The 144,179-nt window shown below is 40.6% G+C and overlaps 1 protein-coding gene and 1 long non-coding RNA gene across 2 annotated transcripts in view; both read right to left on the bottom strand.

The window, feature by feature from the left end:
* Positions 1–44,903, bottom strand: part of LOC122986101 (zinc finger protein 469) — a 65,394-nt gene extending 20,491 nt beyond the window's left edge. The window contains exons 1-2 of the mRNA XM_044357189.1: positions 44,764–44,903; positions 21,452–21,657 (exon numbers count right to left, since the gene is read on the bottom strand). The gene's annotated coding sequence lies outside the window, so the exon portion shown is untranslated. The remainder of the gene's footprint in view (positions 1–21,451; positions 21,658–44,763) is intronic.
* An 18,239-nt stretch (positions 44,904–63,142) lies between these two features.
* On the bottom strand, positions 63,143–142,841 carry LOC122986135. Its single transcript, XR_006404243.1, has 3 exons — positions 142,772–142,841; positions 132,232–132,285; positions 63,143–63,387 (listed from the first exon to the last, which is right to left on the bottom strand). It is a non-coding gene; the product is annotated as an uncharacterized LOC122986135 (long non-coding RNA).
* Between the last annotated feature and the right edge of the window lie 1,338 nt (positions 142,842–144,179).

Genomic DNA, 144,179 nt, shown 5'->3' with positions numbered 1-144,179 from the left:
ATGTGGAAGAAGAGTGATCTTTGCTTTTGGACTGACATTTGGGAAGAGTTATTTTTGAAGTGTGACTGGGGCAGGTTAGGAATGGCAGAAATCCATCAGAGAATATTAGGAGAAAGTTTGTTTGGTCTAAACCCCAAACATACCTGCAGGCCACACTCATAACCTTTCACCTTCAGGTAAGACCTTTGCTTGTCAGGCTTAAAGGGAGGCTTCTTTGTCTATATCTTTAGACAAGAGGACAGTCAAGTTCCAACACGCGACCGTGAGAGGGGTTTTCCTGAAACCTTGGGAAAATGGACTACATAAGTGTACTACCACATATCAATGCCAAATGAAACAAACTTATTCTCATGAAATACAGTTTTTCCTGTGAGACTACAGAGCCAGACGATACACAAAAGCACTATTTGTGAATGAACCTTTGGTCTAAGTTCATGTTTGCAATTAGGAGTTGAAGGAGAACGTTTCAAGTTTTACACGAAAGCGCTAAACGCACGTGAGAATATTCGCACACTCAATTGGGTATAATTGTATATGTGTACATCTCCGTGAGTGTGGTTGTGCATGTGTGTGAATATATGCGTGCAAGTGCTTTCATGTATAATTTTAGTACGATTTGTGTGACTGATATGCAGTTTGGTAGTGGGTTCTTGTGAAGTTGTAGGTATAATGTTGCTTTTCTAAGCCCCAGTGGATGGATCAAAGTGTTTCAGTCAAATGTAATGCTGTGTTGCTAGGGTCACGGGCTGACACATAAATATTTTAATCAAAGAGAGAGCAGACACATGACAGGAAGTGATTCATTTCTTATAGAGTTGGCACCTGGTAATGTGTACGCTGAGAGAAAAAGGAGGGTGAGATGGCGAAAAGAATAGCCTAGAAAACCATCATCTGTAAACTTCCACCTTCTTATGTTCCTCTGCTTCAAACCACAGTGCCAGATGCATCATACTGCCTCTTTCAGTCTTCCTTTGTGCTGTCTTTCTTTTTTTTCTTACTTTCTTTCTTTCTCCAACCCACACACGCATGAAAGCAAATCTCTTCACTTTGGCATTAGGTCACAGGAACTGAGGGGCAGGTGGGGGTTGGTGCTAGGAGGAAACAAAACATTTGTAGAAGATTTAGGATGAACGTTAGTGGAGCAAGCACATGATTGACAGTCATGGCTTAATGCTAGAAGCAACACGACTAACTCAAAGAATAAGATTATGAAGTGAGGTTATTTTCAGTTAAGTGTTTTGGGGCAAACTTGAGTAATTTCTTTCTCCAGCACTGTTTAAGAAGGGTGGAAAGGGTAGCAAAGAAAAAAACTTTGAGTAATATTTTTCTCTCCCTTTTTTATTCTTCAGTCCAATTTGCACCAATGCCAAAATCAGTAGTCCCCTGGCCAATGGCAAAGAGGGAATTCCAGGCACAGCGTGCGTGAGTCAGTACCAGCATTTTGCAAATTCACCCTGCCTGCCTCCCTTTAAATAGTCCAAGGAAATGTCCAAATGACCTAATTACGACTCAGGCTTTCCTAAGTAGCCTGTGTCAACGCATGACATGGTATTCAAAAATATACATAGTCACAAAACAGCAGTGCTGTGGTGGCAGTGAAGCATGCTTTTCATCTGTGTGGTTTTATTAATGTTATGGTGGGACAGTGAGCTGGTTTCTGTCTGCGTCTATGTTTCTGTCTGTTGTGTCTCGATTCTCAAAGCTTTCCCTGGCCTGGGCAGACCTTCAAAGGCTTGATGGAGCTAAATGATTTACCAGAGACATAGATTTGACCAGATTACTTCATCACACTTTAATGTATGTCACAATAATACAGACCGCAAACTCTGCTTCAGTAATACAATTTACAGAATAATACTCAAGCTCCCACTGTGGCATTGATGGGCAATTGCACGCAAAAGCTGCCCTGCCCGAAAAAAAACACTGTTAAATAATTGTTTCTATTTTGGGATCCCAACACTTTGGTCCACCTCAGCTTAGTTGCAACTAAAGCAGTTCTTAGAAACAATAACACTGAATCCTGTTCAAACAAAAGCCTCTTTCATACCAAGTGAAGCTCACTTGAGCTGTCAGTTAGTGACATTTCAGCAGGATTCTAACTTTATCCTTTTATTGTGTTTGTTTATTTAATACTGCGGGAGGCGAGGTAGTATGCATCCGGCTCAAAACCACTTTATGGTAATGGTTTGAAAATAGCCAAGACAATTAAAGCAAAATGAAGGGAAAAGTGATGGACTAGCTGGAGTGCCTTACATTCCTGCTCAGTGTTTAAACTAAGTGTTTTGTCAATGGGCCACCTTTGTGAGTTATTTGCAGCTGCAAAAACGATCTATAAATACTGAGCAGGGGGATGACGACCTTGGGCAGTTACAGGATGTGAAATCAGATATAACAGAGTTGAGCAATTCACCTACAACAATTACGTCGCTTGGGAAATCTAAAAGTCACGATGGGGAGAAGGAGGGAGGGGAGATATGAGGAAGAGGAAAGGAAGTCAAGCAGAGAAGAGACAGATTCCAGCTCCTGGGGCTTTGAGTGCTGACTGCCAATCTACTTCAGATCCGGGATGGGATAATACAGCAGCTTTTCCGCAACAGACAGATACAGTTCAACAGGTTCCTCTACAATGTACCATGGAAAAATGAACCTGCTGTACACCTGTACCTTCATCTTCCATCTCCGATTTCAGTAAAGTAATCGCATTATCATTTTCATCATTCCTTACCTTGCAATAACAGAAGATTTCATGGATAAAAATTTGGACTGTTGTCCAGCCATGTCAAATTTTGGCAGAGACCTCACCAGCGCTCTGGTGAACATCTCTTCCTATCTGATCTGTGACTAAAGTAGCAGCGACCCACACTGTCATTTTTTTCTTCCACTCCATCCCCTTTCTGTATCCTTCCCAATTTTTGTTCCCTCTCCTTCTGTCCCTTTTTCTATCTTTTCCTCTCATCTCTCCCTCTCTCTCTGCCTATTGGTCCCATGTGGGTGTGGCCTGTGTCTTGCTGTGGCTGCAGCAGGAGGACTACCTGATGTGTCGCTGTGCAGAATGGGACCAAGGGGTCTGCAGTTGAAAAGGGGCTCTGTGCTGCATCTGCAGATCGCCTTACACGACCACTTCCTGCTTCCGACCCACTCCTCACAGGCAGCCCTGTGTGCCAAGGCCGAAAAAAGCGCAAACAGAGGGGTTCAGTCCACCCAGGGGCTGAGCACAGGACCCTATTCATCCTCTCCCCAATGCTCCTCCCTGCTTCTCCCCTACCAGCCTCAGGATGGCTTTATTTTAAAATTCACAAATATTCCCCTCGCTGAGGCATTGAAATCAAATGGACACTCATTCCCTCTTTTCAGTGGTGCTTGACAGACATGCTGTGTCAGTGCTACCCCTAGCCTGGGGAGGTGAAACGTGCTGGTGTCAAGTATTTGAACGGTGTCTGTCGGTCTGGCACAGACACACCTCTGGCATCTGTCTTGTTACATAAGAAGGGAAAGAGGGGAGCAAGGGTCATAGATAAAATGACAACTTCGAGCTGAGCAAAAAAGTTATAGAGATGCTTCATGGGTAAATGAGTCTTGTAGTTTCCTGTGGAAAACTGTCTCTGCGTGGGAGCCCCCACTGTCATAGTTAGAGGTGCAGAGGAGAATGGATGCAGGAAAAATAAAAACCCTGTCTGGGGAGGAGGGGAGCAGGTGGGTTGGGGTGTTAGAGTTGTGTTGCTATTCCTGGAATGCTCACTTTGTCCCATCTAGACCTGGCAACAGAGGGAAGGACAAGACAAGAGCTTGGGATAGTGGACTCCCACTGAGTTGGACTATTTATGCAGAGACCAAGGGGCAGGGGTATTTAAGATTCTTGGGGAAATGGCAAAGTGGGCAAATAACTCTTAAGACAAACAAACCTGGAGCATTAATGATGAGCCTGTCACTGGACTGGATGTTTTCGCTTTTCCCCCTTCATACTGCAAGGGGAGGGCCAACGGCCTGAGCCACAGTCTGTTTTCACTACTGTCCTTGTCGTTTCTACCTTCGGTCATTGGACACTGCCTTGTTTTTCTACTTTAAACGCATTAAAACAGCACCCGATACGTCCATTCCTACCAGGGGGATAGAAAAACATTTAGTCTGCCGGCTCCCCGGGCTTCTCCCTCGGATGTCAGCCTCAGATGAGGGTGAGAATAATGACGCTCTGTACGGCCACTGCAAGAAGCCATTCATACAGCCACAGCTCAGCCACAGAGAGTGTGTAGCACTGACCCATGGTGGCTAGAACAGAACCAGTACTGATCCGGTCCCTGCTGTCCCAACACTACACAACACCAGTATTGATCTAACCCATGCTGGACAGGACAGCACCACTGAGACAACATGTCCACTGATTCAGCAGGATCACAGCTAGGTCCAACCAAAGTAGACAACACCGCCACTGATTCAACCATGACAGACTTCTGCAGGATCCTGCTCAGTTGGCTCAATCAACACCTGCACAGATGAGAAGGTACATCAATACACTCGACTCTCTCCAACACTGAATCACTACAGTCTGTCAAAAAACAACACTGCTATTACTGATTGAGCTCTACTAAGGCATTGCAGTGTATCTAACGGAACCAAACCTGTGTTTACAGGACTAATCTCTGGTCGATCAACAAACTCAGTCAACCCGGACTACTGTAAATTCTTTTCCACTCTCCCCATTGCCTTTGCCATGCTGAACAGGAGGCCTTATTATAGGTCAGTGGCTGACTGGAGGCTGAGGAACAAACCAAAGCCCCTGGCAGAGCTCATGTTGTTCCCCTCAGACCTGCTCAGGCTCACTGGAGACCAGTGCTGGAGGCCGATATAGAGAAAGTGGCTTCTGTGCATCAACCATGCCCAACCTTTCTGGCTTCACATGCCTGCGTGTGAGGCGGGAAGCTGGGCCAAGCCAAAGAGCGACCCCAAGAGAATGCTGTGTACTTTGGAATATTTTGTCTTATGGAAAATATACCGGCTCAAGAGCACTTAATAGTGTATGTAAAATTGACAAAGATAACACAACTTTTTCCTCCTGTGATAGGTTAACTTTTCAAAGAGAATATAGGATGAATGAGTATGATTTATTTCAAGTCTGTCAGACGCTGTTACACCTGAGGTCCAAAACTTACTAAAAGTGCAGCAAGGCACAAGGCAGAAGATTAAGAAATCCTCTAGATGCCAGGGAGAGTTCACACACTTTTCTGCTGACCTTAAAGATTCTACAAAAATACTCTCAGGGTATTGTTCTTCACTGGGACTGTAATTGTAGTTTTAACAGCATGTCTTAAGTGACAGCTGACTCCTTATCAAACTCATCTCTGCTTCACTCCATCTCTCTGAGTCATTGTAGGAGCTGGCAGATAAGGTCTGACTTGGGCACATCATTTGGATCCTCCTCCACTGCAGAAAAACAGTATATAATAGCTTGAGTAATCCTGTCTTCCATCACATGAATCATACTTTCCCTCTCCTTCCTATTTTTACAGCTGCTCGACAAATAGATCTGCTCAAACGCTTTACTCCTCGGTGACTGAGAAAGACAAGAAAGTGTTCAAGACTTGGTTTCTCACAGTCATTTTGCTTCCTCACATTCACTGCATAAACAACCACCAACGATCCCCTCTTGACCTTCAAATGCACGCAAGCATTCATGCCCATAAATGTATGTATGTGTGTGTGCATAATGCCATACACATACGCATTTCAGAAAAATCTTATCTGAGAAAGAGTAATGATTTACAGGCTCTTTCTACTTTGATTTAGCCAATTGACTTTAAACCGCAGGATGTGAAACTACAAGAATGTGATGCCTTATCATAGTGTCACAAAATCAACACTTGAAAAGCATTAAAGAAACACTTGTGTTGACAATGGTAAGTGGTTGCATCAGAGGCAAGACAAAATATGTGAGTCACTCACTACGCAACTGTGGGATTTCAAGAAATGACGGCCATTGACATCAGACATTAAGATAAATAAGGAAGTAAGATATACAAAAGCGGAAGATGGATTGAGTTTATGTTTTGAATTGGGAATTGCTGTTTATCTTCTTTTTTTAAAATTGTTTATAGATTTTACTGTACACCATTATAATTATATGTCACATTTCTGACAGCATGTACTCACAACCAATAACACAAATGAAATAACTATAGTCATTTTTACTGTACAGTTTGCCAGCTTTCTTTGTTTTCACAACTACGCACATCAATCAGACGAAAACATTTTCATTAGCACAGGCTGTGGTAAGGATAGCACACTGTAATTTATGTGTCAACCTCTGTACGCACGAAATGTGCAAGTGTTGCGCCCATGAGCAGCTCTGATGAATAAACCATTTGGTCAGGCTGTTGGAATCGGAAGCCCTGTCACAGTCCATTAAAAGGCTGAGACAGAGGGACAAGCTAGGGTCTGTAACCCCCGTGCCTTTGACCTCTCAGTTCAGCATTGTGGTCATAATGCTGCTTTCATGCAGCTCTACTAGAGACACTACTAGTCTGGGCTGTGGTCTGCTTTTGCCCTTTTGCCCTCACTTCAATTTGTCATGCCAGCATCGCGTGCCCAACCATTTGTGTTGGCACAGCCTGAATCTCTGGGCCAGCAGGAAAGCCATTAATCTAGGACTAGTGGGTCTTTAGGGGCCATGTGAGGACCATTGGTCACAAAAACACACCCTGATCTTAGTCAAAGATGCAGTCAGAAATAGGAGCCATAATTTAAGAAATATGTATAAATATTTGAATCTGTAGTAAATGCTAAATAAATAAGAACTGATCACGTGTAAAACATAATTACTTTACATGTCTTTGATTTTTATTTCCTGTTCTGGTTCCACTCACTGAAGACTGACTGACAAGGTCCGATGTTTTTAAATGTGCACTGGATAAACCTGCTTTTGCATCGAAGGGCTGCACATCACAGACATAACATAAATGGAGGGTTGTCATATCATGTCCTCTTCAACTGCAACAAAATGAATTTAAAGACTAAGAATTACATCAACTTCTTTTTGTTTTCACAAAAAGACACATTTAAAGTTCATGTACTGAAAACTATGTGGAGGAGTATGTACGCAACAGTTCCAGGAAAAGAATAACAAATGAACATATTCCCATCTGATTGGCAGTTTTACTCCAGAGAATATATTCTCTGCAGCCTTTATCCACCTCACTATCATGCATGCAGGCAGACGAGCGCAGGGCAATTAAAATGAAATATGAGGTCATAAAGTTCCGAGAGGATTTGAAATGTTAAAAGCTTTTACCAACCTCAGAGAGCAAAAAACTAAATCTCTGTTGTGGTGTTTTGAAGGGTCAGTGAAAACTAACTAGAGCTATGTAAATGGAAAATCTACCCAAGGACATTCTCTTATCTTACATTAGAATACCTTCCTTTCTATGGTGAGGTAGGCGACCGTCATTCCTTTAAACCAGCAGTGAACGCCAGCAGAGAATGTGTGAGGACAGTGCGTAATCATGACTACAGAGTCCTCACTTCAGCAGGTCTTGTGCATTTGGCTACAATCTAGGAGGAATTTATGAATGACGTTTGGTTGGTCAGGGGCTCAGTGTGGTTTGACTCTCTCCAACTTCTGCACAGACGCCCAGCTGATGTTCCATTGTTAAAAACAGAAAAAAGTAATGGTGGCTGGGGGTTAGTGCCCCAGCTTCAAGTGGGAAAAATGACATCAGAGTTGTAAAAAAGCACCCCAGATAAGGTATGTGACTTCAGTATATTTGTGTGACCTTGCTCTGAACTTGAAGAGTCCATATGCTGTTTATCAGCTATGCTGTGTAATTGCACCACTGTGATTGTGTTCTTGGCAACCAACGCTCTGCTTTTTATGTCGTCATATCTGAACAATATGTAATCGCTGGCAAATGCAGTGGGAGTGTGTGTATAAAAAGAAAGGGCCCAGAGGCTGCGGTGAGGATGACGGGATGTCTTTACCAGCCCCTGTTTAAGCTGGAATGTTGAAATCAAACAAGCTGAGAGTCAGGTCTTCACCGCAGGTTAAAGGGAGGGTGCTGCTACGTACAGTAGATTCACCATGTGATGAGCACAGTGAATCCACCTGGTAGAAACCGTGCCAGATTGGCTCCAAATCGTTCAGAAAGACAAAACCATGAGTGTGTGCAGTCTAGAAAATCTCCTACCCTTGGGCAGATGGATGTTAGTGAATAAAGCCAAAGATTGTTTAAGTTTCCAAGGGAGGATCTTAACATCCCAGAGACAGTGTCTAGTATTTTTAGAACCCGTTACCTTTGTTAAATGCTTCTCATAAGTCTTTGGCGCAATGCACCAAATCCCAGTCCCCACTGAAAACAAACCAACACTGTCCTGTTCCATTCATTTTCCTGGAAGTCAGGGGAAAAAGAACAAAGTAGCAGTAACAGAACTGAGGATGACACATCAGGCTGGGTGGCTGGCTGAACTGGTACAGTAGCGAGTTGTGACTCAGACTTTGAGACTGGAAATCAGGGAAGCATTTGAAGAATGGTCTCTATGTGGTGTGTGTTATTCACTGCTTGTGTGGTGAACCTCTGAGAGAAGGGCCATGCTACTGGGCCCTGTAAAAGCTCGTCTGTTATTCCACATTTCCAAGCACTAGGTGCTTTTATTGCTGCACCAAGACTCACAAAAGCCTTAGGGCCAAATAGGTATGTAATGGCACTGCATTGAGCCTGGCTGGCTGACTGGCGTGGTGAGCAGGAACAGCTGACAGCATAGGAGTCTGATCCACTCGGCACTCTCTAAAGTTTCACAAACTCATTCTCACTCTCTCAAAGATCCATCTGTCCCACATCTTTCCCAGCACTCTTCCTTCTTTGCCTTTTTTTGCCTTCACTCTGTCTCTGCCCTCCCACTTGTGCTCCATTTTCCATGTTAATCCCTCCCTCTTCTCTTGTCCCTTTTTCTTCCTTCTTTTTGTTTGGTCCTCTTCAGCACTTTGACTCTCTCTGTGGAGACAGACTTTTTTAACAAGCCTGCCCCAGTGGGCAGTAGACAGAGAGGGGAGGTTATTTTTAGATTGCACACAGATTAAAAGTGGAACGTTTTTCTTCATCCTTGTAAAGAGTCCTCTTCCCTCTCTCACAGTCTGTAATGGAGTTTAGCATCTCTGTGGGGGATCTTGTGTTACCTCCCCCGCACGCACTCTTCTCATCTCCTCCGCTAGACTCATCTACCCCCCCCCCCCAAACACCAACACACTCATCCTCTCCAAAAACTGACATCATTCGACAGACCAAACTCCTGTCTGTGGGAGCTGTTCTGTTCTGTCTGTACAGCACAAAATGGGTGAGTCTCAGCTTCTGACACAAATCAAGTAACGGGAGAAAAAAACAAGCTGTCAGAAAACACACATCTGCTACAGGAAAACAAGCCCAATACATCATTACATCCTCTGTGCAGTTCTCCTCACATGACCTTTTCATCAGCAACACTACCACGTTAGACTGATGGTTATACACACACACACACACACACACACACAAACATACACATGGTTAAAAGGGGGTTAAAAGAATAAATCACACAACTACATTAGGTATAATTAGGCTGGTGCTTTATCCAGGAGTCTGGGAGGTGACGGGTGAGCTTACTTCAGCATTTTCCTGTCTTGGACCAAAATCAGAGTCTGAATTTTTCCCCCTGTCTCTGCACATACACAAACACACACACACACACACTTCTCCCACCATGTGGATCACCTCATCTCTGGCTTGAACTGGTGAAGTGAGAGGGGGAGACATGGCCACCGGTTTTACTAGTCCCACTTCCAATGACCCATGCCTGGGTCTAAAGTCGGATACAGCTCCTGTTACTTTCCTTGAATATGGGCCCGTTCCTTTGAGAATACTCTGTTTTTAGGATTGCTGCTTTTTCCTCACCCTTAATTTAAAGGAGTTAGCTCTTAAGGAGCGGGTGATATTGCGTGGTAGAAGGCCTGGCAGGGACCAAGCAGGAAATCTTTCATTAAAATTCACTCAAGGTCCATCATGACTTCAGGCTCTCCGTTAGATATTAAATAAAAAGTGACACAAGAGCAGTTCTGTTGAAGGGTTTATACTGTAATGCCCTCCATCACAGCCAGACCAATCAGCCCTCAGAACTTCATTGAAAAGCAGCAGTGTAGATAAATCATAGAATACTAACGTTTCAGGCTTCTGATTGACAGCTGTGTTTGAAGTCCTCTGTGTGTGCTTGATCAAAGACTTTTTTTGTCCAACTTTCATGATATTCTCACCAGGGAACCAGAACAAAGAGCAAAGAGTGTGAGCTAGCTGTTGTAAAAGAAGAGTGAAAAATGAGGGGTGAAAGTGATAAAGACAAACCAAAGGAGAAAATGAAGTCTAATCCCAGAACCCTCTGGTGAGCTACAGCAACTCAAACCACTTCAAATTGCTTCTTCTCAAGCTTATTTTATTGATGCTTTGGGAGCTGCAGTCAGAAAACAAGGAACACATTTGGGCTAATTGTTGATCACACGTAAAAAATATCTATGTGGGATTACCAAAGCAGCTGCTTTACTGCTTTACCAAAACACTGCCATCCCCCCTCTTTCTTATTCTTCTATTCATCTCACTCACTAGGAAAATCATGGAAAACAAAATTTCAGCAATAATGGTGAATTTCTTCTGTGAAATAGAATAGCTGAGGCCAAGTGTATTATTTCATAAGCAGAATGCACATGAGTGCCTCTGGGAATATGAAGAGCCCTATGGCAGCTCTGGCTCTGACCCAGTCTTTGCTGTAGTTAGAGGGAAACCTGATAGTAATACTTCTGTCTCCCTTGCTGCTCTCTTCTCTGTCTGTCATTCTAGCCAATTGAGATGCCTGGATGTGCCAGTCTAGCATCTCACAGAGCCATGAGGATTTAAAAGGCCTGGACTGAGGTGGCTTTCACTGCAGCATCTGTCGCTTTCCCCTGAGCATCAGAGACTGTGGATCTATGTTTATGTCTGGAGACAAGAGAGGAAGAGTGACGGAGGTGGAAAGAAGACAGAAAAGGAGTTGTTCAGAAGTAGGGAGAGTTAAGAAGATGATATCAGTGCTCTGTGAGACAGTCTGGGGGATTCCCATGCCCCTCTCCCAGGTGTACGTATACCTGTGTCTACAAGACAACTACGCTCCTTAGATGTTTTTAATCTTCTCTAAAAGTGGCTGAGAGAAAGAGGCATTTGTGGTCCAGACGATTATTTGCCTATTAGGCTTTCTATTGTTAGCAGAAATCTGAAAGCCCAAGGTTTCCTTTTTCAGAACTGCAGCAGGAAAAGTGTTTCTGCTCCAGGGCTGCAGAGCATTTATGTTGTTAGCATACCTGGAGCGTTTCCTCCTGCAGAAAACATTCTCATTTAGTCCAGGGTCTCTGGGAATGATAGGCAGAAGTATTCCTTCAGTGGGCCTGGCTGCCACATACAACAGCTTGTGAAGTTGAAAAGTAAAAGACTTTAGAAGTACTTATTAAAAAAGTTTTAAAACAGTCTAGCTAAACCAACATAGTACTTAAATTCTGCAACTTTAACCTAAACCGCTACCACAAATATAGATCATAAGTAACACTGTAATATACTATACATTTGCAAGGCTCCTCTCTGTTTTACACCCATTCATACAGCTTCAGGAAACAAATTCCTGCAAAAAACACATGTACTCTGTATATTTGACATGCACAGCTATGGCATGATGACACTTTTGGAAGAATCTGGGCCATAGGATTCCAAAGTCAACACCCTTATGATAATGCTGTCAGCATGAGATGATTTAATACTGTGTTAACATGTAGCAGGACAGCCTTCCCAGGGCTACAAAAACACCACACAGCCCAACGCAGCACCAGCCCACTGCACCTCACACTGATGAGGCCATTGTTAGCCCTCTGTGACTGGAGCACTCCCATAATCTGTGTATACATCCGCCTCCCCAGCACACTATGTGTATCTGTTGTATTTACTTGTAATACCACTGTGTCTCACAGGGAGAAACTCTGTTAGTTTAGCCCAGCTGCACAAGCCCACTTACTTGATCTAGCCAAAGATGGATGCTTTTGAAAATCAGCCCTGTGAAACAAGTCAAGATTTCCTACAAGCTATTGAGCAAAGTGAGACTATGCAGTTAGAAATGATATACATCACGTGGGTCATTTGCAGTCCTGACCTAAGGGAGAACCTGGAGGGCTAATATATATTGGAGACACGCTTATCTCTGGTATCAGTGATCATTTTAGGCCTCAGTTGCTGTGTAGGAGCTGATAGCATCTCACAGACTGTCAATCTCATGTCTGACATCAGATGGAGGGTAAAACAGATTGGCACATGAAGCCACACTCTTTGAGCTCCCTGCTGCTTTAACCTCTCCCATCTGCATCAGCAGTCACACATGGTCCACATAAGAAATCTCTTTCTTCTCTGTGGCAGTTTAGGGCTACATGCAAACATGGAAATGAGACATACACTACTATGCTGAGGCTGAATCTTGAGGGGTGGGCACTGACTTTCTAATGCAGAGATATAACCAACTGATAGCCATGAGAAACCACAAGCGGCCATTTAAACAAAAACACATGTAGGTGTGTGCATGCATGGCTGCACACACACACACACACACACACACATACAGATAAACAAACCCACACGCAAACAAGTATAAATACTCTCACACACACATACACACATTCAGTCAGTCAGCTGTGTTGATGAAGATGACCATTCTGTATAGTCCAAAAGGTCAAATGAGTTCAGTAAGAGTAAAGGATGCTACACAAAAATAAGACTGCTACCACTGTGACAGGAAGCCTAACTCTGCCTCCCGGGCTGTTTTTATGTTTAAATGAGACTTTTTTCCTGGATAGATAGATTTCCTGTTTTTGTGATCAGTGAAACATTTATTTATGGCTTGGCAAATGTTCCATGTCCACTGACGAAGAGAGGTAAATTTACATGAATGAAGTGATTTAGTGTTTCCCTTTTAGATCCCTTTAGATTTATAATATTCCCAAATATATAAGCCAAAGAACAATCTGGGATACAAACAACAAAATTGAATAATAAAAAAAAGAAGCAAGCAAATTAAAGGTACAATTCAACTAGTCTGACACTCCCCTCAAATGACAATGTTTAACTTTAATTTATACTGGAGTTTGTCATTACTCCACCCCGTCACTTCACCCATCTGTCCTCCCATTTCTACAACCCAGCCACCTGTTTTTGCCCAATAAAAAGTGAGAGTATTACCCTTGAAAAGTGAGTGTTTAGCACTTGAAGAGTTTGTGTGAACAAACCGCAACTTTTCCTCACTGTGGGACAGAATATTCAGACCAGCAGCACTTTGTATTTTTCCTGCAACTTTCCTGCAGCAGCACAAATACATCTTAATCCACTCTCAAGTGATAAGAAATGGACAAATGTGAAGGGATTACAGACACTCAAAAGCTTTTTAAGGAGATACGGGCTGATGTAGATGAAGAAAGAGATTACAAAATTTCAGTGGAGCTCCTGGCTCCAATTGATGAAATATTTATCAGTCTATTATTTTGCCAAATATAAATAAATCCATAATTTGCTTTCAGAATTAAGAACTGATTGTATGAGCTAGCATTCCTATGCAGTGTTAGTTTACATGTCAATCTCAGTTTGTGAATGTATATGTATGCGTATATTAATTGGTTTTAGTGTGAGGGTGGCAGGCGAAGATTCTTTAAGTTGAGCGAGTTCACACACATACATACACAACCCCCCCCCCCTTCCCTAAAACAGACTCTGTGAATGTTTGGCTGTGCCAGCTGTGTGAGTTTGAAGCTGGGTGTGGGGTGTATACAGCTGTCTGACAGACTGCATGGTGTGTATACACATACTCATAAACAGAATCTGCAGCGGAAGCACTGATCACCTAGATGTGCTTGACCTTATGACCCCAAGCTGAATTGTTATGCTTTCACTATGTGTAATACTTGGCCCATTCGGCTGGAAGAATGTCTGGGCGCCACACTGGACCACAGCCAGAGAGACTGTTTGTGTGTGTGAGCGTGTATGTGAGAAAGGATACATGTTCTAGAGAATTCTCCTGATTTGATCTTTATTGTTTATGATCTTGTATGGATGTAAATATAAATTACCCAAAAGTGTGTTTGCGTGTCTGTGCATGCAAGTCTGTTAACATGACTGCGTCCAAGTTTTTGATGTTGACCACAGTGGCATTACACTATAGTGAACTTTAAGCTGAGGGAGAGAGAGAGAGACCCACAAAGACCCACATTTTTTTGTCAAAAACATCTGCATTTATATATAACTCCTCTCAAAATGAAATACAAGAACAGAATTATATGTGTGCTGCAAAAGTGGGAAAACTCAATCCACATTGCCAGGAGCTCCTTAAATATCCAAAAATCCAGCACATAAAACAACAAAAGCTACAACCAAAACACCTGAAAATACAAATGAGCAGCTCACCTGGATTTTCAGGGTCACCATACCATACAGGTGAGACAAGCGATGCTTTTAAAAACAGTCAAAACCCTGTTTTCTTAGGATGACAGCTTTATATTCAAAGATCTATACCTTTAAAACTCCGGTGGCTGAGTGTCTTGGAGCAACAATGCTTTTGAAAAGCGAATGCTTGAAAGGCTAAGCATTGTCAGGATGTGGACCTTTCACACAGATGCACTGTAAAGTGGGTCACTGAGAGGCCATATATACTGTAGAGAGAGACTGTCTGATGACTTTATTATCCACAATGCCGTTTTCCCTTCCTCTGTGTCTGTAGGTGTGTGAGTATGTGTGTATGACTGAATGGAAATACTAACTTCATGTCATTCCAGCTTTCAACTCCTGAAAGGGCCAAGAAGTCACTGTGAACTCCTTGAGAAAACACTTTGAAGCAAGGAGGGGCTGAGGGATGAAGATCTAGCAAACATGCCCGTTTGAACCGGAAATATTCAGCGGGGTTAGAGCTTATGGCTGTTTGAACCAGGGACACTAGAGAGGACCTGGCAAATATATGTGTGTTTGAAGGCCAAACAGTGTTGAAGGCAGAGCTCCCATGGGGAATCTGACAGTGGAACCTGATAGTCAGCTGCTGCTGATTCTCCACTATGCTAACAGTTTAAAGAAGAGGGCACAATAAGCTCAGTCATCGAGGAAAAGATCCCTCAATGAAGAAAAGGTGCCATTCCTGACTCCCCTACAGCTGGAACACAGCGGATTTAAAGCAGTGTAGAATACCCTGTACACTTAAAGTACAAACTCAAATCCCACACACCGAGAGACACAGAGAGAGAAAGAGATTCATTATCCCATTCTTCAATGGCATGAGGTGCCAGGTTCATTGACTGACAGAGCCAATTAGAGAGGCATGAAAGTTTAGGCAGCATGTGACTGTTCTGACCCATAAAAAACCTGTCATGTTTGTTGGTTCAATTGAGGGCATCATCTTTTCATTTCATTGAACTACAATATCAAGTTTTACTCAGTTGTACCATAAACAGCCAAAACACTGCTTCAAATAAAACCCGGTATTGTTTCTTCATATCAGTGGAAGATTATTTCAAATAATTGTGAAACTGATTTAACTTCAGTAAACCTAGTACTTAAAGTGATGTGAGATAAAAACAAAAAAATCCATCTTTCTTACTCGTGAAAAGTGGTGCCTCCTCTCTGAACCTTTCCAAAATGACATGTCTGTCAACACTTAAAATGAATGTGGTCATCTGTCCATGACACAGATTGCTATGCCATGGATGACAGTCATCAGTAGTCCTACACATGAGCTTTGAAGTGAGACCACAGTGCACTCCTTTCCACCCAGTTCTCATGGCTTTTCCCTTTAAATAGAGCATGACATCAGACTCTGCACAGGTCTACCGGCCCAAGCCCAAAACAAATGTGTCTAAACAATGCCACATCTGGAGCGAAACGCAAGGAGTGAGAGGGGAAGAGCAGGAATGAAGCGGAAAAGGGGTTGAAAAAGGGAAAGCGGTCCTAAAGCTGTTTAGCTCTAGGACCCTGGCCAAGGTGTCTGGGGATGTGCCTGAGCTATAATTTACTGGTGATTCCCCTTGCTGCCCTACCCCCGAAGACCTGATGTCATTATAGTGGATTCAAACATCAGACAGAGTGAGAGAAGTTGATGCACTACTACCTTTCTATGTGTCATACAGTGATGTCTCTTCTTGTAGATTGTAATCTCAGTATCTTGGAAAATCAACTTAAGGCCACCAATACTGACTAATACCAAACAACCTTAACAGACAACATCCAATCACTGCTTATGCAGTGGTAACCCATGTTTAACACCTCATAATCTCTACGGCCTGAAAAATTCTAAAGAGGTTATGAAAGAACAGCTTTTTCTTGTTTTATTTGGCTCATTCTTCTGACTTTTCTGTGCAGATACAGGGGGAGGTCTTCAGAAAAGTCTTCTCAGGCAGCCTGTTCTTGTTGTCACTGTCAGAAGCAATCAGAGCTGCTGGGTCTGCATTCATGCAGCAGAAGGAGCAGAGGAGCAAGGAAAATATTCAGGCCAATTTTCTGCCTGTTGGATAAAGTGTCTAATAAACACATGATGGCGGATCCAACGGTTATTTGTCAGTAGAAAGAAAGTGTACCGCCTACAATCTGACACAGATACTTGGACTTATTGTCAAGAATGCAAAAAATGCATTCAACAATACGCAAACATGCATATGCACATGCACACAGTTACACATATGCACATCAGTCTGCGCCGGTGAGTAGATTTGTGTAGGAGCTCAGGAGGCCCTTTAGATTGAAGGTGTGACCTGACAAACAGAGACGTACGGTAGGATGGAAAATATGCTGAATGTGTCGTGTTTGAAGAAGTGGACACAGATAGGGAGGAGAGGAAGGAGGTGGGGAAAGAGCTGAAATAATGGAACCTGAGGGACTCTCTCCTCTCCTGTTAGTCATGTGTTTTACATCAGCACCGCGCTGAGTCTACTCAGCTTTCCAATGCTAGGTGTGGGCAAACTTGGGGGTCACCATCAGCTGGAAAGGGCAGCAGAGAGTATGGAGGAGGAAGGTACAGATAACTCTCGTAGCATTTTAAAGGCTCTTTAAAGTGGCGTCAGATGAGACCATTTATACTGTAAGTAAACACACACTCAGGCAGCTGCATGGCTGAGAAGAGAGTGATGGTGACTTGCATAGCCGGACACGCAGTTGAACTCAGTGACACAAGGTCCTAGTGACAAAACTTTATCTGTACTATAGATTTTATACAATGAAATGAGCAAAAGTGCCAGATGTACATTACAGAAAATGCAAGAAAAAAGGAGGACAAAAGGAAAATACTGAGGTATTATAACAAATGCAAATTTTGTCACTGAAAGCACATAAACATTTACTGCGTGTATCTACAGCAGACTGCAATTGGAGCTGAGTAAGAATAAGTTAATCATGCTGCCATACCTTCAATATCTTCCCCCTGAACAATGAGAAATATGTTATCTACACAAGATGTACTGTATGGAGATATTTCCCTCAGCTCAAACAAAAAGTTATTTATATGATTCATACCACAATTTATTTTACTGCACCAACTAGACTATTGCTCATTAATGTTTGAGGCAAAAGCCATGATCCAAATATAAACAGAACAGTAGCCTCATTACCAAAATTCAAAACATATGACCTGCTATCATTTTTACTGACTGACAGGACTCACACACAGCGAGATGCTGTTTCAAGTTTGTTCACATTGGTAACAGGTCTATATTTTCAGTTATGATCAAATGACAAACACATAACATGTTGTTTTTTAATCATGAAAGCAACTCTTCAATTATGTACTTAAATTAAACTGAAAATTACACAGTCAAAGAAAGGAAGGACATCCTTTGTTTTACCATCATCTAACTCCAAGGTTCTCAAAGTTCTGGTTCCTGGGGAGCACATCATGCATCCCTTTGCAGTGGTAGAGACTAGCGTGTGTTTCCCAGGGGGAATATCTCTGTTGATGCCAGCTTTGGTTGCAAAGCATTATGGGTGGTGGCAGTAAAATTTTAAGGAACTCCACCACATTCATTAAAATAGTGTTAGTGGCACTGTATTGACAGTTTATTGGAGTCACAGTTTTTTGCTTTGATAATTCAATAGTGAGTCTGACAATGAGCTAAAATTACAGCCTCTTGTGGACAATTAAACCAAGAAAGACTAGTTTATATGTCCAAATAACTGCTGAGAAAAAGAGAAAAATGAAATGATTTACCACATCAGGGAATAATGAATAGATTATGATTACCTGAGTAGACATTTATGTATATATACTGTATGTGTAAAAGTGTTCATATATAAAGTATATAAGTATATCTCTGTACTTGCTAAGTGCTTGAAATATGACATTTGTACATTTGTCTGAGTCTAGATTAGCAAAGCAATGAGTGTTGCTGTGGCACAGTGCTGTGTATCAAGCAAAGGCTACAGTATGCTTCAATACTTTTTACTCATCATCTCCTGTATATATATATATATAGATAGATAGATATGTAATATATCTCAACCAGTTATTTATTTTAATCACCATAATGCTGGTGATTAAGGGCAGATTAAACCGCTAACATGAACGTTTTCTTCTGAAGTTGAGGTAACTGTTCAGCTTTCACTGTTGATGTCTAATGAAAGTCAGCTCAGCCCTGTCAGCAGTGAGACAGAGAGGTCAGAAGTCATGACCCTGTCACTCGACGTGGGAATCAAGGGATGAATAAACTCCACAGTGTTATGTAACCTAAGCGACTGGTCTGGACGGTACCTGCTGAGCTGATAATAAACTCACCTTACAGCTATTGTCATTCCCCTTCAGCACTGGATATAATACTTAGATTGAGTAGTCTCATAGTTAGAGTATCTGGTTGAGAGATTATGATTAATAGTCTTTAATAAGGATTTAATGGAAATGCAAATGTAGATCAATCATAAAAAGAAGGGCTAACACACCTCCTGAGGTTATCTTTCTTTTAATACTGCAGTCTGGCAACACTCTGAGATTACAGTGAAGTCATCTTTCCTGCATGTATTTTGACCACAAGATCCCAGTGGATGTTTCCTTAGAAGAATTGCTTTAACTAAGACCTAGTGTTTCATGTGTTGATCTTTCCATATTTCTCTCTCCCGTAATCATGCATGAGTGCAGCAGCAGTGGAAGAGTAGGAGTGGTGGGGCTGTCAGGGAGTCTAGAGTTACATTAACAGGCAGTGTGAAAGCTGGGGGTGGTAGCTGGGTCAGGGGTCATGGTGCCCTGACAAACAAATGAGCCACCCAGTGAGGGAGTCAACAAGAGATGCTTTCCCCTGCAGTCCAGAGAGCCATAGCAACAGCAGCTGCTGGCAAACATGTGTGTGACAAATGTGCCATCTGATCCAATGACAGAGTCTCAATCATCACCATATGGGATTGCCACACAAACATGTCACACAAACACAGCAGAGAGGGTGGGAGAGAGACTGCAGGGGGTGAAGAGCGACAGAGGATGTGGAAGCAGCAGACACAATAAAACATAATGAGGCAGATATTAATATATGTCAAGTATTGTTCATGCTGTAATATAGAATGAATTACCCTCAAGGCTCACTGGTGGTCTGATTACACTACAGACACTCTCACAGCTGAACTAACTGCTCCACTAGGGTTAACTGTTATGATGACTCCCTGTTGGGAAAATCATGGGAGAGAAGCTGCTGTTGACTGGACTGCAATCAAGCAGGTTTTACGGTGGGTTCTTCTGTTGCCGTTTGGGATTTAATGACCAGCAAACAGTCTCATGATGGCCTCCCTCTGCCACTCAATCCTGCTAAAATCCCCTTTTATACACACTGTCCTGACTAACAGACCAGATGAAGCCAAACTGCAAATACACACATTTACACAGCACTGCCTTATTCCGGGTTCTGGAGGAACCCAGAAGAAATTTTATACATTTTTCTGTGTCTCCTGATGTTTCCCCTGTATTTGCTTCCAAATCGACATTATATAGTATCCACAATTCCTTCAGTCCGTCCTTTTGATTTCCGACACTTTTATTACATATTTTTATTTGCCTTAGCCTTCTGTCTGTCCCCTATCTCATGCTCTTTTTGTATTTTCCTCCCTCTCTCTCTTTCTCTCCCCCTCTCCAGCTCTGGAAAGTACATTCGCACAGTTCAACAGTGACACAAGGACCGTCTCCTTCATGGCAGACCATGCTTGTGTTTTTTCAATTAAGCCGGGCTCCTGTACACTATTCATTTGGGAAACCATAATTCTCATGGCCCAGCAGAAACTAATGGAAAGTCGCTTAGGTTTTTTTTTCCGGGAGAGGTATCGGAAAGACCCGCTCTCTAGAAGCGTGTCAGACAACTGTAGTGCCGATAGAAAGCAAAACCATGGAATACTGTCTATGAGAATAGCGGAGGTGTTGATAGGGGGTCAAGGCCTCACCAAGGGGTATCAGGGTGCAAGAACTTATAGGGTGAATGGGGGCAGGAAGGAGGTGAGTGAAAGAATACAGATGGATGGATTTCCAAGGGAATGTGGATGAAAGTGAGTGAGTCGCAGGCCGGATCTGAATTGCCCAGCGGGGAGGAGGACAGATCCACTGAAATCACATCAAAGCCTAGTGTCACTGTGCTGCAGATGAGTACAGACTGTCTCCTGTCCCTTTTATTTACAGAGATGAGCCCCAATAGCCTGTTGCGTCCATCTGCCTTAAACAGCTATCAAAAGTGCAAATAAACATCTCTACACGTGCACACACATAGTAAAAGTGAAGTAACACAGCCCTGTACAAAAGTTAACAGCTCATTTAAAATTAGAGGTTATGACTGTATATTACATTAGAACTAGCCCAGACCAGCACAGTAACACTTCATAAAGATCAACACAGTGACATTAAATTTACCTGACAACTAAAGCAATTCTGAAAAAAAACATCACCATCACAGAATATTCACTTCCAGTCGACCTTTACTGAAATTCCCATCTCATAACTGATGTCTCATCTTTCTTTCCAGAACTTCTCAGCCCCAGTCTGACCCTCTTCCTTGCCTGACCAGTAGGAGTCATTTATCACCATTAGCATAAACCTTTCAGTAAATGCTGACTCAGTCTGCTTTCATACATAAACAGTGTAGAAAATGTTCAAATACACAGACAAATATAGTGTATTCGTGTGTGCACGCTAATGCATGCACAAACACGCGCCTACCTACTATCGCACACACTGAATGTGCACACACACACACAAACACACTCACACACATGCACATTAAAAGTGGGAGGGACCTGAGCCGGACAGCCCCCTTGACACCCCAACCCCCCCCACCCCCCTCCACCCCCCCACCACCACCACAACAATCAACAGAGACAGACAGACAGTAAAGGAGAGCAGTGAGAGAGAGACAGGCAGGAGCAGCACACGAGGAAGAGACAGTCTGAAGTCTTACCTCAAGAGAAGTGCAGTGGAGCCGACACAAGGGAAAGCCTCATGACTGTAGCGGTCTCTCTGTCTCAGTCTCTTTTTATCTCTCAGCTGTGGAGACGGCCGCTGAGACGCACAGGCAGCGCAGCGCAGAGCGCTCGGCACACTTTACAGGCAGAGAAAGCAGTGGAGCCGCGCAGAGCCTGGGCCCGTCCACTCACACTCTGCCTTCTGAGGATGAAAAGAGAAGACTTCATTACCAGCTGCAGACCACGCCTCCACCCCTCCACTCTCCCTCCTCCTAAGCCCTCTTTTCCCCCCCTCCCTCCCTCCTTCACTACCTCCCCGCTTCCCTTCCACACTCTCAGCCAGTAGCACGCTCCAGGGCCTGTCCCAGCCAAGAGAGTGGGAGCAGACTGCCAAAGAAAACCTCCCATCCCACCGCCTGCCAGCACTGTGCAGTGCAGAGAGAGAGAGGGACAGAGAGAGATGAGGAAGGAGATGGAGAGACAGAGAGATGGCATATAGCATATGGTTTGAATCCACAAACTGTTATTTGTTTGTTTTGAAATTTTACATTAACTGCACTCCCCCAGAATTGTTTGAGCTTAACAGTTTTGCCAGGAAAGCGCTTGAAAATGCAATGGGGAAGGATAAAGTGTCTGTGTGTGTGTGTGTGTGTGTGTGTGTGTGTGTGTGTGTGTGTGTGTGTGTGTGTGTGTGTGTGTGTGTGAGGTGGGGGGTAGGAGGGGCTGTTAAATGAGTATGAAGTAAAACGAAGAAGGAAAACAGAAGGAGGAGAATTAAATTTGGACCAAGTGCAGAGTGTGAGGCAGTGGGGATTCACTTGAGTGAGAGAGAGGGGGAGAGAGACAGAGGGAAGGACACAGACAGGCAGGCAGACGGAAAGAAAAACATAGACACACTCAGAGAGAGACATAGAGCAAGACGGGTGATCAATTTGACAGTTTTAGGGAGAAAAGTAAAAAGAGAAGAGACACATTTAAGCAGGAGTTGTTTGGACGTTCTAATTAAGACTTACTGTAAGAAAGATCACATCAAAAGACTTGCTCAAGAAAAGACATGTGTGTGTGTGTGTGTGTGTGTGTGTGTGTGCTGGGTTCTAGGGGGTGGGGACAATGTCTGTCTCTGTGTGTTTGTGTGTCTATAAACCTGTCTCTAAGTCTCACTAACGCTTGGCAAACTGCTCATATCGTCAACACCCAAAATAAGGATGACAGTTTTTGTCCATCTTCAGACTGCCTTTCCCCTCCTTCTCATCCTCTCTGCCTTTTCTTCTTATGCCAAAGTGAACTCTCTCCCCATCAGACGGGGAAAATAGGCCTAAAAGCACTAGCTGTTTACTGTCTATAATTATGAGGGGCTGGGTACACTCAACCAAGGCAAGTACTGCACCCTGCCCCCAGTGCCACCACACACAAACCTAGCTCTACCAAGTCTGCCAGTTTAAACCAGGCCATGGCACAGAAATAGAGGTGTAAAGTGAAAAAAAGAAGAGTAAAAATGGTGCAGCTTAAAGTTTTTGAACTATTTGTAATAAAGAAACATGTTGGCAAAGATGAATTCACCTAACTTTTGGAAAAAAGCAGGAGCAACACAGTATTATCGAAACAACTTGCAAATATGGGTTCGTTGAAAGTCATAATGTGCTGTAGGTTGTTGACATGCAATGCCAAAAGATTGCTTAAAGTAATGATTTCCGTAGAATCTGGGAGAGCTTATTTTCTGAAAAAGCAGATGAGGTCAAGCTCCAGTGCACTGCATGACACAAATGCCTTGATTCTGCTGAAAATTAGCAAGAGACACATTACATTGCTTCACTACATCCCCCCAGACCACCACTCAATGTTGTGCCCTGTTTTAAGTACTTCCACATTGACTTAAAATAAAGTAATACAAGTCCAACATACAGAGGCACTAACTTGATTCCTCAACAAGAATAAGCAGAAGAACTTCAATATTAACATTAGGAGGGTTGCAAGAAAAAGCTTTAAACAATTCAAAAGATCACAGAGAAGAACAGAAGGACAAAAAAGTCAGCATGATGTAATATAAAAAGGGAGCAAATTTTTTTTAGCAGCACTCGATGAGCTAAGCAGGGATTACACAGATCTCTGGCGATCTCCTGCACTAACATTACCACCTGTGGCATAATGGTGTCAAATTTACACAGGTCCACAAAACAGTACTTAAGGTTATGGGCTGCCTTCATTGTAGGCTGTGAAATCCCTGGCCTGGGGTTGGGGTTTGAGACAGTTGGAGTGGGTTGGTAGAGGGATGAGAGAAAAGGGGAGACAAACTCATTTCAGTGCACTTTTATTGCTAAGAAACAGTAATCCTCCAAAACCAGAGACACGGACAGCCCGTCTGTGGTGTTTCATGTCTTTAATCTGGGGCTTTAGTGACAGATAAAGCACTAATCCAACATCTGAAAGCCATTGTTTGTTTACTGTCGACTATATAATTAAAATATTTTCATTACCATAACAATAGTAAATAGATATAAATAGCACAAAGCGGCCATATAATAAGTTAAATTAGAACAATAATGACAGGCTGTCAGTCACACTTTGCAGCAGAAAGATGTGATTGTGTTTCAGGATCTAAAACTGGCATTTAGGACTAAAGTGGAATTTACTAAAAGGACACAATATTCTGTTTAGCCACTAGGGGCTGAGTTGAGCTGTAATGTACATACAGTCCATTTACAGACAGGGATGAGTCAAAGTTTGGCAGTAACCACTTTAAACAACATCTTGGTAAGCCTGTTGGGTTTCTGTTTTTTGGAGGATGAACCTTTGTGCCTCTTGATTTGATAACAAAGGGAAGTGGTTCTTTTCAAAGAGCATGTCATCATTTATTCCAGGCGTTCATTTGATAAAGTGCAGCACACTTAGAGTGCAGTCATTAAGATGATAAAAATCATTATCTTTTCTGTTGACTCCTGTTAGCGCAAACTGAATTCAGTCCAAACGAACACAGTCATGCGTGCCTGCCACATGTTGCTTGGTTCAAAAATCCACTCATTACAAGCAACAGATTGGGGTGAGAGCTCTTAAAGCCTGAAAGAGAGAGCTGTGTCCTGTCAGAAAACCTCAATTGTTTCCCTGATCGCATATGAAAGCACTGATTATGACATACTGATTAAAAAGGACAACAATAAATATCAGATTAAGGGGATACTTGGATGACTAGCTTAACACCACTTGGTTGAACAGAGCAGGCTAGAGGAAGAGCAACACTGTCATCTCACAGGAACTTCAGGTAACAGAAAAGCCAAAAACAAGAAGCCCAGAGGAAAAAGTCTGACTCTCAGGCATTGCACAGAGATGGCAAAACACCAAGTTGGGATGGGCCAAAAGGGAGTACTATATTAAAGTACAGAATGAAACCCCTTGACGCCAATAACTGCAAAAATAGTTGTGGTATGATCACATATGCATGCAAGGGAACTAAACTTGATAAATGGAACAAGAACATACAATAGATTTTAAGTTTATGAAGTTCATCATAGACAACTTGCCTTTGGAAGGCAGCTGGGATCATATTAGACTTTAGAATTCAATCTTAGGTTGTTGTGAAATTCAAATTTCACTCTTAACAACCTGAATTGAAAGCAGAGTTGAAGGAGATGGAAAGAGAGGGGGCTTTCTGTGATCTTAACACAGAAAACCTTTGTGAGATGTATCAAAGTGAGGGAGCCTAAGTTCGACTCCTTAACAGTTCCAAGCTGAATATGGAGATTGTTTAAACCCAGACGTGGGTCCTGTGCATATCAGGACACCAGTGGCTTGTATTATACTAGTCTAAACAAGTATTTTTAGTTCATATAGGGCATTAAAAAATGTTTTATACTGTAACCTTAAACTAAATGGACTCTCTCTCTTTCTGGAGGAGAAAAAAATTTAAAAAAATAAAACACCAACGTGTTTTGATCTTTGAGTATTTTAACCTCCCCTCAGGGAGAAACACTTGGGTCAAAAAAACTTATTAAACTGTGACCTTTTGCAGGCAATGTGCAGGCAGACATGTATTGAGCTTCTGTACAGTTACTGCTAAATATATTTCCATAAAGCTAAATATAGCAATAGGACGATCTTGCTAACATTCACCTAATTTTAAACAGTATAGCTCTATTTTCTTCTGAAAAAAAATACAGGGAAACAACATTTAGGAACCAGTTCTGGCTCTCAAAGAGAGAAAGGATGAATCAGTGTAGTCATGGCAGGATGACAGTGGAGTCAAGTGTCCTACCCTGGCTGTGTGCCAGTACAGTCAGTGCACTCACAGTCATTAATGTGTGTTGACCAGCACTGCTTCTTGAGCAAGACTTCACAATGAAGTATCTTTGTCTCTAAAAAAAAAATAGATCAAGCCTAAAGTCTACATTTTATACAATAATTACAACAGCTTGACATGCCTGTAGCTTCTTGGCATGGTAATAGAGCCTGTAAAGTACAATAAGTCTACTGTTTTTCTTCATTTTAAAATGATATCTGCAACCTGATTTTGCCACAGTGGGAGCGTAGATGGACCAGGGTCATTCCAGGTCATGTTGCTGACACACCCAGAGCCCCAATGAAAGGCCTCCCCTTCGCCGCCAATGCCAAAGCTCCTGTAACTCTCAATTAAGGGTACTGAGGGCAATTACATTTGGTGATATATTCCATGACTCATTGACTGCTACACACCTTAAGTGTCCAATAAAAGCAATTATATTGAGAATATACAGCAAGAATATACAATGTGTTACAAACACAAGGAGCAGTTCTGTGTGTGTATTCTGTGTTTGTGCACAGTTGCAGTTTGTGCATTTAGACAAGAAAGAGCCTCAGAAAAATGAGTCTGTGGGTTCGACTCAGACACAGATGATGGTGGCTAACCAAAATGTCTAACACATCCATTCTCTCCGCAGTTTTTGGGCTCCGGGGCTGCCGGGCTGAGTGGCCAGCCTTAGCTCTGGGAATTTCACACCTTCAATGGCCATGACCAGCAACGGGCAGAGCCCATCACACCCTGGTGTGCCATTTCTGACCCAGAGAGCCCAGCGGCCACGAACACATGCTCTCCCCCAGGGCAAACACGGGGCACCCCGGCCAGTGTAGACTTAACAGCTTGGCGATGTGTACTCGCCCCGCCATGTGGACCAGGAGTGATGATGTTCCCAGGAAGAAAAAGTCTGGGGGTTTAGGCTGGGGGGAGGTGGGGTGGAATTGGGGAGGTTAGAGGTGAAAGAGGAAGAGTTGAAGCAAGGGGAAAAGGCCCATGCTAAGTGCCTCGAGTTCATGGAAGTGAAAAGTCTTCAGCTGCAAAACTGTTTTCCTCTCCTACAAAATCACCAGATAAAAACACGGATGATTGAGTGATTCAGTGACAATGTTTGCTTCTACAATATCTGTGCATGGCAACTACGGTAGTTACGGTTAGGGAAAGATAGTGGTTATGACAAATTAATTATGCTTGAGGAATGGTTATCAAATACAATAAATACTTGATTAAGGTTAGTGAGTTGAGGTTGGGGAATCACCAATACAAAGTTTTCTCTCCAGATACCAATTCTGATAGCAGTGCTCTCTCTTTCCCAAATTTAAAATTGATATATCTCACTGCTTGAAACTCTATGGGGTCATTGTTATTTAACCAACACATCCTCATAAAAAAACTACAGTATAGGTCTAAAATTCAGGCTGGCAAAAACAACCTGTAGTTACGTTTACGCAATCTAGCAGCTGTAATGCACTCCGGCTTTCCAAAACCGTTACAAATCACTTTTAAAAAATAATTGTTTTATGAGTCCAGGGATTACTGTGGCAGTAAAAATGGTAGCCAGCTATGATAGTGGAAATACTGAATTTTACAATGACATTAACAAAAACGTTGTATTAAGTGTGGATCGGTCATGTCCTGGCTGATACCCAATCTGTTTTATAAGGTCAGTATCAATGCCAATACTGGTCACAAAGTTTGAATCAGTGAAAAATAAAACACTTGGGTAAGGTTGGGGAAAGATCATGGTTACAGTTGACATGGATATTAATTGCAGGTGGATTAGCCTTGCTACATAAAGGCCAAACTACTTCCTGTACTGGCACTTAACATTGACATTGGAAGTAAATTGCGATAATGATACTGGGATACTTTGAGCATAACATTCACAAGAACACCATCCTAGATGTTGACGAAAGCAGAAATCATATGACAAAAAAATCAAAAGTGAACCATTATACACAAGAATCTTGGTTGAATGATTTATGTTCATTTAGGTCCTCCTTGCAATATTTTTTCACAAAGACCAGTGAATATCTTGGTTGAACTCGATGAATCCTGTGGCAAAATGTGCTGCTTGCATAGTTGTACTAGTACATAAACCACTGAAGAATATCTATCGTCCATCCATCATCCATCTAGTGTGCAAAGATTCACTTTAGAGTTTTTCATGAAATGTTTTTTTCATTCACTCAGCATAGGAGAAATAATGGTTTCACCCAAGGACACATAAAAAACCCAACCCATTTGCTAATCATGTTCACACAGTGAAAATAAGATAATCACTATGCTGTCTCTTGCTAGACTGGTGTCTCAGGCTAAACTGTGGCTAATTGAAGGGTAACTGACTCAAAATGTCATTTATGTCTGGAACACAGTGATAAAGTGATAGAGTTAAATACTAAAACACATATCGATGTTTCCTCTTTGGGTTGCATCTTCCGGTGTCTTTATTTTGTTCTATTAAAGCGTCTGGGTTGAAATAGAGAAGAGGTGGATAGAGCTGCTATTGAACTGTAGCAGAGCCACAGCAAAGCAAACACAGAGATGCCCGGCCCTCATCTGCACAAATAGGCCTTTCAATCCTTACCCTCACTTTTGTCCCATCAATACTTCACTCTTCAGGGAGACCAAAGCCACCAACTCCAACCTTCCCTCTGCCCCCTCCAAACACACAGAGGTGAATGGTGTCTACTGTACCTTCCACCACTCCCCTCTCTGTGGGGTAGAACACATTTTGACAGGCCTGTATTTATGGCCGGCCGGAGTCATGTTGGAATGAATCATGAAAAGGACCAAAATCATCTCACTGGATCTTCATTTATATTGAGTGTTGGTCAGCTGTGTCGGTCAGCGTGTGTGGCCTATGTATGCAGAATGGGGCTTGTGTGAGTGTGTTTGTATGGGAATGGAGGATTACGATAAGCCCTCTAATGAGCAACAAAGTGTTTTTGTTATCCTGTGTTTATTATCTGTCTGTGTCTGCATGGATGAATACGCTACGTGTTCTCTCTGTTGAGACTGTGTTTCTGTCCATGATTATGAAGCCTGCCAGATTGCTGAAAAGTGATTTTGTAAGTACCACCATTTAAACCACCATCAAATCAGTAATATAATATTGAAGAACAGGTTCACATCTTAAATCAATACTCACATGCCCATAACAGTATGCACATGGATTGACAGTAATTGGTCGCTGTAATCATTCATTCTGTTCAAACTGGCCATGAAGAAATCGCCAAAAAAAAGCCAAAATCAAGAGATTGGGGAAAAAATGCACAGTCCTCGTTTTGTGCAAAAATGCAATTTCAAATAAAAAAGCAAAACTTTATTTGTGATAGGTCACAGTATTTTTATTGCGAAATTTTCCCTGTTGAGTGTTGGTGTTGGGATAGTAACAGCAAGAGGGAATTTCATACAAGTAAGATTGTAACATTGGAGGAAAACTCACTCCATTTAAGTAACACTTGTACACCATGTATTTTAGCACAGAACAAGGATTGTGGATTTTGTCCCCTATCCCTTACATTGGAACTGCATTGGGAAGAGCAGCAAACAATACTCTCAACTCAACTCTTTCAATGAACATATGGGCATGTGAGTGTTGTCTTAAGACAGACAAGAAAAAAAACTAACTTTTAATTGTAAGCACTGTAAGCTTTATGCATTGTTACATGCTTGGAGAAAGCCATTGATTGCAGAATTCACAGGAATTTCTAGATAAATGTGATGTATTTTCCTCTACTGACTTTTACGGTAAAACACAAATAAGAACAAGAAATATGTTTGATCAAGAACATATTTAAGTTTAATGATTCATCTTTTACTTAATAATAATCCATCTTTGAAAGATGATCTTTCTTTCTCTCTCTCTCTCTCTCTGTCTCTCTCTCTCTCTCTCTCTCTCTCTCTCTCTCTCACACACACACACACACACACACACACACACACACACACACACACACACAGATTGCATATCACAACATGAATCCTTCAGTGCAGTGTCTCAGTGGGTGTGTGGTAACAATGGGAGCTGGGGTGAGCTAAGGCAGACTTCTCTGGTCCTTCTCCACATAAACCTTTAATATGAGGCCTCCTCAGCACCAGTCGGCCATCTAAAGGCACTGTACCCTGTAATTGACCTTAAAAATACTTTTCGTGGAGGTCGGCAGCCATGTCATTGGCCTTCGGCCCAAGCAGCGGCCGCATCCTCCGAGCCCAGAGGAGCATGGGAAGGCCTCACAGGGTATATTTAGTGGCCCTGTCCTTTGAGTGGAGCAGGAGATGCAGATAATGCCAGTCTGTGTATAAAACCACTCTGCCGCCCATGAGTGGGCCTCTCACGGGCACATTTCCCTCTCCCACGGGCATGTGTTCCCTAAGGTCAGAGGTCGGCCAGCAAGCCAGGTGAATGTACAAACACAGGAGACGCTGATCAGAATCAATCTCTCCAATGACGGAGGGGTGTGCCAACTTTTTGGCACACCCTTGTTGTTACACATATTACATTCAATTAAGGTGCATCACACATCAGTGTCCTAACTTAGCATCAATTTATGCTGTAGCTTGCACCAGGCATGCAATACATACAGAAGAAGTAGTCGATGTACAGTAGCTGCCAATCCGAGTTGAAAATGTGATGAAATTACAGCCTTTCTAAAGAGTTGATGTGAATAGATGGTGGGAAATAGAACTATGACATCTCCTGATGAGTTAACATATGTAGGCAGTCATGATGATGTTGTCTGCCACTAGTCGGAATGGATGGAGGAGTGTCACAGAGGAAATCTGATTAATTTATCTAATTTCACATCTACTATAGACAAATATCCAATACACCCGTTTCATTTATAGATAAATCAATATACTACACCACACAGGTTTGTTCTGGTTGCAGTTTGCCTGACTGACACTCATTGTGAGGGTTGTGCATGTTGAGCTTTTGCAGGTAGATGTAATTCAATGTTGACAATGTTACATGTCAGTTGTCATGTCTTTAAAATGCTGCTGTTGGTGAAAACTGTTGAACAGTTGAACTTCATTATTTTGTTTATGCTGTCTAAATCCTGGTCAAAGCTTGCTGTTGCAATGGATGCAAACTAACAAACCTGTCTCCATAGATATTATACAAAACATAACAAGCATAGGAAACCATCGATGGAAAGCTATAATGCATGCATTATTATGCAGATATATTCACCCGTCCAGCATAATTGCTGTACTAACTGTTTACTTTAGGCCACTGTGCAGCTGAATTATATAAGAAAATATCTATATCAGATCAGAGACTGCATAGACAGATACTCAATATAAAGAGACTCAGATTTGGATCAGGATAATAAATCTTAAGGACACCCCTAATATTGATGGCAATTTTTTGTATCCATTCTGATATTCCTCCCTTATTGAGCTTTTGTCCTCCTTTTTCTATTTTAAGTTCATTTTAATTTCGTTCAATACAAACACTAATACTAACACAAATAACGGTATCTAATATTATTATTATTCCTCACTTTTGATGATTGATTGATTGCATGATTGTTTGGCTGCATTATCAGTTATCAAACCGTTGTTTAGTTCAGATTGTTTGATGTAATTTGCCTTTATTTTTATTCATTGTAATATGTAAGTACAGAGGTACAGTGTGGTATGTACTGTATATGTTTGGTAGTTGTGACTGAAGTATTATGGCAACTGAGCCTGTCACTCATTACCTACTATAGCATTCCTGCTGGTTTCTGTTAGAGACTGTTGTCAGAGGCATGTGCAAGTTAATTTATGGTTTCTTTCATGAAAGATTATCGTTGGAGATAAATCACAGGATGCTTCGGTCTTGTAGATTCTTTATAGGTGAAAACGAGTTGATGTAAGAAAAAAAAAACAGCCCGATCCTCCTCTTCTGCTGACCCCTAACTACTGAACGACCAACACAATGACACTAAGCCTCACTGGAGGCAAGCACTGGTACGCATCTGAGAACAGTGGAGTGATGCAACAAAGCCTTTCATCTGATGTGAGCGAGTACTTTGTGCACCTTTTCACAGTTATAAACCATTCCAATAAAAACAGAGTGGCCCTCATCACTGACAGGTGGAATTATGAGCAACAAGTACTGCTTGACTCGGTGCCACCGGCCATTGATATTATGTAATAGTCATATATCTATGTCTTGTCTCTCTGAGGCTCCTGTCTATGTTACTATATAGCGTAGTGACATTTTTGTGTGTCAGTTTTGCTCAGTTATGGGTGAGAGAGAGAGCAGATGGGCCAGTGTTTACTCGTAGTGTGTGCAATCACACCTTTAAATTCCTCTGAGCAGCAGTGAGAGAGGTTGCAGTCACTTGTGCCTGCCTCTGCTCCTTACCAGTGGAAACCGCAAGCCTTGGCAAGCTGTAGCCACACCAAAAGCCAGCTCCTCTCGTCTAACTATAGATTTCATGGCCTCCAGCAATGTGCACTCACACAACAACCAGGCACTAGTTTGACTGTGTCCTTAAATCAGTCATAGAATTGTTCAAATGCTAACATAAACTAAAAGAATATCCTTAATATTTTACAATACAGATCAGATCTTATCATCTTCTCACATCTTTGTTTAGAGTGTATTTTGGTCTCCTAACAATACACATACACAAAGCCACAGAGATAGCAGGAAACAGGACAAAGAAAGAGAGAGAGAAAGAGTCTAAAACTTCTGGATTCTCCTCCAAAGACGCTGCCCCTGAGTATAAAATCCGAGCCCAACAATAACAAAGAAACACTTTTGATCCGCTGTATGAAAGGACTGCTACAAAGCAGGACAGACCAGGGGTTCATGTGCTCACCGTGGTCACGGTGACAGATCTGCCGACCACTCCTTGCCCATCTGGGCTGCCGGTGGCGCTCTGCCTGCTCTCTGAGGACAGCGAGTTCAGCCCAGTAATTTAGTTCAGATGAGGTAAAGCAATATTTCCAGATTAATACGAGCCATATTCCTTTAGAACTGTCCTTTCTTTCTTCTTCTCCTTCCTGCATTTTTTTTACATCTTACATATCCAAAAAACGTCTGGCTGAGGATGAAAGGAAGAAGTTAAAAAAAAGAGAGAGAAAAAGACAGACACACAGAGAGGGAAGATGGACAAGTTTTATGTTTTGTGAGGCAGACACGCCAGTAGCAGTATGACACTTTATTACATTTCTTTTGATCATTTAATAAAACCACGAATAATCCAACTTCATTGAACAGCTGATTTGATAAGACGAGGGGAAATGTGTAATTTGCTCCTTCAGTGGTTAGTTTCATGTTATGTACAGAGTGGACAGATTTACACACTCTTGCTCATTAATTCATCATTTTTATGTCACCAAGTGTTGTTCAATAAGTTAAATAAACCCCTCAGTAGCACTCTGTTGCTACTAGGGAGATGCTCTGAATCCTAAATTACCTGGAACTGATTCAACCATCTGTGCAGTACATGTTAAAAGATGCTCCATACAACCTCAAGCACTTTTCTTTTTCAACCATTATAAAGATAATACTCCTGATCACAAAATGTTTCTGGGTTTTTCAAGAACTTAATATAAACTGCATCATATCTTATTGGAATAAGATTTCTCCAGCTGTGATTAGTCTGGCTTGGCAACAGTATCAGTAGTTGGGATTCAGGAAGTCACAGCTGTCCCTGTCCTGCAGCTGCTGACTGAACATGTGACTGGCTGCATAATCAGCCCATCCTGATGATACACAGCTCTATAAATCTCTACAGCATATAGACAGCAATATCTAGCTAAATGGGAGCTGCCATTCAAGGTGCTGGCCTGCCCTTCCGGAAGTCTTGCCCAAGGTCACTTTGAAATGAGGACAGGAGAAGCTGGGGGATCGATCCACCCACCCTGCGATTAGTGTAATGGACGACCAGATACCTCCTGAGCTGCCAGTATTTCTGATCGGTGTTCTGATAACGGTAAACAGAGTTAAGTTAGCAGGAAGAAGCTAAACCCATGGATTATCAGGCAGCTGGCTGGCTTTGTTGTTGGAGCAAAGCCAGCTGGACCAATAGCAACCTTGCATGCCGAGGCTTTCATCAGCTGGCCATTTTGTTAATGTACTTGGAAAATTGGAGATTAATCGGCTGTCTCCCAATAGTTACTGGAACAATACCTCAGATCTATAGTCCCTGTGCAGTGTTCCCCATAGTCTCCAATTGTATTGTGAAGGACGTTCCTTCATTTACTTCATGTACACAGGATAAGGCGAGGAGCCACTTTGGCTGTGGTTCTTGTATCCTCATAAGGGAAGCATGCTGATGGAGGAATGATGATGGATGTACAGCAATGGCACTCTCCAGGGCTGTGATTATTTTATGGTTTCCTTATCCTAAAGTAACCGTGGAGTGTCACAGTGTTCCTGCCTCGTAAGCAAGACCTCTGGCTGGATGCCACCCTCTAACCAATTCTGCTGATCATTGCTGGGCAAATAATGAAACAAGAGTTTAACTCCCGCTTCTGCTGCTGTGTTTCTGATGTTTTTTCTGGAATCTCCCCCATCCATCTGCCACACTGCATGACTGTGATGTCATGACTGGGCTTTTTCATTGGCCGGGCTCTGTTCATCCACAGTGCTTGAATGGTACAAATGAACAGCGGGTTAGAAAGAGAACATGAAATTAGTGGTGACTCATCTCTGGCCACCATGTTATTATATCATTTCTTCACCAGCAATGATTTCAATCGATCTAAAGTTCCATGAAATCAAACCAAAAAAGCCAAAAATATGTGTCTGTATCCGAAAGATGGAAAAGATGATTTTTTTATGACCACATTTCTTTCACATTCTATAGATCTTAGACAATTTCAAATGGGTACAAAAGGTAGTACATGCAGACCAGCTTCACACGTGCAAGATCTTTCACATAATACAATGTCTCTTTAACTAACAACCAAAAGTTGATCACCCTCTGCTCTCAAAGGCATTATTTCTACAAACCTGTAATTTGTGTCATCAAAAACACAACGAGGAAATTTCATAGTTATAAAGAAGCACTGACCAAGTGCAAAATAATGTGGAAAACTACTGTTTTACAACACCATTTGGTTAGTTTTATGGAGGTGGAGGAAAGAGAATTTCTTTGAATGTTGAACCTTCAGAGAGCGGCTAAAGTTCATAGGTCACACTTACATCTACAAATCACATCAGAGCATCACTATAGCAATGCCCTGTCACTATTATCATTGTCACTATGAGAGGAGAGAAGAGGAGAGGAGAGAAAAGGTGATATTGACTTCATTTATTTCAATCTCATGCGCCAATACAACACATAAAAAGCACTTCTATGGCCTATGCAGATGTTGAGCCAATGCATATGTGTTATAAAGCACATTACAGTGGACAGTTGAGAGACTGAATAGCATGAGACGTGACATCATAACGGACACTGCCATCGCAGCCTCGGGCGATGGCAAGGGACACACACCAACTTTATAGCAAAACTGTTCTAAACTGACTTTGCAAGTCTCCAGCCCATCTGTACAACACTGGAACACCCAACTCATCCACACATTCCCCTGCTTGAGCTTGACTTTAACCTTAGTGACCTGTAACTGTGTGTCTGTGTGTGTGTGTGCCCTGCGTATTTGCACATCCACTGTTCCTAGTGTAGTGGAGGGCCAAGGGACCACACCAGAAGAACAGAAGAACTTTGCCTTTATAAACAACTTTTAAATCAGCCATTGCCTAGCTGCAGTATTTTTCCAACAGATTCCAAGCCAATAGTAGGGAGCTATAATTAACGGATGTTAATTATAGCTGCTGTGACAGTAGCATATTTAAAAGATTGTGTAACTGTTCTACCAAGTTGTACTTAATTGTCTACATGCAAGGCAAGTTGTTAATTACATTTGCAGCAGTCTATCAACATCGCAATTCCCCACTGGAGAAATGGTTTCCAATACACTTTCTTGCATGTCCCAAATCGATCAAGTGTCTTGGTCAACCCATTGTGTGTGATTTTAACAACTTTTGTATATCCTTCTGTATATGTGCTGAATGTATAATCTGGATCTGTATGATGCATGAGCTGCACATTTCTGTTGAGGTAGCTAGCCAGTGCACGTTTAGCCTGGCGGAATGCAGCCTTGCATTGCTGAGCACGGCTGAGATTTATGTGACTGCTGTGGGGCGTGCATGTGGCTAACAGATGGTGGCATCCTGCTCCTCTTTCCTCCCTCGGCACATCACTGCTTACTCAATCCCCCCTCCCCCCCCTCCCTCCTTATCCCTATCTGTTGTTCTTTTCTTCACTTGTATCTGTCACCGTTCTCTGTCACTTCAGTGTGTTGAACTTTAATTCAACACTCCCATGGTTAGTTGTAGTTATCAGTGTAGACTTGCTATTGCTCACTCTGTTATCAACACTGGACTCATCCCCCATATCGCCACTCTCACCACACTCCATAATATCCATTCAACACCACTTTAATGGACACTCAGCACTATCTAAGCTAAAACAACACAAACACAAAGTCTTTTTTGGGCTTGAGGCACTCCATCTCCACACACATGTTTAACGCACACAAGCACAAACAAGCACACACACACGCCTGTCAGTCTTTCTCCCTGATGTGCCTACTGTAGAAGTGATACTTCTACAGTAGGTTTTGAGCAGTGGTGGAAGAAGTATTAAGTAAAAGTACAAATACAGCAATGTAAGAATACTCCATTACAAGTAAAACTCCCACATGAAAAATTCTACTTAAGTGAAAGTACATAAGTATCAGCAGCAAAATGTAGTTGAAGTATTGCAATAAAAGTAGTGGTTTCATCCCTCTGAGTGATTATTATTATATATGTTATAATTATATTAGATTATTAATACTGAAGCATCAGTGTAAGAGCAGCATGTTACTGTTGTAGCTGCTGGAGGTGGAGCTAGTTTAACTACTTTATGTACAGTTAACTAGTTTAGTCCAGTGGTTCCCAACCTAGGGGTCGGGCCCTTCCAAAAGGTCACCAGATAAATCTGAGAGGTCATGAGATGATTAATGGGAGAGGAAAGAAGAAAAAAAAAGTTCACAAATACACAAATCTGTTTTCAGTTTTTGGACTTTTTCTCTAATCTTTGATTTTTGGTGAAATATTGAATCATTTGAACATTTGCTGAAATGAAACCATGTGAGAACTTTAAAGGGAAAAATCACTGTTTGGTGGAGCTGTTAACAACTCATAGACATCTGAAATGTGACCCAACTACACACTGCTTTTTGTAAGACATCAAAAGCTAAAAAGGTTGGAAACCACTGGTTTCATCTTTAACAATGTGTTGTATTTTAAAAACTTGTTATATTATCCATTGTGTCAAACCCCATCTGAAAAGTAACTAAAGCTGTTTAATAAATGCAGTGGAGTAGAAAGTACAATATTTCACTCTGAAATGTAGTGGAGTGAAAGTATTAAGTAGCATCAAATGGAAATACTCAAGTAAAGTACAAGTACCTCAAAATTGTACTTAAGTACAGTACTTGAATAAATGTACTTAGGTACTTTCCACTACTGGTTTTGAGTATCAAACACTCACCTCATGGGGGCTTAAAAGGTGGCATAGGTGGCATCAAAATATTCATAGAAACTTGTCAAATCCCTCTTGCATCATAATTCACTTCTCTGTTGTCTCATCCATATCCTCAGCAAATTCCAAACAATCATTCTTTTACCAAAATATGGGTAAATACACTGTTTCCAAGTTGTACTTTGGCTCTTCGCTGTACTCTGAGGCTCTGCCTGAAGCTGTGGGAGATACTGGCTCTCATTAAAATGCTCATCAGCCACAATCACAATGCCAGTTATCACAATACCACTGGAAGCAACTGTGGTATGGTTTTAAAATCTACAGTCTGTACACACCTAGCACTGACCATGTCTGACATGCACTTTATATGAAAAATAGATACCAAACAGTGACGGAGAAAAATACTCTGTGATGACCCTCTCCATCTGTTTTGCTCTTTTATCAAAACTCTCACATCAGACAGGATCGTCCTGAAGAACTTAAGCGAGCCTGCTGACTCTGATTTAGCTTCCCTCTTTTCACATCAGTTGCCAAATCCCAAAGATCTGTCACACATGCATATCATACAGTAAAAGAGACATGAAACTATTCCAGCAATGTACAGGTAGGAGTTTAGAAGTGGAAAAACTAAAATAAAATGTGTTTTTACAAAACAGGAAGCAAGAAGATTATCCATAGTGAATGTGCCCTTATAGTTAAGAATCAAGCCTTTCTTAAAATATCTTTTTTTTATAGCCACTAAGGTAGCACTGAGCCATACATGACTTGTCTGCCAATCAAAAAACCCATTCAGTGTAAAGACATCAAATTATATACCAACTAAAATGGCTATGTGGCACACAGAACCATTTACACAGCCATAAAACGCTGACCTATGGGAGCTCACTAAAGAACATTCACATAATCTAATAAAAATGCAGTCAGTACTGAGTGTTCCTTCCCACACACCTTGAGCTGGCATGAGTCTTACAGACCGTGTTTATGTGCAGACACAGATAAACACACAAACGCAATCAGAGAAAAACACAGCCATCGCCTACAGATGCAAGTGTTCCACTTGGCTAATCTAATCCGACTCTCAGAGTCTGGGAATGTACAGCTGTGTGGTTTTGTGACACACTGGGCACCCTGCCACGGGGAGTCACCTCAAGGTGTTCTAAGTTTGTGTGTGTGTGCGTGTGAGACATTCATCTAGTCCATGAGACCACAGAACTGCGACCACAAGGAGTTGATGACTTTTACTATTGTGACAAACACATACAGACACGCACGCACAGATAAACAGACACATGGACACAGACTTGCAACCACAAATCCACACACCCACACATTTACACACACAAATGGAAGGAAACTTGAGTCATGTTAGTCACTCAAGATGGTAACATCTGCGCATACCACGACATGTTCTTTTTAGGTCTCTGTCTCCTCCTCATAAATTCTTAATTAACGAACATAAGAAGAGAACAAAGTTTTAACAAAGAGGTATATAAAAAAAAGTTGTTTTCACTGTCATCTTTCATGCTGTATTTCTGCTTAATAAACACACTCCGAGTGTGACTTCACTGCTGGCAAGACCTCTCCCCCCACCTAACAAATGAAGAATTTAATTGCTAATTGAAACTAGGGATAGGAATTTATTTATTTTTATTTATTTTTATTTTTTATATTTATTTTATTTTTTGTGATTATTTATTAATTAATCAAAAGCAGAAGAAGATAAAACTTTCAGCAAACTCTCTTGCGTCCATACACTGTAAAAAAAATAATGGACGTAGCAACTGTGACATCAGCCATTGGTTTGTGGACTCCTGTTTTGAAGCCTCGAGTTAGACATTTTGACCATCGCTATCTTGTTTTGTTGGAGTCAGAAGTGACCATATTTGGACAAGAGGCTGGAGCTGACCCTAACGCTAGTGTTAGCTGCTAGCTTGGTTAGCATGGTGCATTTACAGTCCGTGGTTAACTGTGATATTGCTAATGCTAATTTTGGCTAGCGAAAAACAGGCTTAAAACAAAATGTACTTACCGGAAAAACTGATCAGCTGACTCCTTACTCTAAATGGGACCAACATTTACAAAACATCATCCTGTATTAAAATAGATAAGAATAGAATAGAATAGAATAGAATAGAATAGAATAGAATAGAATACCTTAATTGTTACTGCACAGCTGTACAATGAAATTTAGTGCATCCCTGAGTGGGATGAAAGATAAACACAAGGGCAGAATCTTCAACAGATGAACACACACACATAAGTAAGTATTATGGAAGGCTTGAAGACTTTTAAACTAGCAATCGAGGCCATAAACTCATTAGGAAACTGTTTACTGAGGTAATAAATCAAGTGAAGTAGTGTCATTTTCTCACAGACTTCCATACAATTGGACTTCTTTTTGGAGCCAATGGAGTCGCCCCCTGCTGGCCATTAGAGATAATGCAGGTTTAAGTCACTTCCGCATTGGCTTCACTTTTCAGACCCAGAGCTTCCTGCTTGTTGCCATCTCACTTTTTTTCAAAACTAGCTTACACTTTTTCAGGAGCTATGTGGGGTTCAATGCCTGTACAGTAGAAGCCTGGGCTCATACTCACCCTACAACTAACAGACAACCTGCTCTACCACCTGAGCAACATTCAACAACTAGCACAGGTGACATACACTGCCACACTTTATGTGGTCAAAGTGGCAAGGCTTACTGTCACAAATAAAAAACACATTTGTTAAGGGCAAGACTTCATCCAGCAGAGGTAGTACACTTGGTAACACAGTAAAACACAGTGGGAACCAGTTCTGTCAAATACTGGACACTCAATATACAGCAGCTTTTAGATTGTATGTGTGTGCCTGGGTACAGTGTGTGTGTGTGTGTCTCCACTGTGTGGGTATACATTACTGGTGTGTGTTAATGTCAGCCTTATCCTCTCTTGACATCCTTCCTTACCTTCCAGCTTGAAGGCGTTATCATCTGAATGAGTTTACACGTAAATCAGGTGAGGTGGTAGATGCAAGCTGTAGTCCAGCTTGTACCCATCTCTCCTCTCCACCCTGAGCTGGGTGGAGCTGCTGTATATTTTAACAATCAAAAATAATAAACACAGAACTGATACAAGAAGCATATTGGCTAAAGCTTCAGGAAGGAATTTAAGTACATTAAGTAAGTTATGGGCCTTCAAATGGAGCTAAAGTTCACAGCGGTTGTCAGGAGAATATTATCTCCACGCCCCCACCCCAGAGAAAGTGCTACAACTGATAGTTTAGTGCCTCAAGCTAAAAATCTGAGGTGCCTGCATACTTGAAAAAGCTATCATAACATACAACATAATATGCCGTATTTATATACTGAGTATTTATTACTTATAACTTATATTGCTGTATCCCTTTGTTTAAAAAAATGAAATAATGAATGGCCCTGAAACTAAATCATTGTTCAAAATCCGAGCATAGGAAAAGATAAACAAGACATTATTATTTATGCTTTGGACGGACATGGACAGAACGCATAAAACCAACCCTGACATTAGAGAGGAATTTTCCTTTTCAGTGGACAATTTTTTTTTCACTCGTTACTCACACTGTTACTCAACTGCTTAAAACCATTCCTCACCATGTGAATTAGTCAGAACATAAAAGGACAGAATCAAACTGGGTATCCCTTCAACAGTATTACCAGTGATCTATACTCTAAACCAAAGCAATGAGACATTAAACAACTCCAAACAAAGATTACTGGGGGAGATTTATGACAAGCTGAGTAAGAGCTCATGAGAGGAGATGGAAAGAAACTCAGGCCAGGTAGAAAAATCAACATTCTTCATACACATTAGTAAACTATAGCCCATCCACAAAAGTCATTGGCATCAACAACAAATAAAGAATGAGGGCATTAAGCTGTTCGTACAAATTGCTTCTTGCATGGATTTAGACAGCCAGAACCTGACTAAAACAAATGGATTCATGTCTTTTGCTCTAGTTGAGCAGAGGAAACACTTATTTGGGAGGAAATGCTGAGCTGCGGTCTATGTGAGACTTTGTGGTGTTTAGTAATAATTCGGCAGTATTCCAGCTATGTCTTTGGGCTCTGATCCCATTTGTTTCTTATTTCCTGTGCTTTACTAGATTGGCATTTATTTGGCCCACCAGAGAGTGATGCTCTGATGTTTGTCAGTGAGGAAAAAAGGTACAAACATCCAATGGTTGAGTGTCTTCTAAAACCTGCCACCCAGTGTCCTGTTCTTTACACCCAGTGAGCTAAATTGCCTACAGCTGTTTATCCTGCAAAACCCTGTTGTTATTGTAGGCCGATGCTTTTATACAGCCTTACCAACAGGGTGTTAAGTCTAAGCTATTAGCTGTGAAAAACTAATGAATGTAATATTTCACAATTTTTGATTGCTACTACTTCATATTCATTTATTGCTGTGTATGAAATTATTTATATTGTAAAAGGCCAGAACCTACCTGCAACATGGCACTTAGTGTACAATAATTTGTAGTGAGAAACTTAGCAGCAAGTACTTGCAAGCCTAGAACTTGCTGAATATTTTCTTGGTTCATTCCCATGCCATGGGGCAGATATGTCCACTTTATCTTATTTGAGTGAACCCATGGACATGGTCTGATTACAGCACTTTGACAGCACAGAGAAAATCCTACAAGAATCTTTGAGAAACACCCTCCATGTGTCTTTTGAAATGTTTTGCATGTCATGCATTTTAAGCTGAGGATTTATTCAGCGGTTGTCAATTTTAATCCCTGAAGGCATATTGAGGTGTCCTATTGTTGCATGCATTGATAAATGCAGAGGAGCAAGTGAGGGCTTGCATGTGTTGAATTTTCCTACATGTGAGAATTCACTGTGTATCTTGCTCTGTGCATACATCTCTACAGGCAAATACAAATTCAAGAGGACTATATGTACTACACTTGGAAGAGATTTCTTGAAAATGACTTGCCTTTTAAATTAAAAACACATCAAATTTAAATTGGTAGTTTAAAAAAAAAAGGTTGTCATAGTGACTGCTAGAATACAGTACTGCAGTGGGTCGTTGGTTGAGCTGTGGTATTCGGTGAACTTCAGAGAGAAAAAAAAATGTAAGAAAGATGGTACCAAGCAGAGTAAAAGGGGACGTGAGCAAAAGAAGAGTGTTTCAGAGAAGCGGCCAGCTTCAGAGGTTGTAATTGACTAATGAAAACCATACCACTGCCACACCAGAACCACAGAGTCCATAAGGCAAGGGGGAGGGAGCATAACATAGACAGAGGAGAAACAGGAAGGGGAGAGGTAACATGAGGTAAAAAGTCTGCAGTGCTGATATGGTTTTCATTCCAGCAGCATTTACTGGGCCATTGAAGAGCTCTATGTACCAGGCCAAGACTGCTGTCATACAGCTGGACCAGGACTCTCTCTCGCCTCTTTGCTGTCTCTCTCTTCTGTCACACCCTTCTGTTTCCATCTGTCCAAACCTTTTCACTTATTGCCTGATGCTTTATTCTCTTGGCTTTCAATGACACCTTAAGCTTTCTGTTTCCCTCAGCTAATGTTTTCAACACACACTAACTTTATGTCTAACGTCCGTTCTATTGTTCTCAGTGGGATCTGCGTCTGGCACTTGCAGCTCACAACGTTGTACACCTGGATTTCTGAACTCACTGCCGCCTGCAATCTCATAAATCAATCAATTCTCCTATAAACTTTTCAGAGGAATACCTGGTTAGTCCCTTGATAATGGCCATATGACTGACTGACTGATTGCTGACTGATAGACAAATCTGGCAATTTGTTGTAATTTTGTTCTTGATGTTGTAATTGCGCTGCTAGTGTCATTCTTATCGAGTCAGCCTGCGTTGTGCCTGCAGGGGGTATAAAAGCTTAAGAAAGGCTTTTTATATGCATGGTTGAGAGTAGCTTTGCCCTTCGAAAAGAAAAACAAACATTAGAACCTGTATCACGTGACATCTTCTGCAGGACAACTTCATGCACGTAGACACAGAACCTTTTATTTATGTCATTGTGATTGCAAGAGATAAAACAACACGGTTTATAGCCTTGCTGGTGCTGCTCATTTTGTCATACACACACACACACAACACTGACAGAAAGTATGTGATATACACACACATGACCAAAAAAGATAGCACTATTGGCAGCTGCTGGATTCATGTTGTTGATCGCTATGTTAACATCAGAAAACAAAGACTCCCCAGGCCAGATCCCTTACAGATATTCTAAGATTGTTGTCTCCTTCACTCAGACATTCTGATGGCACACCTGGCAAAATACAGCATTACACTCACAGGGGGAATGCCACACCTGGCAGCACTGAGGATGATTTTCCACCTTTTAAATGAGTGTGGTAGTTAGGCTGGCATAAGGAGGCAGACTGGCATGACTGAGCAGGTTCCACATGCAGGGCAGAAAGGATAAAGTGGGAGGGAGGGGAGAGGAAGTGGAGTGCCTGGTGGGAGGCAAGGGAACAGAGGCTGAGTGGGGGCAGAAGCAGCGCTGCAGAGGAATCTCAAACATTCCTCAGTGACCTCTATCGCTGCTCTACCTGAGCCCCACCCTAAGGTCCCTCAGCCACACCCTGGAAGCTCTTAGCTGTCACCGGTGGGCTGGAACCAAAGCAGGGTAACCACAATGCACACATAATCTCTCTGAGGGTGAAAGAGAAACAAAGACGAAAAAAGAAAAAAGGTGTGAGGTGTTAACATATTGTAACAGCAGGTAGAAGCAAAGGATAAACAGTGTTATAGCATGCATGTATAGGCAGGACAATAACACTACTGCAACTACTTCTTTTTGCATTTGAAAGTACACACTAGTACATGCACCCTCTTGCATCAATTTACTACATCTGTTTTCTGCTTCTCATCACTGTCATAACATCTGATGCGTGTTGCGAATACAAATCTTTTACAAAAGGAATCCAGCAATTTTAAATGTGACAGCAAAATACGCAGGCAGCCCATATTGTGACCAGATGAGTTCTTGATTCTCTGAGGTCTGTCCTTCACTTGGTGTCCACTGCTGACACAGCTGAACTATTCCCTGTTGTTTGCAGATCCCTCAGAAACCGAAATCAAAGCTAAATCAAAGAGAAACAAACACACGTGCAGATACATACATGTGCACCCATGTGCAGTGACTTTCACAATGCGTCTTTTGCTCCGCTTGACAGAGTGATTCATACACACACCAAACTGTAATCTTGGAAAGGCAAACCTGTCACACACGCTTCAAAGTCTGATCACTGACATGAGGATGGTTTACACACTGAAATATGAATAGCTGCCTTCATTGAGGTGGATTCGAGGGAAACTCCGCTCAAACAGATCCACTGCATGCAGCCACTTGCTCAATGATCTAATTCAACTATAGTCATGGTTGCACTCTCACCTACAGATACAGTATGTTAACATATAGGCACACAAATATACATGCACACAAATGCACACACTCATGCACAAAGAAAGCTCATAAACTGGCAAGATTTTCTCCCCTCACCTCACATTTGTGGGCTGCACACTGACTCCAAACTCCAATGTGTGAGGTGTGTGTCAGTCTCTCTTCTTCTTGATCTCTGTCTCCCTTTCTCTCACTCACTTCTCAACCTGTAGTCATCGCGTGGCTCTAGTTACACTCTACTGCAGTGAACTAAGGCAGAGGGAAAAAGGAGGAGGGAGGGAGGGATAGAGGGACAAATGAGTCCTGCCCAGACTGATGAGAGAGACTTGCAAAAATGCCCTCAGGAGAGAAAAGATTAGAACACTTCACTCCACTAAAAATTTAACTTTCTCACCACTGTGCTGTTTCCACTGATTTCTTTTTAACCAGGCTCTTTTCTCTTCTGTTCTTTTTTCCCAGCAGTTTAAAGTTTTCCTAAATCCACTTTTGCTTTCTTGAAGTTCTGCCAGTTCTGTCAGTAAACCAACTGCTCTTTCTTTTTTAATTCTTACGTTCTTTCTCTTTTTACCTCTTCCACTCACAAAACTTACGCTCCTCTAGTTCCCTCTCTCCATACAGAAGTCTGCTGCTCTTTATCTAAATTTGTCTGAATCCTCTCTCTCTCTGCCTCTCTCTCTCTCTCTCTCTCATACAAACATACACACACACACACACAAACACACACTCACTATGCTTACAGTATGTGCCTTTCTATCCATATAGCTCTACCTCACTCTCATGTTCTGGTGTGCAGCTGTGTGATGAGGGAGACACACCTGCTGTTATTAAAGTGTGTGTGTGTGTGTGTGTGTGTGTGTGTGTATGTGTGTGTGTGGAGGGGAGCTGGGGGTGAGGGGTGGGGTGGGGGTCTCACTGTAAGGCTAGAAGAGGAATCCTTTTGGAGTGTGCTATCCATACTGTTTCAACTGTCGTCTGGTTACAGGAACTGTTAAACTGAGACTATAAATCTATGGTCTACTGAAGGTATTTAATAGATAATTCTGAGAAACGCACAAGTCAGATCATGGATGCCTGACCGCCGCATGTGACATTGTGTAATATGGCCTTCCCAGCTGCAACACACTCACACACACACACACACACACCTTTCACTTTAAGGTTTTAATAGCCTTGACACTGTCTTTCCAGAATGTGAGGAATGCACTGTGCTTACTGGGCTGCGAGTGTGTCCGTTAAAAGGCAAACCAACAGGGAATCTCCTCAAGGGTCATGACCTCGTTCAAAAAAAGGAAGAAAGTGCAAGAAAAAATAAAGAAATTAGCAAAATGTGGCTAAACTGTGAATTGATTGTTTAAGGCAAGCCATCAGACATAATCGAGAAGACAGCAACAGCCTGTCTTAATTCAGGGAAATATCTACATCATCTTTATTACCGCATATACTCACACACTAGAGAAAAAAGTGACAAGGTCAGGAGGAGAGGAGAATATCCAGTCCAGCTCTGTGGTCATCTTGTAACCTAATCAAGAGATAAACCAGAGCAGTGCTGACACCTGTCCACACCACATGACCTTGACGTACAACAGCTTTCACAACACATCCCAGCCCTGAGGGAGATGAAAGATTTGTACAGATTACAGTAAAGAGTCATCCTGATGATCCCAATCATCAGTTTGGGCCGGGCTTTATCACCACACTTGGGATGTTTCAAAAGTGAGGATCAGCCACACCATCAACAAGCCTAACTTTGATCAGACTTACTCCCCCTCCCCGGACACAAATAACTTTCCTGCTTTACTACCCCTTGCTTCATTTCTGACTCTCTGCCCGTCTCTCCTCTACTCCCTGGGAGATTAGTACTACTTGAATCAAAGTGATGGAGGTTATACAACAGCACAGCAGACCAGAGTGTATGAGTACAACATGTGATTCAGTGCTCAAATTATGAGAAAAATCCTGTTTACAGGCACAGGGGCCTTGACCTGTGAGTCATGGTGTAGTCTTTGAGAATCTGGCACAGCTTCCTCTCTCTGCTGGATGGTCATCCTTCACTCCCCCAGAGTCTTCCCAAATTCTCGGTTGTCTAGTTGGAAGCATTCCCGTTTCTCTCTCCCTTATTGAGCAAAATTTCAAAAGAGGCATTCAGCTCTGTCATGGATCCAAATGTGCTAAAACCTAACAACTGGTTCAAATATTTAAGCCCATATCCCAAATGTGTGCATGTACAGTATGTTTCTGTCTCCAAGTGATTGTGTGATTGTCTGTGTCTGTGTGTTTGTGTATGTGTGCATATGCACATGCAATTATGCATGTAAGAATGTGTACACCTATATGTACGCAAATCAATACCAGAACTAACTTGGCTCTCTTTAGATGCTCACACAGGTGAAGGTTGGGATGCCAGGATCAGACTACAAGATATCAACCAGATAATGGTCTGATCTGATGGACGGTGCTGCAAAAATGAGGGTAGAGTAAGACAACACAATGTTTTATACATGTAGCATGTCATAATAAGACAACGGATCCTGGGAGGGCTCTACTGTGATCACCTACATCAGCAGTACATCCTTATTTACTCTACTGAATGTTATCCCAGATAACTTGACATGAGGGGAAATGTTGTCAGAGTGAGTACGATGAATAACTTGAGGAATGGTGCTCCTACGCACACACGTACACACACACATGCACACACATACTGGAAATTCTCCATCCCACTTCCAGTTAACAGTAGGACTTACGAGCATCTACAGGGGGTATGACAAGAAATTCAGAAAATGGTGGGTTTGTATTTTACGGCATTGAGGTTTGGAAAAATTCAAACAATTAGAATCTTTTAGTCATCACCAGTAAAGTTTGCTGCACGATGGCACAGGGCAGAATACATTCCTGTAAACGTGATGAAGTGAAATCACTGGAAAATAAATCAGCTAAACTTGTTCCTGGAAATCATTTATCATTTTAAAATTTGTATTGACAAAACAGGCATTTTTGGGCTTTTCCACACAAGGACATCGCCACATCATTGTGGCTGATGGTGTTTATAGTACCTACTGTACTTGCCGAGCAGCATCTCTCCTCTCCTGGTCTAATACTGACTAACACCTGCTCTGTCATTCCTCATAGTCTCAAACCACACACAGGTGCTTCCATGAATAAAAATCTGAGGGTTACATAATTATTCTGATCTTATCATGTGCCTCACACACACAGTGAACCTTATAAACCCATCAGTTAATGCAGGCACTATTGATGAATTAAGGTATATTTAAAAAAAAACTCTACATAACAAGGTAGCAGGGCTCATTCAAAGAGAGGAAAAGAAAAATGGGTCACAGAATGATGAATTAGTAAATGTTCTCCCTGATAAAGAGTCTAAAGGTAAAGAAAAATAGAAATTTAGCCCTCAAGCTATAAAACATGCATGTGCGTTACATGGGTGATTTCAGCAGATAATGATTGGAATCCAAGCCCAGCGGTAGTAAATTCTTTCCTGGTTGACTAAACTGAAAGGCAAAGAGAAGGTGAAGGAGTGTTTCTGTAGAATAACATATGTGAGAAAGAATGATGCTGCAAGTAAGAGAAAAGGGGGGAAAAAAGGAGATTGAGCCAGAAAAATCAAGAGTTCTCCCATAGGCCTTTGTTTGCAGTAACACCTGCTCTTACTATCATTCGCCGCAGGAGACAGGCATACGAGTTGATGCAGGCAATGTCTTGAGATCCATGCGTGATCACTCAACAGCATGTAGCGCCGCAAGAATCTGTGTATATCACGTATAGATTATGATTTTAAGTGTGGTACCTATAGTTTAGCCATGACTTCATTTGACTGACAGTTCATAAACAGTGACTTCAGTGAATGATCTGAAAATCATCAGGATAAAAAGAACATTAATCTCTTTGCCTAAAGGTTTCCGCTGCAGGATAACTATATGTTATCATCAAACAGATTATTCTTTAGTGATACACATGCCCACTATGATGACAGAGAAAAAATATTATAACCAGATGCATCTGACACCATTTTTTTTCATTTGAGTTTCTGAGCAACTTTAGGGCATCATTAAAGGAAAGATCAAAGAAAGCTGCTCAGGATGGGGTGACGTTCGTCGACTGAAGATGTATGGAGCACATGGGGTCTGTCCTCTCTGTGAGATATCCATACTGTAACATCTGTGTCATTCCACAAATGAGAGTGCAGTCAGTCTGAGAACTTACAAAGTGGACCTCTGGGGGGATTTCTACAGGGTAGAGAAAAGAAAGTGGTGAGCAATAGAAAGTGTTACTGTAGGTGAACATTAGAAGCAGAAGGGTGGAGTGAAGAGGGAGAGAAATGTGGTGAGCAAGAGTCATTTGAGGGAGGTTCCTTTGGCCCACCCTGATTCTATGCAGCACATGAAAGGGAGACTGGTCCGTGCTGACATGACTGCATCGCATCATTTCTGCAGATTTGTCAGCTGCAAATCCATGCTGCGAATCTCCAGTTCAACCACATCCCAGAGGTGTTCTACTGGAGTTAGATCTGGTGACTGGATGACTCATTGTCATGTTCATGAAATCACTTTGAGATGACATTGGCTTTGTGACATGGTGCACTAAGCAGACATTAGAAGATGGGTAAATCATTGCTATGAAGGGATGCTCATGGTCAGCAACAATACTCAGACAGACTGTGGCATTCAAACGATGATTGATTGGTAGTAAAGGGTCCAAAGTGGAAACATTCCCCAAACCATTATACCAGCACCGCCAGCCTGGACAGTTGACACAAGGCTGGTTGGGTCCATGGATTCAATGTTGTTGATGCCAAATTCAGACCCTACCAATCTATGTGTCTCAGCAGAAATCAAGATTTATCAGACCAGGCAACATTTTTCTTCAGTCTTCAACTGTCCAGTTTTGGTGAGCTTGTGTCCAATGCACCCTAAGATTTTTGTTCTTGGCTGACAGGAGTGGAACCCACCGTGGTCTTTTGCTGGTGTAGCCCATCTGCCTCAAGGGTTGACGTGTTGTGCATACTACTGTATGTTACTGTAGCCTCTTTGTCAGCTCAAACCAGTCTGGCCGTTCTCCTCTGATCTCTCTCATCAACAAGGTGTTTCTGTCCACAGAACTGCTGCTCACTGGATGTTTTTTGTTTTTTTCACCATTCTGAGTAAACTCTGGAGACCGCTGTGTGTGAAAGTCCCAGGAGATCAGCAGAAATACTGAAAGCGGGCTGTCTGGTACCAACAATCATGCCACAGTCAAAGTCACTGAGATCACATATTTTTCCCCATTCTGATGTTTGATGTGAATATTAACTGAAGCTCCTGACCTGTATCTGCATGATGTCATGCACTGCACTGCTGCAATGTGATTGGCTGATTAGAAAATTGCGTAAATAAGCAGGTGTACAGGTGTTCCTGACAAAGTGCTTGGTGAGTGTATATTTTACCACTGAAAGACTGGTCTGAAAGCATGTACCGGTCATGCTGTTGGGTTCATTCTCATACTGTACCAACAAGATGTTAAGTGATCTTTTAAACAATTGTTTAAATGCATGAATCAACTACATTGTTAAGTTATTCACCTTTACAAAAACACAGCACTACAACAAGACTGATTTTAATAGGAGAGGCTTTTACTTCTATGAAGAGCCAGCCCATTGTGTAGCAGGTTCAGATAGGCAACCTATCAGTTCCTTACACAGCCCTCATTAATTTCAATAAGGCCACTGTGTTGGCACCAGCACTGTTGAACCAGGGTAAACTTTTGCTGCAATGCTATGTAGCTACATCAGGCAAGGAGGTCTCTTGGACAGTCAAATATGTGTAAGTGCATATTCCTGGTAGACTACTTTGTAATGTCAATGACACACAGGATATCTACTGTTTACCTTGTGATTGTTGCTATGGAGGATAAAATAATTGTTGCCGTGATAACTTTCCAGAATTGTCAAGTCCTTCGTCATAGTATTATGTGATGTTTTGGGGTCTGATGAGCCTTCAAACTCTTGTACTGGTCTTATTTCACTGTTTCCCCAGTAACTGAAGCTACAAGCCTCCGCCATCACGGCTCCTTACATTTTTTTACTCTCTGCTGTTTATGGTGCCAAGGCCCAATAACTATTAGTATGTTACTAACTTTGTCTGAAATATTCCAAATGTTACAACCTTAATTCATGATTTTTACTGCATAGTTATTCCAATGCAAATATAAACAAGTAAGCCTTGTGAAGGAATTTTCATATATGTGCCATGTATGAAATGCTCCTTAGATAAGCAGACAGCTGTCTTCTTCCTAGTCAAGCTGACCTGGCTTTATCATTGTTGCCATAGAGACAGCACTAAAGTCAACAATTTTATAGCAATGTTGTGACTAGGGACAAGGTCGCCTGGGTGCTGCCTGAATAATTGAGAGTGGTACCACATCTTTCCCTCAGACTTGATGTGGCATTTCACTGTGTCAACACGAGCACTTTGATATGTGACTGTTGTCTCCTTGATCGATCAAGTTTGTGTTTGTCAATAAATCTCATGGCTTAAGACATCCATATCTCCTGGAGTTTCTGCAGTTAACCAGTTCTCAATATTTTCATTCACAAGTCTTTTGGTGCATTCACACATTAAGATAAAAAGTAGTGGGGAGTCTCTGTAGCTGTCTGTGTGTGTGTGTGTGTTGAGCGCATGATTTATATACTCTGTTCTAACTGAGTTAAAACAGTTGTTTTCTCATGTAGACACTGTATTAATGGGCCATCAGTTCTCAGTCTATGGGAAATACAGTCTCAGGGGTGAATTCACCAAATTCACCACAGCTTTTATGGCCACTAAACCTGTGAAAATGAGACAAAAAGAAACTGTAATTCACAAAGCTCCCGCAAAGGGTGAAAGGCACCCCAAACTGCGCCGCCACGCAAGTAGCATCTCAGTGCTCCTTTGCTATTTGCACATATGTAAATTATATAATAGACTACATATACATTTGGCACAAAATTGGCCCCTCTCTATGCAATTGAGCCTCACTGCAAAAACAGTCCAATTCACAAAGACCAGTGCTAAAAGCCACATGCAGTTAGAATAAAATTATTTGCATCTTCAGAGTTGGTGGTAACTGAAACACACTCACTCTTTATTGCTGCTTTATTACAAACAATTCCACTGTATAAACCTGGAATCAGTGTGTAACAGCTGACATGTGTAGATGTGTAGCAGATCACAGCACATTAATTACAGTCAGATCCTGACCGATCCGGTTTTAATGAAGTTACTGCTGCTGTGCCGCATGCATAAATGCACACAGCCTCAGTTTGGAGATGCACTTATCGTTTCAGCTGCTGTGTGATGCTGCAGCCAGCTGTGATACACAGCCAGCTGTGGGCAACAAACAGAACATCAGTACTGATGTTTCTGCAGAATCCCGAATACATTCAGTGACACCTGAACGACATTATTGTAAGATTCAGACATTAATCTACACATTTCAGACCTGCCTGAGTCACATTAATAGCTATATTTTGACATTTGACATTTCAGTAGATAATGTTAAAGATGCGAAATAATAGAGAAGTAAAAGAAGCAAAATACATGAAAGTTGGTTTGTGATTGTGGAAAGCTCTGTGTGTGCGCACCTCTGCTAATTAAAGACAGGCAATTTGAGGCTTTTGTGCTCTCTGCAGTTTTCATTATGGACCAATCTCCAATATGTGTGCTAATATGTGGAGAAAAGCCTGAAACATTGGAAACCACTCCGCTCACTCAATCAGATGCAAAACAAGGAAAAATTCCATTCAGCTGCAATACTTTATGGGCATGTTTGCGCCTTCATATCATTAGCACAATATCTTTTGTGAATCACACCTTGAGAAGGGGCAGATAGTGGTTGCAAATGATACGCAATTCATGGTGCTATCAGTGGCAGCAATCCATACTTTGTGAATTTGCCCCTCAGTCTTCTTTTGAAAGTTCCAGTAGCTTGTTAAAGACCCATCATAGAGAATTGGGAGGCCATGGGCCTTCCTCCATTTTGTTCTTACACGTTGTGGAGTGGAATAATAAACAACTCCAGGTCCGCAGGAATCAAAACGAGCACGATTGAGTCTTGCCTTGTTGTAGCTTGAATTGCGTCAGAGGATATTTGCATGAAGTGGATTCTTTCTCATTTTCCCTCTGTGGTGTTGCTGGGCACCTTTTCAGTATCTGTATCTCAGTGGGGGGCCAGGATGCAATGCCAGGTCCCATTCACAATGCTATTTCTGTTCCAGCTCTTGAGTCCGTATGTGTGAACAGCCTGTCACTCTTCATTTCATAAACACACTGCAATGCCCCAAATACCACAGAGAAGTAGAGCACAACCTGCAAAAATAAAATAAAACTAGTAAAGCTACAGCATGGTTTCAAATATTTTTGGTTACATAAATTCCTTAAAAAACATTTATGTAACCAAACCATTCGACTTTATGTCCACAAAACAGGTCCAAAACAAAGAACGCTACTGAAATGTCGAGGCAAGTAACCCAGCATACTTTCCTTCGGGCACCTAGAGTCTGGCCTCTGGACCACTTGCTATCCCTTTATCTGCCCCCTACTGCGGGGGTGTGTCGGACAGGATGGGGATGAGACAGGATAGGATGAGGAGGACGTGCAACCTAAATATGGCTCTTGCAGCCTAGGCCACAGGGAGACAGAGAAGGGGACCACAGACCTCGGCAGCGTACAATTATCCAAAACAAGAGAGTCAAGCCAACCTCCTCTCACTGAGACTCACGACAAGAGCATAACAGAGTAAAGCCAACACAATATTTTACGGTCCTTTACCCCCTGGATTACATACACAGATCTGTACAAAAACATGCACACATATACAGACGTAAAACAGACACAGATGTATATATGCGCAAATGATAAGCCACTGTATATTTTTAGAGTTTGTATGGTGCCACATTGCAGTAAACTGGCTCCATATAAAACCTGTACTTCGCCTTGCATTTGGCAGGTACTTTCTGTAAACATCTATCAACACAGCTAAATGCATTTCACAAATGTCTTATTATAAAGGCCCGCTTTCCGCAAACAGCCAAACATCTATAACACCTTGCTTAAACATCTGAGCACGCACTTTCCACAGTATAGCATATGGCATAGATACAAGAGCTCGTCTGCCTTTAGAGTGAATTACAGGGAGTCAAAATGTGAAAGGCTGTCTGGAGCTGGCAGCCACTGGCATTCCTTAGAACTGGGGGCCTACTGAGGGAGACAATACCTGGACCTGCAGCGCGGTGTTCATGGATGCTTGTCGCTCTACCTAAGAGGCCAACACGAGTGCTACAGCTTATCCGTAGGGGACATATTGTTTGCATGGATGCAACGAATTAGATCAGTAGCGTTCCATTACTCATCAGACCTGGAGGAGATCTGGCTAGATGCATCCAGGCTGGACAAGTTTGAAGAGGTTCACTCTTTTGAGTAGGACGGGAGAGAGATCAAAGGCCCGCCGGCATGCTCTGGTGTGTATACCGGCTGGACCCATGAACATGTTACAGATGAGCAGAGGCGCCAGAGAACCATCTGGGGTTATATAATGGTACTGAGTTCAAGACACAATACTGCTGACATACAGAACACAGCAGAGAATACAGAAATGACTGAAACTTGGCTTGTTCCTGTGAAGCACCTCCCTTCTGGATTTTATGGGACTTGTTTAATTGTGAATGTTAGTAATTAGCTTAAAGTTCTGGTGAAGGTGTGGCTGATGATTAAATTGGTCAACAATGACAATTCTTTGAGTAGATGAGTCAAGAAGCAATTAATCAGCCATGTGAATTTGTTGAAATGATTCAGTTAATGAAAAAAAGTATTGTCGTCCTTTTAACAAGACATTTTCTCCATATGGAGTACATTAGACTGGAGAATGATCTCAACATCAGACTGGTGCATTGAACAAATGAATAAGAGAAAGTAAGATGGCCCATCTAATCAGTCTTATGCCAGACAAAGACAGTTTCATGAAATGAACAAAAAGATAGCTTCAGGTCCTTCTCAGGGTGGGCTTCTGGCTGTTGTTTTGCTCTCATGAGAAACTGGGCAGCAGAAAAAACTTGAAGAAAGTGGGGGTCCCTTTCATTCCTGTCCCCCCAACTCACAGCTTAACTCCAAGGGAACAGTGTTGTGATTTTTTAAAAAATGATTAGGAGTGATTTAGAGTTAGTGGGCAACTGAGAAAACACTCTAGATTGTCATGTGCATGGGAAGGTATTTTTAGCCACGCTAGCGGCTTGGCTCTAGGGATGGTGACGTCGGTTGGTTGGTCGGTCAGCCGGTTGGCCGGTCTCTTGGCCCACCACTTTGATCCAGACTGACATATTGCAACAATGATCTGGTGGATTGCCAGGAAATTTTGTACAGACATGTGTGGTCCCCAGAAGATGAAGGCTATACTTGACTTTTCTTCTAGCGCCACCATGAGGTTGACATTTATTCCAATTTTCAGAGAAATATCTCAAAAACTATTTGATGGATTATTATAAAATTTGGTTCTGATATTCACATTCCCCACAGGATGATTTATAATTCAGTAACTTTGGTGATCCACTGACCTTTTAACTATAACCAGCCGTTAAAAGTTTTCCCTTATCCAGTGAAGTATCTCAACATATATTGGTTGGCACAAAATTATTGGTTTCCAAACAATGTATCCCAGTGCGTTTAGTGATCCCCTGACCTCCAGCACCACAAGGTTAACATTTAATGATTTTGAGTGAAATTAAGTACACATATCATGTTCCACACATGATGAGTTGCGATAACTTTGCTAATTTATTGACTTTTCATTCAGTGTCATCATGAGGTCAAAATATTAATCTCTCAAAATACTTTGGAGCCACAGCTATACTGTGTGTTTAGTTCTAATTAGCAAATGAACATAACAGCATGGCTGTAGATCCAGAGTCCTCTATGGCCATATAGATTCACTGCCATCTTTTTTTTCAGTTTCATCACCTTTTGCAACAAAAACAAAGCATTTCTTTTCACAATTTCATCTCTCTGTAGTTTCTTTTTTTTTTTTGGAAAAAAACCTCCATTTCATTAACCTCTATCTTCAGCTTTCTTGTCAGTTGAATAATGTACTGTCATCACAACACTTGAGGGGAAATTGTGAAAAGGTTGAGAGAGAGACATGACATGTGAATGCTTTGTTTGACAGATTATGGACCTTCACTATAAGTATAACAATAATTCTTTCATTTATGTTGGAGTTGTGGACAATACAATGAGCCTGTGTGAATAATTGTGGTAATGTATATGTGTACTTTATCTGTAGTTGTGTGTCTACATGTATGACACATATTATGTGCAGAGAGTGGTGATGATCTCATTTCTCCCTGGAGGAAAATATGGAGTAACTGGGGATAAAAGATGGATACCTCAACAAGACCTAGCTTGGGGTTGATGGCATCGTTGATATAACGTAACCTCAGGAGATGAGTGAGAGCAAAAAAGCAAAAGGAAAGGGGAGCTCGCGAAGAGAGCTTGAAGGTCACGGTAACTGATATTATAAGTGCTTATAGGGAGTGGAAACAACATTTTAAAATTAAATATCACTTAGTAGGCAACAAATATCAGCCCATAAACACGAGAACTCCTAAAAAAACAAAAACAATGACTTCATACTGCTAAAGAATAAAGATGTAATTTTTTAGAAGGGCATTAAATAATTACAGTCAGCAACCAAAGAATTTGACACTTTTATGGAACAGTTCACACTTGTTAATGGAAAAATCTTAGCTACAGTACAGGTTCGGTACAGTGTGGTTTTCAGGCCCAATAATCTCAGCACATTACAAAGCAAGTGTTGGGTTATTAAACCGGGAAATTATCCAGGTGAATATTTTACAAACTTAACTTTTCACCTTTTAAGTGTGAAAAACAGCTGTACTTAGACCAGCAAACAACCTTGTGGCAACAATATTGTTTTCTAAATCAAAAAAGTTAAATGATCAACTATAGGGAACTAATACGTTAACCTACCACAGTTCTGACCCTAAACTGTCTAAACTTTATATTTAGTTTAATATTAGAGCCAAATGCACAGGAAATCAACATTGATACCACTGTGCACTGTTGCATACAATATTTTCTGGCACATTTTAAATGGATATATTGCCATTATGCTTCTATCTACTTTCTGGTCACAGAAGAAAAAAATTACCAACATGGGCAAACTCAGACAGGAGCTAGTGTATTTATACTGGAATAACAATTTCAATGGATAAACATTTGCGATGGAAGTACCACCTTGACTTCAAGTTAGTAAGTGTCTAAGCTTGAGGGCTTTATATAGCACATGCTACATGACAGCCATTCAAATGTCTAAACAAAATGTCACCAAGTCAATAATGTATGTCTAGGTAGTTATTATAATCCCCTCCATATATACTAGACTTTGAATCCAGAGCTACATTCAGCTCACTAGAATGTAGCTCTCATTGTTGTATTACTCACTGTGGTCATCTTGCAGTTCATAAAATCAAAGCTGCATAAAGGCTATAATTTTGGAGACGTATAATTTACCTGTTCAAGTTTATAGCATAAGGTTAACCCTTGGTGTAAAACTATGCATGAGTTAACTTTCTGCTCTGTGTGATGCAGTGGAAGTATTTTGAACATTGTTGGGGTTATGGTTAGGGTGAGGGTGAGGGCAGAGACGAAAGGGTCAACTCTGGGATACACACTCCTAAATCAGCCTACAACAGTGTTTAAGACATGGGATGGGCTTCCTTTACCTAGCCAGCAAAGCTATTGTAAACAAAACCAAAGAGCTGGATTTATGCTCATGTATGGCTGAATAACCTCATAAAACTCTATTTCAAGGATGTAAAGAAAAACACTGGTCTGGATTCTCTGTAACATTTCAAATACTTAAAATTCTTGCATTCAGAGTCTGTGGGAAAATTTATTTAAAAATAAAATTCACCTGGGTATCCTTAATCATGCTCATGCATTTCAGCTCTTTTTGTAGGAGCTCAGTAAAGCAGATCCGAGAGCTTTCATCTGTTAGCAGAGTCTGTTCTCTACCTGAATGGGATTTAAGGAAAATCCTAGTGGGATGGATAAGATGCCTGTGCTCTGTTGAAACCCGCTAGTGTCAGCAGATTGTCACATCTTAAAGATGCATGGTAAAAGATTTCAGCGAAGGGAACTCATGTGTCAAATTTAGGATATTTAGATAACAGATGCTTTTAAGGACGGCAACGTTTTTTTAATTCATGACTTCAGTTGTTCGATGTGAAAGAACTAAATGCAGAGTTTGCAGACTGAGTGAATATGAGGTTAAACATTCATGCTTGTTTTTAAAAAAGGCTTGAATGTCAGAAGAGAGGAATTGCTAACAAACAACAAAGACGCACTTTAGAAAAGAATTAACTGAAGACAGAAGACAATACTGTTTCACTATCAACTGTGAAATCTTTTTATTGAAAAATATGATCACAACTGTTAAACATTTTGAAGATTAGAGGTATTAAATAAAATCCTTGATATGTTTTATGATGAAATAGATATGATGTATTCATCTCTGTGCCACAGTCCAGAAATGGGAAAGTGTAACTTATTGATTAGTCATGAATTCTTATGCTCTCTGGGTCAGAGATCCACACCCTTCTTATACTAATAAACCACTTGTCTGTCACTAGCAAATAAGACTGGAGTGTCAGCCTGCATGTCCGGTCATGAAACTGGGTCCTACTCCTCAGGTCTGCACGCTTTGTGACCCCGAGCATCACTCCCACTTGTCAATCACCCACCAAGCTCTCAAGTAGGGGAGGGTTAGTGAACAGGAAGAACAAACACAGTAACAAAACTGGCTCACACTAGTCCTTCTCTGAGGTGTTCTCCAACCATTCACACTGACAGATAAACCAGACTCTGCTCAAAAGGGTCTCCTCTAGATGGTAAACATTAAATACTACAGATGAAATGCTGGATTTACAGATGCTTAGACTGCAGTCACAGATGTCAAAAACGAGGACAGGTAAGGATTAGAATGTAAACTGCGAGCAAACAGTGTTACAAAGGCCTCTTGATGGGTAGAGGTAGAGAAAAGCACTTTCTCTATGCCTGATCTTGCACCGTACAGCTGTATGTTGACAAAATGTGTATATTGAATGCATCTGCAAAATGGTCATTATGATACAAAGTGTTCATATTGAATGCATTGATGGTGTTTTTATGATCATTGTTTAGGCAACTCAAAAAACCACCAGTAAGATTAGTGAGACATTGTGGTCATGGGCGTATGCTTAAGGTATGGTGAAGGTCTGAAAACTATAACACTTTGTTAAAGGTCCTAGTTAAAGGAATAGATACCAATCTCATATGTGTCCTCTAAATATTAAGCTACAGCCAGGAGGGCATTAGCTTAGCTTAGTATAAAAATTGAAAGCAAGGGAAACAGCTAACTTGGTTCTATCCAAAGGTAACAAAATCCATCTACCAGCACTTCTAAAGCTCACTAAATAATACATTATATTTTATTTGTTTAATGAGCACACAAACAGAAATTTAAAAATGACAAGTTGTGGTTTTACAGGGAGTTACATGCTGGAGCTATTTCAGGGTAAGGATCAGTCACTTGTCATTGTCACCATGGTGGACATCCCTGCACTGCACCTCCACTTGTTTTTTTTTTTCCATTTCTTTTTGTGTTTCAATTAAACAAACATGGTATATAGTGGTAATAACTGAGCTTTAAAGGTGCTGGCAGGCAGATTTTTAAACTCTGGACAGAGACAGGCTAGCTCTTCCTGCCTGTCTCCAATATTTATGCTAAGCTAAGCTAATCACCTCCTGACTCTAGCTTCATTCTCAACAAAGAGACGTGAGTGGAATTTGGTGCTCTCAACGAACTGTGAGAAATCTAATGAGCGTTTTTCCCAAAATGTCATCCTACGCTGTTAAATATCAAAGGACTATTCGAAAAGGTCAACGCTGACTTGATGCACAACACAGGAAATGAAGCCTGGCCTCTGTTGCAGTATATTGGAAAAAAAAATTCATTGAACAAAATCTCTATTGTAAATTAATTACATATGACTGTAATTCCAAGGAAACAGGACTGTGTTATCTGCCTATTATATTAAAGGAATGGTAATATACTGGTCTATTTTTTGGGGAGAAAATAACAGTTACAGCAACTCCTTTAGGAAAATAAATCAGTGTGTTCATAAACACAGCAGTGAATAAGCTGTTCATTCTTCTAGTTGTTCCCTTCAGGTTTCAGCCAAATCTGGGTTTGAGCCGGGTAGATTTACAGATAAACAGAGTGAAGTATGAATCAGGATCTGCAGTTAAAGAATTAAAAAATGTGTGCAAACAAGAACTGGAGAGAACATTTATAATGACTCATTCACACCTGCACTTGCACAATATTACTTTATTCACACTCTTCATTGATTTATAATCATCAAACAAATCTACTAATCCAGCTATGAACTTTTATGCCTAAACATTATCAGCTGACCTGAAATTCCCACCAATGAAATGAATTATTTCTACTGACTTTTCATTCTTTCCATTTTTCCTCCCTTTCTTCCTGTTTATCTACTACAAACGTTTTTCCATAGGCCCCAGTCACTCACCATTTCCTCCCTGAATCACTCAGCCCCAAATCACACACTGTCTTTCCTTTATCCTTTGGGACTATTCAAAAGCTTACATGTTCATCCTATCTCAAGACCCCTGGTCTCATTCCTTGAATCTTACTTATTTCTTCCCAGCGAGCCTCTTCATCACCCACACTCCCGTCTACCTACCCCTATTCTCCATTCAACCCAGGCTATACATAATGATTTATGTCCCGTGCCGAGGTCTTGTTTTCTTGAGTTTGACCTACCTCGTCTTTGAAGTGACTATTTTTCCAGGTCTGGGGCAGTGATGGCTTCTAGCTAATATGGACATACCGCAGTTTGGATGGCATCCTTTCCAGCAGAGCACACTATTAACAGCCATTTTTCTCATAATTAGTCTCTAGAATATAGCTTTTATCTTCATTTCACAAAGCATTCCTTCCAACATGCATACTGTGTGTGTGTGTGTGTGTGCAAACATGCAAGTGCGTGCACGTGTATTTGTGTGTGTGTTTGCATCTGTAAAACTTAACATTAATACAAGGGTACAAATGACAGATGTTAGTGAGTGTGTTGAGTGTTTCAATATGAGATTTATCTTGATCTAATGTCTGTCATCCAAGCAAGTTTGACCATGAGGGAGGCCCAGATACTCAATCATTCACACTCCATGCAGCAAGAGAGGGAGAGAGAAGACTGAATCTCCTAAACTGGTTCACAGTTTATGTCCTGTCCCTTGGTACGCCACCTGAAACACATCCATTACATCTCCTCCCTCTGCCTGTTTGCTAAATCCCAGAAAACAATATCATGATATCATTTTCATAAGTTACAAATCACATCGTGCTGTCACACTAACACACGCAAACACGCAAATACGAACATATTACACCAGTTCTTAAATCTCTTCACTGGCTCCCAGTACAGCACAGAATCAAGATCAAAATTCTGCTGATAGTCTATAAAGCACTTAATGGTTTGGCTCCCCAGTACATTACTGACCTGCTCACTGACTACAGTCCAACCAGATCCTTCAGGTCACGTGGTGGTTGTTGTCTAACTGAACCAAGAATAAGATCCAGGTCTTCAGAGGGAACTTTTACTTACTTTGGTCCTGCTCTCTGGAACAAACTACCAGATGACCTGAGATCACTCACTACTGTTTCCACATTTAAAAGAAAACTTAAAACCTCTCTGTTTTCTCAGGATTATGATTAGCCAATTTCTTACCTGAGTGTGTGTGGCCGGACAACTGTTTTTCAACTGTTTGTCATTTTTATTTTGTGTGTGTGTAAATCTGTGTGTGTGTGTGTGTGTGTGTGTCTTTGTGCGTGCATACATGCATGCGTGTGTGTGTGTGTTTGATTTAGTGTTAATTTTTAATTGGCAAAACTTAATTAAGTAAAGGCTTTTGTAAAATAGAGTAAGGGTCAGATAAAAAGATAAAAAGAAGAATTATGAAATGACAGGGAGCAATTACAAATAATGGTAATGAGGTAATGGGAAATATCTGGACAAAACAGTGTGTGCAGGGAGGCTGTCAGAGTTTGAGGACCTCAGAGGAGGATTCATTTGCTGTGAGGAGATCCAGCTGAACAAAAATGGGGAAAATTCCCAACTTAAACGTTCTGCACCTCCTACAACAGAAATTAGCATCTGAAAAAAGCAAACACTGTAACTTGGCTGTGCATAAAGCAGTTAAAAAGTAACAGTCGAGTTTTACTGCGGAGACCTAATAGCCTGGGTGGAATAATAAATCTGATGGATATGGTGAGCGTAGAGAAGGATCTCACATTAGGGGCAGAGCATGGCTAAGCCTTAGGCAGAGCAAAGGAGCCAGGCTCAAAAGTGTCCTTACTGCCTCTGACGTTCTTTAACCTCTTTTGTGGGTTTCAAACCTCATGTCTTTGGCCTCCAGTCACTCTCTATTTATGCAAGAAAATAAAGAAGAGAACGCTGCCCCTCCTAAATCTGTAAACTGCAATTAAGCTAAATTCCAAGTTTATTTCCAAATACCGTCCTTGCTCCAGACCATGTGAGAGACTTCAATCTAAAATTATCACACTTTTGGTCAGGAGGCCAAGATGAAGCCAGCACTAGGACTGTCTTCTCACAGGCCACAGGATCACAAAGATGCTGTGGATGGCTCAAACAATTGTAATAATCATTTGGATGGCTATAATTGAGAAATGTATCATTTGACACTCCTTTTTAAACATATTTTAAAGGAGATACTGCAGTATATGAGACAAAAGTGCACATGTCTAGGCTGTCGGTAGGATCAAAATGTATAACAGATTACAGCAAGTTATGTTATTGCTGCTGCTTTAAAACAAGATAGAAGATATAGAGAACAGCTGAGGTGGAACATAGGGTCCTTATGACATCACAAGATAATTTAATGAGTTATGTCTATTGTTTTATGTTCACTTATCCTCTTGAGAGCCAAAAGGCTTGTGCAGTGAGACAGCTTAACTAAAGGCATCATGTTGTTATAACTTTTATGTTAGCCCTTCTAACCAATGGTCTGATGTCTGGTGGCAAACAAAAAGCAGCCCACACACCCCAGCACATCTCTCTCTGTCCCTCTCTTCGTCTCTCTCTCTCTCTCTGTCTGTCTCTCCATCATGTGTTTACACGTTGGTAGAGTAAGTGACAGGGCTGTAATCGGAAGTCTACAACCGTGTCATTTGGAAAACTGTTGTCTTTTCCTGGGAGCGTGGTGGTCAGCAGAGAAAAAAAAAAGAAAAAGATTTACATCTTACAGGGAGGGGCAAAGCATCAACCATGCATTATCCCCTATTGGCTGTGGTCAGGGATGGGCCTTAACGTGTGGGAGGGGTAAACACAAAGATGCAGACAAATTTTCATCCATGAGAGAAATTTTTATATGAAACACTGGGGAATCTCATAATTTGCAAAGACACACACAATAAAAAAAACACCATTCTATATATGGACATGAGTCATATTATTCCAGTCGTTGTTACTGCTGTATTGGATGTACTGTGAGTCACCATTTGTTATGGACTTAAAAAGATTAGATCAGGTGTGTGTTGTACTTACTGGTGATGCCGTCATACGTCTGTCAGCCTTTGTATGAAAGGAAATGCCACCTATAAACAAAAGAGAGAGTAAATTATGGTAAATACGGTTCATAGAATGTCAATCTGTGGTCTTGGAAAAGGAATCAAGAGTATTTCTGAGGTTATTTTGTAAACTCTATATTTTTGTTTTCCTTTGTGATTGCCTTTGATATTGGAGCAGTTTTCCATTTTCAATTGGAAAATTTAAAAAAATTTAAAAAACAGTGCATAACTCCAACTTCCTGTGTAGCTCTTTTATTACAGTTTTATTTATTTCTTCACAATGCTTACTGTTTATTCTTTCTAAAACTATGAGAGGTTTACCACCACAGGCCTTTCTTTCACCTCCTGGAAAGAATTAAAAAGAGCAGCTTGGTGAGCTATATTTCTCACTGTGTTCGCCTAAACCGAGCAACTTGGTTAAAGGACAGGGGAATTGCAATGCAGAGACGCCTAGGTGGAAATGGTGCACACCTTTCATCTATTTGCAGCCTGTGACGAAAAGAAAGAGACTGAGAGAAGCTCCATTTTCCACAGTGAAACATAATTCAAGCAAGATATTGCAAGAAGTATATCAGAAATTAGCAGTGTTTCCATTGTGTGGGTTAGAGCTCATAACACAGGCAATAACACAGAAACATTCACCTGCAATTAAAAGAATTGATTAGTAATGCACAAATTGGAAGTCTGCTTTCACGACTGGTGTCATTGGTCACATTTCATGCTGTCTGAAGATGAAAATACACACAAATGGAATGTGTTATGTGTGTGTAATGTCTAAATTACCTGCTCAACCGTGTCTTATGAATGGATCATGCAGTGCTGTTTGCCATCTGACATTTTTACAGCATAGTGGGAATATCTGGGATGATGTGCAAAATGTTGCTAATTCATTATCAACTTCTACGCTGTATTTTCATTACCAATCATCACATTATTACTACTATTAAGTGACAAAAAAAATCATATTTAACTCCATTCCTGTTTTCAATTCAAGATATTATTATTTGCATAGACGTTTTGGATGGAAAACAACTTCTGACTGAAGAGCAGAAAGAATCAGATGCCATAGCCGCACCATGCCCTGTTTTCAAATGAATCCAGCCAGACAGACACGCTTAATCCTACACAGGTTCAAAGCTCCACCAGTGCACATGTGGCCTCAACCTGAAAAGAGTTAAAGAGAATAAAAGGAAAAGACCCAAAGAACAAAAGAAGCTAGCAGGAGACACTGAGTAATGTATTGGTGTGTGTTGTGTCTCCGAGAACTTGCAAAACTGCTTATTTTTACCAGCCATGTGTGTATGTGTGTGTTTGCAATGATAATATATTTCACATTTCAGTGCCGAGCAGCTGTAGATGAGCTCAGCAACATTAACGGACTTCCCTTTTGTTAATGACTGCTGACTAAAATTGGCCATCCTGGCACACTGACTCACGCGGCTGTATCAACCCCCATGAGACTCACCAAAGAATTTACCATCTATGTATCAATGCAAGATGCTTACTATGACCGCACAGTCAATGATGACGTATTCACGCAGATTTAGAAAACATCAAAGCCAGACAATAATGCGAACGTGCACACACTCACAGGCAAACGCATTCTGTATATGTCATTTCAGACTTGAATATAGCAAATCTGCACTCCTCAAAGAGTAGCTACGAGGTATTCACCTCATATAGTCCAACCCTGTCCATCCATTAAATGCAACATATGAGCCCAAATTACACATGAAAGCTCAACTCAAAAGCCATTTCTTTAATCATTTCCTCTGTAAAAGAATTCAGTAAAAGTCACCACGAACATTTGAACAGCATAAATATGCGCTTAGTGAGACCATAATATGATAAGTTCCCAGGTTCCAAGTTGATAAAAGCTACAGTATATGTCCTGTTGAATTATCCTCTGCCATGTCATTCATACTGTTTTGCTTTGGATAAGAGCACTGGCTAGACGCTTACATACTAACAAGAAGACAAGCTTATACATAGAGATGTTCAAGAAGTACCTTGTTGTACAAATGCAGAGTTACATGTTTTGGTTGTTGAGTTATCTGTTATATTTGAAATAATCAAAATGAACTTAACGTATATCACAGCACAAAGAAACCAGAAACAAGCGATGAGACATTAATGTTTTTTATTACAAGCCGCAGTCATGTGAAGATTGATCATGTATAAAGAATATTTAGTATGAAAGGAAAATCACAGTCCAACTAAAGAATAAATCATGTGAAGCATACATTCTCAGTATGACATAAGAAATGGTTTTGTTTATGTTCGAAAGGAGATCTTCAACATCTGTGCCACATATTGCACCACATACCAAGCGCTCCATATGAATTATTTCATCTTGTTTCATCTTCACAGTGGAAGGTAAAAACAGTGAACACTGACAGCCAGACAGTCATTTTAAAGGCAGCCACAATATGTAACCTTGGTTCTGTGCTTTTCTGCACATGTACAGTGTACAGTATATGCATCTGATATCACACCTCTGCCCTTTTGTTTTTGAGTTGACATCTGAGTGTACACACAGCTGAGCACTTGCAATTTATGCCCATTAACCTCATGCTCTGGGGCCACCCCAGCATGTTAGGGTGTGAAGGTAAACATTTCTCAATGAATTCGATAGGGGAAAGTCCTGCCGGAGTGGGGCTGCATTGTGAAGGCCAAATAGTGCTATACTCAATCTAAACAGTCAATGTGAGAGCCAGGGGACTCCCAAAGTTCACGGTTCAGCAGAGAGAAGTGGAACCATAGGCAAAAAAAAAAAAAAAAAGCTGTGTTTTGTAACAGCTGCACGTACTTTTCACTCAGCTTATATCATGCAAAGATGATTTGGATATCCATTCTATTCAGAAGAGTCTAATTACTCTTCTGTGTCTATTGTTTTTACTGGATTTATGATTGTACAAGACAACACAGGAAGTTTTACTATGAAAAGAGCGTGAACTATGAAACTCATATTTCATGTTATGGACAGGAATTATTCTAACATCATGTTTTTCCACCACAACAGTAACATAAGCCTATTTAACAGCAAGCATTCTGACATGTCATAGCAGGAAAAGCACAGGTGTGACAAATAACATTACTACATATAGGTGTGTCAGTGTCGGAGCCTCGAACTGTGTAACATGGCTAATTGGGAAACTACAATACAAGGGAGCCATTATTTATGCTATTAGTTCCACCTGTACTTTTTCTGCTATAAAAACTCAAAATGTATGCTTTAAAAAGGCCTTTTGCATAAATTCAACATGCAATTTTCACATCTTTGTCAAGTGAAGAGATTACAGTTGCTAAGGGTTGGATTTTGGCAACTAAAACATCAGTTTATGTCACAATGTCACTTGTAATCTCTATTAACATATATCTGCATATGAATGCAGAATCTGTAGGCAATGGGACAAGATTTTGGTACCAGAAGCGTTCTGGTTTCTGTTTGTAGTCCATTTGTAGACCAAGTGATATTGACCAATCACGTGTAGAGAGCAAAAGAGGCGGAACGCATAGGCCGAAATGCAATCTTGGAACCCATCGACTATGATCTGATAACGATTTAGCTTTTTATTAGCTTTTTTTAAAATGTATCTGCATTCATATGCGTATATCTGTTTATAGAGATTAGCTGAAATGTTGTCTGGACCTTCTCAAGTTGCTAATCGGACTGTAAACAAAGACCAGCACACGGAAGAGGAAGTCTTGGGCCGGATATCCATTATCTGGATATCCACTGGCTACACAGGAAGCCCCAAAATATTGGCTGTTGCCCCCAGAGGCTAGATCAGCGTCAGGCAGATAGCTCAGATGGGTTCAGATTGTGTCATTTGTGATCCAATCCACTCTCCAATATTTCCCAATTAAAAAGAAAATATTTCAGAAAAGTCTGAGAAAATTAATATTGTTCTTCTTCTTCTTTCCTAGCTTGTTAGTTTTGCCTTGCAACCCCTCAGATAGGTAACTAACACTGGTGTTATATGAAATATGCTTATTTGTTTTATTCTGAGAGAGAGATGAGAACTTCAAGATGTTTGAGGTGGAGATAGAGTTACAACATGTACCTGTATCGTTTTTACTGTGCATTTTTGTTTGTGTATGGATTAGACAAATGAAATATATTGTATTAATTACTGAGCTTTAGAGGTGTTAGTAGACACATTTTTCAACTTTGGAGGGAGCCAAGCTTGCTGTTTCATTGCTTTCACCTGGCTCCAGCTCCAAACTTAGTCTAACACACAAACCTGAGAAGGGCATTAATCTTGTCATCTAATTTTTGGAATAAAAACAAACGGGCATATTTCCCAAAAGGTTGGCAACCTAAAATGCGATAAAGTTTCAGCAAGTACTGAATGAGGAAAATCTACTCAATTGCTGGCATGATTTAGCAAAGGAATCAGGGTCATTAAAGATAAAGACAAAAGTATAATCATCCACTGTGAACTCAACCCCTTTACCACAATATTTCACTGTCAACCTACAACTGATGAAATAGTTATGTCTCTTTCACATATCCATCCTTTTATAGACATGAAATCTAGGGGCAATGGAAGATGTTTTGGGCCCTTGACTCATTGATTTAAGTGATTCATCAAGAAGTACCAGCCCTGTAATGTACGGTCACAAAAGCATTACATTACAAAAGCAGACTGGAATGGAAAAAGGGAAACAGTGGTACAAAGAAAGAATGGCAAAAAGAGGAATGGGCTTAAATTATTGATTGGACAAATAAACCAGTAAAGCCAACAGATGAAAGAGGACTGTTTTGTCACTTCCTTACTGGGTAAATAAACAACCACACCAGATGTCCCAGCGTCTCATTCACTCTGCCAGTTTTTCAGTCCCACCCTCCCTCTGTTCCCAGAGCAGAAAGCAGAACCTGCATAATCTTGAGTCTTTCTCAGTCAAATGCAGCATGAAAAAAAACAAATGTCCACAATGTCATTGTGAGTAAGCATGAGTCACCCAAAACATCGTGTATACAGTATCAAAGACACAAAGTAAAACAAATCAGACTTTCCCAACGACTCTCTCCCACTATTAACACATATCTCACCACAGCAAAGAAAGATAGGTTTGACTCACGAAGACTAGTTGTTGTTAACCTTCAAATCAACTAACAGTGACTCATCGCTGTCTGGGGAATTGCAGGCCTCTATGGCCTACAAGTTTTCCATCAGGATGGTCTAGCCATGACCTTTCTGTTGCATTAGCACCCTATGTGGACTAATACACTCAAATGCATGGACCACTGATGCCATTTTCTTGTTCCAATATTCTCTCAGGGAACCTTCACACACATATCTCATTATACCTTTAATTCAGACAGTGTGATGCCCTTGCCCTCCTACACATATTCACGCCACTGCATGTCTGTTTTTGTATGTTTCTGCTTATTACACAGAGCAAAAACAGACAAAGTCTAAGCAGTTCCAGGAGGGCATTTGCTAATGTTTTCTGTGTTTCTATGTTCTTCTGGAGCTCCCCAACACCTTTTAACTGTCCATGACACACATCCCCTTACAGCATACATCACTCATGCCCCCAAGGGCTGTGGCTGCATCTCGTGAGCTTTCAGGCTCCCAGTACAGATAACACAAACCATCAAAACACTCCACTCCACAAACCCAGACTCCAGCCCTCTGGTTATGCTTTGGTTAACCTCTCTATCACGCTCAAGCCTCGGGCCCTGCTGTTGTCCAGACACAAACACACAACCCACGCAGCCTAAATCATACACACAGAGTAAAAACCAGACTGTACTACTGCTCCAGTCAGGCGCAGACCGGAACAAAAATACTGATGTTGTCTACTCGTCACTGGTCCGTCCCTCGATGTCACTATCGATCCATCTCTGTTCTAACCATTCCCTAATCATAAGTAGACATCCATGCATCAAAACAGGTGCGTCTGACTGCTATACACTATACTTCTGAACAGCTGAACTCTCCATATGAGCCAGAAAATCAGACGGCGATCATATGATCTGATAGACCAATAGCAAAACAGATAAATCTCTGAAGGCACATGAGAATGAAAAGTTATTTCCTGAACAAACGCACTCACACTAAAAACTTTATCCTGTGCCAAAGAAAATGTCTGTACCCATAAATATGTGCCCATGAAGTATAAACATTCTCCCCAAGTGGTGAATTGGAAAAGCTGCCTTTCTATGAATGAGCAACAGCTTGGCTGACTGCGTAATTACTAAACACACAGGACATTATCTATCATCCTCTCCAACTCTGTGAGTCATAACAGGCAGTAAAGCCTCTACACAAAAACATGTAGCGAGAAAGGTTAAACCCAAGATAGTTCTTATATCATTGCTCTCACAGACACATTGAGAGGCAGGGATGGAGAAATACACACACACATATATATATAGTATATACATATACTTCCCATACACACAAACATATTACACATACATACATTCTTACTATTAAACAGATGTGCATTCAACTATCAGATGTGGTTTTGAGAAATCCTTTTCCTCTTATTCAGCCTGTCAAGCACGTGGTCCTAGGTTGGAAAGCCCTCCAAAACCTGCATGAAGTCCGTCTGACAGCTCCCAGAAAACAAAGCACTTTTCAGAGCAAGAGGGAGGAGAGTCGGTACTGACTGGCAGTTGGCCTAGGGCATATTATTCATGCTATCTGCTGAGAGGGTCGAAAGAACCTTTAATTCAGTTGGAATTTTTTTTTTGCTTGTTTGAAAGTCACGTCCTGTTAGAGAACTATCTTACCAGTTTCACCACTCACATCATTCCCAAACCGCACTGATCCCTATTTGCATATCTACAGGGAAGACGATAATCATTCCAAGACAGATCATCTCTAGCGCATATGTAATGTAGCCAGTTGTTGCATGCCTCATTGGCCTCTCCACAGCTCTCTCTCTTCCAGGAGTTTTGTTTTTGTCTCTCAGTCTTAAACCTCCTGCGTGACCTTTATCCCCTCTGCTCTCCTTTTTTCCCACCGCTTCATCAGCTGTGCTGATTAGCTGTTCCACAACAGGGCTGTTAGAGAGTCTAGACTGCTGTAGACTGAAGTGGGAATGCATACACACCCACAACCACACTCACACTAATGTGTAATCTCTGAGTGTTGTGCCCCGAGCAGCTACACTGGGTGAGTTTTGTCTGGGTGGCTGTGGGATTCAACCACTGTGTGTCATTACAGCAAAGCTAATACCACTCTGCACACCCTCAGTGTCCTGCCATAAGTATTTGTATACATACACACGTGCATGCAAATACACCTCAAACCACAAGCATTCATTTACATTTGAGCTTATCCATCTTGTCAGGATGCACAGGAGAGGAAAGCTTTTAACTTCCTGACCTCATGCAGACACATACATATTTCTAGACTTGTGAGGACTGTCGTCAACATCACCTATTTCCTTAACCCCTACCTTAACCTTACAGCTATTTGCCTAAGTCAAACCCTTGCCCTATAACTAATTCTGCTTGAACTTAACACCAAACCAAAGTCCTCACTCCCAAAAAGATCTAAAACTCAAATTGCGCCTTAAAAGGATAGAAGTACAAGATCTCTCTCTCTCTGGCTCTCTCGCTCACACACACACACCACCTCAAATTATTCGAACTAATATGACCCTGGAGACCCTGAACCACTATTACTCAGGCACAGCGATGTTATCTGAAATCCATAAAGTGCTCCTTGTTAGCACCCAATCAACTCCTCATTTATAGACCCAGGGAAAAGAAAAACACCCCTTTGGATTCTGAGCAGACAAGTAGTGAATGCAGACCTTTAGAGAGCTTAATTTATTACCCAAAGGACTAAGTGGAGGTCTAAGCAGAGGACACGATGCGCCCACGAAGGGAAGCATGAGAAGTGAAAATGAGTCATAACTGCGTGTGAAAATAGGGGGTTTGTGTTGTGGGATGGTGGTATTATCAAACCGAAACACGTCAACACACACACACACACACACACACAGAGTACACATGTAATCATGTGCACTCACAGACCATGAGGAACAGTCCCGTCTTTATCCCTGCCTTTGGCAACAGTCACTTCCTCAGGATACGGACCAGTTTTGTTTAACTTCAAACACTGCCTCTCCCTGGTTCCTGCCCTGTCCTGTTCCCTCCTCTCTATCCCTCTGTCTCTCTCTCTGTCTGTCTCTCAGTATCTCCGACTGTCCCTCCTATTTGTTCTGTCATCCTCATTTTCCTTTTTCCTCCAAAATACCCAGAAACTCAAAGTGAAGCAGGAAGAATGAAGAAAGGAAAGACAAGGGGACAAGAGGAGGAAACCGCAGAACTTTCTAATCTACAGTAGACAGCCAGAGTGAAGGCTTGAGCTACTGTTCCCTTCTGTTGACTTCCGCCTAGTCAAACCAACACCAAGCATAACTTATACTCTTACCCCAATACTAACCACAGACTCAACCCCAAATTACCATCTGCCAAGCACGACAATCTCGCAAGCCCACCCACAACTCCAGCGATGCCACTACCTCAAAGCAGGACAAAGACCGACAACTACCACCTCTGCCACATTCAGCACACTGTAATCAACCAGGACTCCAAACCTAAAGCAATTATTGTGTGCGCGCATGAGAGCGCATTCACATAAGGATAATGCATGGTGGTACACATAGAGGCGTGTGTGCTCATCTAACAAACTCAAAGGATTAAAATAGCTGATGAGCAGATGTGTGTGTGAGAGAGACAGGACATGCTGCTTGTCAGCACACCACAAATCCTCTGAACCTTTGCCAAACTATAGAGTTTTCTCCACCGCAGCACCTGATAGCATCACTGCCTCTGGTTACACTATCAAGCACACTCGGGTGGTGCGGCAGAAGCTACACGATCTTATCTTCCTTGTTAGAGTCTGCCAAATTCGTTATGAAACAGCGACAGGTACGCTAAGATATCAAAGAAGAGGAACTGAGCTGGAAAACACTCTAAACCTGTTTAATCAGCTCATCGCAACATTGTTGTGTGTCTAAGGAGAATAAGAGCAGATTTAGAGCTGTTTGAAGTGCTGTGCCACTGTGAGTCATACCAGGCTGTAATTAAGATTTAAGGGCTGTTAAATGCAATCTGTCTGTCTGAGCATAATGCCAGCATGTGATCGGTCACAGCAGGACCAGCCAGTCATCTTGATGGTGTATTTTTTCTGGATTAATCTATTGCGGTGTCCTAATTGTTGTCATTAGTGGTGTCGTCATTGTCATCATCCTCCCACCACCAGGACAACAGTTTGGCAGCAGATTGACTGAGATGTAGAGTAGCTAACTAATAATGGAAGACTCTCAGATTTATTCCTGGCACTGAGAGGAAGGAGCGTTTCAACTTTATTTTCTTTTTCTCTGCTTCCAGCTGAACATGTCCTGTTTCATTAAAGTAGGTGATTCATTCCATTCACTGAGTTCAGTGTTATTTTTTTGAGTCATATACAATACACAAAGATAAAATTAGCTGCGACACTGACATTTACTGTAACATGGACCACAATTCTGGTTTGTAAGTGTTACACTTTCAGACATTTATGGTATGATCCTCCAAATAAACGGCTTACTGTACAGTGTCAACTTGCAAAGTTTATGTTATTTCTACTGTTGAAAAATTATGTGAGGAAATTGTGCATTAGTGCAAGACAGAGTTGGAGAAAGTAAAATTCTGTCACAACAGCTACTGCTCAAAGTAGGTTTATGGAAAAAAAATATTTATTTTTCACCTCACTAGTCCAAATAAGAGGAGAAACTTGCGCTGTGCCTTTTCCACGTAAGACATTTTGACACATCATAGTTGGAAAAGCACAGGTGTAATTAATTAAAGTGATGGCTGAGAGTTTCAGAGACCTGGTGTTGTGCTTGCAGGCTCTCTGTCACACTGTCGTGCCCACTCCTCCTTCCTCCCCTCTTGGAGGCGCTACAGGAAGCAGCTCCAGGAACAGCTTCTTCCCCACAGCTGTCGCCTTGGTATGATAGCCCCCCACCCCCACACACCTTACTCCAGTGACTGAACTTTTGCACATTTGCACCTTGAAGAATGACAATGATAATTAAATGATCATATAGGTTGATTGTCCATGCACTGCAGAACGACCCATAGGAGCGTTTTACAATAATTCTGTGCAATAATTCAACTGTGCCATACTCTGATGTATATTTATACTGCATTAATACTGCATTTTTACTGTATATTTCAACTGATATTTCTTATTAATACTATTCTTACATTTTAACACATTTATAGATCCCATTTCTCAGCATTATTGTTACATTGTTGTTACTATTGTAGTATGATGCACATACTTTTACATATTTCTTGTTTTTGTTATTTTCTTTTTTTCTTATAATTTCTCTGTGCTTACATATATTTCTATTCTAGAATGTGAGCAACTGTAACATGACCCAATTTCCCCTCGGTGACCAATAAAGTTTTTCAGATTCTGATTCTGATTTCTAATATGTCACCTCTATCAGCATTAATCGCTAAACTGTTACAAATCACTGTTAAAAAAATAATGATGTTTTTACGGTGTGACAACACTGTGGTCTGGTTAGGTTTAGGCACAAAAAGCTCTTGGTTAGGATTAGGGAAAGGTCATGGTTTGGGTTAAAATTATAACGTGAAATATGGTGTGGGTTAAAGTTACTCCCTTAAAATTAGGCAACCTTTGTCGTCATGGCAACAATAAACACCATGACAATAGTAGCTATGGTTTTTAAAAAACTGTCCCGACTCGCGGTTGGAAATGTGAAACTCGCAGTTGGAAGCGGGAAGCAAACAGCGATCTCACCACCTTCTAACAGGGAAATTTGTCGCCTTATATTGACGTCAACTGAACTGCGTCACTTCTCCGGGTCATAATTACCATAACCACTAGATGGCGTCCGTCACTCAAACATAACTATAGATCGTTTTTGGCAACTGTCATTTTTCTTGGGAGGACGGGCTGGCTTTTTCTGCTATGACTAGTCAAAATGTGTGCTGTGAAAATGGCCCATGTGAGAGTAAATCATTGAACACCCTTTAAGACATTTGATTTTCTCATTACAAGATTTAAATTATATTCCAGAGTCCGTTGTTTTTCCAGAAATGTATGAGGTACGGTTAAGTAAGTTGAGCAGTCAGTCACAGGATTTCCTGAAATGCATTGCGTAATGTGTTCGCAAATAGAAATAGCTGCATTGCTAATCCAACAGATGCCTTTGCTCTGTCCTTGCATGCAGTTTGAACATTATCTTTAATTAATAGATGTCTGTGGAAGTAGTGGCAACTCTGCTCAAACTTAGGGAAATGGACTCTCTCAAACACTGAGGGTTTCATGCTTTTTACTATTCTTGTTTCAATGATTTTAAACAGTTTACACCACTGTGGGTCTGGACACAAGTAAACAGGAAGTAGATTGGGTGTTTTGTTTATAGTAAATCTGTTCAATGTCAATTATATCATTAAATTCCATAAAGAGACATAAATAATTCTTTGAAAAACCAAACTATCCCCTCACTCTAAATTTCAGCGACCTGTGAGGCCTTCACAGTCGTGTCTCAGGGGCCACGGCGTTGGAGGGGTTGAGCTGACGGCTGCAGTCTTGGTGCTTAGGGCTCTTGTAAAACCAGGGGGACCTGTCTGCACTATATAAAAGACATCAGTAAGGCCTCAGTAACACTGGGACTGATCCTCTAAAAAATAACAAGCATGACCTCCTGCCTCCTAACATGGGATTTCACCACCTACTCATGGCACTCTGATAGTATTGTGTTAGTTAGTAGGCCTTGATCTGTTGCGTGCATGTGTTATGTTATTTTACCTCTGTGAAAAAAAAAGTGTAACAAACAATATTTTCCTCCAAAAGGTCTGGAGTATTTCATGAAAAGGCCACATGTTTTTGTGATATTGAACAGCATTCAAAAAAGAAACGAATGCAATTAAATTGTATGGCTTTTCCAAAACACTTCTGCATCTGATAATTTCTCATAACTTCTCCAGGCCTGGAAAATAGAATTTTGAAATGACATGACTTCTTCTGATTTTCCAAGAGTGTGGGAACCCCCGGTAGTGCATTCAGGTTGGTGTGTATTTCTTATTCAGTCAGGCAGAGTGGCTGATGTGTGTGTCTTGGCTCTACCCCCAGTGAAATTGAGATGAAAAATGAGCAGAGACAGCAGGCTACCTGTTATCACTTTAAATATTTTCTTTCCACATACCCAGAGTTTAACTTCAACAAATGACTGCAAATTAGATTAAATACTGCTAATGTCATTTAAATCAGTCTCTTTTAGAGATGATCTTTATGTAGCTCACCAGTCGCTGAGGGGTCAAAGCTCCATGGGTCATTGATTATAACTAATATGACTCACTTTAAATTACTGACAATAATTAAAATATAAAGATACGATGTGATTGATGTTGCATAATAATTCCCATACTTCATGAACAAATGAAGTTCAGTCATTGTTCCAGACATGTGCTAAACAGATGTAACAGAGGGGTTTTTGCACTTCAAAAAATGTTTGAAGGCCTGTTATGGAAAGCTATTGACACATTTTGACAACTTTAAAGTAAGCGGATCATAGTGTGTCTATGTGTTTATGTGCCTTCATTGGTCATTTTTCTGTTGCACACTCCTGGGAAACCTGGCAATGTTAATAACTTATGTATAATGCTTCAAGATACAGTCCACATTTATAAAAGGAATGATTTATAATGATAGCACTGAACAACCATTTCATGCAGCCATCTGAAGTATAGCAGCAGAGAATCATCAAAATTTTGCCTGTGCAGACATAACTATTATCCTTTCAATACCCTCTATTAAATTTAAATTGTCTTGACCACTAGAAAATGAAGGGATAGCAGAGACATACCAGCAACTTGAGCTCGTCCTGCTGTTTAATATCCCATCATTGTGTTGAAGATCTCAGTAATGTTCCTATTAACTCATCATCAGCACCAAGCTGTGCTGAGGATGATATGCATACACAGTAGCACCCCCCCCTCCCCTTCTGTGCATCTGTGCCTTGTTTAGTTTCCTTGTTTATCTTCTTTAATTTCACCTGCTTGTCAAGCAACTGAATGCATTCTGATGCCAAACAATCCAGCGTCCTGCATTGAAGAATCAACAATCAACTGGAGACAAAACAGTTACCGAGCCACAGAGGAAGATCACACGTGATCAGAAACTCTTACACAACTGGTATGTTCAGAACCTCACTCGTTATATGATAGGAACAGTAGCATAGGGCCCCATTCATATGAAGAGTTAAAGCAAAGATATTAAATTGGTGGTGACAACACACCAACCAATCAGATGAGAGGATCCAGCAGGGTTATACAGTATGTTTTATAAGAGAGAGTCTCTGGCACTGTCAGTGATTCCTGCTAATAAAAAACCATCAGGGGCCTTCCTGTTTTGTCTTCACACTGCTGTAAGAGCTGACAATCATTCAGGCTTGAAAAATTCTTCTGTGTGTTTTCTTTACCTAGGCAATAAAGGCTGAAACCTGACCTTTGCACAGAACCATGAATATGCCTCTCCAAGGGCTTCAATAAGGATGTAAAATATAAGCCATAAATTTGAAATGTTGGTCATATGGGCTCCTGGTCGCCACCCTTGGTCTTTTGGAAGCCCAGGAGTGATGGAGGACAAACATACTATCAGCTTCAAAAGCACTGAGGATTATAATGTGGTAAGCCAGCAATAAAATGTTGGATGAAAATGTGGAGCTACTATGACCTATAAGAATCAAGACTTTGCAGGAAAGCCAAAATTAACAAAATCTAACAGTCCATCCTGATTGCATTAATTTAATGCTTTATTTAATTTTAAGTTCTTAATGAAAAAATAATGAAAGGGGCCTTTTTCAAAGATTCTCAAAGGACCCCTTGTTTGCTGCATTTTTAGCATAAATGGTGCCATATTTTGATTACAGATTCACAACCTCCTCATTTCTCTTCTTTTTCCGTTTTTGTAAAGATGCTAAGTTGGCTTCAATATTAAAAAACTATTTGAAATCTGGATAAAATACAGTTTATTCATTGGAAAGGTTTGTTGACATTTTAAGACATTTGCTTTCATAAGAATCAAGTAAGACTTTACACCATTTATATCTGGCAGTATCACTTGGCTTTGGGGATTTGATTACAATCAGTGCTAAACAGTATGAAATCCGGGTGGAAATGTACCCAAGCATTGATGCATTGATTGCTCTTGCCCAAACCATTTCAAGAGTTGGTCACGAATGTTATGTGACAGCAAAGAATAATTAACACAGCTTGAATGGGTTTATGTTTTCATTTACATTGTACGGTAAATGTAAATTGTACAGCTTTTTCCGCTATATGCACAGAGGAAGTGATGTGATTCTGCATCAGAATCGACAGTTAGATCTCAACGTGGTAATAAAGGAATAGGTATAAATTGTGGATTATGTGCCTCTTTGTTTTGCAAAGTGTCTGTCCGTTCAGTATGAAGCCGGTTAGCGTACATGACATCAGATGGAAGTCTTGTGCACAGCTTTACACATTTTTTCTTTAGAGTTCAGTAAAAAGCTAAAGATCTTGACCAGAATTTAAAATACAGTTCTGTGGGTGTGAACAATGCTCGGCTGCACAATATGCATTTGTGATGACGGACCTGCTGAAGGGTGTCAGGGGTTTAAAAGCTTATACTGGTATATAGTATATTATGAAATTGAACATTGAGTGGCCTGGTGAAACAGTTCTTTTTTGATTTCACTGTGACTTAAAAGCTCTATAAAAATGTGGTCCTGTGTAGTGCGATAACAAGTTGACAGCTGCAAAGTGGCCACACATTTACACAGAAGTAGTCATTGAGTTACTTAGAAAAACCCCAACAATCAGACCTCAGTCCCTCCTAGGCTCAATAGTTACAACTAACAATGACAATGAAAGTCTAGAAATATCAACAGAAACACATTATTCTGTGACAGGTCTAAATCTAAAAACACACTACAAACAACACCATACATCAATAAATACTTCAAACTCAAACCACAGGGAAGACAAATGGAGAACAACAAAGCTCACACACATTCACATTTGTAACACAGGGTGACGTGAGCCAAAATAAGAACTTCTGACACTGCAGAAAAACTGGTGTTGAAAGAAGCTTAATGTACTTTGGCTCATTTCAATGAATCCAAGATGAACTTTATTAATTTATTTAAAATAAACACAAATATACTGTTGAAATTTATGTTTATGTTATCATTATTCAGGAGAACAGAGTTTAAGCCTCTTCCAGCTTCTTTTCATTGGAATAATAAAAATCAAGAAGAACAAGTTAAGTCATAGTGACAAGCTAGTCATGGTTTTAGGACAGACTATCTCTCTTTTCTTTGCCAACATACTAACTGTTTTCAGAACTGCAAAATCCAACTGCGCCAAGGTCATGGGTGAGGGCCCGGGATCTGATTTGGATGTGCTGACATTCGCTGACTTTCCCTGACCCGGTTCTTTGTTTCCCTCACTCACCGACTCTATCTTTTCCTTACCCATTTTCACTCACCCATTCAATTATTGCCTCTCATCAACCCCATCAGTCTTTTCCCTCAGTCACATATTTTGCTGTTGGGAAAATGATTTACACACAAAATAGTATTTCATGTAAAATACAGAATATGAAAGAGGCCTTGTTAATCTTCATGCATGATGAGTGATTTCCACTTTTACACACATGCACATAAATATACACATCACTGTATAAATATGCACATAAATATACACACATATGTCCATGTAGAAAAATTCACATTTAGCAATAAAAAAACTTATTTTGTGTGCTGATTGCTTTTATGTTGCTTGCTTAAATCTCCACTAAGCCATTAAATTATGATAAGGGCTGTTGTCTATCCTTTCTCTCGTGGTCTTTTTCTCTCTACACGATGCTGCACAGCTCAACCAACACAGCCACATTTTTCATTCCAAATCCTGCAATAGGTCACTTAGCTTTGTTTTATTTTTCCAGACATTTCTCACAACAAGCAGAATAAATCACATCAGCGAAACTGCAGTGGAATGGATGACATAAAATGTCCTGCAGTCTCCACATCTGCACTACCAATACCTCCTGCAAAGTCGTGGACTGGCACATTCATAGAAAACAGGAATTTCGATGCTGTTAACTCCTTCTCCAAGCACTGTATGCATGTGCATGCGTGCATGTGTGTGCGTGTGTTTTAACTTAAAGTTCTTTCTTTTCTGAACACATTGGAAAATATCATGCATCCTGGCAGAGAAAAGGCTTCTCTGTGCACCATAAAGACACATACATTTTTCAAGCTCTAATCTCATATTTTATTGATCAATCACCTTTTGCTATATGCCAAGTATATGTCAAGGGTGGAGGTCAACATTCCTCTACAGCGCCATGTCTATCTACAGGTTCGTATTGTTCTGTATTTGCAAAACCACACCCAGTTTTCAATGATTCGGTCAAGTGCAAAGGATTTGATTTAAATCCTTCTTGTAACTATACCCTGCCCACATATTGGGCCTCATTCAAAAAACATTTTCTGATTCTTATCCTAGCTCTATCTTTAATCTAAGTGTGAGTGTTCCAAGTCAGATTCAGACTCTTTTTAATGCACAAACTTGTTATAAATCGCTAGTTTCAGCTTGATAAATGCCACCTGTTTATAGGGAGGTGTGTGTTCGTGAGTTTTCCTAATTCTCATAATCGATGCCCCGAAAATGCCATATAAGGTTGTGCATTCCTACTGAATTGTCGAAGTTGCCAAGCCAAAATATGCAGATAAAATCATTGTTTCTAAATGTTGTTGAACCTCTCAGTAAATTGGCAGCCATCAAGATGATGATATCGTGATCAGACCACACATAAATTTTGTTCTTATGCTAATGTTTCAGAAAGGTGAAATAATTTATGTAGTTATAGTTATTTTGTAGTGACTAGTGGGTAAAAGTCAACATCAATTAATATAGAGAAGACTGATTTAATGAAGCAGCAACTGTCACCTTTTGACCTCTCAAGCTTTTGGAAATTACAATCAGATGATGTTTTACAGGCTGTAAAATGGTTCATAATGATATTTATGTTTCAACTTTTTCTCACACAACAGTATAGAGGAATGTGGAATCCATGTGGTGTGTTAAATAAATATTACATTTCATGCTGACATCTCAAGTCACTGCTTTATTGTCTGTAAACAGACAATGTGCCTTAGCAAAACACACTGACACAAAGCACACACACTATTTGATTTATTGTTGATTTTACGATACTAAGTCTTATATTATTGAGATCAATTCAAGTATGATACAGTAGGGCCCTGTTAACATCGGAAAAGCACTGTAGATGTGATGTGTGAGAGAGTGCAGAGATGATCCCCGTGTATTAGCATTTCATTGCTGATCATGGAGGTATGTATTATTCTACTCACAATGTTGTGTTTGTGTTTGACACAGATTGATGTGAAAATCCGTAAAGAAAACAAGCAATTTGTCCTCGTCACAGCCGCTGATTCTTACAAGCTTGCTTGGATATTATTTTCCCAAGAGCTGACATATTTCTTAGGCAGTCGTCAACAGGAAGGAAAGCATTGCAATTACCCACCAGTTCATAATGGTTTGAATCAGAATCGCAGAAGTCACTCATCATCTGATATAGTGATTGATATTCAAAGAGTGAAGACAGAGCTCCGGATAGTTCCTTCCATCTCAGAGGGCTGGTGTCACCAGGAGGATTAGTCGTTTCCGACAGGAATTGTTATGGCTCAGTGAACCGCCTGCAGATCACCATAAGATTTCACAATACTGTCAGGGCTGTTAATACTGTCAGTACCATCAGGTCTGCATAAAGAAAAGAAACCAGAGATCCTCTCTACAGGGGTTATTCAATTGTATTGTCTCTTCTGTCAAATCCTCTGCCAGTGAGAACAGAGCAGCAGAAAACATGCAGAGAATCTCATTCTTGATGATGGGGCTCCTGTTAAACAATGGCTTTTCCAGACATCACTGTACAGCCTGTGTACACCATAGTAACATGAGAACACTTCTCATAGCAGTGAATCTAACAGCTAAAAATATCCTGAGCAGAAATACAAATTGCTATCTGGATACCAACAGTGAAGTTCTGACAAGAAAGGGTGATGTGAAATCATTCTGTCTTGGGCACAAATGAGGTAAGATGCCATGGTCTGTTTTCATGAAACCTGGCTGGAACAGCAACTTATAGCACAAAACGTGTTGGATGACAGTTTAGCTCACTTTGGTAGAGTTTATTCTAGAAAAAAAAGGAAACCACTGAGTTAATTTCAGCTCTGTCTTAGGTATTGGAAATAAAGAGGTTTCATCAACCACTGTGACGAAGCTCAGTGGCTCACTCTCAAAAAGTCATTACATCATTAATAACCTTTTTTTTTTTAATGACCTTTTATTTAATGTAACATTTCTAAAATATTAAATCTGGTATTTTGGTATTTTGGTATTTATGAATCAGTTGTCACAGGCAAAGGATCAGTGGTGCCACAAAGTCACAAGCAGTATATGATGTGAACTACTTCATGTTCAAGAATGTAAATAAAACATTATGATTATGCATGTTTGGTTCTGTACATACAGGAAAACAATGCTACCCACTTATACTACATAGAGGATAAATAAATTAATTAATTAATTAAAAACAGGTCCAGTTCATGACTATTTAAATAGATATGATGCCTAACAAAGATAAATGTTGTGTTACTGCGTTATTTCTTTTTAATCCATTTTTTTCCCCAGTTTTCCTGTAACTCCATTCAATGTATGAAAAACAGGCCTGGACTTGACTGGCCCCTCAACCAAACCAGTTCAATAATTAATTTATGAAAGTGCATTTTACCCTGACGTCCTTCTCTGACCATTTAAATAGAAGACAGAGGCACTGTATTTGTGAATTCTGATAATATACAGACATAAATCTTCAAATTCAATTGATTTGAACACAGCTGACTGTATTTACAGACCATTCTTAAAGAACATTAATATTGTGCAGAACCATATTCAACAACGAAATTGAGAAAAACCAAACAAACAGGTTTGTTACCTAAAGGAGAACACTAAACCACAACACAGGCTTCTGAGAAAAAAACTGTAATGAAAGCTTTAATGAGTGAGGTGCAGGGAGAACTTAGTCAGTTTTATACCCTTTTGCAGAGCCATGTTTTCTCTCAAATAATACTCTAAACAAGCCCTACGCCTGTAATATCTAGTTACACACAGCACTGAGTTGATGGCCTGTGATAGGAGCATTACATCTCCATTGCATCACTGTTGGATAAGTTTGGGGACAGGAATAAAATGAAATGCAAATTACCACAGAGCATTAACTGTTCCAAAACACAGCCGGCAGATTGAAAGCATGCATGCAGCAGCGGCCAAACAAACAGCCCTGCCGTCAAATCCCCTATGTGAGGACCAAGGTCTGCAAACCACCAGAACACAATGAGCTGGACCACAGACTGGCCTCGTGGCCACTTGGACAGCGATAGGTCCAGAACCTCACCACAGGTTAAATAAGAGTGTGACCAGAATCCAACCGACAGATCCCAAAATTTATAGCCAGAGTCCCGATGACACGATCCTGCTTTGGTTCTGAAAGTGGTGTCAAGGCCATGCAACAGAGGACAGTGGTAAACTGTTTTTAGTTGTTGGTACACCTCAGAAAACTACAAAAGATGACCAGTTGAATTATGTTGGGTCGTTACAATACTGTAATCACTATTTTGGACTGTGACACTCACAGGTCTTCCCTTGGTCATTCTTCTTGTATGAAAAAAACAACAACAATCAAATCCGAACATGAACTGATTTAGGATTAGTAAAGGTTTGTAGAAACTAGCAATGAGAGAAAGAAAAGCGATTCCTGGATATGTGTTAGTAGTGAACTATCAATATTACATAGAAATAAGTAGATGACGAATGTACCTTTGTATAATGCCTGACTATGTCCATAAAAAAACTTCTCATTAACATCTACAAATGCTGAGGCCTAGTGGACAGTAGTTGAACCGTCCACAGAGTGAGAATAAAGCTGTGTGGCACAGTGCCAAGAGGACGTCCGGGTGGTAGTGGCTGGGGTGTGGGCTGAGGCTGGGTAAGGACAGACCAGAGGCTTGGAGCCGTTCCAGCATATAGTATGAGGTTCTGGATGAGGTCCAAGCCAGCTGGGGAGCAGCAGAGTCAAGTCCTACAGTAACCTGGATCTGTGCAGCTTGGCCGCACCGCTGACAGATTTATCAACCCGGACCTGGCTTGGCAGAATCACCTGCTTAAACTGCAATATATCTACTACTATATCTCACTCATTCGCTGCAACCCCCCTCCTCCCCTCTCTCTTTTTCCTCTTCTGCTTTTTGCATTAATTGCTTTGGTTTTATTATCTTTACTTGAGTTTGATGTTCTATCTATTAAAGTCAATGTTACTCACTCCGTCACTTTCAGCTACAGAAAAATTCCACTTCACCACCATGTGCGCATAATTGAAAATTATTATGCACTCAACACCGGTCCATTAATTTCCATGAGTGTATGAATCTATGGCACATCTCATATTCAATTGATACCTCATGCTGTAGCAACCCTTCCAATAACATCAACTATTATTTTTTAATCCATCAGTATTAAAGCAAACTTAATAACATTTGCCATGACTGCAGGCACTTTGAGCTGCAGCAATATCATAGAATAAAGAGACAAGGGAGAGACAGCTGGAAGGAGGCAAAGAGTCAAGGAGTGTGCTGTGCTGCTGGGGTGAGGCGAGTGCTGAGCGGCACACCTGCCTGCCTGATTAAGCCATGGACAATGAGGCCTCTGTTGCTACCTGTCCACCTGTCTACAAAGTGGAGCCCCTCTGCTCTATCTCTGCGGCCCTGAATTCCTCTCTGCCCCTCCCTAGCTTCTGTCCACCTCAGGGTCTGCTGGATATTAATAAGCACACACTCTCATGCACGCACGCACATAAGTAGAGAAAACAGATTTACAGTCTAATATTTCCATCAGCATTCTTTCCCCAAACCTGTCAGCATGACAGCAATGTCATGCAGATATGACTGTTTCAATCATTTAGACATGATGCATATTGTATTCATTTTGTCGTCCAATGCTACAGTACATACTCGTGAGCTGCCTGGACACTCTGGACACACTGAAATTCATTTTGTGTCTGTGGCAATTGTCAGACAAATACAACAACAACAAAAGATACAGTATTACAATAAAGGACAGACATTAGACAGCATAGTGCTCCACGACAACATCAACAACAATCAAAAATCAAGCACAACAAAATGCAAATGACACAACCATCATATCACAATGATTTGTTTTAACAGAGCTTTAGTGGAAGGTATGAAGGAACTGTGAGCACAGGTAGTCAAAGAGTCATTATGGTAACACTTCATATCCACCAGAGGATGTGATACATCACAGATCAAAATCTGGTGCCTACATTACCCACAATGCAAACCACCGACAGTTTGATTGGAAATTCGGGTGTGTTATCCTAGTAGCGTCTAATATAGCCTCCAGCTGCTAGCCTCAATCAAAGATGAGAAGCAGGCTGCAGAGGTCTGGTAACCTCACTTCTTTCTAAATGCACACCCCCTTAATTTTTTTTCAAACTTGTAATCTTCAGCCCCAGCCGACGTTGACATCACTTGAGGCAAGTTATCAGACATTGTGCAGCTCCTCTGAAGCCACACTTTATACAACTTTTGTCACATATGCAGTAGAACTCCCCAAGACCTGTAAACAAACTTTGATGTGTAAAATCAGTGAGCGATAGAAGAGAACCAGGATCTATCTGTCATCCTCAAACTTTTGGAGTTTGCACATTAAGTATTATCCTTGTGATCCTCTCCCTGTGTTTGAATCCCATGATAGTTTCATCAATTCCTGTCCGTAGATATTTATATTAATTTCAAATTAAATACATCCTCCACTGATAGCTACTTCTTTGTGTGTCTTTTTGCCTTTTCTGAAATGCAGAATAGGGGTTTCTGGCACAACTTGATCTACTTCCAAGGTGCATGGAAAAGGGAAAGAAGTCTTAAGAGGTCAAAACTCCAGCAACACTTGGTTTGTAATATGTTTTATGATGACCCTGATGAAGGCCACAAGACGAAACATGTTGGTCTAATAATAAAGTTGTTCTATATAGTACAAGTGTTGCTGGAGTTTAGACCTCTTTTGCCTTTTCTGAAATCAAACATCATTTCCTTGGCATAGTTTTCTTGGTATTTAGTGGAAGAAAACCACCAATTCCACACATCCACAATACTTGGTTTGATTAAACCAACAATCACCTTGTCATCAGCAAACTTAAATTGAAAACATCCAACTCCTCATCAAGGTAACCAACTCTTTTTACTCTGCCTTGTCGTACTCACACAATGAACAATGTGAAATCAGATTGCAGCTGCAATTATTTTTGACTGACCTTTTTTATTAAAACAATACGAGATGGTTTGGCTTCATTGTAAACACCTTTTGATCTTCTGTTGTTAAGCAACTGCTCAAGTATTCTTTGCTTTAGCATTACTGTAAGTGTCTCTTGGTGTTGCCAAATTGACAAGAACTTCAATCTTAAAGATAACATCAATCACTTGAATTGAAAAACAACTTTGCAATGCAGATGTTGGAAAATGTCTAAATGTACAGTATGTTTGAGATAAAGCTGATTGAGGCGGAACATTTATCATTATGTTTATCAAATATTAGTTCACAAGTTTATCAAACTTATAATAAAGTTGTGCTATATAGTACAAGTGTTGCTGGAGTTTAGACCTCTTTTGCCTTTTCTGACATCAAACATCATTTCCTTGGCATAGTTTTCTTGGTATTTAGTGGAAGAAAACCACCAATTCCACACATCCACAATACTTGGGCTCATCTTCATTGATCAAACCAACAATCACCTTGTCATCAGCAAACTTAAATTGAAAACATACTATGAAAAATTCACTGCTGACTGTAGATATTAGTCATTTTATTACTAAAGCTTATGTCTGCAGTAAATCTTTCATTAGGTGGACATTGATTAAAGATCATGTCTTAAACTCTTTTTTCTTTTTCCTTGCTCTTCTCTTCTCTTCTCTCACAAAACTTTTGCTGAATGGTTTTTCAGGAACGAACAGCAGCGTACACCCTACTGTGTCCAGATCCTCTTTTATGTACAAGACATCTGTGTGGCTCCAGATCAACTCAAGCAGTTTCCTTTTTCTGCACCAGTGTGTGTTTTAGGGGAAGTGTTTGTATGAGAGATTACTGTAACCTAAGTAAAGAGAGGTATTAATAGTATGTGTGTTTATGTGTGAAAAGAGAATGCCGAACATTCCAGTTACTCCCGCGATACTGTACTTTAAATAATTATCATAATGATTTAACAAAGTTCACAAAGGAGATGGGAAGTGGTGCATGAGGGATACTTTGTAACTGACCCACCTATCAGCCAAAACTAACAAACTCCCTGTTTGCTCCTGCCTTGCTAACCCTTTATCAGCAGTCTGTTTCTAACCCATCCCTGAGCCTTTTCTCCCCCACATATCCCCTGCCTGGACCAACAGTCTGTGTTACATGAAGAATATATCACAGACACCGATGATGAATGACATGAAAATCAACGTTTACGGGGATCATTGAGTTCAAATCAGTTCACTTTCAGATTCTGGGTCAGTTTTGTATAAATTCAACAACTATGCTGCAGTGTTTTGTTCACAATTGTAAAAACAAAGTGCTTTGAATTTAATACAACTCAGATTTGTGCCTCTAGCTGTCTTCCTTTTCCACAGCAGTAGTGGATGAGGCTGGTGTCATAGTATTTAGAGCCATACCAAACTGTAGGAACTAATTGTTATAACATAAACCTGTAGCATTGTAATATTATCCAGAAGACTTTTTTTCTCAAAACATTGAGGATATAATTAAAAAGAACTTTGAAATGGAGATTTACAGTTGGGGAAAATACTTCTGGAACCAGTATCTCCTCCCACTTCACAACTGTACTGAATGTCACTAACATTAAACAAAACTGCTCTCATACTTACAGTGTCTTCAGTGTGTTAATGATGATCTTATTCACACAGGAAACCAAAGCAGTGTCATCCTGGGAGGTAGTGTATCAATGGTGGTCTCACTTTTTCCCTGAGAAGCCCACATCCTCATCATTATGTGAATCACATGTAGTGTGGCCATTAGCTAGGCCAATTAACCCTTCAATAACCGACTCCCCTGTTGTGTGTGTTTGTGAGAGAGAAACTTTGCCATTACAGTTTTTTCACTTCATGAGAACACAAAAAGTCTATGATGTAAATTAGCTATAATTTACAGCACAGCTGTGTTTGTAGCAGCACAAAAGGTCACTCATCAAGTAGAACCATCCAGTTAAACACATTTTAAAAGCTAATAGATGCAGGATTTAAAACTCTTGGATAACAATGGTGCAACACATTTGAAGAGAAAACCTGCAGAAGAATGGTGATAATGAGGTCCTACAGTGAAGAGCGTGGTGCTCCATAATGCTTGTTTTTCCCTTTCAAGTTTCCAAGAGGCGTACTTTTAAAAAATGATAATAGATGTTAAACTGCATATGATTAAGAGGCTGTGATTCTTTCCAGTGGATTTAACAAAAGCACTGACATTCTGACGTAGCAGATTTGTCAAAAACGATTTGCCACATTTTTCCAAAGCAGACTAATGAAAACCTTTTTGGAGAGTGGAGAAAGTATCTAAGGCTGTATTGTTAAATGCCCGCTTTTAAAGCCCTCCCAGCTGTGCTCTGTCTCACCGCCAACCATATCCATTAGAAAAAACCTCAAGGGTTCCTACTTGTATTGTTTTATGTGAATCTAATACCCGATATTCAGATTAAATGGCCCTGCATTCCAACTTTACCGCAACATAGCAGCAAAAACTTTGTGTGGGTGGAAACTTTTGTTATGGCCCAGACTGAAAAACGGACAGATGAAAGTTGTGGTTTATCCCTATCAATGATAATCCACTTTCCCACCATTCTCCTTGTTGTTCCACTCTCTACTACATCAACACAGACCATGATTTAGATAGACACAGATATTGTGTGGTCAAGTGCCAGTAGAGGGTTAATAATGGAGCTGGAGGTAGCGTTTTTAGTCCAAGAGCAATAAAATAACCAATAAGTAGGTTGAGAACTCACTTCCAGAGTTTATAAACTAGTTACTTATTATGCATTATTAATGGGTGTGCCAATAAAAGGGTATAAATTGTGATCTCTACCCACATTTTGAACATTTTACTCTGCTTGTCCTTAAAGGTATAATCCTTAACATTTTAATCAAACCCCATTTTTGATACTATTTATGGTCAGCACTTTTTCAGCAATAGTCATTAAATGTATTAACATTGTGTAATTACCTCTCTATATTGTAGTCTTCATTGGTAGTGGCAGAGTTTCAAATTCCAACAGTGGATTAAAATTTCCTTCTCATACCAGAAGAATTCACAGGAATATACAGCATGTAATCTAGCATTATTGTTTGTAATTCCATCACATTGATATTAGCCTCACTGTTTACTGTTCAGTCTCCCAACTCTGTATCAGAGGAAACTCAACATTTCCTACTGCTGCCAGCTCACATTAAAATTGTTCAACTGACGAAACACAGGGTGGCTTTTATTGTGAAGCAGTCACAGGAAACACACTCACGACAACAATTTTTTTTTCTGCATTTTTTGTCAGCTGATCAGTTTTAAATATTGCAGGGAGTAATAGGAAAAGAAGGAGAGAGCTACAGTGAGCTGCAAGCAACTGGCTGCATACATCCAACTCCTCATCAAGGTAACCAACTCTTTTTACTCTGCCTTGTCATTGTACTCACACAATGAACAATGTGAAATAAGATTGCAGCTGCAATTATTTTTGACTGACCTTTTTTATTAAAACAATATGAGATGGTTTGGCTTCATTGTAAACACCTATTGATCTTCTGTTGTAAAGCAACTGCTCAAGTATTCTTTGCTTTAGCATTACTGTAAGTGTCTCTTGGTGTTGCCAAATTGACAAGAACTTCAATCTTAAAGATAACATCAATCACTTGAATTGAAAAACAACTTTGCAATGTAGATGTTGGAAAATGTCTAAATGTACAGTATGTTTGAGATAAAGCTGATTGAGGTGGAACATTTATAATTATGTTTATCAAATATTAGTTCATACGTTTATCAAACTTAAGAAACCACCATGGAGAACTGGGGATATTATTAAACTAAAGAAAAACTATAGAAAAACTGACCATCAGTGGAGAAAAACTTTTCTCAGTTATTGAAAGCCTCATAAATCCAATTCCAAAAAATCACTCTTTCATCAACTCAACATCAAAAGGTAAATAGTCTGCAGATTTTTTTAGAGACAAGATGACAAAAATCTGATTGGATCTAAACCATGTTCTACAAAATGTGCGTGAGCCCCTGTCTTTGGACATTTTCCCTCTGCCTAAGACTGCTATGAATCATTTTGCTGATTTAAATAGAAGAAATTCTCAAGAACGAAGTGATGCAACTAAAACCCTCCACCTGCTCTCTTGACCTTATCCCCACCACCTTTTTTAAGACTGTGTTAGAGGATGATGTGCTAGTAAATCATTCCCTGCTGACTGGTATTTTCCCTCTGGCACTGACAACTGCTATTGTGAAACCTCTCCTAAAAAAAGTAACCTGGATCCTTTAGAGCTAAAATATTTTAGGCCAATTCCAAACCTTTCTTTTTTTTAGTAAAATTCTTGAGAAATCGGTATTGAAATCTGCTAAATGATTACCTAAATTCCTCCACAGCATTGAGACAGTGCTAGTTACAGTTGTAAATGACCTGAGGATGAACATGGATGACAAAAAACTCTCAATATTAGTGCTTTTAGACAGTCAATCATGATGTGCTTATTAACAAACTACATAAGTTTGTTGGCCTCTCTAGCTCAGATTAGTTTAGGACTTATCTGTCCAGCAGAGACTATTTAGTTTCCCTTGGTGACAACTCCTCAGCTAATACCACTATAACATGTGGGGTTCCTCAAGGCTCCAGTCTTGAACCTGTGTTGTTCAGTTTCTATATGCTGCCACTGGGAACTATCATTAGAGAACAAAGGATTAATTTTCATAGCTATACCAATGATACACAACTGGATATCTCTTTATCACCCAGTGACATCAGCTCTAATGATAAACTGGTTCAATGTACTGATCATATCAACTTGTGGATGTCACATAATTTCTTGCTATTGAACAAAGATAAGACCGAAGTTTTAATTATTGGAGCAAAGGTCCACAGAGAGATACTGTGCACTAATTTAAAATCACTGGCACAAAACACCAAGCCCCTAGCAAACAATTTCAGCATGCTTCTAGACCCTGATTTGAATTTTGAATCTCACATCAGTAATCTCACTGAAACAGCTTTTTATCACCTCAGAAATATTGCTAAAGTGCAAGCATTTCTCTCCCAGGCAGATACTGAGAGACTCCCTTGGACAAAAAAAGGCTTTAGATGCAGAAATCCTTAACTATCCTGGGAAGAGACAACAGAGAAAGGCCTTGACAGCATCTTTATTTGACTTGTTCCAGCCTCTTACATGTAGCTGAGATAAGGTGCTATGCTGACATTTATAAATGTCTTTGGCTATATTTAGAAAATAAAGAGGAGCTGAGAGAAGTGTAGATGAGTGATGGGGCCACTACTTGCTCAATACATTTCACATCATAGCAGATCTGTCCAGCAGAGAGCAGACTCACAGCAAGGCACATCTACTGGTGACAGTACAGACCATGGCCCTGTGGTTTCACTGAAACTGACCAATTGTTTCAAGATGTAAGTGAGGTGTTTGCAGGTGACACACTAATCAGGTTTTCCCCATTAAGTGGTGGCATTAGTGTTTTCTTGTCGTGCAAAATACACAGTGTGTGTGTGTGTGTGTGTGTGTGTGTGTGTGTGTGTGTGTGTGTGTGTGTGTGTGTGCGTGTGCATGTGCATATGTGTGTGTGTTTTGCTACTGTGGTATGTCCCCTCCTCCTGATCTCAGGAGGCTGTTTTCACAGACTCACAGTCTCATTAGTGGCCCCACTATTAGCTGTGATTAAAATGTTATCATGCCTCTCTTCTTCCCTTTCACAGCTTCCTCTCCCCCTCCCCATAAATGTACAGGCTTGTTGGATAATGAGCTAGTTTATTTGTCTGTCTGTGGACACACACACACTACAGTACATTTCTAACCTGCAAATAGAGATGTGGGGGAAAGAAAAAGAAGTGAAAGTTGTTTTTAGAACACGAAGCAGAAACAGATCATAAAAAGATCCATAAAATGACCCCCTCAAATCTCTCTCACATGGTCCCCTCTCTCTCTCTCTCTCTCTCTCTCTCTCTCTCTCTCTCTCTCTCTCTCTCCTGCCAGACACATTAAGGAATGTATCATTCTGTGTGCTTTGGCAGCAGATCAGCGCTGGCTGGCTGAGCGAAGTGAGCGTGGCTGCAGATGGCTATCCGCCTTATCTGCTGCTAATAAATCTCACAAAGGGACCTTAAAGGATCTTATGCTCAGACTAAACTCTGTACCCCTTAACCTCGCTCTATCACCCAACACACTAACGAGTAACATACAGTACCCAGTTTTGGCATCTGCTGTAAAGATGGGCGTTTTTCAATATCATCAAAGCTGATTGGCTTGCTTGTTGTGCTCATATGTGGCTACAAGGGGCCTCAGAACATTTGATTTTGAGTGTATCATAGTTTACAGTACAAGGGGGGCACAATCAGATCTCTAAAAACCACATACAGTACATTGTATAGTCTGTGCTCTATCTGACTACAGTCAAAGTACTGTGGATGCTGCATGGTATGCTGCAAACTCTAATCATGGATATACATTATGCATACAATAATGAAGTACAAAGACAGAAAAGCTGCATGATAGATTGCATACAATCATCTTAAAATTAAGTCTGTTGTCTATGCAGTCTTTTTTGGGTGCTACTCCACAGTGTGTTTACAAGTCTAGCATTGCTAACTTGTTTTCCCTCAATATCTTGATCGAATGATCTCTGCACTACATGTCCCATTCATCCGTATTTGAAATCCTGTAAATTATACAAGAAAGTTTAATACTGTTTCACAATAAGACCAGAGGAATATTTGTCTTAAAACAAGTAACAACATGCCGTGTGTAGCCTGGTAGGAAGCCACAGCAATCAGCAAAACTGTGACAGATGCTATTTAACAGCACATTACTCTCCTTTGAGTCATCTCAGTTGTTTATTTTATTTCATTCTAGTATCTGGTTGTGTTTTTTCTGTCTTTTGAAAGGGAAAATATGAGATACATTTCTTGTAATGGGAACATCTGCATCCCAGATAAGTCGATGATCAAAGAGTCAACTGACCATCACCTCCTGACCATACAGTGCACTATGATTTGGCTAGGAGCTGTTTACTCAGGCAGGCATATCCACACCCACACATGGCATGATCCACAGTCTGGAGCTGGGTCCTTCCACACACAAAGGCAGACAGGGTGGGCTGGATACCACCTCTGCCCTTTAGCCCTGATCATAATGAGGAGAAACCGTTTAGAGAAGAAGACTCACTTTCACCACAACCGCTGAATGTACTAACACGTACTGTTGCAGTCACACCAGAACAATGCCACTACAATCCAAGCACAACATCTGTTCCAGTCAGAGAGTAAGTGACTGCCAGAAACATGTTCTAAAACTAAATAGCATAAAAGCAATGGAGTAAAAGAGAAATAAAAGAAAGAGAGACAGATGAAAAGGAAAACAAGAAAGTCTGTATTTCCATTAGATATTCAGTGTTTTTTGTGGCACACTGGGTCATTTTCCGAGTGGTTACGCTCCCACACAGCACCAAGCTTGGAGTTTTTTCACCTAGGTGATAAAAACGCATTGACATTAAAAGGTGCTAATTGCCAGAAATTGAAGTGAAATTAATGAAAAGAGAAAGGATAAATAATATTAGAATTTACTGGAATGAGCATGAATATTTACACAGTATGTGTGTATGTGAGATTACTGTACAGTATGTGTGTGTAAAGGGAAAGTATACATTGTATAATATTAAAAAGGTGACCTCTGTATTGTAGTCAGTGCAAAATGTAAAAAAAAAATAGAGCATGTTTATTTATAAAATTGTGTCTTTTATGAAGTGAATGTTGAACATGTTGTTGTTAAATTATCAAATTAAGTTCAAAATAAGCTGAAATAATTTTACTGTACTGAAAGTGTTTCATTTTTCAAATGTTTGATATCTCATTTCATAATGAAACTGAAAATATCTGCAGGTAACTTGGGCTTTCTTGCACGCATTGTATGCATTTTATACACTTCTATCAGCGTTTTTTTTAACCAGTGAAACAACAATTAATTAAGTAATTAAGTATTTAAAATATCTGGCTTGCTAATCAGAAGTAAAATGAATAGTCAGGATATTGTATTCACATTAATTTGTTCCGCTAGCTTACTTATGTGCTAGCAGATCGTCTTTATTGTCAGTATTATGTGCTTGCAGAATTTTATGGGTAGCTACTCTGCTTCCCCTCTAACAAAATGGGGGCCTTTAAATTGTTCAGCCATGGGCAAAACCTCCAGAACGCTCTAAAGCAGCCAGAGACAGAACGAGCTATAGGTTTACAAGTTACAGAGCCTTCTCTCACACTTGGCAGGAAAAGTTAATGGCAATTACAAAGGATTAAATAAACAATTTCTTAAGGCAGGCATGTAAAAGAGGTTGTTAAAGTCAGGTAAATGTTCCTCTGGTGTCAACCTCTTAAAGTCTTCCCATCTCCTCTCCCAGGAATCTAATCTATAACATATGGACATAATAGCTGCCAAGGACAGGGGGAAAGACTGCACTAGTCTAGGAGTCTAAATGATTAGACTCAATAATTAATTGTGGCACTCTATCTAAAGAAACAGGGTCTTAATGTACAATATCATCTTCTGTTGCACCTGACATCACCTACTGCAGGCTATATTCTCTCGTCTAATATCTCTGTGATTGTCACATCCTTTGCCCGTCTCTCATATTAGTCATGGAATACTTTGCTTTAGAAAGACGTTTTTTAGTGTCCAAATTGATCCTGGAGTAAATCCTACATTTGGTGATTTAGTATATAGTATTCAGTCTTAACATGTACGCAAGAAGCAGTTTTTCATGATGATAAATGAAAAGGTATTAACGTGCAGTTAGCAAAACTTGCTCCTCTTTGAGTGCTCTGGGCACTTTTCCTGTTACTGTTACGGAAGCCAACTTTTTAAAGACCTGTGGTGATTCTATCCTAATGACTCCTAGTGTGTGTAGAGTGCGCATATACAGCTTGAGTGTATGCGAGCGCCCAGCCGCAGAGTGCACTTCAGGACACATGGCTACTGTTAAGACGCTGGCTGTGATCACGGGGATGGGCGCTTGATTTGGAGGAGGCTAAACGACTTTGGATTGTGAAACAATTACAAGGAGCTAGGGATGAATATCGAGAGGTGTTGCCAGACTCCTGGCTATGCAAATTCAGAATTTCTTCGCAATCAAGTGTTTTTGCAGGAGTCACATTAAAGGTAAATCAAGGGAAAGGAGAAGTTATACAGGAGAGAAAGAGGAATAATAGTGGGAGTTTAGACTTGAAAAGAATAAACTAACACACCCATTTGGTGTCTGCCTCCACCTCTCTGAGATTTGTCAGGGCAGCGACCTAATTTTCTGTCCCTGCGGCGTCGCATTAGGCAGCACATGATATATAAGTGAAAGCCAGCAGTTAGTCTTCTTTGTTCTACTCCATAGGACAGTCCAGGTGAGCTTGATGGTGATGAAACCATGGCTCTAGGTAACTTTAGATTGATGTGTGTGTTTGTTTGGTGGGGTTACGTTGAGTCCACGCTTGAGAAATTATAGATGCTACATTCATAGCATGAGACAGCAAGCTGGTGCATGACACAAACAGAGAGAGAGAGAGCGAGCTCAAATGGACTGAATGCTTGGAAGCAAAAGCTGAACATATTGAAAAAAACAAAGATACACCACGAGAATTTATACTGAGGGACATACTGTATATGTTTTAGTCATCTAAAAGATACCCTGGGATATTGTACCTGCAATCATAATACTTTTCATAGCATCTGTCACCCACTGCCCCAGCTTACATAGCCAGGTCACGGCCTCTCTCTTCAAAGGGCCTCACGTCTGTAGCACTCATTATTACCCCTCGCTTCCCACAGGAGGGCCTGCTGTCATCTGCCCAGTAGCTGCTGCTGACCACCATCCATCTGTATACCCTCCCACCAGCAGGCCTTTCAGCACACTCATAAAGGTTCAGGATCTACGGCATCAACACCACTGGAACAGAGTCTTTGTTTGGTTTGAGGACACAGGCCTCCACATACAATAAAATTTAACCCTCTTGGACCTGAATTTTGTTTAAGTTGCATGATTTTTCTTTATTTCTCCCATGTAGAAATGAAATTAAATCCTTTTCTTTTATTTCAACTCATGTGTTTATTAAATTTGTTTTCATGTCCACTACAACAGATGCCAAGAGACTGTAAAATTTCTTGAAAACATTATGTTTTTTCTCATTACTTGCTATTTTGACCACACGTTAACTAAACACACATGGGTAGGCCAACTAGTTTGTTGTTTTTACCAGAAATTTTGTGACTGTGTTATTGTAAAAGAAAACAAACAATTTCATATGCACCTTTAGCAGTTCTGTTCCTATATATGTATGTCCTTGTTATGTCAAAACCTGGCACTGATTGGTTAGTTAGAAACAATGCACACTCCTTGGCTGAAACCAATAAACATACAATTTCCATCTCAGTGGACACAGGGTCTGACAGGGTTAAGGAAGTCTGTTTAGGACACTAAGATCCTTATGAAGATAATTATCTGTGAGGTCAGACTATTATCAGAGGCCAAAATGCTGCGTTTAAAGGCAAAAAAAGGTTTTTACAGCATCCCTCTTTAAAAAAAACGCATGACCGACAGTAACTCTGCAGCCTAATGGAAACGTGACAGATCTCCAAATAGCAGAGAGGCCATAGAGAGGAAAAACTAAGATGAGAATGCTGCTTTGGAAAATTTGTTCCTGTAATCTGAGACCTCGAGGTGGGTAGTCATCTGGAAGCTCCGTTTACCTTTTTCTCTCTGTTTTTTTTGTGCATGTTCCTGAGTGTGTGTGTGTGTGTGTGTGTGTGTGTGTGTGTGTGTGTGTGGGTGCGTGCATGTGTGTGTGTGTGTGTGTGTGTGGTTACTTCTGAGTGTGACCCAATGCTTTCCATGTGTGCACGGGGAAGTCGACAGTGTCGTCTTGTTTTGATGGGACCAGATAGATCACCCATATGCAGGGGCCAGAGAGCAGCACTACTGCTTAGTGCTGACGCCATCCTTCACCACAAAGTCCAATATCAACAAAGCTGGGACAGTAACCAAGGGAGGCTGTGTTTTTGACATTTGATTTTCAACTATCTTTCCCCTTTAAAAAAAATCATCATTTAACAATTACAGAGCATATCCATAGCCACTTTTCTTCTGTCTACCATTAATCTTCTAAATACTGAGGCTGGACAGACTCCAACTACTGTCTCTTTGATCCATCAAATTGAGCCTAACAAAGGGAAAATTCCATGACAACAGTTCTGCAAATAAAATACTACCTTACAAGCAAAGTCCCAAACTGGGAAATCAATTCACAACGTCTCCAGATCACGTTTTCTACATTTTAAATGTTAATCAAATATGTAAGCAGTCATGTCTGTGAACATGGCTGTTTACTTACTTACAAATCCGTTTAAAGTGACTCTGGATGAAGCCCTTGAGGTAAACAATGGAAAGTACTTGAATCTACACGAGAAGAAGTATATGCTGTAAAAACACTTACAGCCGATTTCTTTATGAATGCAATCTTTTGCCCACAAGAACAGATGGTGAAGCGTATGCAGTGACTGGTTCCTCAGCTGGTCTAGACTAAACAAACAACGACAATCGTGTCAATTTTGTGGTTTTAACATTAGTTTTTCCATGTTGTTATAATTATATTCATCATCTTCTGATCCCCAGCTAATCCCGAAAGTCATTCGCCTCTCTTTCATACACACCCCAGTGAAAACGAAACCTTTACTTTTTTTGGTCTCCCTCTCTCTCCGTCATACACACACACACACACACACATACACACTCCTCACGTTCCTCCAAACTCATCCACATACGGAAACAGTAGTGAGGTCGATGCTGCGGCTAAGGGATCCTGGTCTGTGTGATGTGGAAGCTAAACGTCTACTGTTTCAGAAAATAAACATAGCAGGATTGTCCCAGAGTAACACACACTTGCCGGCAGACAGACTCATAATATTTCCCCCATCTGATGACAGCTGGGAGAGTTTTCCATAGTGATAACAGGAATGTTTTCACACCCTCTGGACACATACAGTCTCCTCATTGTGGTAGGTTTCATACAGAGAACCAGTTTAGGGTTCAAGGTGCATACAGTCAAGTCTAAATGAAACAGGCTCGCCCACTGGAGACAGTGACAGAGGATCCGTCTGTCAGTCTGGCTGTGACTTTTTCTTAGTCTCATTGATTCTTCTTTGTTCTGTTTTAGATCAGCTTGTAATCCCCTGACTATATTATTTGAGTCATGACCAACTCTTGATTTCTCTCTGTGCGCCAACAGTGCCCCTAAAAGAACTCCTAGCAACCACAAACACCATCAAACTACAACACACAAACACATGTGCAATATGCAGATGTAATTTAATACACACACACTTGAATACCGTATAGCCCATGGAGTTGTGAGGGTAGTGAGGCCTGACACAGCGGCAGCCATTGATAATCCTTGGAATAACACAGACCGGCCTCCGTCGGCTTTCGCTCTCAGGCCAAGGCTCTGATATTACACATACACACTTGGTAATACACAGAGACCATTCAAAACCACTGATGCATGATACCTCTATGTACATTCAACAGTGAGGTGAGAAGTTGCTGCCTTCCAACTTCTTTCCACGGACTCTGTCTAGGAATATCAAGCTGGCCTTTTTCCTCTTTTCCAGCACGAGCACGCATACAGTACTGCACTCACATCCACAAAAATGCAAATGCTTGCTCATAAGTACAAACTAAACAATCCCACAGTACTGATACTTCCGCACACAGAAGCTGTTTGAGTTGGGGCCAACAGTGACAGCGAGTTGCCGATCAAACCAGTGCTGTGCATACCTGAGGCAGTTCAGGAAGGCCTGAATACGCAATGAGGACCCCTGGGGTTCAACCGGCTTCCTGTGCGTTCCACAAGCCCCTGTCCCGGCAGGTTTAGAGCAGGTGGGAGGGTGGTGTTACACACCTGATTGAGTTCATTACTCCTTTCCTAACGGGGGTAAGAGAACCATTACCGCATTATAAGACACCTGAAAGAGCATTTACACACATGCACGCATGCAATCGGTCCTCAGTGCACATGAATGCACACAATTAACGCATTAGCGGACAGGCAAATACACATATACAGTACTATATAAGGTTTAGGATACTGGACGGCTACTTACCACCGTAGCCATCCAGCTCCCCTAGACAAATGTATGCCAGTTTGTGGCAAGAATTGTCTACATCAATTCGAATCAAACTAAAAGAAATAACACAGCAGCTGTTATTGACATGAGAAAACAGACAAAAACAATCATACTATTGAGCAAGTTCTAAGTGTAATTTAATAAAGTTTGTCAGCAATGTGCGTGGTTGGAGGGAAGATGCATGGGAAAGAATTTCCACTTCTGAAAGATCACAATAATGCATGAAAGAGGTCTCTGCATTCCCCAGAAGGCAAGATAAGCAAAAGATCACCTTGAGATAACCATAGAGTGCTTGTCAAGGGCAAATCCTTGGTATGTAAATTACAGTGGTAATAGTGTTACAGTGCAAAAACTACATCAGGAAACCACAGGAGTTGTGACCGGTGGAGTTTTGGAGCTGTTGATCTTCTCCAGTCTTCTTATGTAACAAATAAGGGATTGATTTACGACTGGTCGACCCGGTAATTGGAAACTACTGGAACTAAATAGCTGATAGTGTAGAGCACCAGCTGTGGTTTGTGAAGATCAGTCATTTATAAACCAATAACCTCATGTCCCTGAAGTAGTATTGTCATAATACCAAAACCCTTCCTTCAAAACTCGGGCCATTTCACCAATTTTGCAACATGTAAGCTGCAACTGCAACATTAGACAATTTGTTCTCATTTTAATGTTGAAACATTTCACTAATCAAAACAAGCTCCACGCTGCTGACCCATGCATGAGAATGTGAGAGCTCTGTAGGGCTTGTCAATTTATTTGCAATTTGCCAGTGACAATCATTTGTAAAACGAGACACTGTCATGCTAGCATGGCAATATGATCACAATGGCAATGCTAACATGGTGATATTAAGCAGGTATAATGTTCACCATGTTCATCATCTCAGTATAGTGTGTTAGCATGCTAATATTTGCTAATCAGTGCTACACCTGAGGCTGATGGGAGTGTCATTAGTTTTGCAGGTATTTGGTCATAAACCAGTATCGGATACATTAAAATTTTGAACTGATGATGGTGCTACAGGAAAAGGTAAGGGATCATCAAAGTGATTACAATTCATCCTGAGGGGGACGTGAACCAAATGTCAAGACAATTTAAGAAATTCCAATCTGGACAGACAGACAGACCAAAGTTGCCACCAATAGATCCACGGTGATAGCTTTGCTAAAAATGAAATAAAATATATCCAAAAATGCAAGTTTTGACTTTATTACTCATTATATTCAATTTGTTTGGGTGGCATTTGTGTTGTCTCTTCCAGTCGATTCTCGTTTTGAATAAAAGAGGAACAATGAAGGGCCATTGTCTTTATCTCAATACACACTCACACATTCACTCTGGTCTCTTTTCTTCAATACTCACACTGCAGTACTGTAATGTCACTGTGTGCTGAAGACAGATGCACATAGACTCCAATGGCATTTGAATATTTAAATATATATATTGTATATAATGTATATATATATAATATACAATACTATTACTGCCAGTGATGTTTTCAAAATGACCACAGTACAGTTTGGTTATATACTGTATACTGTATACCCCTTCAGTTTTGTATCTACTGTACTTAGTGGCACCACAATAAGCTCAGTTACAGCAGATCATCCAGTGTGACAGCTGAGGACAATGACACACTTGAGCAAAGACCTTATTTTGGAATAAAATGCATGGTCTGAGCTGAAAGAGAAAAGTTTGCCACATTTCATTAACCTCACATTAGGCTGAGCAGGTCTGATGAAGTCATACATTCTGAACTCCATTTTGCTTTAATTTAAAAGACTTTCACTACAGTACACAAGTCATCAATCATGTCCTCGCTCAGGCTGCCCCGGGGCCAAGGTGCGGATTCAGATACACACATACACACACACACTCACATATACTGAACCATATGTATACACTCAAAGGCACAAACATGCACTTAAACACAGCAGGAGCGCTGTACATTCAGCCATTCTCTATTCCACTCCAGCCCACAATTTTTCTCTTGTACACACACACTAATGCAGACACACACGCATGTGAAACATTCATCAATCAGTGAAACCAAATGGTTTAAATAAAAGCAGCGATAAAGCCTCTTCACTCTGTGGTAAGCTTGAGAGGGCCGTATGTATTCACTCTGTTGAGAAAGAAGCCTCAGAGCCCAAAATAATCAGTGACGTCTGACATTCTCCAATCAGTTTGTAACAGAGCATGAAGAAGAAGAAGAAGAAGTTGGAGGGCAGACAGACAGACAGCAATATACACAAACCAAAAAGAAAGGAGAAAATGAGAGGAAAAATGTGTTGACACTACTTCACAACAAATTTAAATCAGTGCTGAAATGATTAACTGATAAAGTGATTTGTCAAAATTTAATCAAGAACAATTTTCATAAATACAACATTTGCTGTTGCCAGCTTCTTTAATGCAAAGATTTGTTGCTTTTCTCTGTTTCATACTATTGTCAATTGAACATGTTTTGGTTTGGACAATTAATCGGACAAAAAAGACGTCCGAAGGCGTCACTTTGTGCTCTCAGACAAATTCCTGACATTTTATACACTAAACACTTAATCAATTAATCAGAAAAATCAGTTTCAGTGACCATGAAAATAATAGGTACTTGCAGCATTTCTTCACGAGAGCGGAGTGAGAGAACAAGACAAGCTTCAGTACCAGAGGGGAGTCAGAAATATTAATGTGGGAATAAACCTCTGCTTCCTAATGAGGGCTGTAAATTGAAGTATGGTGTGGTTGAATCTGGCAGCGCTTCGAGTCTGTTGAGTACATGGAAAACAGCAAGATAACTGCAGGCTTTACCAGGGTTAAGATACAGCAGAGTGGAGAAGCCTGTCAGGCCCTTTAAAGCCCTCCACATCACTCAGTCTAGGCAGTCTGTCTGCCTGCAGGAAATACCTCCTTACAGCAATCCATTTCGGGACATCCACTGGACTTGTCCATCTAATAAAGTGTCCAATCTGCCGCCAACCCTGGACCTGATTTCATCATAATTTCCTTCCATTTTTATAAATATCTCAGAATATGAGTCCAAGAACTAAGATAAATCCCATGTATTACTCTGGTTCTCTGGTTAAAGAGAACAAATGCAGCAGCTGCACCCCAACACCCTCCGCTGTGATGTGTAACCTCCACTATACTGCCCTTTTTAATGCTACAGCTTCTCAGCATGAATTGGATCACGTCCCAGGAACATTAAGAGAAGCTTTGCATTCATGACCGCAGAAAAATATATTGTAAGACAAGTTCCATGCTTGTGCTGTTGTATCAAAGAAATATCACTCAAGCACTGGCTAGATTTACGGCAAATCATCCGATTAAAGTTCAAATTCTGCTCTTCAAACAAGCAGTCTGTATTACATCAAGTTCTGGCAACCTTTCTGTATATATTACAGTCACTGATCTCACCACTATTCTCTTCGCACTACTCATCGCCACCATTGTTTTTAATATAAGTGAACTGTGGAAGTGTAGACTGGGAGAGAGCGGTCATTGGCATTGTAGGATTCTCATGCCAAAAACCATGATCTTGTTCTTCAACCGTGGCCCATAAACATTCGCTGGTGTTTTCATTTCCGAAAGGAAAAGCTGTTTTTACCAGACTTTCCTTTGGCAAACATAGCCTCTATTACAAAAAGGTTTACTCCAGCAAAAAATCTATATTCTTATAAACATACATTTATTCTTTAATTTGAATTTGATAACCAATTTACTTACACTGCAGCACTAAGATGCATATGAGAAATCATTTTATATCCTGGCAGATAATTAGTTTATTTGAAAGAATGGCAATGAAAGCCTGAGAAAAAAGAGCAGGTCAAAGTGCTTTAATAGTGCTAATTGGGTGCTAACAATGTCCCTTGATTGTTGTTGCAGTAAACTTTCTCATCAATGTCACATAGCAAAATGGTATATATCTGTACACAAGTATCATGCCTCCATGTGGCAGGTTTTTTAGTCCGTGAGAGACCCTTATAAGAAAGTGTCTCATTTTTATTTCCTCACTAAAACAAAAGTTATTACAGTTGTGCTGATATTTTAGAGTAGGAGTCTAGGGAGAGAAAGAGCTGATTCACATTTCTCTCACAAAGAGTCTGGGGCCTTGTGCGTGTAGAGGTGAATAAGTTGCTGTAAGTGTATGAAAGCAAATGCAGATGTCTTGTTCTAAAACCAGTCACTAGCTGCCATGTTTACACATCTACATGGCTGTTCATGTGTGACAAACTGTCAAGGGAAAACGTATCTTTTATAATACTGTTATAGTGTTTATATATGTGAACGGTGGAGACAAAAAAAGCCAAACAAAGGCACAGGATTATGCCACAGAGAAACAAAAGAGACACAAATGAGGGCAAAAAGGGCGATGTTGAATCTGGTTTAGTTTACTGCACACTTCAAAAATTAGTTCCATCATAAAGCTGGACTCACACACTAAATTTTACAGCTTCCAATTTCTGGATTAAATTGCAGGAGACAGGAGTATAACGTTGTTGCTCTTACAAAACGCAGACATGGAGAGTTGCGAGGCTGGAAAATGAGTCAAACATACTGCTGAAGGTTTGATAGCAAGCAGCTCATATTATACAAGGAGATGAGATGGGAGAGAATGAGAGACATGCAAGAGAACGAGGGAAACGGAAAAAAAGAAAAAACAATTGATTTGGATCACTCATCATCACATGTAACAAAAGAGCCTCTATGAATTTATCCAAAAGAATATTGGTTTCATTCCTTGAGTGTCAACTGCTGGCTTTGTGGATACTTGAAAACACAAGTGCAGATAAATAAAAGCTAGCGGGGAGTCTTCCAAGTCCCTGGTGGATACAGGGATTTAGACCCAAGGAGGGATGAGAGATGGATGAGACGGGGATGCTGTGGTGGCGGAAGGACAGTGCTGCTGGGTGCCAAAGGGCTTGATGCCACAGGGAAAGGAGCCAGTCTGGCCAGCAGCCTCTAGGGTATACAGTACTCTCCCACTAACCATCATCAATGTGGTAGCAATCAGCTGTGGTGCTGGAGGAAAATGGAGCTGAAGGAAAAATCCCCCACAGCCGCTTCACCACTCCACCCCCACCCCCACAAGGCGCCCTTATGTTTCCCCCACTCCTCATCCCCACCTCTCCCCAAGTCAGTGGTGCCGATTGTTCATTTGGAGAGATGAACAAACTGACATGGCTGCTCTGGGCAAAGGGACAAAGACACACATGCCAGTGGTCGAGGCAACTGGCAAGCCCCAAGACACCACAGTATCCATCCCAAACCTCCTTTTCCGTCTTCCTCCACTCCTTCCCCCTGAGTAAGGATCTCAGTTCTTCCAACTAGAAATCAGAGCAGATATAAACACTGCCATTGCTTGTGCTGTTTTTGCTATAAATGCCCGTGGTGATAAACTGAACAATTCTTATGGTAATTTATGTTTTAATGGCTTCACAAGGTTATGATTCCTGCCTGGTATACTGGCCAAAGCCTGAGGTGGAGAAGTTTTCATGTTAGCGTGTTGAAAACCTTCCACCAAGTGAGAAAGGCCTGACTTATGGGTGCTCTAAATCAAATCTGCCAGCATTTAGATCAAGGAATCACACTGCTGTTATAAACGCACTCGCGCCCACAAACAGACACAGACCCAGCCATTAACACAGTCCAAGACACATCCTTGCCGAGGAAACACATGGTAAATCATACCCACACCCGCACGCACAGATAATGTAGATCCAGTAATGATTATCTTTACAGACAAGAATCAGCATGCTATGGCAATTTTAAAGCTTTACGGGTTCTGTATACATACAGTAGCTTGAATAGAGTGTTTCTGCAGCACAGTTTCCACTGTGGAGTGCTTTAAAAAAAAAAAAGCGAAAATAAACAGTGAGTGCTAGAGACCCTCTGTATTGGTGCTTTTCTCCATGAGTGAGTGGACAGAGCGGCTCTGCTATTTGTCTCTCTTTAATAACCACTAGAAAAGTACCCACAGATCCAGCTAGATGTTTTCAAAACCAGTGAGTTATAGTTTTACCACACTGATGTCACTGTTTAATAGCATGCGTTTTGCTGAATTCTGAACTTTCCTCTCGTACTCGAGTTGTCTCATCAGCCCGAAAACGAGAACAGATCATCTTCCTGCTCCTCACTGTCCCTTTGCTTTCTACGCGATCAGAAGGCCAATTTATCAAAATGAAGTTATCCAAACTTTGGGCCAAAACTAAGACTATGGGTAATGCTGAATAAATAAAAAGCAGAGCTGTATGGTCGGTCTATGGTTTTTCTGTCATTGTGTTTGTGTTAAGAAATACCAACTCCAACCAATAACACACATGGACACTCACCCTTTTTTATTCATGACAATGAACTTGAGCAAATTGGAGGCTAGACCTATCACCATGAGCTATGAGTAAATAAAAAGCAGAACTATATGGTTACTCTATGGTTTTCTTGTCTGACAGTATTTGTGTTGACTAAGAAGCCCCCGATCTCTCCCTCTCTCTGTCTCTCTCCATCTCTTTCTTCTTCAAGCTGTCTCTGACTCATTACCCATTGCAAGTCCCAGGTCTGGCGTCAGACGAAGCACTAAGTCAAAATGCCTTAATCAAATAAGCCATTTAAAGCAAGTAAATACTGCCTCTTAGTCTCAATGGTCTCCTGTTCTATTGAACTTTCACCATGTCTGTCTCTACTGGAAAGACAACCAGTTGAATACAAGTCTTTAATAGTGTGGGTTCTTCAATATCGTTATATGTTTGTGCATATATGGTTTTAATCTTCCCCCAAAAAGCATTATCTCATATTTAGTTTTGTATAAATGAGAAAAAGAACAAAGCAAATGTTCATATCTGTCAGTGCGTGCATAACTTTGCAAATGTGTTGTTTACGGACAACCGAATCACGGACCCTAGACTTCAATCAGAGCATGCAAACACTCAAAAACAGGAGACGTCTCTATGATGACATCATGGGTTGTGAACGATGACATCTAAAACCTTTGCTTCCTCCTTGCATGATGCAAGACAGAAATACAAAAACCATTAAAAAAAAAAAAATCACATTTATAGAAGAAGAAAAAAAAAAAACAATACTGGCAGAATACTCACTTTCACAATACTGGAAAAGCTGCCATATGTTAGAAGTAAGAATGTCAAAACTCTGCCTGTGACAGGGGTCATGCTGTTCAAATATCTTAAGTAATCTATCCATCTCCTTTTTGGATTTGGCCCTGACTCCTTCTGTCCTGAGTCTAACCTGAACCCCTGCTGCTTGCTGACCTCTCTGACCACCTCGACTGCCACAGCCACTTCAGGACACGGCAGATCAAACATGAAACTACCTTTACATTACTATACTTTATAATTGCTGACATTTTTCAGTCTGACAGTTCTGGATATGAGAGGGGGAGTAAAGATCGTCCTGGCTTAGCTTGCTGCTTTCAGGGCTCGCTGGGCTGTCTATTATTTCCCTGATGGCCTTTTAAAAGAGGCTCATCCATCACTCTCTGACAGCATCTGTTTCTCTCTAACCTCTGTGGCCTGATATGAAATTATACTTTTAAAAAGTCAAGTCTGTCACTGCAATGCTTCTCAGCTCCTCCCACTGAGTGGCAGGAAGTCAGAGCTGTGAAGTGTGTCGCTCAAGTAATTTCACTCTGTGCATGTGTGTGTGTGTATGTGTGTGTTTGTGTTTAGTAGAAACAAATAGACAGGAAAATAAATACTGGGCGAGACATTAGGAAAACAAGGGAGGAAGAAAGAGTTGTCTTTGAATGAAAGTACATTAGAAAAACAAAGAACTATGCATGTTTTCATCGGTTATCGAGCTCAGGATTCCCTCTCTGGATTGCATGATGGAGAGTGATGAAAGGTCTGAAGAGGAAAGCCCCAATAATGAGGAGCTGCAGCCATGTGTTATTTAATGCCATGTGTGTTGCCTTCTGTTGGGCCCATGCAGACCTTGCTCTCAATGTAATTAATGCCCTCAGGACCCATGTTGCTGCGTCTATACTGTCTAATGAAAGAAAGATGGCTCTCTGCAGTATCCAGCACTCTGTTGAAGTCTTTGGCGAACAATGCGTCTGTACGTTATTCATCTCTGTGCCACAATACCCCACTATTATATTCAAATGATGCATGCAGCGTGCACGTGCATGCGTGTGTGTGTGTGTGCATTACTGTGAGTCAGTCTATGTGTACTGCTGTTTGTTTTCTCTTTCTGACTCTTACTTGCCCTCTGACAGTATGTGTATGTGCACATGTTCTGGCCTGTACTGTTGTGCACTTCGGCGCTCATGTGCATCACATTCATGCAAATTTGTCTCTGTGTTTGTCTGTTTGTGTGTGTGTGTGTGTGTGTGTGTGCACTCGCCCTTGTGTGTGTGTGTGTGTGTGCGTGCATGTGTGTGTGCGCTCACACACACATAGATTGCCTGTGCTGCCGTCAGGGCCTCTTCTGTGCTGTTTCAGTAGGTTCCTGTATAAAACAGACAGCAGGGTTCACTGTGTGCCAAGCTGGCATGCTCCCTGGGATAATGAGAGACTACGCTTTGGTTTGGATTGTTGATTAAGGATTATTCAGCAACACAAACAAGCTACTGTTTAGCCATCTGTGCACATGTGAAGTGCGTTGAGCTCTAAAGGGCTGGGCAAAATTTAGTCTTAGCATACAAAGAAATGTGGAGGGAAAATGTACAAGAGGAAAGTTAATACAGTAAATGTGTATTAGTTATGTCTATATAAAGACTGGATCACTGGGTTGGCATCCATTCATGCCTGCTCTCTATTTCTTCTTCTCTGCTGCAACAAGTGATAGCAAAAGTTCTGTCCTGCAGCCATAAGGCAAGGCAATATGGGATCAGTTCTTGCTTACATAAACTGTTCTAAATGAACAAAAATGTTAGAATGTAGACAAACAGAGGTCATGTAGCACCACAGATACAGCAGTTAGTTTCATATTTCAGCTTATTGGCCTTTTGGAAAGGTTTTTTTTTGTGGCATTTGTTAGACAAATAAAACAGAACAATAGAAAAAGTCAACAAGACACACATCCCCCATATTTTACTAAATTCTAAAAGCAGACACTTATGATGAAGTGACAGTCGGCTAAAAATATTATAATTTGTGGGAAACAGCACACACATTAAAGTTAGCCTTTTGGCAACTTGGCTCAAGCTCAACAGACAACCCAAACACTCCCGAAAAGACTTAAGGGCAGCAGTCCAAATTCAATTCAGAATTTGTGCTATTCATAAGATGCACTGCTGTGATGTGGTGACAGTGTTTTCTCAGCTTACTAGTGCTCCCACTGAGGCTATGTAAAAACACAGATCGCTACAAGAAGGTACCACCCAGAAAAAATAAATGAACCACACTATAACAAATCATTAATTGAGAGTAGAGAGAGTCCTACATCGTCCTTGCTGCTGGGGAAAATAGTATGTTGGGTCAGAATGATTCTACTCATTTAATAGTACAAACAGCACATATACAGCACTACTCACTAAGTGCATAAAACATGCAATTACAATCATCTATTCTTCAGCTACCATGACAAATATATAGCAATTTATACAAGTGACCTATTTTGTAGTTTAGTGGTACCTCAAGTGGAAATTGCAAGTTGTTTTGTTAAGCCTGTTTTTCTATGTACTAATGGCCATAAAACGTCATCATATGATGACTATTAAAATTGCTATTCTTGAGCCACAGTGAAATGTCATCTGGACACAACAAATCAGCTAGAGGATACTTTTGAAAGCTATTGAGTGTGCATATTCAAAGCAAATAATTCTAATAAGAGTGAGTCACTTCTAGTGGAGCTGTGTTAATGTCCATTTCTACCTCAGACTGTGTCTAACTTATTAACCAACAAAATTCCCCAGTGTCCTAAAGGAATAATTGGACCTTTTGGGAAAAACATTTATTGCTTACTTACTGAAAGTCAGATAAGATGACTGATACCGATCATGTTTATGCAGTAAACATGAAACTACTACCAGGAGCCAGTTGGCTGAGCAAAAAGACCGGAAACAGGGGTGAAACAGCTAGTCTGGCTCTGTCCAAAAGCTGTTTCCAGTCTTAATGATAAGCTAAGTTGTTACTGTCTGTACAGTAGCTTCATACTTACTGTACAGACAGGAGAGTGATATCAATCTTCTCATCCAACTCAATGCAAAAATTCTCTAAAATTGCTTAAACCGCAGACTTGACCAGGACAATTTGCAGGGTGAACTTACCTGGATAGACCTGCAACTTTTAAAAGTTGACCTGTGTATTTTAAATCCAGTGGGAAGGTTGTAATGGGTCTGATTGAACCTGAAGGGAATTGAAGCATGAGGTAGGGCTGTACAGTAGGCAGATAGAAAGACAGAGAGAGAGAGAGGGAATGGTATGAGATGAATTTTGGCATCACCACTTTATGCTGAACCATATGCACATATTGAGGGAGCATGTGGGTGACAGCAGGTTTTTTTAATTGAGAAAAATAACTCTGTTTACATTCTTCAAAGTACCCATTCCCCAAGTCAGTCGGCCATAGGAGAATCACGTTTGCGTCAATATGTTTATTTATATTTTATATTCAGCTTGCTTATACACCTGAAAGTGACTTCTGGTTAGGATTCTCAGTATAAATTAAAGAGGAAGGAGTTTTTTAGTAGCATAGTGCTCCCTTGTGCATTCCATCCTGCTGTCTATTTTGGCCTTGTAGAAGGTTACTCAACCAGTGATGTTAAAATTCCTCCAGCAACATATTTGTCGTAGTAAAATACACCTGGCACTGGAGCCGAAATCAATGGCAACTGCCTTTCCCAGGTGTTCTTTTCATTAACAAACATAGTGTACTTTCCAGCTTAAAAAAAATATTTAGTTTGGTTTTTGGGTAAATGAAAGAACTTTTGTCACATTACGAACTTTATTGAGTAATGGAAATATCACTCATTCATTTATTTGAAAACGAGAAAAATATACTTTTACCATCTGACCATCTGTCAAGCACTCCACTTAAAATATCTGCCAAAACAAGGCCTATTTCTGCCAGCATCAATCAGTATGAATTGGGTTGAGACATGCAAGGCAGAGGTCCTACAAGACACAGCATGGGTCCCCGCTGACAGGGCTGGCTGATGTGATCCGCAAGGTCAATGAGGAAACACGTTTGGAATAATAGTATAACAAGTAACATACCGCAAACCTTTGTAAATGTGTGACAGCTGACAACAGCTAATGCATAGAGTGTGCTCTGCTGATCAGATCTGAGGGGGGAATGTTATGAATATAGGTTATTTCAGCGAGAACATCCGCCATGCACAAATGGGACACACTCTATTTAACTTAATGGACCACATAAAATCACAAGAAATAACTTTCTCACTCATCACTAGTGGTATTGAGCAGACAGTTGTGGTTTTATGTGCTAAAGATCCACTGTTGATTTACACGTGCTCATTTAAAATATGGTGTAAAACGACCTTCACTGTGGTTTAAAACTATTATACATTATATAGTATTAGTCATGACCTTCTGCAAGTATTTAGAGAATTCTTTCCATTTCCTCATTCTAATTTTGTAATTACAAACATGCACACATTTTATATACACACACAAACCCATGAGGAGGAGCCCATTTATTGACCCTCCAATGATTTAAGTATCCGAGTGGAAATCTATACATACCTATGTGACTTAAAGAGCAACAAGCATCCAATTGCAGACACGCACAAATACACACATTCTGTACACTACACTGTGTGCATCTGAAATAAATGCACATGAAATTCAAGCCAAGAGGAACTTTGAGAGGATTTGCAAATAATGCAAATTGAAGTAAAGAACTTTTCACGTGCATGTGCAGAAAATGATATCAACATTACTGCTGCTGCTGAAATCAGCCAAAACCTGGTTTGCCAAATAAAAAGTGATCTAATAGTGAAAAAGACAGAAAGTTAATGACTGACAATGAAAGTGCTTAATATGATGAAAATATATGAAAATAATGAAATTGTCAATCATTCCCATGATGACTGTCGATGCAGCTCTGTGTTATCTCAAAGCACATATGATCCGTATAGAGAAAAGTTTGACTTGTCATTGCAGAAAAGGCACAGGTGTAACTAATAACATTAATTGTGGCTGCTCTCCATTTAGGTGTGCCAGTTGGCAGGGCCGCGGTATTACACATGCAGGCTCAATAGCAGAGCTTACTGGCACCAAACAGAGACATCATAGTTACACCTGTGTTTGACAACTGAAAATGTCTGCTGGGCAAAAGGTCTGCTAAATATTTAAGACAACTGTCGAAAGAAGGCAGAATAAATTAGTTCAAAAAATGTTTGAAATAAAAAGTTTAATTTGTGTAGATAAAAAATTGTAAAAGCAAATCCACCAAAAGAAAGAGAGAAGAAAGATCTCAATGTTGGTTTTTGCTGTTTAAATTATATTATTAGCTAAAATAGCCTAGAAAACACTATACAATATTAAAATTCAGTTTATATCATGTTATTATCTTTGCAGCATTGTTTGCCTTTAATTGCATGTTTTCATGTATGGAAACAACTAAAAAGCAGCTGTGGAAGAAACAACTTACATTTATGCTTATCATTTTGTGTGTGTGTGTAACTGTACTTTCTTGAGTATTTTTAAAAATCAGTAATGTAACTTTAACTTAGCCTAATTATTTTTTTATTTCAATCATTGTACTTTCCTACATTTCAAGTCAAATCTGTTCCAGACTAAAAACAAAAGTCACATGAAAAAGTCATGATAATCCATGTGAGAATGAGTGCAGTGGCAGCAGTTTTTGAACAGCACAAAAAATCATGTCATTATGAGCTATGGCTAAGGGCATTATTGCACCTCGGCATAGGTTAAAAAAAAGGTTGCATCTATCTTCATTAAATTACTGATGTAATGCACCACTGAGGAGCACTGAGGAGGGCAGTATATTTTTAATTGATAATCAGTTATACTGTACTCACAAGCTACAAAGTGCTTGTCTCATACAAAACAAAATAACTGCATGTTTGGACATAAGGGTTCGGTGGTACGGTGTGTTCTGGTAGTGTATACATCAACATGTTGATGCATTTAAATTTAATAGTTATATCATATATTGTTATATTGTTATACAATGTTATCATCATCTGAAATCTCATTTGAAAGGTAACTTGTGACAAATGGTACAACTGATATTATGGGTCTCACAGGTGCCACATGTGGGACAGTGTCGTTTAACAGGTTAAAGTGCTGGGTTTGATGAACTACAGCACACAACTTAATTAACCAACCAGCTTTACTGTGTGAGGAGCAAAACCATAATGCAAAAGAATCACTCAACACAAATACTTTACACTACCTAGATTATGCAGACTCATACTCACACGCACAAACACACAAAATAAACCCAAGCCCCTCCCCTGACTATGCATCCGCAGCTCCTGTGCAACATTCCTGGTGGGAGCACCAGTGGGAACCTGCCAGGCCCAGCGTTCTACGAAGGGCGGGAGGCAGCTGGGAGAACAGAGCCGTCTCAGGGACCAGGACAGCAGCATCATTATGAGCTCCCAGGATAAATAACCCAGCCTTAATGCAACACAGCGTAGCCTGGCCAGGGCTAGCCAACCCTTGTCAAACGGGCCTCAGATAGCATGGCCCACAGCACCCAACATTTCGACAAGTATACAGGAAATCCAGATAAATACATAAATAAATAGGAGTGTTGTAGTTGGCAGGCCTGCGTTGTTTGAGAATACCTCTGTATATTTGGATTGCTACTTGAAGCTCCCTGCACTGCTGGATATTCAGTGTCTATATGGGCCTTTCATGGGGCTAAAGCTAGCCTGCGTTGCATAGAAATGAATGTAGGGGTTGATGATCAGGAAGGCAATTAAAATGTACCACACTTCAGGTGTTGAATGTTTAGCCTGTGAAAATATAGATGTAATATTTCTGTACATCATTACGCATCATTAATGTTAATGATGGTGCTGCTGCAAGGGCCTTTATTGACACTTTTCCATTTACATGAACTCACAACCTAAATATATCTCTACAGTACATCCAGTAAACCACCACATATCAAATACATGCGAAACTGAGAGTGCCATCATATCCATGTCACGCCTGCAGTCTGACAGTCTACATTCATTCAGCCTATATAGGACCAGTTTAAAGGTCCCAAATTCTGAAGATATGATTTAGTTTTACCTGTCAAACCTGTGCAACCCACCTTAAACCTCTACCTACAACACAACACAGTAGATGTAATTGTAATATTGTTTATGCAAAAAGCATTCAAAAATAACATTTGAACTCAACAGTATTGTGTCATTCTTGATTTCTTTGGATGATCCACAAACCTCGCTGTCAACAGTTTTCATATAAACAATTTCTTTGGAACAAAATATTTCCAGTGAAAATTGTTGACAGTGAGGTCTGTGGATTATCCAGAGAAAGACAGAAATAAGAATTGCTGATGACTCTTTCAAATGTCATTTTTCAATACTTTGAACACCATAGTTGTATTGGGGTGGCAGAAGAAATCTCAGAGACGGATATCTCAAAAACACAGTAGATTTAAGTGAAAATAGCTGCATGGATATAGATACCAGAAGGGCAGAGGTGGAGGACATCTGGCCTCCAGGCCGTTTGCAGCCCGCAAGACTGTTTGATCCGGCCCACAAGGCAATTCATAAATATAAAAAAACAACTCAGAAATATAAAAAAAAATCTGGAAAGCAATTACTTTTTCTGAGATAAAATAAAAATAAAAATAACATTAAATAGTAGACTAACACGTCCTTCCACGTCAATGTCGGGGTAAACATGCATTATGTGTCATCGTTCACATGTATCATGTATCAAGAAAAGATAAACGATTATATTTCAGCTGAAGTAAAAGGCAAGCCAGTATGCCTAGTTAGTGGGGATGCTCGCAGTGATGAAAAAGACCAATCTTGAGTGTCATTACAGCTCAAAACATGCTGAACTGGATGAGTTGAAAGGACAAATGCGTTTGGGTAAAGTTAACGTTCTTCGGCAGAGTGCCCAATAAGCAGCTTTCTCAAGACCGCATTCTGACAGAGGCATGTGTTATGCAAGTTTTGTGGTGAGTGAAGCATCATTCAGAAGGAGAATTTGTGAAGGAGTGCCTTATTGCCTCTGTGGAGTTGCTAGCATCAGACAAAGTTAATTTGTTCTTAAGTGTCAGTTTGTCTTGAAGAATCGTCACAGAGCAGATTACTGATATGGCACAAGATATAGAAAAAACACTATAAGACAACGCAAGAAATTTCCAGTTTTCTCTCTAGCCTGTGATGAAACAACAGACATAACAAATACTGCCCAACTAGCCATTTTTGTACATGGGATTACTGCCAAGTTTAATACGAGGGAGGAAATGCTGTCTTTGCAAGTCATGCATGGCACTGCCAAAGGTGAGGATTTGTTTGAGCAAGTTGTTTTGGCTATGAACAAATTTGAACTACCATTTGAAAAGTTAAGTGGCCTTACTACAGATGGAGCCCCAGCCATGGTTGGCCTGCAAAAGGGATTAACTGCATTAGTCAAAAAAGAAATCGGTCATCTCAGTCTCGATCCAAGTGATTTAGTTGTATGCTACTGTATCATACATCAAGAGAGTCTGTGTGCACATTCCCTGAAGCTCCAAAATGTCAGAGACAACTGTCGTTTCCACCATAAATTTTATCAAAAGCAGACAGCTAAACAGCCGCCAGTCCAGGGAGCTACTGAGTGAGCTTGAATCATAGTACAGAGATCCGGTTTACCATTGTGAGGTGCGATGGCTGAGTCGCGCAAATATGCTCACACGGTTTTACAAACTGGGGGATGAAGTAAAACAATTCATGGAGATGGAAGGGAAAACCTTCATCAGTGAAAGCAAGTGGCTGTGTGATTTGGCCTTTATGGCAGACATTGCCAAGTACCTCTCAGAGCTGAACGTCAAGCTCCAAGGTCACAATCAGCTTCTCAGCTCTATGTTTTCAAATGTGAAATAATTTAAGCGAAATTAAAGCTGTGGCAAGTGCAACTGGATAGGGTTAATACTGCATTTCCCTACACTGGGAGAACAAAAGCCTGCTGTGACATTTGAATATGCTGGTGAGTGCAAAATTCCTTCAGGCATTTGGCGAGAGGTTTCAGGACATGAAAAGTAAACAAAAGGAACTGAAAATTTGCTACGCTGTTTAATGTGGAACCAGCTGATGTGCCTGACAACCTGACCAACCATGAAATCATTGTGCTGTAAAGCAACGATGAGTTCAAAGCTAGGTACAACAACCTCCCTCTGCTCGAGTTCTATAAACTGTATGTATGTCCCATTGGCTAAAAAAAAAAAATGGACATAGCCACAAATGGATATCACTCACTGGTTTGTGGACTCCCATTTTGAATTTGGCATTTTGACTGTTGCTATGTTGGATTTTTGGAGCCAGAAGTGACCATATTTGGGTGAGATGGTGAAGCTAACCTCAACACTAGCTGCTAGCTTGTTTAGCATAGTGCATTTACATTCTATGGTTAACTGTGAAAATGCTAATGCTAATTTTCACTAGCAAAAAACCATTAAAATATAATGTACTTACTCATTAGGAAATTTGGAAAATTCGGGTCATTCTCTCATAGACTTCCATACAATCTGACTTGGACCCAGTGGAGTTGCTCCCTGCTGGCCATTAGAGAGAATTCAGGTTGGTATGGGTAGCTCCCATTCTGTAGAGACATGCACTGAAGTTTGCATCTCTGTTTTGGACAACCTACTGCTGTGAGCAGTTGTTTTCAAAACTGACTTGCAAAGATTTGGTTCTGCTCAAGACTGACTGACCCAAACTTGGAACACCAGCTGCAAGTTGCACCATCATCACTACCATCTGACATCAGATGCCTGGCCAAAGAGAAGCAGTTCCAGCCATTGCTTTAGAGGTTAGTGGGAAGTTTTCCAATAAAAAGCATGTCAATTTAACAGTTAAATTATTATTAATACTAAAATATTAATGCAATTAGAGATAAATCTTAATTCAATAATTTTGTATGGCCCTCGAAGGATATAAAACATGAAATGGCCCTTGATTGGAAAAATGTTCCCCACCCCTGCAGTTGGGCTAAGTAGAAAAATATGTGATTTTGTAATTTGGTTGAACTGACCCTTTAAAATGATGGGTTAATGTAATCATATTGGCTCTTGCCTTTGCCATTGTGTGGTACCTGTCGAATATTTTAACCATTACATTGCATCCTTCGATTTAGTAGCCTTAAGGACCTTTTGGTGCCCAATCTTTAACACTCTGAAAAAACACTGCATGATGTCTCAGACTAACAAAGTCTGCATGTTGGGAAGATACAGGCTGCCAGTTTCCCCTCTCTTCTGTTGTTCTATTCTTTTTCTTTGCCAAAGCTCTGTAGAAGAGGAGAAGGGGGGTAAGCAATCCCTTTACTGACGACAGCTGAGACCTGGGACATGTTTTAAATTTGGACACTAATGTTGGCTCTTTTTACGGCCCTTCTGTAATATGTTTTATGTGCCTCCCAAACATTGGAACGGGATTTGCATCCCTCTCCCCCCTCTATATTCATCTCGTACATCACATGGAGGACCTGGATGTCAACGCGCGATGGGTTCCCTGCACTCTCTCCTTCTCACAGCAAAAGTCACATGGCTCCATATGATATTATGGAGCAGCAAAGAGAGAAAGAGGTGAGCAAAAGTCAGAGAAAGGTGAAGCAAAGAGCATAAATTTTTACAATCATGTTATGAGATGTTTAGAGGAAGAAAAAAATTTGAGAAAAGGAAGAAAGAAAGGTCATCATCCACTGAATGGATCCAGTGTGTCAAAGCTTTTGCTGACCCAAGCAACAAATTGCTGGCCCTTTAATTAACAACAGAGCATATTTGTGGACATGAAATGGAATATCTAATCTCCAGTCGTGGTCGGAAAGAAAAGGGAATGACTCAACCACCTCTATTTACCAATAATATACTCAAGTTTGTTTCTCGCAGCAGTTCAAAACTATACTCTATCTTGGTTTGTCCTCAGAGAACTTTTATACATCTATAAGTACAATATTTCTGTTTACTTTTCCAAAGAACAAATTTCAGAAGTAATTTTTCAATTTGATTTAATATTATTTGTCCCGTATTAGAAATTAAAATGATTTGCTGCTCATGAGGGAAATTGTTCTTGAAAGATACAGATGATGTATTCCCCTACATAAGTCATGAGTAGCATCATATTTAAGAAATACATGCACATATGTATCCACACAGACACATATGATGTATATAAATATGGTGTGAATAATATGAAGGTTGAGGGGTAACTCCTCCATAGTCTCATCTTTCTCTCCTGGTGAAAACAGGCCTTCTCTCACTATGGCTAGATTAATGGTGAACACATGTTAGGAGGAGGTCACTTTCTTCCAGTGGCTGCAATTTGGGATTAGTGGAAACAGTCGAATGGAAACAGCTCAGCTCCCACTCTGCCTTTCACTTAACCCCCTCCTTCTCCCAAGCCCTCCCCTCATGTTAAACCCCTCATTCATTTCCCTCAAATCACCAGTTGAATTGTAGGCTTCGTGCTCCTTCCTACAAGGTCTGCATGGTTTTTCTCTGAGGAGGAACATAAACAAGACAGACACACAAATGAGGAGAGGGACAGGGAAGGGAGAAGGGGAAAGATGAGTCTCTGGATGCTGGACACCAAAGCTCTGTGGCAGAGAAATGCACTGGCAGTCAAGCACTTCGCTGCTCCAACATTAACAGTGACAAGCTATATCGTGCACACAAAATACACACATGTACGTTTTCTGTCCTTGAGGCAAGTAGTGCTGCAATGGCATCGGTGTGAACAGTCAGACAGACACACACGCGCACATGATATCATGATAATCCCTTGCAATCCAGGCTACTGTCATGGAGGTATGAAAGCCTGCCAAGGACATGTGAGAACCGACACCAAACCAGAACAAATAAACCGCACCGTAAGTTTTTCCCCCACCGCAGGAACTGAGAGAAAAGGGAGGAAAGAAGAAAAATGGAGTGAGCAGAGAGAAAAGCTACAGAGGTTTAAAGGGGAGAAAAGCCCACAGCACGCGGCCCAGAGTGTGCCTCGCATGCAACTGCCTCCCACCCACAGAGCAAGTCTCCAACACGCTGTGCTGGTTGGGGCGAGATGGAGAAAGCTGGGACTGACGCAGTAAGAATAGCACAACTAAAGTGGAGATAAATAAAAAGATATCACGATAACAGATATCTGTATGGCACACCATGCAAGAGAGGAATAAGGACTGACAATTGAAGAGCAAAAGAAGGTGAACAAGACAGAAATATATTTGGGAAAAGTGGAAGAGGAAATCACCAAAATTGGCGAAACAATTGAGCACTAAAGGAAACAGCAGAGATGGTCTACACACAAACAGAGAAAAGAACTAAAATCTGTTATATATAATCATGATGTGTTGTGTCCACATGCAACTTGTTAAAGTAATTCGCTTTTATTTAAAGCAGCACTGATTATTATATTTACATTACCAATGGATCGAATGACTATGTGTAATGTAAGAGGGGTCACTCGTAGTGAAGAATCCACAGCATGACTCTGCAGTTCCCTTCAGTCCAACAAAACCATCACCCATTGTTATGGATATCCGGTAGCAGAAGCGGTTTTCTTCAGCAAAAAAAGCTCTAAAAGCCCACTGTACATGGAACGCAAACAGCAAATGGAAAAACAAAATGAAAAATATCAGCAACTGGCTAGTGAACACAGTAGAGCATCTAGCAGGAATTGAAGAAGACCAAACCAGCGTGAAAAGTATATATATTGTATACTGGACTACTGGACGACTAATACTGGACTTGTATTTGTCAGGTGCGCAGACACAGGACATCAAATTAGTGCTGATGTTGCACCATGCCTACTGGATGCATAAAAAGGCAACAGTTTTCTAAGATGTTTGCCTCACAACTTTATAAAGTCTAATATGTCATTGGTGGCTTTTGACTTGTTCCGCTGCACACAAGTGGCCAAAAAATTATTTATTACAGCTTTAATACACCATATTATAACATTTAACCTCAGTGTGACTTTCTCATATAATATACAGTTTTAACTTTTTAACCAGAGTTTTAATCTACTCTTAAATTATTTTTCTTATTTTGATTTGTAAGTACCAGGCACACATGCTCAATTTAAAAGTGCAGCAGACTGGAGAAGCAAATTCTGACCCTCTCTCCAGGGTGTTGCTATTGTGCCAAGTTGTCACTTGGAGGCACCATTAAGGGGCACTTAGCATAGCTTAAAAAATGACACAGCGTGCATTATTACGACAGCTATAAAACTCTCTGTCTCTTTGCATCTGTGTTTCTGTATTTTATGTATCCCCCATGTGTGTATTGCATGCTTTTATACACATTGCTCATTTAAAAATTCCAGTATTCAGTTCAATGGTGTCGTTTGGGGGCATGAGGTCACTCCTGAATGTGCTTTCAAAACAGCCGGGGACAAACATTCTCTCCAAGAAGTGGCAATATCTCCATAGGAGGACACTGTTACAGACCAGAATGGGCACACAAGAGGTGAGTATGGCCAAAAGTTCGGGCAAACTGGGGAGGCAAGGGAAAAACTGCAATTAGATGAGATGTTATGGTGATGGGAGGAAGGGCAGATGAGGGGCTCAGGCTGTATATGTGGGCTGTGGACAGTGGGGGAAGGAAGCCCATGCCTGACCTCAGCTGCCGCTGCGGAAATTATCCCGCCAATTATCCAGGACGTATTCCCCTAGTGCTCCAAACACTCAGCGGCCAGCCTTTACGACCTTAGGAAACTTTCTGGGTTGTTTTACTGTGGTGACCTCACTTCAGTTAGCGTGCACTACAGCTCTGCTGGGAAGAGGGACTGCTACTTGTCACAACCAAAAAGCATGACATCAGAGGGGAAGAGAGTTTAAAGACCTGTACAACCTCTATACAGTAGTCAGCGTGGGTCGTTATGTGTGTGCCATGCAGGAGGCAGACTGATGAAAAGTAGATGTTCTAAAGGTAAAAAAAAAAAAAAAAAAGTCTTATCAGCAGCTATGTAAATAATAATAGCCCTGGGCCATATAAACTAAACACTGATTGTGATAGAAACATTTAATCAATAAGAAAATAAACCTTAATATCCCCTCGATAAGGTACATTGCCTGACAATTTACTAACAACCAATCACATCACGGAAACAAGCTATTTCTTGTTTCCTTTAGGAACACAAGCCCACTTTCCAAAATAGGCACAGCGGGGTTGCTCGTGTTATAGTAGCTAATCACGCCACATGCTATTGTTTGTTTCAGTCATTACAAACCTAAAATTAAAAACCTGAGGATGAGTAACGAGACATTAGGGGTGCCAAACCAAGCTAAAGTCAGACATAAAACAAATTGGTGATGTATATTGTTACTGTATAGTATGATGCTATTATTTACTGCCAAAAACTTCACCTTAAAATGACTGTAGTCTCCAAAACCAGCAATTAGACCCATCCTGGAACAAACAGTGAAGTACTCAGAGAAACATCCCATTACAAACTGTAACAATATCTGCTTTTTCCATTTTTCAATTTATTTAAAAAGGATTTTCTGTTTGCAGCTCATAAATTTCTTGGACATTTTTCAGATTCTGAATCTACTACTAGGACATTTTAAGCTTAAAGGTATCCAGTGGAGTTTTCTTGTAAACAAATGAAAGTTATTTTTACATCCATTGTTTTCCATGAAAACACTTGTGCATCCTCTCAAACTTGTGATAAAAACAAAGCAGGAATCCACATGTAAAAACATTTGTCCATAGCGCTACTAGTGGCCAACTCCACCAGCATCTTTAAAGGAATCTTAAAGCTCAACAGAAATGTTGGCTTAATTTCTATTATCATTACCAACTGATATAGAAAACAATTATTGTTATATCATTTTTTACCATATCGCCCATCCCTACATTGTAAGCGAAAGAAATGAGACATATTTTAGGAGAATGTGCACTCACACAAAGCACACAAACAGGCTACTTACAGCCAAGCTGAGCAAAGAGGAATCAGGTAATAAAAGCCCCTGGCAAGATTCAAGTCATGCTTCTCAAACTGTGGGCCAATCACAATGATGTAAATAGTCTTTTGTGACCAATCAAATATCAAACTGGGGGATTTCACAACTTTATCTATTTTTACTACTGCATCTGATCTGATTTAGGCGTAGACAGCCAGGGGACTTACCATGATGCACTAAGCTCCTCTCTCCTCCATTCCCTCTCCATCTGTACACATGCCCCATTAATGCATGTTTACCAATTTGGCATCTTCCCCGGAGTTTTGTGCTTTCTCGTCTCGCTGGTGACCTTCAGTTGCAGACCACCTGCTGTCCCCTTGGTCCAGCTTGATGCCCACTGCTACTACTATTATTATTAGTCATATTTCTATTATTATTATTGTTGTTGTTATTGTTGTTGCTGGGTTTCTCTGTGTGTGTCTCTCTCCCCCCGTTCCTCCTCCCTCTTTCTCTCTCAACCCAACCAGTCAAGGCAGACGGCCGCCCACCTAGATCCCATTCTCCTCGAGGTTTCTTCCTGTTAAAGGGGAGTTTTTCCTTGCTGCTGTCGCCAAGTTCTTGCTCATGGGGGAATGTTGGATCTCTTTAAATTAAAGAATACGGTCTAGACCTGCTCTATGCGAAAAGTGCCCTGAGGAATCTTTTGTTGTGATTTGACGCTATATAAATAAAATTGACTTGACTCGACTTGACTTGACTTGACTCGACTTGACTTGATACAAGGTGTTGGCTCACAGAGAGGCTGAAGGCTGGTGGGACAGCCAAACTGGAATCAGTTAAGAGGCTGATGTCGACTGAGATCACATGGACACCCTCACTTACATAAGCCAATCAATTCATTTGTCAGTTGTGTTAATCATAAGTAAAACAAACGCACTGTAAATCAATTTGTCTTTGTCTTGGGAACGTGGTTGAAGGGGAATACCAACAACGCAGTAACATAATAGTTAAAGGACCTTATATTTAGTACAAGAGAAAAAGTAGAAGACATAAAACAAATAAACTGTACATATAAACTGCACAATAACTGTACAAATAAACTGTACAATATATCATATCCACATACATCCTATATGTTCAGTGTCCTTATGGGGCCCAATGAAGACTGAAGAGAGTATCACCTGATGTCTATGAAAACACAGGAAACAACGTGGTACTGTCATCTAGACCAAGTGTTCAAGACATTTCACTCACCGGAGTGTAATGCCATGTTGTAATACCATAGAAGTATCACATTCATTTTTCACAGGCAACAGAGCACGATTAATAATCCTGATCCATCCCAGTGAAACCATATGGATCTGCAGGACCGGATCCAGCAGTCAAATTATTAACATCAGTCCTTTTGTGCCTACAGGAGAGGAAGAGTTGGAGAAAGACACAAGGCAGCTCTGCTTGTTGTAGTGAGAGCACTGAAAACACTGAAATGCGCCGATGGGATCCAGACAGAAAGCGCAATAAACAGAGATCGAGTTTTCTTTTTTGACTCAATCAGCATGCAAATGAGAAACAGAAACATGAGCATGAGAACTTTGCACTGCAGAGGAAACTGAAAAATATAACAGCAGCAGAGAAGAATATATGTTCCATTCAACAGTCCAAACAAGACAATACAATCCATGTTACACTGCCTCTGATCAGATTAGTATCCCTATCTGCCCCAACCACAGACGTAGCCTGAAAGATAACTGCAGATGTGTGTTTGCATGAGAATGCGTGTGTACAAGACAAATATTCTGTTTGTGTACTGCAGTGAAATAGCTCCAGTACTCTAACAAAGCCGATGATGTATTGTGTCTATAAATGTGTTCCACCCAATCTTTCTCCTGTAAGCACCGGAGGAGGACAGATCCCCTGTGACTACTGAGAGATGACATCATTAAAACATGAAAGACATCACCATCGCATGATATTATTTGTATCTTTTTGACAAATACAGTGTTAACAATTTTAATAATGCCCTGATTCCAAGTAGATTCTCTTCTGATTTAATAAAACAGCATCTGAAAAACCTGCACCTCATAAATTGTGCCTGGGAAGCGTTTTTCCATCATTATGCAGCAGAGACTGTCTGTGTCCGTGTGTTGGTCACTCAAGAGGAGACACTGAAATCCACACAAGTTCCCATGTTGGCAGTCAGAGGAATATGTATGAACTGTGTAGACTTACAGCAGAAATCCTGTAACATGACATCAGTAAATGGAGCACTCCTTGGACCTTGGAAATGAGTTCTCAGTTAGGGCCAGGGGTCGTGAAAAAGTCAAGATTTGTTTTATCACGTGTGTGTGGAAAATGTTGCATACCACTAAATAAATGGACACCTGAATTTCAACTAGACAACACAGAAAATCTGTAGCCTAGGATAAAATCAGCACATCTATCCAGAAAAATCCAGTTTGTCCAGTGTAGCTTTAGCTGTGTAGGGTCTTGGGGGCAACAACCATGACCACCACTTGCAGTAGGTAACACAAAACTGCAAAACCTCATAAGGATTTATTAGTGGCAGACTGGGACAAGTGGAAGTTTTTTTTTGTTTGTTTGTTTTTTTATCATACTTTTTTGTGCTTTGGCATTTGCTTATTATCTTGCTTATTATATTTGGTATATATTTTTTCTTGCCAATGCAGCTGTAGATTCAAACCGGCTCTGATACCATACATCTATGTAACAAGGAGGTAGGTGACAAGGTAGGTAATAATATAACCAACAGGTAATTCTATAAATATATGTTTCTACAGACAAAAAGAATAGTAGAATAGTTAGTATGATTCATTAAATGCTCCTAAAATGGTCACAATAAACAAAGGCGCAATACACGACATTTCACACTATAAAAACAACTGAGGATTTGTAAAACATTTAATAAACTGTATTTAATCAGTGACGTGAGCAACGCACTGAAGCCACTTTTATTAGAGCAAAATGCAGAAAACATGCAAAGATGCTTATTGTATTCTCATAAACAACTCACACTTCAATGTATAAGCAATTCTAAAGTCAAACCTTTGTTTTTATGAAAGGAAAATGCACAAACATACTCATGTAGGTATAACTCTTAAACCCTTGATACCCCAATAAAGTTATTCAGTTTTCTGTGAAATATTGGAAACTCTCACCTGTGTCAGTTCTTTGGCATATTGAACTTGCTCTGGTGTCATCTTTTTATGGTCGAAAGCTCTGGAAAAAGCTATAAAGTGAGGCTTGAGTTCAGAATATTTCACAAATAAGTCTTCCCGGGGTCATGAATGAAACTCTGCGTTCATGTTTTTGCCTTCAGTATTCCAGTTATTGAAGAGTTCAGATGTATTATATGTAATTTTAGAGAATTAACTGTCATTGAAAATATATAATGCACCTAATAATACAGTGAAAGGATAATGTGGGACCTCATGAAGTGCTGAATGCACTGGAGCAGTCAGACCTTTAAATCTAAGCAGTTATATTTGGAGCAAAGAGCAACAGACAGACTCCAACACACACCTACACACCAGCAGTGTTTGTTTTCCATTCATATAGGATGTCTGTAGACATGGCAGCAGTGAAGACACGGCCAAAGCTATGTAGGAAATAGCTTCAAAAATAAATCTCGTTAGATATATTATTAGTTGACATAACAGTTCCAGTCATATCAATGTCAAAAGTGAGATCTAAAGCAGGAAATGGATAGGGTGGTAAAACTGGCAGTGATCAACAAATCCAAGGATTCAAAAATGAAGATTTATGAATGGCTTAAGCTCGACTGCATTTCAGAACACTGCTGTTAAATGCTTTAAGATGGTTTAGCATTTTATATACAGTAAAGTATGTTAAACTACCTCTAAAAATGGTAGCTTTACATTGGGCGTTTCATAGCTCAAGGTGTATTGCTTACAAAGTTTTTTACTGCGTGTAATACCTGGCAATGCTTCAGTCTGGCTCTGTGTCAGTCTGGCAGTGTAATCTACATCTAAATATCAAACAGACAAGTTACAGTTTGATCAAAGTAAATTGAAAACAAACTAAGAAAAAGAGTAATAAAACAAGTATGTGTTTATGAGCTGTGTTAATAATGTATGTATAAATAATTCCCTGACAGCATTGGATTGTTGTTCATACAAGATTTTTCTTTTCCCACAATTCTATTGACAATAACACACAGTAACAAGAAACTAATTGATTCATTGCTTTACGGGTAGAAGTGCAGTTTGTCTTTGTATTTCTTTTTAATGGCCTGTTTGATAGATGGTCCAGTCCTCTTTGAGTACTTTCCCACAAAGGTAGAGGGCCAGAGGGTGGAGCGAGGGGCAATGAAGCAACGGGTAGGGAGAAAAGGGAAAAGGAGGGAGAGTGTGACAAAGAGGAGGCGAGTTAAAGTGAAGGAGAAAAGCGGTAGTGGACATGAAAATGTAATAGTAAGAATTAGTGGAAGGCTGGAGAAGAGAGCTCCATTTATAAATGTATCCAGTCAGTCTCGGCATGGGGGCATACAGTGGCCTGACCACTGAGAGTCCCAGCTAAGGGGGGTACAGTCTGAAGGCAGAAGGAGCAATCCAAGGGGGTAAATTGGGGTTCCTAGAAAAACACAAATCATTCATTCATTTTCCTCCTCCTCCCCTGATGCTTCAGCCCTCTCTCTCTTAGAAAAGGAAATGATCAGCGACTGCTGTTTAAGCCGTTTAAGGCATAAGCAGGCCCAGTTTTGTACACAGACTCATTCGATTATGGCGTCACTATGGAAAATGGATGTCCATCCAAAGGTTTGGTCCTGTGTCGTATCAATATCTCTGAGCCTCTAATTGTTGTCCGATTAAGGAAACATCAAGTAAAGTGCCCTCTCACAAGAAAGCACATTATTCCTCTGTCAAGTTTACGAGGCCTCAACTGTTCACACATATACATTTTGTCATAAACTGCATTTTATAGATATTTTCACAACTGTTACGGGATGCGTAAAAAGGAGCTGGGACGCACTCACAAAACAATTCAGTAGACTATTTTTTAGGGGCTTTAAGGTCAGTTTTATATCCTTGGGGACGCAATCATATTTGATAAGTTAGATAATTTTCCTAGACCATATCCTCATTTTCCCTGAGTAAGCTATTATCCCATAATTTTCCACATTAGTATCCCCATTTATGAATATGAATGAAAGCTTGTCAAAAAAATTCCATATCACTCCATTTTCCACGCTGATTGCTGCTACTTAAGCATTCCAGACTGGTGCGTGTCATTACGTCTGTCTAATCCCACATTACTCTCCATTACTGAGACATGGCTTAATGATTGCACTATCTCTACAAATTAGGCTACCGCTGTTTTTCTCCCTCTCACGAACACACACACACACACACACACACGCACACACACACACATGCACTGTGAGATATGCCCATACACAAGCAAACAAACTTGTACATGCATGTTTTCAGTTCATGCATGGCTCTGTCTTTGAGAAACCCCTCCCAAGCCATTTAATTCATGCAAGACTTTGAGTAGCCACTAGCCAGTAATGTATATATTTTAATGTATAGCTTATAATGTCATCCATGTATGACACACATTTTATTGAATGATTTACTGGTTAAGAGTTCCTACAGAAACCCACCCAGCATTACAGAATGAATGGAATGAAATCTAAACGTAAATCAGCTCATGGGGTCATTCTGTAAGGCAAGACTCCAGCTCAGGGAATTGGGTCTGTGCACACTCACAGAATAACACACACACACACAAACACACACCACTAAAGCCAAGGATGGATATGCTGTATAAAAGACATGTCTTTCCAGATATATTGTGGCTTTTACTGCAGTTGGCTTGTGTTCCACTTATCGCCCTTTACTTTTACACACACAGTATATCACTCAGCTGCCTCCCAGCTCACTCCACTGCTAATCCAGTGGGCCAGCGAGCCAGTGGGGAAGCCCAGACTATCACTGGAGGAGGGGTCATCAGGCAGGGCAAATAGAGTGCAGGATTACACCTACAGCCAGATCACACAAAACCTTTTTAACTGTTGAAGACTTTTGTTTATGCATGTGCATGCATGCTACAAATGCATAGTGTATACTTTATATTAAAACAAGTGTGCACATCCTGTGCCTATAGTATGCCACATAAAACTAGAGCTAAGTATCATTTGAAATGCTAGTGTCTAGGGCATAAAAGTCCATTATTACTTTCGTTGTGGACTTTTATGTCCATCTGTTGTTGTTTTTTTCAATCAGTTGATTAATTGTTAAATCTATAAAATACAAGAAAATTCTAAAAAAAAAACTATCCATGACAGTTTCACAGAGCCCATGCTGCAACCAGAAAATGACATAAACAATTAACTACTTCTCAATATTGTACGAGTAATCAATTAATCAACTAATTGTTTCAGCACTACTAGTAGTGGTGGCAAATTATTTTTTCAATACCTTACTTTGATTAACATGTTTTCATTTAACAAGAGTGCCAACGTTCTCAAATACTACACACAAGCAGTCAAACAAGAACTTAAATAATGATAAATTTAAAAAATCATACTAAAAAATAAATAAAACTAGCAAAATTAGGAACAAAGACTCAAAGAAGAAATGAACAACATTAAAAATCTGATGGATGTCAGCTTTTGGTACTTTACAGTAACGCCACAGACCAATGAAGTACTTGATACCCAGCCCGACCCTGCCAGTGAGAACATTAGCTCATAAATATGCACATACAGTACACATTAATGTACACTATATCATGTAGTGTGTGACCACACCCAAACCAATGTAAGCCCTTTATTCAAAACATATTCAGTTTATATGCACAGAAACCTCAGCTCTAACTTGCGTATGTGGACCATGCATTGACCACAACAGTAGTGAATGTTTGAGGTTTGGTGGCACAGAGGGACAGCAGCTGATCCCGAGGGGAGGCCTGAGTCATCCAGCTGAGCAAACAGATGAGGCTGGAGTCCAGACACTGTCAATAAAAGGCTGAGCTCTGAACTAACACGTGGACTAATGCAACCCAGGAGGGCAAGAATTGGCAAGTTGTCTCAAAATGCTGAATGCTGATGAAAGTTTGCAAGACCTTCAACGCCACCACCCAAAAGGAAAACACAAATAAATGTAGAGAAATCACACTGTGAGGAAATATTCTGGAGAAGTGATTTAAGCAGCTCAGTTCCTGAAAGTTAAGAATCTTTTAAAACATTGAAGTTGTGCATTAACTTAAAGTCTGGTTTTCTTTTAAACTACATGTAGTGCAAAACTAATCATGGTTTTCTGTGTTCTGCAGACATTTTTGATTTCTTATGTGGAAGGGTTGCACAAATGAAGGTGATAATATTCCATAAAATTACGTGTTGTTTTCCGAGGAGTATGCCATTGTGCAAAAATGATTTTTATAGGGAACAAACTTTCTACAAATGCTAAAATGTCCATCTTACCATTAATGCAAGCGTGCCAATGCTGCAGAAAACCAACCTCAACACCATGGGGTTAATACCACATCTCCACACATCAGGCAGAGTGGAAAAACTCACTCTTGGGCCATTGTGGTCTTATTAGGACCAGTTTGTCTGTTCTGGCATAAGACACTGTCAGATTGACGCCTTAGGTTGGACCTGCCTCCTGTAGCTGTAAGTCATGGCTGGTTAGTTCTAATTAAAAACATCACACCTTCCAGCTGTAATTTAACCCATGGCTGCACACATGACACACACAAAAATATGCTCACACACTGAGAAGGATCTCTGACACAGCCCTTATACAACATTATCTGGTTATGAAAGTTCTGCCAACACTATAGCTCCTCCGAGCTCAGGATGATTGCTGCTCTGCTCCTACAGAAGATCAGCATGGTGGCTCAGAGACCAATAGTGCAGTCAGTGACCGATGTCTGTGTGTGTGTGTGTGTGTGTGTGTGTGTGTGTGTGTGTGTGTGTGTGTGTGTGTTTCAGCCTTCCCATATAAATACTAGTGTAGCGATCTGTCTTAGCGAGTAGAATTATCTCACCCAAATGGCAGAATATTTTCCCTATTTAATAAAAAATAAGCCCTGAAGGCTACATAGGGAACTAAATGACTATTAAGAGGGGGTGTTTTTTTGCAGTTTGGGCAGCCTTGACAGTAAAGTGAAAACAGCTGAGAAGTGATACGGTGCAATCATCACCAGGGCTGGAAATTAGTCTGGATTTGTAATTTAGTGTTTAACTCTCTTACATTGCAAATAACTGTATTACTCCTGTGTAGTGTGTCTGTCTTTAGATATGAAACACTTCATATTTGTCTTCTTAGTGACTACATACTATGACAACAGTGACTAATACATTACAACTTCGATCCTACACCTTCTCAAAATTAAAACCATACAGTATGTCCTGACAGAGACACACACTGGACTAATTCTGTTCATCGTATGTTGCTTTGGAAAAGAGCATCAATTAAACACCTTAAATATGTTTTATTTATTTTTTGCAGACAATAGGTTAGAAGTCTTGGTAGCTTAATGAGTAGAGTATGACATGGTCGCAGGTTTGATGCCTACGGTGGAGTGCAGCTGTATGCATCATGCAGTTAAAGCCACTTCGTAAAAGGTTAAAAGGGGGTTACAGTGGACAGATCATTACAATAATCAGTTCACATCCTACAAAATGAGAGCAAGCTGTGCACGAGTATGATTACACTAACAGCTAAGCCACTCCTTATAGATAACTTCTGCCTGACACGTGCAAAGTGAGGAAAGATTCATGCCCCATAAAAAATGTCAGAATCTCCTTGGTAGCAAATAAGCCATAAAATGCAGAGGCAAAAATCTCCGGCATCTGCTTTTCAAAAGGGCCATAAGGGAGTCTAGGCTTTCTCTTGGTTACATAAACAATGGAGCTTTAAAGTCCAAATGCCTTTAACAGTACAGCTACTGCCTGGCCACTACGACTGTTTCCTCCCTTCCTCTTTGCACAAGCTCACCCTATAGGCCACGTTGGCTGAGTAAAGCAACGTCCTAAAATGAACCGAGCTCCAAAATTCCAACAAGGTTCATAACCATATGCTTTTTTTAAGTATAAACATTTTCACCATCATTTCAGAAAAACTAAATGATGTGAGATATACATATCACTACATCAAGGTCTCATAAAATTGCAGGACAGACTAAATTACAAGGGAGGAAAATAAAGGTTACGAACACAATTAATGTTGACAGAAAGCTAAATAAAGGATTTACGAGAAAATGAAATATAAAAGCAGAGGGTGAGAGAGGAAGGACAATGTCATGCTCCTTTGAACGTTCCCAGCCTGAGAAAAGACAACACCAGCTCTTGTTAAATTTGTTTACATCTTTCAAGCAACTCATTGTTTTTAACAAGGCCAAGAACTTTCTCAAAAGCAGAAAACTGAGCTTTGTTTTTATTTGAGAGAAAAAGGGGAAAGTGAGCATTTCCCTCGATGTGAGCCAGCAAGTATTTTATTAGAAGTGATAGTGCATGTGTCTATGTGCGTGTGTTTTTGTGTGTGTGTGTGTGTGTGTGTGTGTGGGTGGGTGGGAGAGTGCGTTGAGCGTGTGTGTGAGTGTTTACACAGCTGAAGTGGAGAGCGGAATCACTTCACCTGGCGGTGGCTCCTGGGGTGTCTGCTGTGATCCCATTAAAAAGCAGACAGGCTCTGGCACCCTCTCCAGAAAACAAGAGGACTTCACTTACCAAAATATCCCCGCAATAGAGCTCAAAAAGCAAGCCAAATCCCTACAAACCCCTGCTGAATTTACTTAGGGGGCAAATGGTTCCCTCTCTAAACTCCTGATAGCTGATTGCTCTGGCAGCATTCAGGTGGATCTGCTGAGTGGCCTCCAGCCCAGTTTCCACTCCATTCAAGTTTCCACTCAGACCCAGACTTGCCTCCACACCTCCCTCTCGTCTCTCTTGCTCTCGCTCCAACCCTCCTTCTTCACATCCTCCCCCTTAGGCCCAATCCAAAAGCCAAAAACATTCACGCCAGATTTAGTATTACCTCCATATCTGTAGGTGTTTAATAATCTATCTATCTGTCTGACTGTCTGTGTTGCACTCCCTCTCTTTCCTCTGGTCCTCCCTTTCTGCTTACCCAACATCAACTTGTGTTGTAGCTGTGCCCGGAGCTTCCTGCTGGATGGGATTCACCAGTGAGAAGACATCATGCTGAGCACAATTATGGTGAAGCTTAAACCAAACTCAACAGCCCCACTCCTTGATTTATTGTCCTCACTAATAACTCTTCTGAGTCATGGTCTGAGTTACGGGACAGAGGACTGCAAAGCCCGCTCCAGCATTACTATACACTATCAATCCCCAGCACTTCTCAGTTGCACCACACTCAACCTGCCTGCATGCCTGCCTGTTTCCAGGAAAACAGGGAGGCCTTAAAGGCCCCACTGTGATACCGAGTGCTGGAGGATTGACAAGCCTCCAGTGCTCACTCACTTCTCTAAACAAGGCCTTTTCACATTACACACACACTTAGACAAGCATGCATGCCCTCAGTCAAACTGTACACACAAGCACAGACACTCACAAACATCCTCATATGAAAACACACAAGTGTAAGCCTTGCGTCGCAGTCTGCAGAGCACGAGGCCAAGCCCGCTGCTTGCTAATCTTCTGGTTACTGTCCTGCAGTCAACAGAAATAAAGTGGGAAGACCAGAACCAATTAGCAATGAGGGTGAAAGTGGGGGAGAAGGCGGGCCAATGAAGAAGCATGCTGCGGTCCAGCAGGGCCTGTAATGTGGATCAAAGCAGCAGAAAGTGGACTAAGTCTCTGTTTCATTATCCTGCTGTCTCAGCCCAGCTCTGTTTACCGGCCTGATTGAGCTGCACTGAGAGCAGATCAATGGCTGCTCCCTTATCGTTTGTGCGCCGTCCAGACCAATAAACCTCATATCCATACATAAACAAGCTGCCAGATCCTGCAGGGAAAACCAGTAGTGTGGTTCACAGAGTGAAGCAGTCTTGCGTGTAATTAAAGCAAAGATAAAGCAATTAAAATCACAGCATCGGATTCACACACTGTGGGAGGTAGGGGAAAGGGGGACTGTGGATTAAAATGATAACCGCATTTTAACCACAACCAGACAGGCAGAGGGGGAGTGTGTATATCTGTGAGTGTGTGTATAGGTCTGTATAAAGGTTTGTGCTTGAATATTTGATAGCAAAACATAAACAACTTTTTGGTAAGAGCAGATTCAAACCATACCTGTGTGGCCTTTGGTTTTTGGCAAATCAGGAGAGGTGAAGGTCAAACGTGGGGCTGAAGGAAACAAAAGGAAAGTATGTTATGCAGCTGTAGCCAGATGCTGCCAATAAACTGGGTCATCCTCAGGTCATTTACAGAAATCTACAGTACCAATTTCAGCAGCTGTAAAACAAAAGATTTATGTCATCCATTAGTGATGTAAAGGCAAAATGAGATGAGATCAAAGTGTAGCAGCAACATAATTTCATTGAATTTAGCAGATTGTGTACACTGGTTTTTAAAGCAGACTGTAAAGATAAGTGAGATCACATTTTTATTTAAAATTATAAACCATCAATCTTCCTTTTCCTAAGCTGATTTTAATAAAAATCAAATACAACTCATTTCTTATAGCAGTCCTATCTCACAGGCAACTTCTGGACATGCAAACAGGGTGTGGAATCTTCAACAGTCATAAACATTTGACAAGACAGAGATGAACAAGTTAATAAAAGTGGCCTATTGATATGGAATTTTTGATGATTTAGAACAGGACTGATTAAGAACAGCCATCATAAAACTGTTAAGTAAATCTTTCTTGTTCCTGTGGGACAATTTTCTTTGTAGCCAGTAGTCGTAGACACACACTAAACAAACAAATAAATCAACAGCTTCAAGTCATCTGAGCAGCTAAGTTTTTATTCCACTAGCCACTAACGCTTAATTTGATTTCTAAAGCTAACATACTGACTGAAAAACTGGATAGGTGCTGATGGTAGAGATGGGAAAAGAAATATCGTAATCATAAAAGCATCATCATGATATGGTTCAAATTTACAGAATCCTGCAATAAGGGGTTTAAGGCATCGACCATGAACCTTGTGATCATTTCCTCTCATCTCTTTAGTATTGACTCAATAATAAGGCATCAAATACCCAAAAATACTTTATAAAAGGCACCTAATGTCTATGAGTACAAAAATGTGTGCTGCCAACATAACAATACACATAGTCCGTCATGTATGAGGGCTGTGTTTATGAGTATGCATCACTCACAAAATGAATAAACACACCTACAGTAAGAATAGTCGAGTAACACCATTCATGAGCTGAACAGATTTACTCTATGCAGCAGGTCAACAGCTACACAATACATACTCAAAGTAACTCAAGGCCAAACTAAATATTTAGCCAAAGAAGCACCTCTTACAAGGCAACAAGCCTGACACCATGTTAGAATTTTGGCATTAGAGGAGGCACTTTACACAACTGTTGAGAGACAACAATTAAGGCGAGCAAAGATTTGCTCAAAAGTAGCAATTGTCTTGTGTTTTCTCCTTGTACTCTTGAATCTCCTAGAATCCAGGTTACCCAAAACCACTGCTATTATGTGGCACTCTCACGTGCCCTTTTGCCTCTGGAGAAGGGTTTTGATGATTGACGTATACTCCAAACACCTGTACACATTCCACCTCAACAAGATCTATGGTAAGTGCCTACAGCACAGCAATGAACTGTAGAGAGGGTTAACAACATGGCACATGCCTGAACTTATACTGTGGGAAATATGCATTGTGCACACATACATGCATATAAAACATACATACACACAAGTGCCAGACAGACTGTGCAGTCCTGTTTTGATAGGCAATGAGTTGAGTGTTGGAGATGAGGATGTGTGTGAAAGATTGGGGCTGCTCAGAAGCCCCTGTGCATGAAGCCTTGGAACGCACACATGGAACATGTAATTGAATGAGAAACGGTCTCTCGCTGGCTCAAGACAGTTTTCTGGCATGGTAATAAAAGCATGAGGTCGGTACGAGCTTTAGGTTTTTGCTGCCTTCATTCTGTTTGCAGCACTTTTATTTGGTTAGCCCCTTTAAGTACTCGCACTACATCCACCCTGTGCCAAAGCATGCATAATGTCATGAACCTGCGTTGTTCAATACTTTACAAAAAGTATAAATCAGATCTAATAAAGAGTGGAAAAGACCTGTTTCCAGGAGAGAGAGAAAAAGAGAGATTGGCATAATGGTTGGCTGTGCTGCTGCTGCTGCTGCTGCTGCTCCTGCTGCTGCTGCTGCTACTCTCCAATGTTGCAGGTCTGCCAAAATGGACGAGTGCTGCGCTCCTGGTTTCAGGATTTTATCACAACCACACATCCACCCACACACAGCCAGTCCTCTCTCTGCTCTGCTTCTCAACCCACGCCCTGACAATATCACTGCCATTCACACTTACATAAACCAAAGGCAGCCGTGAGGAATGAGTCAGCGGCATGCTGATAAGTATCGCAACAAAGAGGTGCAGCAGTTACATGCACGCAAACAAAAATAAATGGTAACGTGTGCGCCAGACAAGGGTTGACATTCTAAGTGATTTACAATCTATGGCCACAGAGAAATAAACCATATGTGTCAACAAGCTCTTAGCTTTACTTGCTTTTTGCAAGCTTGCTGCCATAATCAACAGAAAATATCTCGTTCTACTGACTCCCCGGGAAAGTTTTAATTATCTCTTAGAGGATCCAAAATAGAAGCCCATTCCCTTATTTGTGTGGGACCAGTAATACATGGAGTAGAGTGCTGCAGTCTAACCTCTTTCATTTTCACAGTTTTTTCCACATATGATTGTTTTAACTGGGGAGAGAAGTTTGATCTTGAAATTCTCTTGGCTGTTTTAGTAGGCTTCGTAATGAGGGTAGAATGAAAACCAACATGCCCCAGCGACTCTTTGATGTCTGATGAAGTCAGGACCATATAGGACTGATCTGCCATAAAACTGTCATAAAGTGATACATGGAATAGAGACAAATTTCAGGGACAAATTTCAAGTAGTAGTAGTAGTTCAAGTAGTGGTTATGGTTAGGGTTAGGGTAAGTCTCAGAGAAATGAATGTAAGTCTATGTAATGTCCCGAAAAGGACCATAATCTTTGTGTGTGTGTGTGTGTGTGTGTGTGTGTGTGTGTGTGCGTGTGTGTGCGTGTGCAAACAAAGTATTTTTTATCTACAGAGATCTTTGGGAATGTTTTGATGAACTGCGCAACAATAATAACTTAGGAAATTTTGGTGTCCAACTTCCTTTTATTTATTCATGATTAATTGATTATAATGCATCATTTAAACTTCTACTGAGTTGTATTTGTGTTAAATTACTCTACAGTTATTCACTATCAATCTAAGAGTTAGAGTTTACTTTAGAAATAGTGTCAGGTTGAGGTTAGGAAAAAACAAGAAGTGAGGTTAAATGAGGTAACGTTCTCTTTGACAATGTTTACGTTGTGAACAATGAAGACCACAAACATCAAGACATTTTTCATTTGGTTATTGATTTGTTTCTTAGATCAGTGATGAGACCACTTTTGGCACAGAAGGCCCTTGTGAAGTGCTGACATGAGACATCCAAACTCGTAACTGCTGAGTGAATGATAGCAGTTGTTATTTTTTTGGCCGTTCGCTTGTTCATCACTTCTGAGATTCATAATTTTTTACTGCTCTTTCATGGTCTTTTGTTTCTTGATTAGAGCCTCGCTTCTTTCATTCGTCAACAAACATTTTATAGAACATTTCAAATTGTCTTTAAACCGCAGCCTTGGACAGTGGAGCCATGTGTTGTTTATATGAAAGAGGAGGGTGATCAGACGTCCCAAAAAATTCGAGACAGTTTCAAATTACGTACATTTGTCCCAAAACCTGAATCTTGTCCTGTTTGTCCCGAAAATTAGACTAAACCTGAGACTAAACCTTTTGATTAGCCTAATAAAACATTAAATACTGATCGTTGTGAAGCATCCCTTTGGTGTTGCCCACAGACGGGCACTGTTTTGCCCGTAGCCTTCATGAATTATGGCTGTTGTAGTTTTTTTTAGCCGTGCACGGTATTGCGGCAAATTGATAAACAACAATGCATAGCAGCGACGTTGTTGAATTAAAACATTAACGGAGGGAAATTAAATCATCCTGATGACATGAAAGTCAACTGTCTGCTAATGACAGACAGTTGACTTCATGAAAAACAATATTTTTTAGCATTGAGTTTTGACTTTTTTTTACTGTTCGTTGACACTAAATGTAATGTACTGGAGGCCCACCGTGGCCACATGACCACACCCACCTCCAACTCCCCTGTCCTGAATTTCACCCATTCTCATCTGGTCACCTTATAAAAGAGGTATCCAGCCAACCTGACATGCAACTTCTCAGATATGGTATGAGCACTCCACATGCCAGCCCACTGTGAGTCAGTGAGCTGCAGCTCAGTATCACAATCATTGATCTTTTTTTTGACTGTGCTTTTACTGGTAGAGAGCAGAAATGCAGGACATTTCTGATTGCTTCCCAAAAGAATGTGATAACTTCGATCTAACAATCATAGCACAGACACCAGTCTGCTCAATGTAAAACCATGCAGGGAAATGCTGCTGTCTCACTGCTGTTAAAACATTCATCTTGGCAGTACATATTTTTAGAAAAGTGAACATGGACAAGAAGTGAATAGCAGCAAAGCCGCCAGAGCTAATGGTACTCTATGCTATGCCATTGACAGTTGAACCACTTTCATGTAATCTGTCCCCACAAGCTTATGAGGATCACTTGAGTCTGTAGTGATGTACCAAAAAGGCAAATGACACTTTGTTGAACATCCATTTTTTGTCACCATTTAGTTGAGTGTGGACTTAAAACTATCCAAATGAAGTGTTACTGAAAAAAAGCATTCAATACACCACTTTTCACTGAGTGATTTCTTTCAGTTCCAAATGATTTCATGGATGTCACTCCAATTTCATGGTACTGCAGGTGCTCCCAAATGTCAAACAAAGGCCAGACTTAAAATCAGAAGTCTGACCTGGTTTCAAAACGAGATTATCAATGTGTTTCACAACTTCAGACCACACTTCAGGAAAGTGAATATTTACTGAAAATGAGTCGATGGGGGAGTTTAACGGATTTAAAGGAAATAAATGAATGGTTCTGGCTTTGAGTCATCGAGCTGAAGTTTGGCTGTCATGTGTCCTGTAAACCCAGACACCCTTGTGATGGTTGGTTTTAGTCACAGGTTTATATGAAGACAGAGCAGTGATTATGGGGGGAGGTTTTTGAGGGGCAATGAAAAGCAGACTGTATCTCAATGAGCAAGTCTTGTGATTAACTCCACATTTTCTTTCTGGCACACACAGATTCTCTTTTGTTTTGTTTCTATCCATCTATCTCTGTCATTTGCACACAAATACACTGGCACAGACACAAAACCAGGCAGTCTTACACTCACACATAGCCAAGAAAAACAAAGTGCCGCCACGGCAACAGGTTTAGAAACTAAACGTTACAAAAGGAACAACGAAAAACACTGGTAGTGTCATTAGGATAAAATCTATGAGCCAAACTTTTACGTAAGGGATTACAGTTATGTGCACAACCTGAAATGCTGTCTTCACTGTAAAACTCACTTAGAGGGTTGGGTTTCAGTTTTGTCCCTGATAAATCACTGTCCCAAGTGCATGTGATGAGTGTTGACCTGAACGGGAGCCATGAGAAAAATCCAATCCTCTTCAAGTGATCCTAAAGATATGGCCTATCAGCTGGACTGAGACATAACTGGATGATCCCAGTCCCCTAATTTGTTGAAACCAGCATGACATATTGTTATTTCTGTTTCTAATTAGGTACAAGTCCAGCCTTTTTCTGAATTATTATCCATCTGGGTATCAGACGCTGGTGTACTGCAGTCCCACCTGCATAAAGAACACTGGTTCCAAGCCCTAGTAGTGACCCAAAAGTCTTTAACACTGCTTCATTGCACAGCTAACATGCAAGTATTTCTTTAAGGTTTACAGACCTAATTGTAAACACATTGAGAGCACAGCTCTAAATATGTAGACTCAGGGTTGCCAATCAATAAGAAGAAAAGAAACCCATTATAACTGCAAAGTAACAACTTCAGGCTATTATTTTGGCAGAAGTACCCTATTATAACTTTGTTTTTGCCACATAATCCATATTAATTATGATAAGAAGCCTTATTATTCACCCTCAGGACTAAAAAGGCTGGAGAAGTTTTCACAAAGCTTATTCAGTCTAGGCTTTGCTGCAGGTTATCAGACGTATTTCTCCCACAGGCCGGTGATGTTTTGACATTATTTGACATTATTAAAGCCCATTAAACAATCACTCTACGGGCTACAGTCCTGACTAAAAGTTAAATGAAAATATCACCTGCTTGTACTGTAGATGATGATCATGATTATGAATCCAAGCCACAGAGGGAAAAAATAGTTCATGAAGATTCAAATAACATATGAAATTTGATGTTTTTCAGCATATTTTTTTAAAAACTGCACTAAAAAGCTCATTTATTTGAGCCTCTTTCATTCAAATGCAATTCAGTTGACAATGTCAACATATTGTATATCCTCCACTGTCATGGTTATCATGTTTAAGCAGATCCTAAATTGGCAAGACATGCAAGTCAAAACAAATATCTAAAGTAATCCACGGTTGATACATAGCATTTTCAATCATAGAGTTCACAGGGTCAGATAGATATTCAGTCATATGATGAGCTGTTTATGTGTACAGTCAATCTGCAGGAAGCATCAGGATCCTAAATCAAGATCATGCTGTAATCCAAACCGACATCCCTCTTGAAACCAGTAGTCATGACAGCCCGAGGCCAAATCACACTTCTGCAGGAACAAAAAACATCACAGCAGTCAGGACAGAAACACAAACACCAATATCAGCCACACCAAAACCTATCCTATCATATATCCCTCTGCCAGCAGAACTAGAGAGCCAGGAACCTACACAACGTTAAACCACACGTCCCTAGTGATTCGGGGGCAGAGTGAATGAAAATCCAGATGCATATGACACTAAGATTTCCCTGACAGATATGGGAGCTTACACATGTAAAATTATTATCATTAATAGTAGTGGTAGTTTTATAACTGAGTAGTAGAAATAGAAGTCTGAGCTCTCGTTAGAAAATACTTAAACGTAGCACTACTTAAAAACAAATCACCAGGCTATGGACTCACAAAATGCTCTCTTGTGGTCCAAACCAGCTAGTCCATTGATTTATAGAGAGCAGAGCAGTGGTATCACATTCTTGTTGGACTACAGGCCAAAACACACCAGCCCTATTATTTTCAACGTACAACCCCCACACTGGTGGCAGCTAGGCGTGTGCCGGCGCGCATCAACACGTGGCCCAACAGCACTGTCCTATTTCCAGCCTTTTTCCAGAGAAAAAGCTGTTGTTGTACTTCAATACAGTGTTGGCCCAACTACAGATATTATTTATTAGTTTGTTGCTTGCTTTTCACTGTAGTTTTAACGATTTCACTGCCTATATCATATTATTTTTTCAAGTTATTAATCAAAAATAGACAACTACAATAGTCAACTCACCCATGCCATTTCGTTGTCTTGCACTTTACTCATAGAACTAGAGTTACATCCAACTACTATATTGACGCGCTACAGCGCAACGCTTTCTATTGGTGCAAGGGACGGCACTTGACGCACGTCATATGACACACCATAGCACTGCAGCAGTGGTGTGTTTTAAGGCACTCTCTGGCGATGGAGACCGCTATTCAACTCAATCATGGCAAACACCCATTTACCTGACATTCCCCTCTAACCCCTTCCAGCCCCCTCCTGGCTACTGGACATAATGACTTAGTCCTGCCAAGTCAGAACTGTTTGTCAGGCACTGAAACATAAAACACAACACTAAAAGTGGAGGTTCCTTTTTAGTTACAACCCGTTCTGCCAAGAAATTAAATTCATGAGAAGGTTTGTCTACAATAACACATTAAATCCCTACGAGACGGGAATGCCGGATTTTATTCCGCCTACAGGAGGAGCATTCAATGGAAAGTGTGGGAGAGGAGAGGTTCTCGTCAGAGTCAAAGTATACTGCAAATGTACTCAAGTGGTTATTTGGTGTAGGAAGAGTTTGTGCTGGAATTGGACGGAGGCATGTACTGTATCTCTGAGGGAGCTAAAGGCATTTGGTATCGTGGTCAGTTTGGATTCGGAGCCAGCGTTAAGAGTGTGCCTCGTGTCTGAAACAATGCTTTTGAATTACAGCACATTGTTTGAGGTTAGGGCATGTGGTTGAGTAGAGTTCTAGTGCACATTGTGAACTTCACTGTCTGCTCCTCTTCATTTAAATCTCAGCAGACTCCACCAAAAAATGTTGGCTCTTACATCAAAAGTTTAAATGCAAAGTCTTATTCAATGACCTACATGCATCTGTGGTATCACACTGTTGCTGTTGGTTAGTAAAACAGTAACCTCAATATCCTAAAATATCTCTTGTTCAGAAGTTGATTTGGCTGCATGACCTGTTGGACTACCATTAACAAGAAACATCTTGCTTTCAGTAATGTTATGTCTCTCTCAGTATTATTATCTGACGATTGATTTATGGACTAAATTCATCTTCGGTCCACTGAGAATTAAGAAGTGTCAAAAAAACAGCTGAGACAAGCAATTCAAACATGCAGGCCAGCACAGTGACATTTATAAAGGTATGTTAATGTAACATTATATATCATATATCATATGAATGATCAGCTGCTCTGCAGTGGAGAGCACAGATGGCTGTGATAATGCTAGGTGGGAAGAAGCAGCAGAGAGACAGCAGTCCTGTTCAAACAGCCAGAGTTTAAAAATGACAACTGGATTTACTGAGGAGAGTCAGTCTGCAGAGCTGAGTGACATGGGCAGTGTGTGTGAAAAAGGAAACAGTGCCCTTTCCACTGACCTCAAGATAGACGAGAACAACACCTGTGGCCATGGTAACTGCACACAACAAAGATGGTGGCAGCTGTAGCCTCAAAAATGCTTAGAAGGCATAAAAAATTAAAATTCATGACAAAAATGAGACTAAAATTAAAATGACTATGCATTTTCCTATGAATTAGACTAAAACTAAATCAAAATTAAGGTGCCAAAATTAACACAGCCACACACTACAGCCAAAATAATTGTGATCAGTACTAATTACCAATATAGGTAAAGGACTGCAATATCTGACCACACTGCCAAATGTAACTGAATGTTTGTTTTTGTAAATTAAGGTTGGCCATATTTCCCTGCATTATCACCGGTCCTTTGAACAACTCAATAAAAAAAAATTACTATGGATGTGTCCTAATTTTAGCAGGGTGTCTGGCCTATAAGCCATAGATTGTCTAAAAAAAATCACTTCTTGTCTCATCTACCTGCTTTTCCCAAAGGAGACAGCAGGAAAAATATACAAACAGGCATCCTAGTTCATGTTTACTCTACAGTGCAAACACCCAATAAACCTGTCTGGAATGTACAAGTGAGCACTGGAATATGTGAAAAGTGAATACATACACATACACTCACACACACACTGTGGGATCATCGCCACACTGCTTAACTTAGAGTGTGTTCACCAACACCACAGAGCCAAGGAACACTGGGAAAAGTTATTGCAGAAGTGTAAGAATAGCAACTTGTTGCTGAGGCATACCGGTCATATTTGAAAGGATTGGTCATATGCCACCTACTGTGTAATGTGTACATTCATATTTCTTCTATATTGTGTAATAAATTCAGGAGCGGCTACAACAGAAAATATCAATTTTCAGCATCAATAGCACCTCCAGTGACAGCTAGAAGCCAGCCACATGGGCCCTGCCTGCCATTTGGAAGGGGTCTTGGTGAGAGAGACTAGCAAAACAACATTCTCCAGCTATGCTAATTGGCATACTTTCACATGGGCTGGAATGCTATGATAACATCCACCTCTATTCCCTAAGGAGGCCTTGATCCTGCAGGCGTTTACTGGGTCAGGGGACCTTGATGTGGATGAAAGCAAGGTAGAGGGCCTCCATTATGGATACACAGAGTGGGGATGGTCTCTCACTCATGGACAGACACGTGGTATTTGGATATGTTGGGGGGATGTTTTCCTCATGGGTAGGGGGCATTGGTGTTTTAAAGCATTGGGGGATAGAGGGAGGCTTTGGTTAAGATTTCTGTCATTTAGGGGCCTATGCTGTCAGGTAGCTGTCACGCCCCATGCACAGTGGGGGGCTATGAGGCAGGGGGACTAGTGGGGAAGTGGGGTGGGTTTTGGGACAAAGTGGAGCCCTGTCTCTGCGGGGATGGTCACAGAGGCACGGGATTGATGGGGTGGTGATGAGAGATGGAGATGTCAGGGAACAGACACCCATTCAGAGTGAGACCAGTAAGAGAGGCCTACTGGGGAACTATGGGGCCCATCATCACCTCCACTCTCTGGACTGGGCTGGGGAAGAGGAACTGGGGGAGGGAAGAAAAAGAGAAAAAGGGGGGACTGTCCTGTAGGGTTCACACACATCACCCCACTATAGGAATATTATTCTGAAGTGTGGCCTGAGCCAGCTGCCGTGGCGTCCACAGAACCTACAGTATGTGTCCATACAAGATGCTGTGAATCAATTACTTCTCTATGCTACCTAAGTAAAAAAACAACTTCACGGTGCATGTATGTGTGTCATGCTAGTAGGCTGTGGAACAGAAATAACAAACGTACCTGCTTTGCTCGTTTGAAGGGCATGACATTTTGGGTCACAGCTCCATCGCAGGGCCTCCCAAATATTTCTGAGAGCAGAGACACAGAAATATGAGACTGATAAGAATCAGTCAGCTAAGGTCATATCAGGTATTCAGGTGGAGAGTGAAGGTATTACTCATATATAAATGTACAGATCTAACTTTTTCTCTACCAATTCCAATACCTCAACGTAGGGTATGTACCAATACTGATTACTGATCCAATGCCAGTGCTTTGTTTTTCACAAACTTTAAAATCTGTAAAGCTCATTGGGTGGAACTCATTGGGATCATTTTAATCTAAGGTAACTTGAGGCCAGGGATTACTGTGGTGATAAAAACTAAGTGGCATGAATGTAACTGATAGCAGAAACTGTGCACTTAATGTAATTGATGAAAAAAATAGTGTTTGATGTGAATTGGTCTCATTGGGCTGATATCCAGTTTGGTTAACAGGCTCAGTATTGGTCACGATACCAGCAGATCTGGCAGATTAGATCAGCATATCATTAGATATAAGATTACACTCACACAACAGGATAAAGACTCAGTTTTCTTTCTAAATCATTCGTGAAGTGCTCCGAGTTGATGACTTTTTCTGGATTACACTCATTTTAATACAAAATTTGCATCTCTCTGTTATTCCATGTGTATAACACTTCTATTTATTGTAGATTGCACAGTCATCTTGATTGTAGATGTTTTATGTGTGCATGTAATGTACAATATGTATATGTGTATTCTCATTTAGAAGAGGGTTGAAGTGTTTTTCATTCCTAGCGGCCTCCCCTGGCTGTTGCCGTAGACAGACAGAGAGATGGATGAATCGCTTATTGTTTGGGGTGCATGTGGCATATACGTCAAGGGACAGAGTAACCAGAGACAGACCCTCTCCACATCCCCACCAGGGAGCTGAGCCAGAGAAACTCTAGTCACGTTCAAATAAATTCTTTCCTGTCCAAATTGACACCCTTCCGTTGCCATGGTGTGGCTTTGGTTTAGTTTACAGTAATTTGGAGTCTGGGTGGCACAGGAATGTGGTGAGGGACAGAGGCTTATGGTGCACTTAAGATGACTTACGTGCTCAAATTATGGGGTGGGTTTCCAAGACTTATCACTTTTCACGTATACATAAGAGGTTTACCTGCTGCTGGGATGAAGCAAGTAATTATTTTGAATGGGTTAAATATAAATCATCCACAAAGCCATACTGCAGCTTTGTTTAAATCTACATCTCTCTTGCTCTATAATAAAGGCGTAACCAGTCATCACTCTCCTGAGATAATTATTGACCTATTGATCCATATTTCTTTATAAATGTCAGAGTTAATCTGCGTTGTTTAAGACATGAGGACAAGGTTGAATATTTTCACTGCCCTCTTTTTCTC

Source organism: Thunnus albacares, chromosome 7 (genome assembly GCF_914725855.1).
Source record: "Thunnus albacares chromosome 7, fThuAlb1.1, whole genome shotgun sequence".
NCBI classification, from domain to species: Eukaryota; Metazoa; Chordata; class Actinopteri; order Scombriformes; family Scombridae; genus Thunnus; species Thunnus albacares.
This window is presented reverse-complemented; position numbering and strand designations above follow the sequence as displayed.